Genomic DNA, 108,878 nt, shown 5'->3' with positions numbered 1-108,878 from the left:
ATAGGGCCTTATGTAAATGGTTTGCTCCTCACAAGGATGGGGGGAATTGTATAGGGTAGACTATTCGTAATTCACAGGCACAGTCCAGCATTTTGAGTGATAAAAGAGCTGAATTTTTACACAATTGTTTCCCTTTTCTCCAGCTTCTGATTGAGATGGGTCTAACTGGTGTTTATGCTGTTGACATGTCAGTGCCACATCAGTGAGTTCAATAAGCAGGCTTTATCTCAAGTCTTTTCATAGGGAGTTGTCCTATAGTGTTGAATAGGCTTCTTGTGATGGCCTGAGCATGCACATAAATTTCAGTGAGCCAGTAAAGCACCTTTTAGAGGGCTGTGATCAGAGAACAAGCGTGACAATGCATAACTATCTATACTAAACATAATCAATAGGAATCATTCATTTATCAAGGATAATAAAAGCAATGTGCTACCTCATTTAGCATCTTGAAAACAATAAAAAAGAATTCTATTTCAACTTTTTTTCCTTCGAGCTATGAAACCTTACAAATGCTGATTGTCTAGACTACAGCAAACCCAACACATCCACTAAGTCTTGTTGCCTTGGAAACAAAGGACCTGCGGAGAAGCCAAGAGTGAATAATAATCTGTGAGATGTGGGGATGGGATTGGAGGGGAGGCAACCAGTCTATGGGGGCTGAAGCATGAAGGTGTGTGTGTGTGTGTGTGTGTGTGTGTGTGTGTGTGTGTGTGTGTGTGTGTGTGTGTGTTTATTTGTATGAGCATACATGATGCACAATGCATATGCTTGTGCTGGAGTGAGGAGACTTTGGTGGTTGAAGAACATGCACCAGGATCAGCAACAGCCAGTTGAGCTTCTGTGCTCTTCCCTGGCCTTTTTTCTTCTTTTCTACTTTTCCATCTCTAAAACTCATATCGTCATCGCTATGAGAAGTCTCTGCAGGAGCTCAAAAATAAACATCACATCTTTCTTTGTTACGTCTGTGTGGCGCTTTACATCACATCACTCAGGGTGGACTCGAAATGTGAAAGACGAGACTCAGCAGGGGATGCTCAGCAGGTGCCACCACACCCTTATTATTTACTGTCCTTTTCCTGCTGAGTAATGGTCTGTCCCATCCAGTTACCCCCCGCTACACACACCTCATCCAATGTGTACCTGCATGTCCAAACATGCATTTTTCCATTCCCTGTCATTGCTTGTGATATATAGATATTAAATGTATAGTTGACTGTCATAAAATGTCCTTACCTAAGACCATTTGTCAAATGTTCAACTCTGCTGTGAGTGCTGAAAGCTTTACCACATTGTCACCAAGATTTCCTGCTTCATCTATACTGAGAGAAAAATATTTCAGAAAGTGTTGAAACTGACATTTAATTTTAACAAGACATTAATATGTACTTCAACATGACCCTTGACCCACAAAAAAGACATGAAATTGCTGCTCGATATTTAAAGCTGCACTAATCAATATGTTTATATCCACAATGGATGCAACGACGACGTGTAATGTAAAAGGAGATCATAGTGATGAACCCACCGATGATTATCACCTGACTCTGCAGCTTCCCTCAGCTTAATCATGCGCTACATCGTCTTTCAGCTCATTTTTTTTGTTTTATGCCTGCATCTTTACTGTTTTGTTTTACTTTCAGTACTCTCGTCTTTCCCTGCAGCAGCAAGCAGCTGTTTTCAGTGGGAAAAGCTCTGATAAACTCACAGTACACAGCAACAAACAGACAAAGTTAATGACTAGCTAAAGGGAATTCAAAGTGAATATTAAACTTACATTCACTAGGTGACCAGAAACACAACTCAACTCAAACACAACTCAACAATTAACAGTTTACTAATCTCAATAAACTAATTTCTGCATATGAATGCAGAATCTGTAGGTAACGGGATAAGATTTTGGTATCGGAAGCGTTCTGGTTTCCATTTTAGTCTGAGTAGTATTGACCAATCACGTTTGAGCGGCCTTTGATTTAAGGCATGGATACCCGACCCGAGCCCGACGGGTCCCGACGGTACCCGATGGGCCAGGCCGGGTTCAGACAGATATTTAGAAATTATGGTCAGGTTCGGGTCGGGCTCGGTCACATCAGCGCGATAAGGCATTTGTTGTAAAATGGTGCTGCGGCTCCTTTAAGAAAGCTCAGTGCGTGTGTAAAGTGGGCAGAAGAGAGATAGAGAAAGAGGAAGCAGATGTGTAGATGCGACCGGAGCAGAGTTGGTGGAATAATTTTTGTTCACAGTGTGTGCGGTGTCCGAGATAAACCCCAGACTGAAAGCCATTTGCTCACCAGAAACGGGATTTTAACCCCAACGTTATATAACGTCGGCCCTGGAGGTAACGAGTCTCCCCTGGTTTTCTGATCACGGTCAGAATCGAAGCAAGCAGGAAAGGTTAACACATTGAACATTTTAAATTAAACAGCTTATTAACGTGCGCTTATTCCCCCGTGTGCGCTGATGCGCTCATCTGTTGACATTTCCGAATGCCTTCCTATAGCTGCTTAATAAAAGCTTTCCACACAAACAAACGTACATGTGTCATTAGTATGAGAAAAAAAAACGAGATTTTAACTGTGTCGGGCTCGGGTCGGGCTCGGACATAAATATCTTAATGCCTGTCGGGCTCGGGCCGGGTTCGGTCACAGCTCTGTCGGACGCGGGCCGGGTTTGGACGGAAACATTCGGGGCGATCAGACCTCTACTTTGGTTGCATGCAGGTAAACAGTGTGGAAAGCAAAAAAGGTGGAACGCATTAGCTGAAATGCAATCTTGGAACTCATCGCCTATCGTTGGACGATGATTAAGCTTTTTATTAGCTTTTTTTTTTATTGTATCTGCATTTATATGCAGATATCTGTTTATAGAAATTAGCCTGGCACACTGATAAGAAATTCTTGGATGTCCACTGGCTACACCAGAACCCTCAAAATATTCGCCGTTGCCCCTAGAGGCTAAATCATCACTAGACCGATAGCTGATGGGCTTCGACAGTTTACTAACACATTTGCAATAAAGGTCAAATATGCCGTATTGGCCTGCATATATTATTTTCTGCAATTTCCGTTTGAAAAAATGGGTTTTGTCTCCTACAGAAAGTGTTGCATTATGGGTTGTTTGTAGCCTTAATGTTGCTGGGCTAGGTCTTCACGTTTGTTTATAGTGAGTCTGTTAGCACTAAAAAGTGTTTTGTCAGTTCAATCTACAGTAGTTTCTGATCACTTTGATCGTGTCAAGATCTAAAAGGTAGGTTTAATTCTAAAGTAACAATGTTGGTTAGTTGTGTATTACATTTTGTATTAGCTTCATCTTTATCTCTGACTGTAGCTTATTAGAATAACACTTTTTTACACCGCTTTTTGGTTTCACCAGGGAAGAGAGGTAAAATGCTTTAAATGTAGGTTTTTAATGTTGCAGTTCTGATAAAGAAAATGTTGTGAAGCAAAGCAGGCTGCAGTTATTCAAGCTCAAAGAATGCCAAAATGTCTGTGCACGTCTGTTTTGTTTTGTCTGCCTCAAATAATTAGATGAATTATGATGCGCCATGCTAAGTGGGCTTCTAATCTTCCAAACCAGTTGGGAGTAGTCCTTCTTCAAACAACTTTTTAAAAACTCAGAGGTGCACACACCATTAAAGAAAACCTTTTGCTGAAGGTAATAGCAGTAACAACCTTTAATCTCTGTGTCCAATAATTAAAGAGCTGTAAATTGGCTTTGCTTTGACCTACCAATTTCTCATTAGCATGTAATATAAACAGAACTAAGCATTAACATTTTAGCATCTTCCAGCACACAGAAAATGATTCGAATAGGTGAAAATCTCATTTGAATCCAATTATGCCTTTGCCATTTGATTCAAGTTTCGCAAAGCTTACCAGTCAAGTGTAACAGGAGTAATGAGCTGAAGCCTCCCTTTAATCATTTTAGAGATTTCACAGGTCTGTAAACAATGGGGAGGTTGGAGCATGGGATCATGGAGTTGCAACTATGGGGTCTACTGAATGCACCGTGATAGCAATCATCATTATAGTGACATAGTTTGTTTTCTTTAGAAGATGATTCAGAAATTCACAGAGAACCTGTATAGTATTGCTTACATCTGTATTCCTGTCCATTAAGGTTACATGTGGTCTTTTTCTATCATAAGAGATAATGTTTCTAGTTCAACTAAGAGGTTAAATACAACCTTGTTTTTTTCCCCCTTGGCTCTACTGCCTTCTGCATGACCAGATGGAATAATATGACTTGATAACCTGCTCCCCTTAGGCTATTGCTTATTTCCATCACCAAATAGAGCAATTTAACAATACATTTCATGTGATAATAAAGAAGTAGAATGATGTGCAAAGATATTTTTTCAAAGTGCTCCAGGCTGCTAACCCACCCATGGAAATCAATTTGCAGGTTTGTTGTAACCTGAGATGTATTAAACTCCTATATGGATTGAATACAGAGGCAGTGTCTCAAAGAAAACTCAAGCTGAATTTTTCAACCTAAAATGAAAAGTTTAACAGAATGTACAGCATAAAAAAAGACTAAATTGATTCAACTCCTTCAGAATTAGTGGGAAGCCCTCAGCTACAAAATGGAGCACATTAAAACTTGAAGGACTTTAGTTTCAAATAAAGTCTAAACTATATATATATATATATATATATATATATATATATATATATTGGTACATGGTTGATTTGGTTTATCAATGCTCAGGGGGGGCATTTATAGCATCACCGTTTATCCCTTTTAAAAGGTTGCATCCATTACACAGATGCAACATGTGAACCATGAAAGATCCAGTTTTAACTTGTAAAAAGCTTGACTTCATTCTCACTTAATGTATGGCAAGAGGACTTGTGTAATGCCCACTGATGTATAATATGCTGCTATTCTACTGGCTGTAAAAAGGACTAGCAATCAAAAATAACCTGCAGATATTATTGACTCTATAAGGGAAAAACAAAAGGTCACTCTGTCTGGAACTTACGCAGCAAAACTGGAGAAGAACAATGAGTGGCAGTGATGGAGGGCCTAAATCCTGCTCTCAGCTCTTCAGCAGTTCAGTAAACGCTCTTTTCGGGAACAGTAATGAACTGCAATTCCATCCATCCATCCATCCATCTTCATCCGCTTATCCGGGGTATAATCCCTCCACCTAGTCCTGGGTCTCCCCCGAGGCCTCCTCCCAGCTGGACGTGCCTGGAACACCTCCCTAGGGAGGCGCCCAGGGGGCATCCTTACCAGATGCCCGAACCACCTCAACTGGCTCCTTTCGACGCAAAGGAGCAGCGGCTCTACTCCGAGCTCCTTACGGATAACTGAGCTTCTCACCCTATCTCTAAGGGAGACACCAGCTACCCTCCTGAGGAAACCCATTTCGGCCGCTTGTACCCTGGATCTTGTTCTTTCGGTCATGACCCAGCCTTCATGACCATAGGTGAGGGTAGGAACAAAAAACTGACCGGTAGATTGAGAGCTTTGCCTTCTGGCTCAGCTCTCTTTTCGTCATAACGGTGCGATAAATTGAATGTAATACCGCACCTGCTGTGCCGATTCTCCGACCAATCTCCCGGCTCCATTGTCCCCTCACTCGCGAACAAGACCCCAAGGTACTTGAACTCCTTCAGGTAAGGACTCATTCCCTACCTGGAGAAGGCACTCCATCGGTTTCCTGCTGAGAACCATGGCCTCCGATTTAGAGGTGCTGATCCTCATCCCAGCCGCTTCACACTCGGCTGCGAACCGATCCAGTGAGTGCTGAAGGTCACAGGCCGATGATGCCATCAGGACCACATCATCTGCAAAAAGCAGCGATGAGATCCCCAGCCCACCGAACTGCAACCCCTCTCCACCCAGACTACGCCTCGATATCCTGTCCATAAACACTACAAACAGGATTGGTGACAAAGCGCAGCCCTGGTGGAGGCCAACTCTCACCTGAAACGAGTCCGACTTACTGCCGAGAACCCGGACACAGCTCTCGCTTTGGTCGTACAGAGATTGGATGGCCCTGAGAAGGGACCCCTCACCCCGTACTCCCGCAGCACCTCCCACAGTATCTCCCGGGGCACCCGGTCATACGCCTTCTCCAGATCCACAAAACACATGTAGACTGGTTGGGCATACTCCCAGGCTCCCTCCAGGATCCTTGCGAGAGTAAAGATCCGGTCCGTTGTTCCACGACCAGGACGGAATCCGCATTGTTCCTCTTCAACCTGAGATTTGACTATCGACCGAACCCTCCTTTCCAGCACCTTGGAGTAGACTTTACCGGGGAGGCAGAGAAGTGTGATACCCCTGTAATTGGCACACACCCTCTGGTCCCCCCTTTTTTTAAAAAGGGGAACCACCACCCCGGTCTGCCACTCCTTAGGCACCGTCCCAGACTTCCACGCAATGTTGAAGAGGCGTGTCAACCAAGACAACCCCTCCACACCCAGAGCTTTAAGCATTTCTGGACGGATCTCATCAATTCCTGGGGCTTTGCCACTGTGGAGTTGTTTAACTACCTCAGCAACCTCCACCAGGGAAATTGATGCCAATCCCCCCCCTCATCCTCCAGCTCTGCCTCTACAATAGAGGGCGTATTAGTCGGATTTAGGAGTTCCTCAAAGTGCTCCTTCCACCGCCCTATTACCTCCTCAGTTGAGGTCAACAGCGTCCCATCCTTACTGTACACAGCTTGGATGGTTCCCTGCTTCCCCCCTCCTGAGGTGGCGAACGGTTTTCCAGAAGTACCTTGGTGCCGACCGAAAGTCCTTCTCCATGTCTTCTCCGAACTTCTCCCACACACGCTGCTTTGCCTCTTTCACGGCAGAGGCTGCAGCCCTTCGAGCCCTTCGGTACCTTGCAGCTGCCTCCGGAGTCGTCTGGGATAACATATCCCGGAAAGACTCCTTCTTCAGTCGGACGGCTTCCTGACCACCGGTGTCCACCACGGTGTTCGTGGGTTACCGCCCCTTGAGGCACCTAAGACCCTAAGACCACAGCTCCTCACCGCAGCTTCAGCAATGGAAACTTTGAACATTGTCCACTCGGGTTCAATGCCCCCAGCCTCCACAGGGATGCACGAAAAGCTCCGCCGGAGGTGTGAGTTGAAAGTCTGTCGGACAGGGGCCTCCTCCAGACGTTCCCAATTTACCCGCACTACCCGTTTGGGCTTACCAGGTCTGTCCAGAGTCTTCCCCCCACCCCCTGACCCAACTCACCACCAGATGGTGATCGGTTGACAGCTCCGCCCCTCTCTTCACCCGAGTGTCCAAAACATATGGCCTCAGATCAGATGAAACGATTATAAAATCGATCATTGACCTTTGGCCTAGGGCGCTCTGGTACCAAGTACACTTATGAGCATCCCTATGTTCGAACATGGTGTTCGTTATAGACAATCCATGACTAGCACAGAAGTCCAACAACAAACAACCACTCTGGTTTAGATCAGGGAGGCCGTTCCTCCCAATCACGCCTCTCCATGTGTCTCCATCATTACCCACGTGCGCGTTGAAGTCCCCCAGCAGAACTATGGAGTCCCCGACTGGAGCCCCATGCAGGACTCCACTCAAGGTCTCCAAGAAGGCCGAATACTCTGAACTCTTGTTTGGTGCATATGCACAAACAACAGTCAGAGTTTTCCCCCCCACAACCCGCAGGCGTAGGGAGGCGACCCTCTCGTCCACCGGGTTAAACTCCAACGTAGCAGCGCTCAGCCGGGGGCTTGTGAGTATCCCCACACCCGCCCGGCGCCTCACACCCTGGGCAACTCCGGAGAAGAAAAGAATCCAACCCCTATCCAGGAGTATGGTTCCAGAACCAAGACTGTGCGTAGAGGTAAGCCCCACCAGCTCCTTCCCCCACAGAGAGGTGACATTCCACGTCCCCAGAGCCAGCCTCTGCTGCCCGGGTCTGGTCCGTCGAGGCCCCTGACCTTCACTGCCACCCATGTGGCAGCGCACCTGACCCCAGCGGTTCCTCCCACAGGTGGTGGGCCCATGGGATGGAGGGATGTCCGCCACGTAGCTTTTTCGGGCTGTGCCAGACGCTCGCTGACGAGCCCTCCATCTGGGCCTGGCTCCAGACGGGGGCCCCGGGCTTCCTCCGGGCAGGGTCACTTCATCCCTTCCTCGATTTTTCATAGGATTTTTTAACCATTCTTTGTCTGGCCCCTCACCTGAGACCACTTTGCCTTGGGAGACCCTACCAGGAGCACAAAGCTCCAGACAACACAGCCCTCAGGTTCATAGGGACACACAAACCTCTCCACCACGATAAGGTTATGGTTCCCGGAGAAGGAACTGCAATTCAACCTTAATAAACAGTTATGTGTTAACACTCCAAAAACAATTAGTCACAAAGTGTGTATTCCTCAAAATAAGTTAAAATTTTACATATTGGGATGTGATGTCACCCCTTTTTTTAAAGCAATTTCTTAACTTCAACAGGACTAATAGCTAAATGCTAACATGCTGATGTTTAGGAGGTGTTATTTCCCAGGTTTACCATCATGCCATCCAAATCCACATCCACATACTCATTTTAAGTAATGTGTTCACACTTCAAGTGACAAATTGAAGTAGGCTATACTAAAGCAGACAGCATGCATACTGAATCAGTAAATGTCTGAGTGTGCCATTGATGGACACTGTTCTCCCACACTGCAATGCACAATAGAAATTAAGTTTTGTGAAGTTTACGTGCCAGTAGCTTTCCAAAGTTGCCGTTTGATTCACATCTGACGTTACACACATTGTATCACTTCCTGTTATTACAACACTTCCTTCCTGTTATAGAACAGTTGAGTATGTTAATATTTTGTATACAAAAACAGTATACTATGATGATTAGTGTATAATACATAATGTATAGAAATAGTTTGTAGTGTGCATTAGGGACGCAGCTCTAGTTTTGCATGTTAATATTTGCTTAGTATCACTTAACACAGTAAAGCTGAGGCTGACAGGAATAACATTAGTTTTGCAGGCCTTTGGTCATAAACCAAATTATTGGACAAATTGATATATCATCAAAGTTATTACAGTTCATCCTGATGGTGATATGAACGTCTATACCATATTTTTTGGCAATCCATCCAACAGTTCACCCAAAACCACAAATGTCAACCTCCTAGAGGCACAGAATCACCAAAGTCAGTAGGATTGATCATCTTCGCAAGTGCTAAAACATATCAATATTTTTCAGTCTGGATTAAAATGGTGGACCAACCAACCAACTGACATTGCAATTTCTAAGACACATTTTAAAAAAAGAAATCACCACTTAATCAATACAACAATGAAAAAACAATATGACTCAATAATGGTCTAAATGTAATCACCTGGTGCACATCTTTCTAATAAATTAGGTGAAGTGGGTTAATGTCAGACAGGTGAGTGTGAGGCAGCAGGAAAAGGACCCAAATGCAGAAAGTCGAGGCAGATTGAGACAGTTCAATAATTTAATGACCAGGGGAAGATACAAAAATAAGCTTGCAGACACAGGTGGGTTGAAAAGCAGGTACAGGTGGCTCAAAAGCAAAGAAACATGGCAGCAAAGAAACTACAACAATCTGACAACTGACTGGAAATAGGGACTCGTGTATTTGCTGCAGAACTGATGATGACATGAGGTGCAGGTGGGGCTAGGCAGGAAAGCTTAGGTGAGGGGGATGAGGTGATTGCAGAACAGATGGGAGTGGCAGGATCGGGAATAAAAGGAATGTCTGAAGGCATCTGGTGAACAGGTAAAGAATAACACTGAAGCGGTCTGGGAATGTGAAAATGTGTCTGAATAGAGGGACAGAGAAGCAGAATGAGCAGGAATCCACACAATTAAGGCAGACATTGTGAGTTGGAAAGATTTAATGGAGACTTTATTATTAAAGGAGACTTTTAGCAGAATTGTATCTGAAGTGTCTTTTATTCATCTGCTTTGACTTCAATGGACAAAGACATGATAAATGTCACAGAACAAGACTGAAGGAGACGCCAAGTAGACAGCCTCAAAATATCCTTCAGTAAGTGTCCTGCATACAAATCATGGATTTCATCAGAAATGCACTGCCTTTCTTTGTTTGTTATTGATTTTGCAATGCACTTTGTTTACCAGCCATAGCACACAATACACAACTCTATATAATAATTCTAGACAACGTGCACAATCAGGTCTCCACATAGGATTAATCCTGGCAGGTCCAGGCTGCTTTTGTAACAGCAGCCAGAGCGATTAATCAGTCTTTGTGTAGTCCCAGAGTTTTTAAGGACTACAAACTGACTGATGTATCGATCACACTATTCTCTACTATACTATACTCAAAATATTCTGAGGTACCGTCTGCCGAGGCTCTGTAACTCTCTCTGCTGGGGTAGCTGCTCCTTAGATCATAAGTAATAATATTTCAGATGTAATCACTAGGAGACTATTATTGAACACCTTGGCAAGTGAGTAAAATCTTAATTAGGTACATCATTTCCATGACAGAAATGTGATAAATGTTTGATGTCTGGGCATGAGAACAGAGGACATTGAAGCTTCTCTTTTCTCTTAGAAGAAACACAATATTTAAATGGCAAATATGTTTGAAAAGAACAAACAGGAGCAACATGGGTGTGTCCTTCGATTAAACCCTTTAGCTATAAGGCAGTGAATAATATATTTGGTGAATAATTTATTATAAAGGTTTATTGATAGACTTGCACCAAGCGCGTAACCTAAACATCTGCAATGGAGCTGCAGAGAACCAGAAACTAAAGTGATGACAATTTCTATATTTAAAAGTGAATTAATTCTCTGCCTGCTTTATGTGTCAAATGTAATGTCAAATAATTAATCAGAGACAGACAGAGCATCACTCAGGAGAAAAAAAAACCAAGAGCTGGTTAAATATATTTAAATAAAGAATGCATGTCAGCCCTCTATTTTACTCAAAATGTCTTAGTGTGATGGAATACAGAACATGTATATATATATATATATATATATATATAATGTATATATACTGCAACATGAACTGTTGTTGAAGCAACCCACGGTGGACCCCTTCTGTGAGTCGAGAGATTTAATCTAATTCACAAAGCACTGAGAAATCCATCTTTGCACTACATGCTTCCCAGCTGTGAGCATTTAGGAAAAGTATAGGAAAAAGGAGATATTAGTGAACACTTCACTAATACTTCAGAAAAATTATTTTCAACAACATCTAGGGCAAGTAGATTTAACATACAGTATGTAGGGTAATTACATTAAAGCTATGTGCACTACATTTATGACTTTCTAATTACATTTTGACGAATGAGAAGGAACCATTGAGAATCCAATTACAGATAGGCTATCTACGGTTCAACTTAATGGTCCATTCGTACTAGTCACAATGTAATTAGAGATATCTTAAATTAAAGAATTTGACCAAATATTAAATTCAAATTCTATATAGGGGCATCTGGTGGTGCAGTGTTTAAGATTCATATCGCTATGATTGCAACATCCCTGGTTTATATCAGGCCCGGCGACTTTTGCTGCAGCCTCTCTCTCTTCCCTTGTTTCTTTTCAACTGTCCACTGTCAAATAAAGGCCAAATTAACCCCCGGAAAAAAAGATAGACGGATTGACTATATATATATATAGTCAATGTGAATATTGTCGCAATAAATACTAAATTAGTGTAATAATATCTGTGACATCATTATATATATTTTAAAACGATTCCTGACTGCTGAAAATCTATTTTGGAGATATCTCAAATTATCGCTCCTACCAGTCAGATTGTAATTGCACATATTTTGAGAATATCTGACTGGTCACATCGTACTTCTGACTTAATTATTAAAAATGCATTTTGCTAATTTTAAGTTAAGTGAAACCTTTAGCACTATACAAAGTATGTAAACTCTAGCCCTGAAATCAGAGAATGTAAAATTGTCTTCAACTCGTTCAGATATGTAAAATGAAAAAAGAATCAACTGCACTAAAACATATATCATCAATTTACATAGTAATTTACAGGTCATATTAGCTTATTACCAAAAGCCATTTCTCATTTTCTCAGTTCAACAAGGACATAATTAAAGTAGCAACATCAGCACACATAGGCTCCTTCCCCTGTCACAGTCACATAAACAACTTAAACAGCTAATTACAAGACAATAAATGATGTTCCGCTGAGGGTTTGTGAGCCATACAGTGTTGTCTTTATGGAGGCACAACTTATTGATGACATTTGCTCATGCTGTCACCTGTCCCTATAGATCAATACAGTAATGGAACTCCTTTGCAGAAAGGCACACCATAACACAGCTTTCCCTTTCATTTTATCCCCATACACTTCATAACAAAGTTACCAACATAAGTCAGCCATGACAGCCTCTTCAATAATGTGACACTGGTGAAGAAAGGAACATGATGTATTGGTGTCAAAGCTGTGGGGAGCCATAAGCCAGACAGAAAGCACGGGCTGCCCATCTGTCAACAATCTCAATTAACCACTGTACAGATAGAGGCACGCGGTTATTTTATGCAGCGCTGCGAAAAAAAACAAGGGTCTCTATCACAACGGTGGGCGAGATCCTATTTTTACAAAGAGAAAACTGTGTATTCATGTGAGCTGCATTGGTCCATCCATCAGCGAGGGGGGAGTCAAATTGAAATCTGACATTTAGAGTCCCAACGCCTTTGCTCACTGACACTGATATGAACCACAGCAAGTGACAAATTGTTTGTATCGGGCCTGTCCCTGGGTGAAACCTCTGATAATGTTTAGGGTTGAAATAGGTCCCCTTGACATTTCACAGAAAGGTCAGGTTTTGTGTTCATTAATGCAGGGGGGATGAGGATTATTCTCATAATCTGGGTTTGTGCCAACTCATGAATGCTGCCACATTTGTTTTGACTCCTTTCAATATCAGGACACAAGGAGTCATGCACAGCAAGGGCAGACTGACAGGAGCAAGATCACAGGAGGGCGGTTTTGTTGAGGCAGTTTGCTGATTCAAATAGTATCACCTCTGTAAAGTGTCAACTTGTGTGTGGCACTGTGCAAACGTCCAAATAGCTGGTTTGATCAGCAAATCAAAGTAATATGCAGCTGTCTCCTTAAATTTCAACAAAATGGCAAAGTAGCCTGTTTGTTACAATAAAAACAAAACTCATCACTCTCTCTGCGTGTGTGAGAAGATTGCTGACAATTTCACGAGGAAAAACACCCAGGATTAATTTGGTTCTGTAAGCAAGGGGTCCGTTTACAGCTAAATTAACAAACCTATCTGTAAATGATTTAACGTCTGAACCAGACAAATTAGTGTCTTGGATCCAGAGCTAATAAACAGCTTGAAGCGACGTCGATATGTACATAGTCTTACAGTACTGCTGATAGCGTGTGTGGCATTTTTTGATGAGCCTGGCTCCTCAGGGAACAGTGGGGCAAATTGGGCCATTTTCTTTCAGCCTTAGTCTGTTGGAAAGCGAATGCAAATAGATATGCAGCGTATTTTCCGTTTTCTTCACTTACAGTTGAGGATCTTGCTTGAAAACTTGACCTTATTTTGGACACAAGATGATAGTTACCTCTTTCACTTTCCTCCTTAAAAGCCCTAATGAAAAAATACTACTAGTATTATTGGCCTATGTAGGAATACTACTGAGGCTTTTGTCTGTGGCTCCCAACATGGCTGAATTACCAACCAATCAGACAGAGCAGGCAACTGCTACAGGGCCCTGCCGTGGCAATTTTGTAACCCACTCTGACAACGAGAAACAGGACAAAAATCTCTTACACTATTGTCACACTTTACACAAGACAAAGGTTAGTTTGTAATATGCACACTGATAGGAAGCTGTCCTCTCTTTTTACACCTTGGCTTGGTTTCTTTCAGTTAGTATCTTGCATACCATTGTTCTCAAGACAAACGGGCTCATAAGCCAAAGGTCAGGATCTTCTGATGGCATCCAGGTGGGCAACAATGCCTTAGTGTATGTATGGCCAAGATTCATTCAGTCAAAGGTTACATTGTTACAGGTTACATCATTTTCTCTGTTGTTTTAGTGTTAAGGAAAATCACAAGACATGATTACCGGTAGTATTACTTTGTCATGACATGTCAGCTGACGTTTTCACCTGACTCCATCAGTGCATGACGTCCTTGTTTGTAGTGAAATGCTATTGGACAGTTGCAGACGCATTTTGATTCTAGTGGTCCAGATGTACGTCAGTCATCCAGAGGGGGCGGGCTGAACACGTTATACACGAGGAAATAGATCCAAAATCAAACACAGTCGCTTATTGGCATTGTTGTGCAGAAAGTATCGAGTTTAAAAGTAACAATGTGCAGGTCCGTGTGTCTCCTCGCGCTCCTCGTTTTAATCAGCCCAACTGCTGATGCGTTGGACAATGGTCTGGCGCTGAAACCCACAATGGGCTGGCTGCACTGGGAGAGATTCATGTGTAATATCGACTGTGACAAGGACCCCAATAACTGCATCAGGTAAGAGACATCGGAAGAACTGCGGTGATCATGTGCAGTCTGACATGATTGTGGGCTTAAAAACAGAAGGAAAGCAGTCATATCAACGTTACTCAAGTCCTACTGACATGGTCTCCCTCAAATATCTCTTTTATAAAAAGTCTGTTTCAAAATCACATAAAAGTGATTCAACATTTATAAATGCTCTTAAATGTAGCCTACTGTTCATACGGATCAACGTCCTCTGTGTACGGGAAATGACAATATGGGATTTGTTTGCACCATAAACTAACCAAACAACTCTAGGCCTACTAGAATTTAATTTCCAAAAAAGAAAAGAAAAGAAACACATTGGTCTCACACAAAAAATACGATACTTTCTTGTTACTTATCTCATAACATGGCCATGCGTAACAATTATTTTCCATGTAATCTTTATTTCATATTTAGGACATCATGTGATTATATTATCTTTACTTCATAATTGCATTGTACTAACTCACGACTGACAATGAGAAGAGAGACACGTGATTGTTTAAGGACTGAACATTTGATAAGACAGGAATAAAATGACACCACCTGATTTAATTTGCCTTTATTTGTTCTTTGGGTTAAAGGCCCTTGGAGATAATGATGTCAAGTGTAATGTAATAAACTAAATTTACTAAATGTAATAGTACTTTGTAAAATAAGAAACATAGGTACCTGCACACATTCCAGAAGCATTAAGAGAAATCTGTAAGGTAGTATGGTAATGGACAGGGATGAACCAGATTATGATGACCAGATAATGTAAGACAAGCAAATGCAGCATCCTCTGATTTCAGAAGCCATAACCAGCAAATATTTGGTATTTTTGCTTGAAAAATGTTGTGTCATGATGACACTTAACTAATCATCAAAAGAGTTGCTGATTCATTTTGTGTCAATTGACTAATGGGTTCATCGCTCAGAATTATGTAGACTGAATTATTATATTGCACAGGCATCTTAATTCATTGGGACGGTTCAGGTAAAACACTCTACCACTTACTTTATCAGTCCCGTTTTCCTCATTATTATTATTATTATTAGATGCTAAGTTATAATTAGGGATGCAACTAATGATTGTTGTCATTATTAATCCATCTATTTTTCTTTAGTAACTAATTCATCTTTTAGTCTATTAAATGTCAAAAAGTAGGGAGAAAATGCCCACCACGTTTCCAGAGCCCAAAGTTACATCTCCAGATATTACAATCTCCAAATTTGAGAAGCTGGAACCAGAAAATGTTTGGCTTAAACAATCAAGCCATTATCATAATAGTTGCAGATTAATTGTCTTACAATTGACTAATCAATTTATCGACTAATGATTGCAGCTCTAGTCATAACTTCAAGTTAGTAAAGTCTCCTTTTTGTTTGATGAATGCAGAGCACTTCAGACGTAATGCAAGATCTTGCAAGTCCCTGTTTTATTTTAGAGATCTCTATGCTGATTAGTTACAAACAATTCACTTTCTGTGCACATCAAACTTTTTTTCCACCAGGAAGAGCTGGCCAACAAAGCATTTAGAGCACCAAATGTCAGCCTGTGAGTTGAATTGTTATTGTGTTATATCAGTCGACAAATGAACATTAGAAAAACTGTCATTTGTTTTCATGAGAATAGCATGTATGTGTCTGCCATATTGCTCCTGCACAATGACATTGAACACGGGCATCTTAACTGATACTATCGGCCCTGCCTGTCTCCTCCTGTTGCCCTGGCAGTGAGCGTCTGTACATGCAGATGGCAGATGTGATGGTGAAGGAGGGCTGGAAAGAGGCCGGTTACGAGTACGTCTGCATCGATGACTGCTGGCCCTCCCGCCAGCGCGATGCCCAGGGCCGCCTGCAGGCAGATCCCAAAAGATTCCCGGGGGGCATCAAGAAACTGGCCAACTACGTGAGTAGTATAAAAGAGGCATGGAGACGAATAATGCCATACTTCCTTCATAAGTTCACAGAGATCAAAGAGAGAGGGGTTTAGATAGACTTAAGGGAAGCGCGAATTCTTTCATTTCGTTATTTCACCAGCTGGAAGGAGCAAAATGAGATTATGCACAAGGATATGATATATATTTTTTCTAGTTTCCAGTCTTTGGGCTGTATTATGAATAGTATACACAGTTATATAATGGTAAACAATGTCATATGTAACACATATTCCCCACTTATGTGTTTACATGGAATGCAGTGTTAACGAATCTGTGGTGCAATGCGTCCAAGTTTGGAAATCTTTGACAAATAAAAAGTTTCGGAACCACTGGCTAAATAACTGTAGAAGTAAACGTGATCACACAGTCAAATTACTCATCATTATACATCCATCTGAGCCGACCTGCAGTTATTTACATAATAGAGGGGAAATGACCAGATGTGGGACCCAGGTCTCAGATTTCATACCGGTTGAAATGCAGAACCTGGAGAGCCAGGGGAGATACGTAGGCATATATTGTCTTAGGTAGGAGTATGCTGTCGTTCAGCCTCTTTGTTACGGACCACTATGACAGGTAATTCCTACACAGGCAGCTCAAATGTGATGTTCACCAGGAAAGGGATATATTTGGGCCCACTAATAAGTCCGAACTGTGTAATGTAACAGAAGCATCAAGTTTTTAGCTGTGCAACATCGCCACCTACTGGTACCTACCGAAACCCTGCCAAGAACAAATCTGTAATTGTGAACTAAATAAATGTATTTATCTGTTGTAAGGTCCATTCTAAGGGACTGAAACTGGGTATCTATGCAGATGTGGGGAAGAATACCTGTGCTGGATACCCTGGCAGTCTGGGTTACTATGAGACAGATGCTCAGACGTTTGCTGACTGGGATGTAGATCTGCTCAAATTTGATGGCTGCTATATAGACTGGACCTTGGTGGGAGAAGGTGAGCTTTAGTAGCCTACAATTTACAGTTACAAACATGGCCATGCTGGTCCTGGCATAGGCTGTCAATGTAGTCCCTCATTACTGCTATGTTCTTCCCCTGAAGCAAATTATATTTTAAAAAAAAGCCCATTGATATATGTAAATAAACTTGGAAACATATGTTCACATGACTGAACTTTTAAACTGCATCTTTATAAATGGTCTGGGTCCATTTCTTGGGTTCACCTTTAATTCAGAACCTCTATGTACTTAGTGGACAAGGTTTTTTTTATGGGCTTTAAGCTAACACTTTATGATTTGTTTTGGTTAAGGCTACGTCAACATGTCAAAAGCACTGAACAAAACCGGAAGTAGTATCCTGTACTCCTGTGAGTGGCCTTTGTATGAGTGGGAGTTCAAACAGGTGAGAAAGAAGTTGTTTTGGCTGTACCCTACTTTAAATTAGAGCTGTAACAATTAGATTTATTTAAAGCAAAAATGCTAATCCCTCTCTATTTCCAGCTTCCCCAATGTGAGGATTTGATGCTTTTCTTTGTTATATTACATTACATTTGGCTTTTGTCCAATGCATATTACAATAAGTGCATTCAAAAGTAGGAGCAAGAGCTAAATATCATCCACAATTGGGACTGAATTCCTTTAAAACAAATAACTAAAAGCATGTCCAGTGCTACAATGCAAGTGCTTAGAGATGGGAAATTATAATGGGACATTTTTATTATTTTCTGTTGGTTGCAGCCCTACTTTAAATCTCAAGATACATTATCAATCTCTGGTCTATTTTCTAACATTCTATCCACACAACAATAATTATACAAAGAATGCTTATTAATGATTAGCAACTGCTTGATGACACCATACATTGTGTTATACGACATCAAAGAGCCTTTCTGTGCTTTCAGCCGAACTACACAGCCATCCGTGAGGCGTGTAACCACTGGCGCAACTTTGCTGACGTGTACGACTCCTGGAGCTCTGTCAAGTCCATCTTGGAATGGACTGCTTCTCATCAAGACATCATTGTCCCCGCGGCAGGACCTGGGGGCTGGAACGACCCCGATATGGTATTCTACTCAAGCTCTTACACACTTCTCGTTTGACCACAAACTAAGCATACAACCAGTGGCCTTTTAAGTACCAAGCTGTTTTATTATCATTTAAAAAATGTAAACTGAATCACTTGCTGCATTTGAAGACAGTGTGCAGATTTGTAGGAATAGTAGAGATAGATATATGTCAGAGCCAGCAACTGACTGACTTAGCAAAATTACATAAGATTTATCAATGCATTTCCAAAAATGTCAAATTATTCCTTTAAAATTAGCCCTATTTTTTTTAAAGCTTTCGTATTTACTTTTATTTATACAGCCTGTAGATTTTAATGGCAGATTTATGAAACAGTAGTTTCATTACAGTAGAACCTGTAGGATTATTCACTCCCATGAAAAAAGGTTCAGCTAAATTTATGGTAGTTTAAAAACAGCCATGTATGAAAACTTGTGTAAAACAATTCTCAACAGGTTGTTGTACTGCATTCTGTCACTAAACCTGAATTGTCCCGTTTTCATATTTATGACATTGGTCCATTTCTCTAGCTAGTGATTGGGAACTTTGGCCTGAGTCATGCCCAGCAGGAGTCTCAGATGGCATTATGGGCCATCATGGCAGCCCCTCTGCTCATGTCTAATGATCTGAGGGACATATGTCCTCGCTCCAAGGAACTGCTACAGAACAGACACATCATTGCCATCAGCCAGGACCCACTGGGCAAGCAGGGATACCGCACTGCCAAGGTGGGTGATAGGTGACACAAAGCATAATCACCTACTGGACTAACAGCTGTCAACATTTATAGTACATGTAGTCTCTATAAAGAGATGCTAAATGCATTGTGGTCACTTTGGCAAAGACCTTTGTGAGATCAATAAATGTGGGTGATATCAGAGCAGTAATTGCAGTTTAAAGTATGGAATAGTACCATCATTGCCAAAATCATAAACAACTTGTTTTACAGGTGGACAATTTTGAGGTGTGGGAGAGGACTCTGTCCAAGAACCAACGTGCTATCGCTGTGCTGAACCAGCAGGAGATCGGTGGTCCCCGAGGGTTCGTCATCAGAGCGGCTCCTGGCTGGAAGATCTGTGACCCCCAGTGTGAAGTCACACAGATCCTTCCTCAGTATGAGGAACTGGGTGTTCAGACTCTACATACCAAAATGGTTTTATCGGTCAACCCCTCAGGCACTACTCTACTGACAGTCACTCCCATCAGCAGCAACATTACAGGGCTTAACAAGCTATACTGGACGGACACATCTGTCAAACGCAAGCACACCATTTTGTAGTCCTAGTCTGGTTATGGACTTCATCTGCCTACACCATTTTGATCGAAGTGGAAATAGTTGATATTTTCAACCTTTAGATGCATTGCTTGTTAAAATGGGCATCTAAAATTAAAAAAGGGAAAATGTTTTATAGTCTAGTTTGCTTGAATCAGCCTGGATACTATGATGATTACAGTATACCTGCTACTTTATCATGTTGAATAAACTGGAAAATGTTGGAACACTTGCTGTGAATTGTCCAGACTTGGCAGCTAATGACCTTAAATTATCTTAAGAGACAAAAAGCTTGAATTTGACAAGTATAGTGAAACAGAGGCGAAGGAAAGGGCCCAAGTAGGTTTTAATACATTTATTGAAAATCGTGACAACTTCTCCAGAAGACGAGCCCACAGTTTAGAACTGGATGACCTGGCCCTGTAAGAGAACAGATAAAACTTAAGTTAAAATGATGCTCAAACCTGTTTTAAACATACCAGTAGATGTAGCAATGATGAGGTTCACTTAAAATTCTGATGGAAATTAAAGAATTTACTATGATGATTATGAAACTTGTATTTTAATAAAAGACCAATTGTTTTACAGTTTCTTCTTTTGTTGGCTATAACACTACAAAGGTAAAGTCATGCTTCAAGTTCTATGATGTTTAGCATATTTGCCATTTTACTCTGATCCAAACATGTTTAATGTTGCATGTCAGGTGGGTAAAGCGGAATTAATGATTCCAACAAAAAACACACACACACACCTCCTTTGTCCATACATCCCATTATAAAGCTCCCTCATTGTCAAAGACCAGGCTCCACCACAAGCTTATCCTCATGAAATTACACCTGACTAGCGATTACAGATGTTCCTTCATTCCACCAAGGGAGTTCATGAGTAATGAACTAGCAATGGTTCTTGGTTTTGCGTTTTCAGGTGCTACAGTTACACTAAAGTAGGCCCCAATTTCACCTGAAATTATGTTCTTGTTTGACCCCTACCATAAATACCCAAGCATTTATAGATTAAAAGCTATAAACCACCAACACCAAATTGTATTAATGCAGGATTAAATATAAATTAACGCAAAGTTAAAAACATTGTGTTGTAAAGCAATACTGACAATATGACATAACTGCAGCATCAGGCCAGAAAGACCCAGCCACTATGGGCCATTTATATATTTTTTTTATAAATGTTTACAGTATTTGTCCCAATACTTTTAATTTGAATACGGTATTGACTCAAAGTAGACCTGGCCCACTTATGTGCCATCCATTAGGTTGTGCAACCAATGTAGTTGTTCCAATGGACCAATATAATCTCCAATTTCTGCTAGTATACAGAAAGTGGACATAACTACATACTAAAATGCAAAACAAAATGTCTGCAAAATAGTTTTAGGGAAATTAACAGTGGGTCGCATTTTATTTATTGCGTTGCATTTTGTCTCATATGTAATGGTGTACCACTGTATACTACAGGCCAATTCAAACCACATGCCTCTTGGGGAAGACGACAATAGCTCAAAGTATTAACATTTCCAAGTAAACTGTCAAGATGTTTTTTTAACTTAATGTTCTATGGATAGTCAGGATTATTAGGAAGATTTAGGAAACGATTCTAGGGTGCACTGCATAGATTCTGACCTGAGAATTAAAGATAGCATATAAGCACTCACAAAAATACAGTGAACTGTGGAAATGCACACACAGACACTACTAAAGATTATATCAAGGACACCTACCTTTCTCTTCTTGTCACCACCCAACTCGAAGTGCTTGCATCTCTTGATGGCCAGCATTCTCTTGGATCTGCAGTTGGGCTCTACACACTCAAGCCTCAGCACAATCTTCTTTGTGGTCTTAGCCTGAAAAGACAGTACATCATTGGGTCCGATTTCACACACATACATGTATAATACTTGACACGACATAGTACTAGAAAGCTGAGCTTACCTTTTTCCTGAAAATTGGCTTTGTCTGACCACCATAACCACTCTGCTTTCTGTCGTATCTCCTCTTACCTGCAGAATAATTACAGTTGAGCTACATTTCATGATGCAACTCATTTACCATACATAGATACAGTACCAGTCAAAAGTTTGGACATACTTTCCCATTCATGAATAAGTGTCCAAGCTTTTGAATGGTACTGTAAATACACATATGAATAAAAGAATTTACCCTGTGCATAGAGAGAGTCCTTTCCCTTCTTGTACTGGGTAACTTTGTGAGGCTGGTGCTTCTTGCACTTTTTGCAGTAGGTCCTGCGGGTCTTCGGGACGTTCACCTGGACACCACATAAGATAAACCTTTAACGTAATTGCAATAAACTTGATAGACTGATCAAATATTTCACACCTAGTATCTCACTAGGTATCTCAATTTAAAAACGATCATATTGACATGAAACTGGTGAATGACATTAAAAAGTCACCATTACTGGATCTGAGCGACAACTGCCAACATTTGGCGTTAATTCGGAAAACTAGCTAGCTTCCGAAACGTGGTGCACAAAGAGACTAAGGTTATATTAAAGTTAACACATTTTAAAATGTGACGTTTACGGACATAAGGCTCGTGTGTAACGTTGGAGCCCCGGTCAAGGTAACATGTTAGCATTGTAGCTACTTAACGTGCATTTCGTGCGAAATGTGTGTAAACGTGTAACGCTGCAATAATGTGAAACGTGTAAAGGCTCGTGTTCGCTATAACTGTTACTTTGACATTTAACGTTAGTGTATCTTAAAAGAAAGGCCAGTTAAATGAAAGTAACGTTGCGCGTTGCAGTAGCATTTCATCTCTAACACAACAAGCATAGTTAAATGACAATCCAACAGCGTAAAATGTACATAAGGTGACTAATACTACCATCGTTGCGTGTATCAAAAGATTGTTAACATATCTGAGTTAACTAGACACAGTAAAGATTATTTAATCGGCAAGATTGCGTTAGATTCTGTAAAATGTATCCGTGAAATATTTTCATACCATGGCTGCGTCCCGATGCAGAGGAAAAGAGGAAGGTTGAGGCCGGAAGCAGTTCCTAATGTAGGCCTCAGCGGTGAGCGGTAGATGCTAGATCGGATCCGCTAGATGTGTCGACGTCACAAGATGTGCCTCATGGCCCGCCTTATTCTGCCTTATTCTACCTCTGATTGGCTTACCCTGGTATTCTACCCTAACCCTAACCAATCGCCACTCTCCATGCCTAAACCTAACTAAGTCGACCATTCTAGCAGATCCGATTTAGGATCTACCGCGGTTGAGCGGGCTCTTCCATAACCGTCTGCCCCCTAGCGGCGGGACACATCAGGAGGACAACAAAACAAAAACAAAAAAACCAAAGAGCTCACATTTTAAGTAAATCCAGGGAGTTATCACTTTATTCTTTGTAAAACACAATGAGCAGACTTTCTAATGCCTGCAGAAGTTATTAATTATCAGTTTGTTTACCACTTGTCTCTGCAATACTCAAACTGACAGTTGACTTTATAAGAAATCCCCTTGAATAAAAATGATCAAAGTTTAACCATATGCATGACACAAATATTGTCCTCTGTCACTGTTCAACCCGCTTGCACTTATCACCGAAACTGTCCAGAGGGCTGATATGAAAATGAACAGAAAAAAAGGGGAAGTTAGCAGAGTCGATTCCTCTCTGTGGGTGGGTTTAACCTTCTTGCATCACAGACTAACACACATTTTATGGAAGGCGAGCAACTGAGGCATGTCGCCGCTTTAAGCCTCAGCATCTGTAGTTCTCTGTCTGATGCTTGACTTTTTTGGGTGTCTGGGTAAGTGTCAAAGCTCTTTAAATATATATGATGTAAGGTCAAGAAGTATTTTAACTCATTTCTTAATTAGTTCTTATTAAGAACTTATCTGAATTAGTTCTAATTAGTTCTATTCTTACTTAAGTATGAATGATAAAAGCATGACTGCATTTCAATTAAAAGACTATGGAAAAAAGTAGTGAGTATTATGTAGATTTGTGCAAGTACTAAATTAAAACCCATAAACTTTTAGTTTGTATGCAAATCCTAAATGAAGTGTGTAGGCTACTTATCACAAAACTACAAATATAAAGTCAAACAATAGTGCTAAAATGCAAAGATGTTATACTTGTTTCTGAATGTTTTGTCAATGATAATGGACTATGATGTACTTGGCTGTACTTTGCATGTCTTTTACACCTTTGTATAGACATGTCTTGAAGCACCATAGTGGTTTAGATGTATGATGGGGCTATAATCAGATAGTAGTTTCATGTGATTACACTTCCATGCATGACAAATATCTTGTAGCCTATGTTATGAATTAGTGAGCACATTTATACATTACAATTTAAGTTTCCCTAAAATTGCCTTTATTTACATGCATTACAAGGAATACTAATTACTATTTGTACATTCTGAAAATTGAACTCCACAGAGTGCCGCAATGTTAAATTGATGTGGTGTCCTAATATGTGTGCGAGAGTTTTCTTTGTGGTTAGATTTAACTCTTGCAACTGAGCCCCAATGTCACTCTGTTTTTTCACACATACACACACATTTTCTTGCATGTACCACTTATCTGTCAGGAAACGTCAGGAAAGAGAGCATCTTGACAGGTTCCTGTTAAACCAACTCTTTCATGATATAGTTGTATTTGCTGTGTCATATGTAGTAGACATCACACAACAAATATGAATAATTGCATTCCATCCGAATACACAGGTTCCTCAGTGTGTAAGTGTTTGAATTTGGGCCTTTTCATTTTAAAACATGATGCACTGCTTTGTACGCATTTAGGTATGTGACATAGTTGGCAATATTTACAGGTTACAAAATGCATCTCTCTGATGGCCACCCAAGTAAGAAATGATGAAAATATATCAAATATATATGGTATCTTGCGATTGATGATTTTATGAGATTGAAAACGATTATTTTAAGGATACACTTTGGCTACTCTTGACTTTTGAGTTGCTGAAAAGTAGCTTTGTGTACAGTAATAAGTGCATTTTTAATAGAGTTTTTTTAGCCAAATGTCATAACAGATAAGACTTAAATTGATATACATAGTTTATAGAATTTCACAACCAAAGAACACACACTCAACTGCGAGGATAAGCATTAGACAGGGTAGAAAAAACCTTCTCTCTGCAAAATGCAAAGGGTGAATTCTGCTAAATTTAGAGTATTGCAAATATTATATTTTGAGTCAATATTATAAGTGGGGAAGCGATGTGTTAATAGCATACATCACATGTATGTATACATTTTGAATGTGCTAATGCTGACTGCATTTGAGAGAAAGAGAGATAATAGGTTGATGTGCTGCAGAGCACTGGGTTCCTTCTCCCTTCATATTGCAGTACAACACTGATGCAACTTCCCTATCAGTTCGTCTGTGTCAGCCACTGTGCGTCAACTCCCTTCAAAAAAAGACAAAAAAAATGGCCATGATGATACAGTGAAATATGGGCATACATTTTCAGTCAACTGGCTCCAGTCGATCAGAGAGAAAGAGAGATGGGGTGGAACATCAGTGTGTTGATCGTCCATAATCAGAGTTTGTTGACCTCTATACTCAAGTTAGTGATGTGAGAAAACATTAGGCGGCGAAGAATGAGGAATGAGTAAACAATGTTTCACGGAATGGGGAACACTGCTGTCTGTTTATGACAGCACAAACAAAACCAATAGGTATTGTCTGTCTAGTGTGAAGAAATGTCACCCTCCTGTAGCAGCGAGTGACAGAAGGTTTTGGTGGTGTTACACTTACAGTTCAGATGACAGAAGGAAGTGCTCACAAGCTGAAAATAGGCTGAGCTGAAGTGCAAACATGTTCCACAGAGACTAACAGACAATTAGCATTCAGCTGTGTGCCAAATGGGGAGTTTGTGTATTTTAGAATAATGTGTTTTTTAGACAGTGTTTGCTGAAAAAACATGCTTTTTGCTTTGATGTAATTTTAGTTCTACTTCATACCTTTTCATAATAGGTGATACATCTACACACTGGCCTGTCACTTGGGTATCTTTTGACATTAACCTTCTGAGGTCTAAGGGCATTTTTAGATATCTTCTTGAATTCTCATTTTAAGAGTATCTGCATATAACCTGATCCCCATGTGTTTCCTATCAAAATGTTCAGAACAAACTCAGCTTTCTGTCTAGTGATGCCCAAAAATGTTCCAGAGCAATGTATAAAGAGATCATTAGGCCCTAAAGCGGAAATATTTCTCAAATCTCTTGTGATAACATACCTACACTCAATTGTTTTGGTGCTTGAAATGAGTTTACAAAAGTATTGGGTTCACAAAAGTAGCGTAATACATGAATACAATAGTAAATAAATGTCTAAAATAAAATGTTGTAATATCACTTTTTGAGTAGGAGCATTGTCAAACATTGCTTGGACTCGCCGGTGCGTCTGTCTTCCTCAGAGGGTCAAATTGGGATAAATTATTCAACATCTCATGGAACTTTTCACCGGCATTTGTGGTGATTTTCTTCTTGAATAAAACACCCATCTACTGTATATAGTGCATTATATTTCATACTGATAATGTGTTTTTCCAAAATGTGAAGATATTTAGAGCGTATATTTTTGTTGTTTTAGGAATGAGGCCATGTGTTAGTGATTTTACAGAGTCTACATTATCCTCATCCCTGAGCAGATATTAGTGTTTCGCTGCCCCACTCTACGCTAATCTAGATATGACATCAATAGAGGCCTTGTCTTGTTTTGGAGGTGCAGGTTCCAGTTCAGCACAAGTGGTCAGCAGGTGCAGTCTTACTGCCTTTTTCATTTGCCTACTTATGCAGGTCAAATGTAATTACAAATTTTGTTTAAATTTTTCTGAAAACACCAAAAACCTAGCACAACAAACATAAATTGTAATGTGTTACATTAACCAAACGAACTTTAGTTCAAAGTAACTGCATTATCAACCGGGTTGCTCTCGTCAAGCCAGTTACAAACTTCAAAATGTATGTCACATGAAATACAATCACCAAAAACTTTTGGATGCAATTTATTGTGTTTCATATCACAACAAGCTGAGAAGTGGAGGGACAATACCAACCAATCATATTAGAAATAGATAGTTAACAAGGGATTTGGTGGAGACACTTATCCAAAATCTCCCACAGTTTCCAGCACAAAAGCATTCGGGTCACTGAGCTGGCGTGATGATGACCAAAATACAGCTGAGGGAAACAGGGGGTGGGGGGTTTGGAAATGAAAAGGATGTTGCAGGCAGGAAAAGCAGGGCTTATGCAAACTGAAAGCTAATCACACGCTGATATGTGCTCGCGTTCATGCTTCATCTCGTTCCAGATCTTTATTCACACCTGATGTAGAGGCATTGCTCTGACTCTATGAATGTGTGTGTGCATATTGACTTAAATCCTGTTAAAATACATGTTTCAAAGGAAATGAAAACACTTAATAATTACATTCGAAGTGCTACATAACCCAAAAGGCTGCCTATAAACTAAGCACAGTGATAATGGGTGAGTCAGTCACAGTTCTCAGTAAAGCGATTACTGCCTGAGTCGAGGTGCGAATGTGCTGTTCATTGCTGTTCTGCCACAAAGAAAACAGCCGGGTGTTATGCTGCTATTATTCCTTACAAAAGTATTCATTATTTTTTGTTCCCATGTAGATTAATGCTGACTGAATCATGTCAGACAATATACTGGAAGAAATCTTCATTAAACGATCTCAGCAGAAGAAGAAGACCTCCCCTTTGAACTACAAGGAGAGATGGTTTGTTCTCACTCAGGAAAAAATAGCCTACTATGATTTTGATTCTGACAAAGGGGTACGTATATATGGAACTACAGAAAGACTTTGTTGAAATAGCATCACATTTGTCTCAGATTAATGTTTGCTGGCAACCTGAAGAGAAATGTGCAGCTACTGCACATCTGAGTTACCTGACTGTTTCCTCATCTGTGACACAGAAGCGAAAAGGTTTAAAAGGATCAGTTGACCTCGAGAAGATCAGGTGTGTAGAGACGGTCCAGCCAGAGATCAACTCCCCGCAAGAGCGCATGTATGCTTTCCAGGTAGACATTTTTGTCCATTTACTTCTTTAACCTCATTACAATCAAGGAGATTACAGACAAAGCTGCAACAATGTGTGATATTGCAGCCACTTTACATTGTCATTGGTCTAAAATCAGGACCAAAAACTACCAAGTTTTGGCTTTCACTCCTGCCTCTATGCTAGTGTTCATTTTGGAGATGGAAAGTGTTAAGATGTTTCTATGTCCCAGTATCAGTCACTGTAGTATATTAATGAAGAATGGAATATATTTCTTATTTGATAGCATTTCAAACCCGTCACTACTATGTAGAAGGTGCGATAAGCAACACATGGGAGACCTATAACACAAGACCAAGTTTTCTCCTTGGCAGGCAAAAGTTGTCCAATCCTCCAATAGTTAATAATGTCCATTGTTCAGAAGTGAAACTATCTCTCCCACTCAAATGAACCAGGGGCTTTCAGTGACTGTGCAGGTGTTGTCACAGGTGGGTAACTTTGTTATTTTTCAACCTGGACCCTAGTTTCCTATGTTTTTGTGTCTGAAGTGACTGATGGGAGCAACCATTTTTTTAATTGGTCCAGTATTATGCAAGCTGCAATGTATTGTTAATGGGCAATTGCACACCTTCAATTTACATTCACTAAAAGTGCTTGTTTTGCCACTGAAATGCTCATATTATTATTCTAAGTGTCTGACAACACTTTTTCATCGTGAACCACACTTTATACAACGTCAATAGAATCCAAAGGCCATCTTGGTTCGTCTTTCCACTGTTTCAACAATGACCACTCTGGTTTGGTTGAAATAATTTACCCATTTACCTGTGATTTGGTGATGGTCATTTGGTCAAGTGTCAGACACTAAGTATAATAATCTGAGCATGTCCGTGGCAAAAAGAAGCAATCTTAGTGGATATAAATTGACAGTGCACAAATGCTCCAAGTGGTTACATTGCAGCTTATAGCGCAGCTGCGTGCTGCAGCAGTCTTGCTCAATACTGGACTAATTTCAAAAAATGGTGTCTGTACTGAGCTAGTAAGTTAAATAGAAAATCACCCAATGTCTTAAAATGATAGACAACTTTGACAAAAAAAAGCTGATATTTTCTTTTTCATTTTTGCCACAGATCATTTATGATGAGGGGCCGCTGTACATCTTTTCAAAGACTGAGGATGTACGGGCTCAGTGGATAAAGAAGCTGAAAGAAAGTTGGTATATGCATACAAATGTATCTGGTGTTTATGTGTCTTGTCAGCCAGACAGTTTATGCAATATTAAAACATATTTGATCACCCAGTGCCTGCACAATAAAGGAGCTGGGTGCATATGCAAATGCAAGTGTTGATACAATGTAAATGTCTTGTGTGTGTGTGTGTGTGTGTGTGTGTGTGTGTGTGTGTGTGTGTGTGTGTGTGTGTGTGTGTGTGTGTGTGTGTGTGTGTGTGTGTGTGTGTGTCCATACTTGTGCATAGTGGTGCGCTTCAACAAGGATCTCATGCAAAAGTACCATCCTTGTTTCTGGGTGGATGGGGTTTGGCTGTGCTGCCAGCAGGAAGTTAAACAAGCAATGGGTTGCAAGGTGCTGGATAATAAGAACGGTGAGAACGAGACTTCCTTTGGTTTGAAATTGGCAACAATCAACAACTAAACTTTAGCCTATGGCTTAATTATTTTATTCATGTATTAAATTATGTCATTAGGGCACCCAGATAGCTCAGTTGGTAGAGCGGGCACCTATATATCGGTAGAGGTTTACTCCTCAACGCAGCGGGCCCGGGTTTGACTCCGACCTACGACCCTTTGCTGCATGTCATTCCCCCTTCTCTCTCCCCTTTCATGTCTTCAGCTGTCCTGTTAATTAATGGCCAAAAAATAATATTTAAAACAAAAATTATGTCATTAATAGGCTTTACATCTAATCTACATCTATCTCGGCGAAGGGGATCCAGGAAACCTCTTCCTCCTACACCAACAGAGGTATACACACAGTCCCTTTCAAATAATAATCACTGATTACAGACAGTTATTTTTAATAATACATTCACAAATCTTATGTTTTTGTCTAGGAGAAGGCGGTTCGGCCTTTACCTCCACAGCCTCCTGAGGCACCTTCCCATTCTGTAGGCATGACTGTCATAGCAGAGTATAACTACACACCAATGTCACCCCAAGACCTGGAGCTCAGGAAGGATGAAGAGTACACCGTCCTGGAGATGTCTGATCAGAATTGGTGGAAAGCCAGAGACAAAAATGGGTGAGAAACAAAATGAACGCAAGAGGCCTATCCGAATACTTAAAACAAAAAAGCTATTGGTGTGACTATATGTAGAGTTGATCCTACTACTACAGTGAGAGAAGAGGTATCCAAGGTAAAAAGATTGCAAGCTCCTTGCTTGCAAAAGGAAACATATTCATTGAGGACTTTGAGACGCAAAGATTAAATAAATTAAAACAAGTGCATGAAGAGCAGGAGACAGCACTAAGAGTGGACCTGCATAATACAGTATGTATACTGGTATAAATGTGTTTTTACTGTATTTGACCAAATTAGTTTTCTGAGCTACTCCATTCCTAATGCCATATAAATAAGAAAATACATTTTATAGCAGGATCATTAAAAATATATTTGAATAATAATCAACTGTAATTTGGATGAATTCAATTTGCTTCTAGAGTTTTAGGAGCTAGAATTTGTGTATGAGATGCTTCTAATGTTTGTGAGTGCAAGATGTATATTTGTTTACATTTTTACTAAATACAATGTGTTTGGTTTTCTTTTGCAGAAAGGAAGGATACATACCTTGTAATTATGTTGTGGAAGCCGAACATGGGCTAGAAAAATTTGAGTGAGTGTGGGCACTATTGTACTGCCTCTAAATCGGCATCGTTAATTTATAATTTTTACGTTAAGTTACTTTAAAAAAAATTATATACACATTTATTTTTCACAGCTGGTATTCCAAGAATATGAACCGTAGCCAGGCAGAAAAGCTGTTAAAGACTGAGGTAAACTCAATGACTGACATGCACAATGTTATAAGTTTTTGTTTTAAGAAATTTTTGTGCACCTACAGATAAGTCGAATTTGGCTGGACTAAATATGAATTTGAAACTTACACAATGCTTGTGTGTTGTTTCCCAGAACAAAGACGGAGGCTTCCTGATACGGGACTCAAGCAAGGCCGGGAAATATACTGTGTCTTTGTTCACTAAGGGTGGCGGGTGAGTAAGCTTAGTGGTTTAAAACACTGCTATACACTGCTATACTGCAATACTGTATCCACTGGCTCCAGTCATGTGTGAATGTATCAAAAGAAGAACTGTTTGTAATGAAAGCGGAAACAGTGGGCCACAGAGGGAGAGAAATGTAAATTATTCATGCAAAACCTGGACTTATCTGCCTGCAGAACTTTTTCATCACAGGACACTGTAAGACTGAGCTATCTTGTGGATAAGGCTGAAAAGATACATGATAAATAATAAGTTCCTGCATCGATGAGAACATGCGACTAAATCTTATTGCTCTTTTCTCTCCACAGGGAAACTAGTGGAAGCTGCAGACATTATAACATCTGCACCACGGCACAGGGCCAGTTCTACCTGGCAGAGAAGCATCATTTCAGCAGCATCCCAGAGCTCATCAACTACCACCAGCACAATGCAGCAGGTTCATACAGTAGCTGTGAATATATGGACATCTCATAGAGCAATTTCAGATTGAAGATATTTGATATTTGTCACACAACAATATACAATTAAAATGTTGTTGTCATAGCAGGAAAAAAAAAGAATCAACAGAGAGGGGAAGGCAACAAATTATAGGAACACAAACAGGATATTAAACAATTGAAACATTCAAAGTCTGTACTTCATACAACTTGACCTTATAGGTTTTGTTGTCTCCCTCACTAGGTATGGTTAGCAGGCTGAAATACATTGTTTCTAACCGGGCACGGCCTCCATCAACAGCAGGGCTTGGCTATGGTAAGCATGACTATATATCAATATACATAATGAATGTATTCTCTTGTTAATCATAATATCGGGTGATTAACCTCTGATGACTGATTAGAAATGTCTCAGTGAGTGCAATTTATAAACCACCAATTCTCTGACCCTGCATCTATTAACATAATGACCATTTGTTAGTCGTGTTTCAGCATTGTTGACGGCACCATTTGTTTAAAGTAATGAGTCCCTTGAGTGTGAAAGGAACAGTTTGACATTTTGGGCAACAAGCTTAAAAGCGTTTGTGCCTACCAGCACCTCTAAAGCTCATTAATTAACATGTATCTTGTTGTTTAATCCAAACAAAAAAAAACATGGTTTTACAGTGGGTCATGTGCAGGATTATTTCCTGGCCAAGAGCAATACCTTCCTGGAGTTATTGTCTTACTTTGTTGTATGGAATAAAAAAATTCAAATTTTAATTTTAATTAAAAAAAGCGGATTTCCCAAAATTTAAAACTAATTCTTTAATGTGGATGCTGCAAATATAAAAGTGCTTCTCCGTTCTCTTTTGTTTGCTGCAGGTGTGTGGGAGATTGACCCCCATTGCCTCACCTTCATCAAGGAGCTGGGCAATGGTCAGTTTGGAGTGGTGAAATATGGAAAGTGGCAAGGCCAGCACGACGTTGCCATTAAGATGATTAAAGAGGGCTCCATGTCGGAAGATGATTTTATAGAAGAAGCCAAAATCATGATGTATGTAAAACTAAATGAGTCTGAATTTGGACTAAGCTGACACTATTTAGATCATGCAGTTGCGACACTTGAATTGACTGCCGTTGAAATCATGGTGAAGATTTTGTGTGCAAGACTCATAAAACTATGTAATGTGTCACACTGGGAAGAGGAGTTTATAGCGTGAGAAAAACCAACACATAATACTTAACTTCCTTCTCCTTTTGCCTAAACCAGGAAGCTTCGCCATGAAAACCTGGTCCAGCTTTATGGCGTGTGCACCAAACAAAGACCCATTTATATAGTGACTGAGTTCCTTTCCAATGGCTGCCTGCTGACGTACCTCAGGGAGGGCCTGAAGCAGCACCCAACAACTGTCCACCTCCTAGAGATGTGTAAAGACGTCTCAGAGGGCATGGCCTATCTTGAATCACAGCAGTACATCCACAGAGACCTGGTGAGAGACATAGATCTACTGTAGTATGTACAGCTGTGTGACACAAATCCCAGTACATTTCTAGATCATTGTATCATGCTATGTTGTGATGTACTGGGATAAAGTATTTGGAGATAAATAAATGTTTGTGTTTACAGTTAAATATAGAGGGCTGTTTGTTTTGTCCTCAGGCTGCCAGGAACTGTTTAGTTGATGGAAATGGCACCGTCAAAGTGACTGACTTTGGACTGTCAAGGTAAAGAACTTTACATGAATTATAGCACACAGAGAGGCACATTGGTGCCTCATAAAGTAACTAAAATTCCCTTGCTCTGTCCTCAGGTCAGTGGTGGAAAGTAACAGTACATTTACTTAAGTACTGTAGTTAAGTACAATTCTTAGGTACTTTACTTGAGTATTTCTATTGTATGCTAGGTTATATTTTGAATCTGAATCCAACCATTTGTTTTACAATTTTAGTTACTAGTTACTTTGTTTTTTAAGATTTTGCATACAAAGATAATATCAACTTAAACAAATAACAGTATATAAAGTAATTCAAATCAGCTCCACCTTAACCAACTCCAACAGTAAAATGCTACATACTAATTAATGCATAATACTTATCGCAGGGGCCATGAGTACTTTTACTTTTAAATAGTAATGTAGTAATGAATAACTACAGACCAATTTCTAATATTTCTTGTAAAATACTTACATTTGTATAAACAATTGTAACCATGTAGCATATCTTTCAATCCACAATATATAGGATACATACCAATTGGGATTCAGAATCAATCATAGAACAGAAACAGCTCTCATAAAAGTAATTAATGACCTCAAGATAAACACTGACTCACAGAAAGGACAGTTTTTATGTTTTGGTAGATAGTTTTAAATCTACAGAAAGAAAAATCTTCTTTGGTGTTTCACAAGGGTCAGTTCTCGGACCAATGCACTTTAATCTGTACATGATCCCGCTTGGTATTATCATAAAGAAACACAATATATCCTACCAATAATATGCCGATGACACAGTTTTACATGTACTTTCCTCCAATGATCTCAGCTCTGACTTTCTACATCTAAATACAGACAAGACATTCTCATTGTTGGTCCTAAAAATCATATACAAAGGATTTATTTACACCTGGATTCACTGTCGCTGAAATACAGTGAGCAAGTAAGAAACATCGGCAGTGTTTTTGGTACTGATCTCAATTTTGAAAAACAGATCACCAATATCACCAAAACAGCATTTTATCACTTAAAAATATATCAAAACTTAAAGCATTCATTTCTCAATTGACTCTGAGGTGCATGCATTCATCTCAAGCAGGTCAGACTACGCTATTTTACAGGATTATCCAAACAATTAGTAGGACGCCTCCAACTCATTCCAAATGCAGCAGCCATAGTCCTTACACGTACATGTAGATTTGAACACATTACTCTGGTATATAAATCACTTCATTGGCTCCCGGTACAATACAGAATCACTTCAACACAAAAATCCTGCTGACAGTCTACAAGTGTGTGTGTGTGTGTGTGTGTGTGTGTGTGTGTGTGTGTGTGTGTGTGTGTGTGTGTGTGTGTGTGTGTATTTATATGGTCGCACTTGTATGTTCTTGTTTGTTTTCGTTGATAGTCTTGTTGTGTTTATGGTATTCTTTCTATTCATGCTTTGTTTTAATGTGTATGCTGTTTTTAATGTAAAGCACTTGGGGTTTACTTGTTACTTGGTACTTGTTGTTATAAAAGGTGCTATACAAATAAAATTGACATTGACAATTGAATACTTTAAGTATATTTAGTTGAAAATTCTTCTGTACTTTTACTTTTTTCAAATGTATTTTTACATTGTGGTATTTGTAGTTCTACATTTTAAGTAAAGGATCTGAATACTCCTTCCATCACTGCCTTAGGTATGTCTTAGATGATGAGTACACAAGCTCAGCAGGTTCTAAGTTTCCTGTTCGCTGGTCACCTCCTGAGGTCCTCCTCTACTGCAAATTCAGCAGCAAGTCAGACATATGGGCATATGGTGAGTAAAGTATATTTTTTAATTCCCCACTGCATTTCTGGTCAGTTACAAATGTAAACTATGAATTATCATCTGTATTAAAGTAGCATAACTTCTTTAGTTACTTTACTTCTTTACTACACTAACTATTTCTATACATATTTAGGGGTTCTTCTGTGGGAGGTGTACACTTTGGGACGGCTTCCATATGAGCGCCTTAACAACACGGAAATAGTGGATCAAGTGTCCCGGGGCCTGCGCCTCTACCGTCCCCAGCTGGCCAATGAAAAGGTCTACAGCATTATGTCAAGATGTTGGCTTGAGGTTAGTACATTTTATATTGAGGTGTGGGCCTCAGTAAAGATTGGACAATGACCTTGTACAGATGATGATAGTTTATAAAAGTATTTTCTCTCTCTCACAGCCTTCTTTGTTCTGTTTTCAGAAAGCAGATGACAGACCCACCTTTCAGGAGTTGGCACTTACTGTTCAGGATTTGCTGTATGAGCTCCAGTAGACTGTAGAACAGTTGATCCCCACAAATCAGCATCTCCGCCTGTCCCTGGAAAGTTAACACAATCATTTCAACAGCTTGAACATGGGACTGTGCAGCCACACTGAGATCCTCTGTAATGTGAATATGTGTATTGTGAATGTCCCTATAACTCACTGGTAACAATAGCCTATCTATTACATTATTAGAAGTACAGTCCTACAGGCTAGCATTTAAAATGTGTTTATTTTGTTGAAAGTCATCGGTCTTTATTGACCGTGTGTATTATATTCTGTGGAATCATTATAAAATGTAGAGACCTTTGCATTTGGAAACAAGCTTTGTGAGAACATATATTGCACAAATAAAAGCCAAGTATGCCAGGCTTGAAAATGACTGAAACATCATGTGAAATGAAAATGACAAAATATTGGATAAATCTGTTGTTCTCATATTGTAATCAAATATAATATTTTGTAAAACACTAATACTTTCGCATACGTTGGTATTAGCTTTATTTTATTTTATTTGCAAAACTTTACAAACATGTAGTATAGAGTTTGAACAGTTCGGCATCATACACACAAAAATAATAATTTCCAACCAGGGAACATTACAACCTTACTTAATAAAATAAAGAAATATATATAATAATAATAATAAAATTGAGATATATATATAAAATTTTAAAAAGGGCATTTAATACATAATTAGAAAAAAAAGAAAAGAAAAGAAAAAACAGAAAATATAATACAAAGGCAATATGAAATGGAATGAAGGCTATATAATCACATTTCCTTGAAAAACTCTTGCAGTAGATCAGCTAAATAAATAGTTTTCTTATTATTAATAGTTTGGATTGACTCAAAAAAGTTCCGAAATTCACTTCTGAAGTGAGTAAAAGCTGGCCGAGATTTAGAAAATGTCGCTTTATGGATATGAAATTTCCCTAGTAGAATTAATAAGTTGACAATTCTATGTATTGTTTTGTTTTTGTTATTGTAATTAAGAATAACATATTTTGCTTCCAATTTAATTTCATGGTTCTTTTCATGGTTCAATTTTTTTCCAGAACTCCACAGAATACCGACACTCCCAGAATAGATGTATAATAGTTTCTTCTTCAATCTTACAAAATTCCCATTTATTATCCACAGCTGCAAATCTTGAAACTAATTTGTTAGTAGGATAAATATTGTGCAGTATTTTAAAATGTAATTCTTTCAGTTTATTAGGGATAACAAATATTGTACGGTAGAAGCTGATTCCCAGTGAATGTTAGAATACAAAGAGTCCCAAACAAATTTCCCCCGTGGAGTGATTTTCCTTTTACTGTAGAAGTAATTCCTCATATGTTTATTTGTACATTTATTACTTTTAATATTGTTTCCATTAACAAAGAAGGTTGGATCCAATTCTTGCAATTCTTGTCTCACAGAGTGACATTTCATTAGTTGAAGAATTCCTCTAGGTATAACATTTATTACCATTTGGTATTCTTTGTGGGTGACAGGAAAGATTTTAGATCTAAGAAATTCCACATAACTAAGAAGTTGAGCTTCATCATTTTGTAAGTCTGCAAGAAAGATTATATTCCTATCAACCCAGTGTTGTAGATATAGAGAGACTTATTTTTTCTGGTTATAAACTCATTGTTCCATATAATAGTTCTGTGTGGAGAAAAATTATGTATAAAGCATAATTTTGCAGCGTTAAGTGCCTGCTGATGAAATTTAGATAACTTTTGCGGTAATTTAATTTCATTATAACTGCATTGTAATACAAATTGAAGGCCTTCCATTTTTCCAAAAATGGACTGTGGAATGAAGTACCAAAGGGATTCTGGAGCTTTTAAACATTCTTTCATCCATTTCATTCTAAATGTATTGTTCACATCCATGAAGTCTATTATTTCCATGCCACCTGCATTTCTCGGGGCTGCTAAAATCTCCTTTTTTAAAACGATGGCATTTATTTTTCCAAATAAAATTAATTAAAATATTATTTATTTCTTTACAGAGGGATTGATGGATAAATAGAGATTGATTAGGGTAAATAAATCTAGAGATGCCGTCCGCTTTACTCAGAAGAACTCTACCTAACATGGACAGATCTCTCTGAAGCCACATATTGAATATATTTTTAGTTTTTTTGTATTTTGGGCTTAAAATTCTTTTCTTGTCGTTCCTTTAGATCTTTAGAGATATGAATTCCAAGGTATTTAATTTTAGTTTTCACTGGTATATCACACATAAGAGTTTCATCAGTGTTATACAGACACAGAATTTCACACTTCAAAACATTAAGTCTTAAACCTGATGCCAGAGAGAAGGAATGTATTTCTTTGATTGAGTTTTCAATTTGTTGTTTATCCTTTAAAAAAAGAACTGTGTCATCTGCTAGCTGAGAAATTTTGATCTCTCTTTCAAAAATCCTTAATCCTTGTAAATCATTACAGTGTAAAATATGTATTGGAAGCATTTCAACAACAATGAGAAATAAAAATGGAGAACAAGGGCAACCTTGGCGGACTGATCTATAAACCGAGAAGCTTTGGGTGGTATTTGGATATAGTAAGACACAGCTACTGATGCTTTTATAAAGCATTTTAACACCGGAGATCAAATTTTCCCCAAAACCAAAAGTTTGAAGTGACCTAAATAAGAACTGATGCTCTACTGTGTCAAATGCTTTATAAAAATCAAACGATAATATCACAGCGTCAGATTCCACATATTGAGAATAATCTATTAGATCAAGAATAAGTCTAATGTTGCAGCTTATATGCCGATTAGCCATAAAGCCAGTTTGAGTTTCATTTATGATTTGACTTAAGCCTTTTTTTAAACGTCTGGCAAAAATTAGAGAAAGTATTTTATAATCTACATTTAGCAACGTTATAGGTCTCTAGTTTTCTAACAGAAGATGATCTTTATCTGGTTTGGGAAGTAATGTTATTACACCTTGCTTCATAGTTGTAGTCATATCCTCATTATCAATACAATCTTTTAACATGTTAAAAAATGGAGTTTCAATTATGTTCCAAAAACGCCTATAAAATTCAACAGGAAGACCATCCATACCTGGAGATTTTCCTTCTTTCATTTTATTTACCTCTTCACAGTTTTGAGATAGGTTCATCACAATCTGATTTAAATTCATTTGTAATTTGTGGGACAAATTCTTTAATTTTGCTGATAAATTTCTCATCCTCCGTTTGGTTATAGTGGTAACTATATAGATCAGAATAGAAACGAGAGGTATAATTTGCTATATCAGACGGATTGGAATTCATAGAGTTATCAATTTTTAAAGAGGTAATATTATTTCTCTTGTAATTTCTTTTTTCCAGTGCAAAGAAATAGCTTGTATTCCAATTATATATCATTAATTGAATATTGCTGTTGTGAAAAATTACGTATCTATGATGACGAATGCCGTCAGAGGAACGCGCTCTGTGATTGGTTGAACTACTTCCTGTTTCCTGTCGTCCATACATACACGTGAAGGTCAGCATTAAAGCCTTAAGGCATTCATAATTGGAAAAATATTACTCTTAAGACCACTTTTTAGCTAAATATGAACGGCCAGGGAGCGACCGCCGACCCTCAGCTTCAGCACTTCATCGAAATCGAGTCTCAAAAACAACGATTTCAGCAGCTGGTGCATCAGATGACTGAGGTTTGCTGGGTAAGATCAACTTTAAGATAGCAGTGCAGCTCTGCAATTTGCTTTTTACATATTTGTCTGCAGCTAGAACTGATAGCTCGCTTGTGATGTATTGGCATGAAAGTTGGAGAAACGTGTTAAGTTTGCCGTGGTCAAAAAATGATGTAAACATGTATACATTAGGCCACGATTTGGTCATAGCGGTTCCTAAGCAAACCTAATAGGAAAAACAAAGCGTAAATTGTACCTGTTATCAGCTGAAGGTTAGCTTTATCTTCAAAAGTCTTTGTGACATTAGAGATGTCTACTCTTTCTGCAACGATCACATGTTTACAAAACAAACGTTTAACTTTTGTATTTACCTCTAGACGATGGCCATAACGTTACCCCGCGCCGCGGAGAAGAGTGTAGACATGTTGGATTAAAACGTTGGCTTCGTCCATGGCGAACATTTAATCATACCGGCCGGAAAGCAGACATCTTTAAGATAACCCAACCTTAATATTGATGCCGTTCTCGATACAATTTCCAAGTTTGGTTTGGAATGTATCCCCCTCTGTTCGTAATTGTAGAGTTTTGTGACCGATCTACAAAGTAACGTACGCGTTCTGAGCTCACAGCTCAACTGTAAGATTACCAGTACTTGCTGCAAGTTAACGTCAATTGTGTGTGTTGTACTATTTTTGTAATATACCCTGTATCATCTGTTGCACCTCGCCTGAATTGGTCTGTCTCTCTCTCCAGGAGAAATGTATGGATAAACCCGGACCAAAGATGGACTCAAGGACAGATACGTGCTTCGTATACTGTGTGGAGCGATTTATTGACACCAGCCAGTTCATCTTAAACAGACTGGAACAAACTCAGAAGAGCAAGGGTCCATTCTCTGAAACCATATCGGACTAAAAACTGTCACTGAGAGAACTGACAAGACACATGCACACAGCCCCTCCTCCAAGACGAAGCCGTTTTGTCCTGACAGTTGTCTGTAAAGAACTGTCCCTTCAACTGGAAAACAACACTGTTCCTTTTGATATAAGTGCCTCAAATTAACATGATTTATGGATGCAGAAGTCAAGGGTGTCCTCCAAAGTGTGATATGAGTGTTGCAAAACGCTTAGATTGTACTAGCAATGACCTCATGTTTGTTTGTCAAGTAACTACTGGTCAAACGGAGCTTGAATGTGTTAATATCCACAGCTGTAACTAGTGGGTGAAGTTTAGGGGACTGCAGAAAGATGGACACATCTGGGACATTCAGCTTCAGCCAGCTGTTTTTGACAGCCACAAGTACTTCACCACACACGCTGTAATTTAAGAGTACTAACCGATGTCTTAACCGAAGAGAAGAGGTGTGAGGTTCTGGACTGTACATATGCAATAAACAATGCCAAATAATTCTGTCTCTTTTGGAAAAGTGTAGTCAAGTCACATTGTAGTTTTGTTTTAATCATCAAACACACAAAAGTTATCAGGTATGTTACAGCTTGGCACATTTTGGGAATTATTCCACAGAATAAGAACATTCTTTGGTGCAGTTTGTATAAGTAAATCATACATTTGTACAATATATGCTGGGGTTAAAAGTGCAAACCTATAAATAAGGTTATTGTTTTCAGTAACAGAAGGCATAATCTGTCATATGCAGGAATATTACACCAATACAATTTTTTTAACAATATACTGTTAAAAATTTAAACAGCAGTGCAACTTCAGATTTCGATGTACTATAATGTTACAACTAAAAATGTTTATGCTTACTTTAGGAAACTTTCTTCATCCAGTGCTGTATTGTGTAAGACTCAAAAGTCAGATTTATTAAACTAACTTTGTACACACACTGTAAGGCTGTGATGTGCAGTAAAGCTTCAGAATTGCAATTAGCAAATTTTCTCCTTTGTGACAAGACTATTGGTCCTCCTAAGGAGCTATCTGGTGTGTACCCCAGCCCCCCATGGAGTTTCCTTCTCTGGGCAGTTTAAGCTCATCCTGTGCTTGCGTTTTGTGGTTGAGTTTCCCCCATTGAAGGCCCTGAGAACCCTTCCTCAGGTAGAGTGGGAGGGAATCACAGCTAAATGTAATGTCCTTGAAAGCATGGAGGAGGAAGATCCCTAAAATGATGGTAAGGAATCCACTAATTGTTCCCACTATTCCATCAGCATTCATCCGCAACCATTCCTTGAAGAGAATGGCTGAGCAGGCCATGACCGATGTGGTGAAGAAGACGTAGTAGATGGGAGTGACTATGGAAGTGTTGAAGATGTCGAGGGCTTTGTTCAGGTAATTGATTTGAACGCTGATGCAGATTACCAGGCATATGACCAAGGACCAGAACAGGGGTTCCTTCAGCACTGCTGTCCCAGCAAACAGCTCCTTAATGCCAATGCCCAGGCCCTTGACACAAGACACAGACAGGGAGCCAATCACAGAGCAGATCAGGATGTAGACCAGCACATTCTTCTGTCCAAACCGCGGAGCCACAGCAAAGATAAGAACCAGGCTGCTTCCAACAACGCACACAGCAAACACAATGAAACCTAGTGGGAGCATTTAAGAATGAGTTAGTACCCTGAAAATAATCCATCCAACCCTTATCTGGGATTCAATTTTCACAGCATGGTTAATGAGATCACACTGATGAAGGGTTGGTTCTACCTGGGTCTCTGAGTTTCTCAGCCATGGCACTGAGGGAGGCAACCTCCTCTTCTTGCGGGGCATGGATCACCATCACCGTGGAGCCCAAGATGCACAGCAAACAACCAATCTTTCCATGAACATTCAGCCTCTCATTCAGAAAGTAAGAGGAAAGCACGGCACTGGAAGGAAAAACAACTGATGCAGATACAGAGTAAACACAAATGTTGCTACAGTACTACATACTGAAAGGATAAGTCAAGTGATATTCTATATTTTTTATTGTCATTAAATATTTGTGTCACCAGGATTGTGTACATGGGATTTATTTAAAATAAACAGATGAATTTTAGAATTTTAGAATAGATTTTGGACAATAATGGAGGTCTACAAAACAGATGAATGAGTTATATCAGGCTTTGGCTATACAGAGCATAGTTTATGTAGGATCAATTTATTGTTGGTTTTGGTCTTTTCATGGGATTTATTGACAATAAGAAAGAATATAGAATATCACCGTATATCAAGGGCTAAAATTATCTGTATCATACTACGCCAATGTCCAATAACATCAGTGGCATAAAAAAACTGCAAAATGAAACTCAAGAAAAAGGCAAATACCTTACAAGTACACTCAATGCTCCAAGAGGAGTCACCAGTGTGGCCGGTGCAAATGCATATGCAGCGAAGTTGGCAGCCTCTCCAGTTCCCACTAGAATATAAACATGACAATCAGTGTGTACAAATTCATAGCTGGTGCAGCTGGTCAAAGGATAAAAAAATGATTCACTTCCAACCCACATTTGCAAATGTGCTCTATGGAGGAATGTGCACTTCAAAGATATGGTGTGGGTGCTGCATCAACTACCACATCACCAGCAAAAATACCAAACCCACAAAAAAAAAACAAAGAGCACAATGTTTCTGCGCATGGCTGTTAAGGAGTGTCACCAAGCCACAAAAAAATAAATAACAGCTAACCATGTCACTCATTTAGCAGAACTAAGTCTGTAAATCATTCACTTACTTGAAATCAGTCCTGCCCACCACAGCCATTCCTTCAAGTAAGCATGCCCCCCTTGACCTGTGAGATGCAGAATACAAAGCTGAAGTAGATGCTGTAGTAACAGTTACAGATTTCTCACTTGAAAATAATTCCTTACTAAATTTTAAATTGGAGGGTCATTGGCTTCTTTCACCAAGAACGATAGTTACGTTATTGTAACTCCAGATTCTATGAGTATAGGTGTAGCCCTCTAAGCCACGCTATGGCTTTATCCCTTCGCGCATGCGTACCGCTCGGGCTTCAACTACGTCCGCAAATACTGTATATAAACAGAGCGGACCCGTTGCTCTGCTCCCACTTTTTCTTCAAGCTAGCAGTATGAAGACAAGTTCGACTTCCAGCGGTGTTCGCCTCTGCCCCACCTGCTGGACCGGCTGCACTTCTTACCAACATTTCCTTAATCCTAAGAAAAGTCCTGTATAGAGTTATTGGCCTTAAATGTTAGGTTTACATAGACCTTGTGATACTTACATCTCCTGCCAGATTATTCTAAAATTCATGTGTCAATCAATACCTTCTTTCCCAGTGATATCTTTAAAGTGCCCCGTATCTTTTACAGTGATGGAATGTACATTAACTCAAGCACAGTGTTCAAATACTTTACTTGAGTATTTTCATGTTATGCTACTGTATTTGTAATCTGACAGGCAGCTACAGTATAGTTACTTTGCTGATACACATTTTACATGCAAACATATAACCATCTTACAAAATGTGATGTATGGTCAACAATATATAAAGTAGTGAAAAAGAGCTCCAGCTACAACAGTAAACTGTTGCTTACACAGTAATGCATCATTACATAAAGATATAGCTGCAACAATTAGTCAATTAATCAACTGACAGAAAATTAATTTAAAAAAATTAAAATTATCCATTATACCAGCTTCTCAAAAGTGATGATCGGATGCTTGTTTCTTTGTAATGTGATTTGTTGGATATAAACAGTTGCAGATAGTGACAGGGGCAGTTCTGCTGCATAATGAGTACTTTTATTTATCTGAACATGGCACTTCCATACTGCATACAAATTAGTTAACTAACGCTAACTTCTTGGTTTTGTGTATTTCTTCCACCACTGACTTGTTAAGTTTGCTTTTAAGTTTGAATTTCGATAAAGCTTACAGTACCTGCTCGCATTGAACCCTTGCTGGCCAATCGCAGCAAGCCTTTCTTCTTCAAGATGAAACTTGTACCGATAAAAGCACTGGAGCTCACAGCCAGAGACAGACCGATGTAGAAGTCCAAACGGTTAACTTCCATCTGAAATAAAGGAGAACACAAAATTACATAGCTATGTGTGCTTGGCTAAAGAACTGAACTTCTCATTAGTTGTTACACCCCATGTTTAACATCACATGATAGGCGGACTCGTTCTACTGCAACGTTGTTGAAATTAACTTTTTAAACGGCTAGAGATAACAAGACATTGATATCTTACGACTTTCCTAACTTAATTATGATTTAGTTAAGTAAAATACACTTTTACTGACGCGTAAACTTACAGTTTATAATATGCTTTGCATCAGTTGTCCCGTCAACGTGAAAGTGTAGCAGCTGATTGGTTGGCCGCATGGAGGTGGGATGTGGTTGGCCGTCACCCCGGAAATTGTGAGAGAGGAGGCTTCTTAGCCCTTATGGTCATTTTCAGCCTGCCACAAAACGCACCCCCATCTATAATGCACAGACGTTGCCCTACCATTGAGTATTTTATATACTTGAGATCATGTCTAATAACGTTGGAGACTGAGAAGTTTCTTCTTTCCCAGCAAAAGTTATATCAAAGATTTCCTAAACCGTCTATGGTTATATGTCACTCCCCTGTTCTACAATTATTCTACTATTCCAATAAAGTTATTTGAAAAAAGAGGCTTCCTTACATCCATGGGCTTCTCCCATTGACAGTCTATGGCTTCTCCTGTAAACAATCTGCTGCTTGCCTTGCCAGAGAAGTCAAGTAAGAAATTCTAATAAGAAATTAGAAATTAGAAAGTAGACGGGCTTTGATATAACCGATAACTTCGGCAGGACGTTGCAAAGAAAGCCCTAGCCATCTGATTGGTGGTTGGTGTTCGTTGCACTATATGCAGCATTTTGATTGGACACGTTTATAGAAACCGGAAGAACAAGAGCTAACCTTGACAAGCGACAAAAACTCATGTGCTGCTGGATGAAGGAATGAAGCTCACAATTCAATGGTTCTTGCCAATTTAATGGAAAACATATAACAGGATAACTCTAAGCTCTTCCAGTATTTTGCGATAGTAACTGCGTTTCTCTGCTTTTATTTGTGTGTGCGGAAACTCAATATTTTAGCTAGCTAAATGACAGTACTTACCTAATCATTACTGCACTCCCTGGACTAATATCGTTTAGCTAGTTGTGTTCTTGTGGGCATCGCCTGCTATCCAAGGATGAGGACCCCTTTTCTGTTTGTCACCAGAAGCTGTAAGGCTGTTCACAGACTGCAACAAAGCTCATTTTTCTCTCCAATTTCAGCTTTATCGAGTCATCAGAGGATTGCTGTGTTAAGAAACGCGAGCACCCATTTCTGCAAAGAAGACAGGAGTTACTACATTACCACTCCCATCTTCTATGTCAATGCTTCTCCTCATTTAGGACACTTGTATTCAGCTGTGATTGCTGACTGCTTACACAGGTACAAGCTACTTCAGGGCTTCAACTCAAAGTTTGCAACAGGTAAATCCTCCATTAACCAAAATATACAAAGTTCAGTTACAATCCCACAAAAACGAGAAACAACACATTTTAAGTTTGAACCTGAAATGTCATAACAACCAGTGAATCGTATGGCACAAAAGTCCCTCTTTACTTCATAGACGGACAGAATTATCTAATTAACCATTGTCCTTTGTAGTAATCAGTACACTGTGGATACACTTAATGCCCCTTTAAAAACACCTGTCAGAGCATGCTATTGGACTTCATATTCAGTTAAGGAAAGTTACAATAAAAACTGTATGCATGTTCTGGTTATTGGTTGCAAGTGGTTTCCACAGTCTAGGAACTGAGGTTTTTCCTCCTTTACATTATAGTCATCTTAAAGCTTATACTAGACATCTGTGCACATATATATCATGCATGTAAATATAGCATTCCTAATAAAAGTGATGACAGTAGTTGCTGGTTCCAGCTTGTCAAATATGACATTTTTTCTGTCTTATATCATTGTATATTCAATACCTTTTGGCTTTGGGACTGTTGGTCGGACAAAACCGGCAATTTGAAGGTCTTGGGGTCTGGGAAATTTGGATAATAATAATTATAATACACCCTATTATTTTGCATTTCAGGCACAGATGAACATGGCTTGAAAATCCAACAAGCTGCTGAAGTTGCAGGAAAAGATCCCCTGACTTTCTGCACTGATGTATCTGAGAGATTCAAACATCTCTTCAACAGCTGCAACATATCATATACAGACTACATAAGAACCACTGAGCAGGCACACTGTCAGGCTGTAAAGCATTTCTGGTCAGTGCTCTGCAACAAAGGGCTCATCTACAAGGGAAGTTATGAAGGCTGGTACTCCACCCAAGATGAAAGCTTCCTAACGGCATTGCAGGTGGGCGATGCTTGGGACTCATCAGGGAAGGAGATCAAAGTATCCCTGGAGAGTGGCCACAAGGTAATTAAATCAATTGAATGAGTGCAAACTTTACTCCACTGATTTTACCCACTTAGGTCGGTTGTCAGGGTTACATAATTTTAAGATTAACAATTTATAACAGAATGGTGGCATGGGGTTGGAAAGACATGGTTGTTTACATGGCAGAAAGAGTAACAAAAAGGTGTCATTGAGTCGCAAAACGTAGAATGTAGTGTCATTTTGTTTTTAGGGACTAAAACTCAAGATATCTCACTCTGATGCCACGATTTTGAGCAGTCTTGTTTTTAATCCGCCTCTCAAGTTCCTTAACTTTATAACTAGCCTGGCTCTGTCCAAAGCTTAAATCTGCCGACCAGCACCTCTAAAACTCACTAATTAAGATGGTTTTGATCATATCACCTACAGTAACTCTTGGCAAGAAAATAAGAGTTCTTTCCAAAATGTGACGCTATTCCTTGAAGCATCAACCCTACACAGCTTGTGCAGTTATACTTTGTCGACATAAGTTCAATTAAATATCCACTATTTCGCAGGTGGAGTGGATGAAAGAAGAGAACTACATGTTCCGTCTGTCTGCGTTTCGGTCTCAGCTGCTCAACTGGCTCGGAGGAAATCCCGGGGCCATACAGCCTGAGCGTTTCTACCAGGCTGTCCTCCAGTGGCTGCAGGAGGACCTTCCTGACCTGTCAGTCTCCCGCCAGAGAAGCCGCCTTCAGTGGGGCATCCCAGTCCCGGGTGATGCTGAACAAACCATCTATGTGTGGCTAGATGCTCTGGTGAACTACCTTACAGTAGCTGGCTATCCAGATAAACACAGCCAATGGTGGAACGTGGCCCACCACATTGTCGGAAAGGACATCTTAAAATTTCACGCCGTCTACTGGCCAGCTTTTCTTCTAGGAGCTGGACTGCCGCTGCCACAGACGATATATGTGCACTCTCACTGGACAGTAGGAGGAAAGAAGATGTCTAAAAGTTTGGGTAATGTGGTGGATCCTCTTGAACGCTCACAGATCTTCACAACTGAAGGTATGAGGTACTTTCTTCTGCGTCAGGGTGTCCCAGACTCAGACAGTGATTACACAGACAACAAAGTTATTAAGCTGCTCAATGCAGAGCTTGCTGACTCTCTGGGTGGTCTGCTGAATCGCTGCACCGCTCCAGCTCTTAACCCAGCTCAGGTCTACCCCTTTTTCTGCCCTCAGTCCTTGCCAAGTCAACAGGGAGGCAGGGCTGTGGTTGAAGACTACCACATGTTGGATGCTGTGAAAAACCTCCCTGCTGTGGTGGAGCAGCACTATGAAAGCATGCGTGTATACAAAGCTCTGGAGGCCATCAGTGCCTGTGTGAGGCAGACCAATGGGTTTGTTCAGCGCCATGCACCTTGGAAGCTGGATAGGAGGGACAGTAAAGACCAGCACTGGCTAGACACAATCATACATGTCTCCCTTGAATGCCTGAGAATTTATGGCACACTCCTCCAGCCAATAGTGCCAGAGCTTTCTAACAAGCTGCTGTCCAGACTCGGGGTGCAACCAGACGAGAGGAGCTGGGCGGATGTGAACTTCCTGTCAAGGTATAAAGGAATGGACTGTCCCTTTGAAGGGAGAGCGCTAGGATCAGACTCTGGAGTGCTTTTTAGTCGCTTGGAAAGTCAGAATATAGATAAACAAAAACCTAAGAAAACAAAAAAGGCAGAACATTGAAATGAGGAAGTTTTTTTGTTTCCTGTACACTGATTCAAGCAATAAAGACATAAAACTCCTGTTGCTGTTTTCTCTTAATCTTTTCGCGCTGTGAGGTGTTCCGACTGTGCTTCATTGACATCTTTTTCACTCTGTTAGTTTTGCTGTAAACTGTCAGGGTGTCATTAATGTTATTTGTAACACCTGTGCTTTTTCTTATAAAGTCAAGTCAAAATGTCTGCATTGAAAAAGGCCTATTGTAGTAAGGTTGCAGACAGTCAGTAATACCATGCTAAATTGAGACAGACTGAAAGTACAAGTGTAAAAGTTGTTTTATCGCTACAATAATTTGTCTGAGGAAAAATGTCAATCACATCTCAACAGAAGATGTAAAAGTTACTCAAAACACAAGCAACTATAACTTAGCATTAGGAGACTTTGACCATGCCACTTGAAGCTGATGTTAGGGATTTCTTTTGCATGACAGCAGCCTTGTTTGGGGATCAAAGGATTTGCGCTATCACTTGATCATGAAAGATTTCATTGACAGTTTTTAAATACAGTATACAGGCAGCCAACACAATTACAAGACATAAAAACTGACATGATTTTTTAATGAGAAATACACGAAACTGAAAAAATTGTACAAATTGAAATAAAATAAAAAATTGCATTATTCTTATAATTTCTTGTACTTTTTTTACATAGACGTTTCCATTATTAACCATTACCTGTTTACTTCAGAGCAGTATCCCTCATTTGATAATCCATAATTACACAACTTAAGTCAAGATATTTTCTGATCGTTGCCTCACTGGTTTGGTGGTCCTTTTGTGCCTTGAACAGCCTACATGGGACTGGACACATTCATCTGCCAATCTACAGAGCTGGGCCTCCCCACATAATGAGGGCCTATTCTTCAAACACTAATATAAACAAGCACGATCAATAATATGAATTGGTGCTCTGTCCTGGTTGTGTATCTGAAAAGAGGAGGAAAGTTTCATTATAAACATGAAATTTGTTCACCATTACACAGAGATGGAAACAATGACAACACATAAATGAGGGGGAGAGATTCTGACTCACTTGAAAGTTGCTGTTGCAGCTGTCTGACCAGAGCTGCAGTCTGCTGCTGCTGTTGAGTCTGCTGCATTCCCTGTCGTGGAAACTAAAATAGAGATACACACATCGTTATACCAATTTCTGATGTTTTATCCCATTACCTACTAGTTTATGTTATAGTTATATATATATGCATACCAAGTTTTTAGATTTATTCCTGACATTTTAGGTGGCCAATGAGGTTCATTTATTTTAGCACGCTATGAGAATTCACTTGCAAAGTTTTCACCAAACCTCTAATGGCAACAATGTCTGCAATTTTAAGAGTTAACTACCAATAGGATCTCATTTACAAGGTATATATGATGACTTTTTATTATTTATTTATTTATTTTTAAAGTCGCCGTTTTATTTCTCTGTCAAAATGTCTTGGATGCTCTAACAGGGAGCATAAAAAGTATCCCAATACAGTCAATGACTGTAACTAAATGCATTTTTTGTTCAACTTTCAAATCTCTGCAAGTCGATTTTTATAAAGTACTAAAATAAATGGCAACTGGTGGCTCCCTGGACATGAGAAACTAAAGCTAAAAAAAACAAACAAACAAAAAGGTACACAGTGATGTATACACACATTGGTTGTTAATTGGCTAACCATGCAAAACTACTAGCTTATACTTATATTTGAATGCAAAGCATATATTAACATTTTTATAATAACACTGGCAGATAGAAATCCGGTACTGAATAAAATACTTTTTAGGCACCGACCGAATTGACTCTAAAGTATTGAGTATTAAGAAATGCCTCGTCATTCAATACCCAATTTCAATTCCTAAGGAGGAATATCTCATTAGCGTCAGTGAGCCAATAAGCATGCAGCATGCTTCTACCAAGATCTAATAATGCTTGTGTTTAAGTGTTACACATCGTAGAGGCAGGCAGGAAAAACTCCACATTAGGAACAGAGACGGGGCTTACGTAGTAGAAGCCTAAAAATAAATAAGATTTGTGCTGTAATGTGTAACGTTGTAATTTCTTTGTTTTATGAAATTGGTAGTTGAAAATTTCAAGTTTAGAAACCAGTATCAAAGTCATAGTAACGATACCCAGCCCTAGGCCCCCTGTCACCTAGATTAGACCTACCATGGGTTGCTGGGGGGGCAGTGGCTGCATGCCCAGGCCCTGATTCTGTTGCTGGCCTGGTGGTGGCACCGCTGACACCTGCTGCTGTTGCTGTTGTTGCTGTGGAACTTGCTGTTGAGGAGGAACCTGCTGGGGCTGGACCTGTTGCTGCTGCTGCTGCTGTTGTTGTTGCTGCTGCTGCTGCTGCTGTTGCTGCTGTTGCTGCTGCTGTTGTTGCTGTTGTTGCTGTTGCTGTTGTTGCTGTTGCTGCTGCTGCTGCTGCTGTTGTTGTTGCTGTTGTTGTTGAACTTGTTGGGCCTGGAAAGAAATAATGGTTGGTGTTTTTTTCGTTTTGTACCTTTGGTAAAGCACTGTTAAAAAATGAATTTCTATTGGAAAACACTGGGTAGCTTCAGTTTTACACAATTTAAAAAGTGTACACAAACAGCCCCCTATTCCACTTTGCAAGTTACTCAAAATTAAATAAACTTGGGCGCCCGGATAGCTCAGTTGGTAGAGGGGGCGCCCATATATAGGTTTACTCCTCGACGCAGCGGGCCCGGGTTCGACTCCGACCTGCGGCCCTTTGCTGCATGTCATTCCCCCCTCTCTTTCCCCTTTCATGCCTTCAGCTGTCCTGTCAAAATAAAGGCCGAAAATGCCCTAAAAAAAAATAAACTCAGCCAAAACATAGACCTGGATAAGCTAATGATGGTCGAGTAACATACTCTGAGTGCTTGTTGTCTGAGGTACTGCTGCTGCTGTTGCTGTGCTGCCTGTTGCTGCTGCTGTTCTGCCAACATCTGGTTGGGCCTCAAGCCTGGATGGACACCCTGGCCTCCCATGTGACTGAGACCATGCATGATGGGATTCTGCTGGAGAGGCTGGTGGGCAAACCTGAGGTTTACAGGACAGGAAGAAGACGTATGGTTAGCAATTTTTTTTTTATAGTTTACATGAAATCAATGACAAAACCTTTGTAATGTAAACTCAAACACAGTAACTGTTATGAGAAGGTCGATCATTCTGCAATTGGACTTTTAAGTGCTACTAAGCAGCTAACAAAGCAGCAGCCTTCCTTGCTACACGATACTGACCTCTGTGTATTCTGCATATTGTGTGCGTAGCCTGGAGCCTGTTGGTGAACATAACCACTGGGCCTTTGCTGCATTTGCCTAAGAGGATCTACCACAGCCGGGTTGGCTCCAGGATGGGTGCCCTGGAAGTTTTGGTTCCCGTAGGAGGAGGGAACTATACCACCACCTTGGGACGGATGCTGCTGCATCCCCATGTGTGATCCGTATGTGGTATAGCCCTGAGATATGTTCTAAACAAACAGAGACAATGTTATCATTAAAACAAAGACAGAGAAGGAGACTATTCTTGATTTATTGATAGTGTCAGGATTATTTATGTAGTGAACCCAAACAAGCCAGAAAGCCTGTACTACGAATCAAGATCAACATGCCCTGGATTTATTTCAGTTACCTGGCTTCACCTAACAACCGCGGTCCCGCATAAGCTGTGTCAGGACGGTGGTTAAAAACTAGTTCAATCAACCCACGGTTTCCCAATCCAGCGACGCGCCCGTTCACATAAAAGAGACCAATTGCAAACATCTACCAGAGCCACATATTTTACATAAGAAAAGCAAAATTCTACACAAATATGAAGAACACAGACGCGGTTTTACAGGCAAAAAGCAATACAGTTGCTGCTTCCTAACCCAGGAAGGAAAGCTGGCAAAAAAAAATGTAAATGCATACAACGCTTATCATAGACCCTTTACACGTGGCGTCAAGCTCTACTCACGCCAATTATGAACGCCATTACGGACGGCGGAAGAGCTATGCTGTAGACGGACGGCAAGCCAAACTAGTACGTGTTTGTTCGTGTTCTCACGTACACAGTCTGCAGAGTATTCCTCACCAACACAAGCATGTGTATTGCCTTTCTGTTTTAAATGACTGATAAATAATAATAAAAGTATCCTCAACCAGCTAGCTAACAGATCAACCCGATGATGAACCACATAACTTTCATCGGCTACATCATAGGCTACACAGCGAATATAATCACAGATAAGAAGATGGCTAGATGTTACAAGTATGTGTGGTTACTACTGATCATAGACACTCTGTAATTTACTGCATGGAGTAACGAGTGATAGACAATTAATGACTGCACACAGAGCTGGGATGCGTTCAGGCATCAAGTTGCATTGGCACACCCAGTGAACAACGGTATGTGGGTAGCCACGACCGACCATGTCCTCTAAAAACATAGGTTACGTGTTATATAAATATTTACTTAAGTAAAGAATAGATGTTAATACAAAATAAACCCTAGATTGATATCTTATCTTTGCCATTATGAGGTACCTCCCCCCGCCGTTAGCGCAGCATCGCGTACCTGTAACCCAGCCAGCTACAAAAAACTGGTAAGGATCCAGACTTTTAAAAGCTTTGAGATCAGCACCAGTATATGGGGATACCCCGTTTACCACATAGTGGTACAGATCGTGTGTACTGAAGTCGGGCAGACTCGGTGATTTAATGAGGTCCGTGAAAACGGAAGGAGGAAGAAGGTAAGGGTCGGTATCCAATCCTGCTATCTCCAACTTCTCCAAATACCGCTCTTTGTAAGCACCTACCAGATGCCCTAACTCGACCGATAACGGCACGACACCTTGTTGTTCAATAGAAGAATCCATAAAGAATAAGAAACTAATGAAACTTTCCGCTCGTCTACTACACTGTTTAGCTTGTGCTTCCGGTGATTCTGCCGTCCGTCATGGGATCGTCACGTGGTCGTGGTCACGTGTTTGCAAAGAGTCTCTAGCACTTCCCCATCAGTCAGGCACAAGATCTGACCATAATTACACTTGTGCTTTCCATAAACTGTCGTTGCTGTAGCCTATTATTTCAGTTGCAACCCTGAGAGCAAATACATATATAAAAACATAATTCAAACCGATTCAAATAGCCTATACATAATTCCCTCCGCTGAAAATCTATATCTTTCATAAAAATACCCATCAGGAAATGTTAACGGGGTTGTCCGTCTCTAAATGTTTTAACTTTTATGAGCGCACCTCTCTCTCTCCGCGCACCGAGCTCCGCCTGATCTTCTAAGAACAGTGACGCCGTTATCAATCGAGTATTGATTGGTCAGTAGGCGGTGCTTTTACACCGGTTGATCTCTAATCTCCAACATAACCTGCTCCCGAGTAGGCCTGGCAAACTCGATTGCTTTTAAGGATTCGGGTTTTTCTGAGTCACTCACTGAAGTGATCCGGGTTGTGCGAGTCACTTGAGTCAGTATTGTATGCTACATCCAAGACGAGCTTTTGATTTGGATAAAATGCCATTTAGTTTTCATTTAGAATCTTTTAATTTTATTTGGAAAACGTTATATCCATAAATGTAAATGGCCTGAAAGAAAACCGAATATTCATTTAAAAATGACATGAAATTATATTTTGAAACTTTAATAGGACTGACAAATAAGAAAGCCATCCGGACTCTGAACATTCACAATGACTTACAACCTCTTTAATGTAAATTCCACGCGCCCCTTTTTCATGTCTATGTATGCATTTAATGTTTTCAATGTGTATGTGTATCTGTACTTGAATAATAAAGTTTTTTGAAGACAAAAAAAAAAAAAACATGAGTTATCGGCGAGGTGAGCTTACGGACTGTCTGCTCGCCCTAACTGCATTTTAATATACTACATTTATACACTCCAGAAGTGAAAGAATGGCTTTTGTTGTGGATTTGCTTTACTCTGAGCTCAAGGAGAGACTTCACTCGCTCGTCTGAATCAGTTCCACTCATATAGCCAGCTGATTCGCGCGACAACTCACAAGTCATCGACAACTCAGTTCTCGAGTGAATCCCATGGTCTGTGAGCTTCCAGCTCTGAGTCTGCAGGTCGGGACTGTCTCTCTGCTCACTCAGGCCTGTTGCCTACGAAATTGTAAGTTATAAAGCTTTTTGCAGCTAAGATGGCTAGGAATAGTAGAAGCTAATGTTGCAAGAGGTTTGTGTGTGGCACTGTTATCATTTTAGATTGAATTGTAGTAGGACTCAACTGAACCGGGTTAATGATACTAGAGACTCGCGATTCGTGAGTCAATTTAAAGACTCGGGTTAAAGATCAGAGTGAATCACGACTCAAACAGGTTTACTCCCGAGCAGGTTAGGTGTTCGGCATAAGTTACCAAGGCGATTTAACCCGGTAACAAGTGATCCACCGTCGTGATACACAAAACCCTGGGTTGAACCTGAAGTTACCTCGTTAACGCCAAGTACAGGCCTCAGGTAAGTGCACATGTGTGAACATATAAAGTTAAGGTATTTCTGTATGGATGGCGAACATTCAGAAAATAATCTAAAAGAAAATGGTGGCATGGTGAACGGACTTCTGTTAGCTTTTTAAAATTCTTCAGAATTAGTGTGTATGAATAAAGGTGTTGGGTGAAAAATGCATTTCTTAGCAAAACAAAACCTCAAAAATAGACATACCTGAGATGCCTGCATTGAAGTATATGGTTGGTTAGGTGTTATTTGTCTAATCTGCTGCCCCATCATGCTCTGATTCTGAAAAGAGAAACAACAGGTCAGCAAACAGCAAAGATTCAATGTCCTCTACCAGGAGTAGAAGAAGATTTTAAAACAACCATATAATTCTTCATTCATTAGACTTAAAAACTGAATTTAAGCAGCAATCAAACAGATAATCAACTATCCTAATTCTGCTTCATTTTACTAACTACTGCTTTTGGTCAATTCTACCTGGCTAAAAGGGGTAGCTTGACCTGTCAGTGCAGACTGACTCACCAGTCTGACCTGTAGCTGCTGCCGCAGTATCTGGCCCTGTGGCATGGTAGGCTGGGGCTTATAACCCATTGGGTATTGCTTGTCCATTCCCATCATGCCAGGCATGCTTCCCTGCATACCGGGCATCATGCCTGGGTAGTTGGGCCGGGTGGGCATCATTTTGTTCATCTGTGGGTTGCGGGCAGGTCTGTATGGAGGTTCTAAACCCGGACCTCCTGTGGAAAAACAAATGATGTAAACCACAATTAGAGCTGTAACAGTTCCACATTTTGCTGTACAATTATTTGATTCAGAAAGAATTGTAATTAACAATATAATGGTCTCTTTCAGTGAAATTTAAAAAAAACTATTTTTTATTTTTTTAATTAATGTTTTCAATGAATGCCAGGATACATCTTTTGTCATATATCACCGTTATGTGACCCACATAATGTAGTAACACAAATACACAGCCTATAAAGTAAAACACTCCTCTTTATTATCATACTTTTTTTTTTCTAACTGTATCCCCCCTTGTGTGTTTGTTGCCATGAACGTGTGTTCATGTATTAATACAAAAATATAGTCCAACCAATAATCACTTATATATTTACAATATGGCATATCTAAACAAAATCAACAAATACGCTTTAAGACCTTAGCTAATGTTAGCAATTAATAGCGATTAAACAAAGAAACCGCGATCATGTAAAAAAAAAAAAAATAATTAGACAATTATGTAGTAATTGTTACAGGCCTAACCACAATCCCAGATGGTATTTTGTTGTTCCAACCATAGCAAAGCTCTTGATGAGTTCTGCTACTGACGAAGACGATAATGATGAGAGAATATGCCATGAACTGACCTGGAGGTAGAGGTTGGTTCTGTGTGTACATGCTCATGGTCTGCTGGCTGTAAGGTAGCCTGCCATATGGGTGGTTCTGCATCAGCTCAGGTGGCATATTAGTCCCATAGGTCACACCGCTGGGTGTACGGTTCACATAGTCCTAGTGAGAAGAAGGGGACATTTATAACGTTAAAAAAAAAAAATCGGATTTATGTCCAGGAAACAAACATATAAAGAATGCTTGTCAGTGAACTTTGAACTTGAAATTTTTCTAAAATCATAAATTATAGAAATAACTGACCTCTGTCTTGGCCGTCGGAGTTTTCTTCTTCTTGTTGGTTTTCTTCTTGTTTGACTCAGAGGGCACAGCTGGCACACTCTTTTCTGGCTTCACTGCCTCCATCATCTTCTTCTCTGGTTCCTGGGAGACGGGTGTCAGGGGCTCCTCCTCTTCAGGGGGCAGGGGGAGCGGCTCTAGATAATAGCTGCGAGGTTTGGGCTTCAGGTGGGTGTGGTAGAGCAGAAAACGCTGCTGCTCCTCGAATTTGGTGACCTTGCGGTCTACGCGCACTGTACCGAACCAGCCCCAAGACAGAGGGGCGGAGTGTTTGAGACCCTCAAAGACATCCCAGGGAGAAATCTTCTGTTTGGTTGAAACTTGAAGGCCCTGATGGCAAAGAGACACAGAACTCATTTTTAACTCAACATCAGCATGTATAGATAATGTTTTTCCTGTTTGTTAATGAAAAGAAAAATCCTAACCGCAAACAACCTATAATACTGGTGATGGTTTATTGCATATTGTTTGTCTACCCTTGAACGAGAGAAACAGAAGTTACGGTTTTCCTGTAGCTTAATAATGTCTCTTTACAAGCTGCATTATTTTTCTCCCACTCAATTACTTTATATTTTGGTACAGTGTAAACTTCTTTATTTTGTGTATCCGATTTTGAAGATCCAGTTCGAGTATTCTTCTACTAGACGAATAACATCCCAGTTTGACTCTGTGATACGGATCATAATGAAATGTGTGTAACTTTGCAAGTTACATCAGCGGGTTAGAAAACGACGTACCTCCTTCTCAAATCCAGCAATCTTGTTACCCTTTGTGTCTATTAGTGAGCCCTGGGGTTCACAGGTTATGACATCGCGGGTTTGCTTGGGCAGCGGCAGAAGCTGTCGAACCTTTTCCAAACTTTCTGATTGCCGATCCCCAAGCTCTTTCTGTGGAAATCAAATGGGTACACGGTGATAATGAAATGTTAATGAAAGGACCCAGTGAAGTTTTTGCCTCAATTCTACATTATTAGAGGACATTATTCAAAATATTTGCTTGCGTGCAAAGTAATCAGCTAATCAAGACAGATTTAGTTAAAATAAACCATGACTATTTCTTTATGTAAGTGTAAAATCTTTTTTGCACACTAGGTGACAGTGCTATCACTTTATTTTGTTACCCTGATACTGTCGTGGTCGGTCACATTTTTAGCCTAAGCACAGGCTTTTTGAGGTGCACCTTTCTTACTTTAAAAAAAGAAAGAATAAAAAGCTAATGGGCCTAGACTTAAAACCAACAAAACCAAGTTGAAAACTTTAATGTGAAATACAGGGAAATACTAGATCTTAAAAGTAGGAGCACATCTTCAGACACCCTGGCTATTGGTGAGAAAGGTGTGCTGTTCTTACCCTGAGCTTCTTGACCAGGTTCATATAGGCTCTCTTATTCTCCTCCATGCTGCCCTGAGAGATACTGGACATGTCAGCAGCCAGTGTGCCGTTAATCAGGACACTTAACATGTCCAACACTGTTGTGAAGAGCTCACTGTTGGAGAGAAGCAAACATAGTTGCTAGGCAGATTAAGTGACAGATAATTTCTCATTTCATTTCAGCTCAGAAATAATAACGGAAGTGTCCAATTAGAGGAATACTGAGGTGGAATGGGGTTTCCTATTTCGTCAACACTCACTTATTGGACTGCATGTCCACTGTGCCGCTGCTGATGATGTCAAGAAGTAGTACCGCCCACTCAGTGGTCTGCTGGGTGCTGCGCTGCACCGTGTCAAACATGCCACCCACCTTGTTAGGAAAGGTAAAAAATACTGTTAGAACAGAAATGGGCCTCAGTTCATGAAGTTAATTATAAGACTTAGACAATATTCGCAACATTGTGCTGGGTCTCGGTGATAAAAAAACAAGAACAACCTGTACCCACAAGGGTCATTTTAACTTTATAAATGTATATAGCCAGGGATGCCGTGCTGTAAAGCTGGTTGTGGTGATCAAGTAGTTCTTACAAGATTCAGTCGAAGTTTTAGAGCCTCATGCATCATTTGCTTTGCCTTGCAGTCGTCCTGGTACTGGTCTTCTCTCCAGTTGGTAACAATTTGCTGCACTTGGCTGTAGAGGGAGGTGAGAAGGCCTTCCCTCTGTTCATCCTGCCCCTTCAAGCAGGTCAGCACCAAAGACAAGAATGGCTGCTGGCTCAGCAGAGACATGCTGAAGAGGGAAGAATTTAAATTGAATAAAAGAAGAAATCTTGTTCCGATGGCTATGGTTTCCATAGACCGTAAGAGTGGCATTAAATGAAAATGCCCATTCTGCTGTGCAGTTTGTCAGACGCTAGCAAAAGGATTTTCACTTTGTAGAACGACCAGATTAAATCTAATTTATTCCAGTTTCGAAGAAACATGCCACTTACCTTTTCTGTTTCTGCCTGTCCCTTTCCTTGCGCGAGGAAGAGCCCAGGTGCTGTCCTTTCTCCAGCTCCTCTCCTGCTGCCTTCAGTACGTGGCCCTGAACTGAGGTGGGCAGCTTGGCTATCAGCGGAGCCACCAGCCACACACCTGACCGCTCTGATGAGCTGCAACACACAGTGCAAACAAACATTTTTCGATTTTACATCAAGTCAAGTCATCTTTATTTGTCAATTTCTTCACATATACTAGACATGCAGAGGAATCGAAAGTTCGTTTCTCACCATCCCACGGTGAAGAAGAAAAAATGCATAACAGATAAGACTTTCCTACCACAAGACTAAAAAAAAAAGTGATCAACAGATAGGGACATTTTTTCTAACGCTAAAACAAACCAATAAAACAATAAACGACAACAATATCACAAGATAAGATCACAAGACAAAAACACAAGAATGTCACAAGCAGCAAACATTGTTATATGATGTGGTCTGGTAGTGCAGAAAGGTGTTAAAAAATGCAACAGCAGCAACTTCAGAGTCCAGAGTTTGTTTTTGTTTTTTTGGGGGGGGGGGGGGGGGGGGCAGAGAGAGGGGAGAGAGTTCAGTTTCCTGACAGCCTGGTGGGTAAAGCTGTTTGCTAGTCTGGTGGAGCGGGCACTGAGGCTTCTATATCTTCTCCCAGAGGGCAGGAGGCTGAGAAGACTGTGTGCGGGGTGGCTGTCGTCGCTCACAATCATGGTCGCTTGTGAGCAACGACAGCCACCCCGCACACAGTCTTCTCAGCCTAAGTATAAACCAAAAAAAAAAGATAAAGAAATGTTTATTTAAGCCCAAAGCGTTATCGTTTGAGCCTTAAAGATGTAGGAGATTATAAATGTACATGTTTGCATCCTACAAAATTCAACGCAAAGAAAACTGTGTGAGAAAAAGCCGTTAAAAAGGAGACCGAAAGGTACAAACCTTAAAATTGGCTTCATCTTGCTGGTGGTGCTGTTGTTGTTGGATGCGGAGCCACCTTGTGCCGCTGCTCCATTCCCTGAGGGGTTACTGTTCAGCTCAGCTGATTTCTGAAACACCTCTATGGTGGCCTTGGCTATGTTCTCCAAGAGCGAGTAGAGCTCCTATTGGAAAATAAAATGAGGAACATTGAGATCAATTTGACAAAGACAATAAAAAAAAGGGGTAGATGCACTGAAAACAGCAACTTACATTGTTTGTGCTCTGTTTGATCATCAGCTGCAGCTCCAGGGACGACTGTCTCATCGTCCATTGGTCCATGTTCTATGTAAGACAAAACAAATAATACTGTTAGTCATATACATTTTTATTTTTTCTTGACAAAAGCCAGCTATGAGTATGCACAGTTCATGACACTGGTGATACATTACTTAACCCCTGATATAGCCAGCAGAGGGCAGCCAAACCTTGCAGCTCTGAGTCAAGAGAGACAACTTAATAGCAGATTACAGACGAGTTATTATTATTTTTGAGAGAATAATCAAAGAAGGTCAACCTGGTTTACCCACTTGTTCTTAAAACCTAGTCATGTGGGATATACTATTTGACCCAAAGAATCTTCAGAGAGACAGAAGTTAAAAAAGACTATGTGAATGTCTGTGTATTCTCGACCTGTAGGATGCGTTTGATGCGCTGCCTCTGAGGGTTGTCACCATCATCACTGTCCAGTTGGCGATGTGGGTAGCAAATAAGCTGGAGCAGCCGCTGGGCCTGAATGTTTACCAGAACCGGGTCCTGGAGGGCACTGCTGTCCTCAGACAGAGACTTCAGGCAGCGCTCTCCTACCCATTCCTGCAAGGCAAAACAAGAGGGGAAGCAGGGGAAGAGGGAAAATATGTCAGAGTTGGAAATGTGACAGAAGTCAATAACTTCAGTAATCCTTAAGTTTAAGTACCAGTATCATAAACTCATGCAAAACTAAACTAAAGTTGGGTGGGTAGTGATGAAAACAAGGCAAGGGGCATTTCTCAGGAATAGAACTGCAAATGGCAGAAAATGTGTTTGAAGTCGCTTGAGGTCTCAGAGCATGTCCGGCCCTCTGAGCTACTGCCAGCTCTCTCTCTGGCCTTCATATCTAAGTGGCATAAGTGACATCTGGTGCAGAAAATGATCTCATTCATGCTTTTTATGCATATTTGGCTTACTGCATTAACAAGTAGCTCAGAAAAATATGAGCGTGAATGTGAGCAAAAATAGAAACTTCTTTGTTCATGTGCTTCCCACAAAAGACAGAAAGACAACATCGCTGATTATACTGAACATGAAAAGAAAGCATCCATGCATAGCTCTGCGCAGTTGTTTCAGACATCAATAAGTTATCTCAGTTCCTTCATTTCACACTGACTGTGTGTGTTGATTTCATATCATTCAACTCATTTTAACTCACCTGCTGGCAGATCGTCTTCAGAACATACTTTGCATATACATCCAAGCTGGCCGTTTCTATGGAGACATTGCGTCCCTCAGATATGTCGTCGAGGCCAGCAGGGTGTGACAGTCCTGAGCCTCTTAGCTCAGCGTCACCTAAAACAACATGGAGGGACTAGTTAAATATATCTGTGTTTCCTATACATGAGGTAACTGAGACTAAGATGAAGCAGAACACCTAACCTTCTTGTGATCATCGTCATTTTTTTAAACCATTCTTTTTGTATGACAGGTTAAACGTATTGAAATGACTGCAAAGATTCTTACCCAGCATGAAGACAGCTTTGAGGACAGCAAATACTGCTCCAACAACTATGCTGTTCTGAGAAGCAGCAAGAAGGTGGCGATCACAAGACGACCGGATACCAACTGAAGATTTATCTGCAAAGTCAAAACACCAGTAACACAATTTTCACCCAGCAGAAACAAAAATACACTGAAACAATGGTAAAAGAGTTCTGGCTGTGTTTACTACCTGACTTCACACCATCTTGGGGGACGGGGTTGCGCTGTGGCGTCTTGAAAAGGTGCAACAGAATCCTGCAGGTGAGTCTGGCTCCTGGCTCAGAGTCTTGCTCGCTGCAGGCTGAAGGAAAGTTCACACACATATGGATTGGTTAGAGTTGATTTTCTTCATTTGGCATGTGTAGTTGTGTTCTAACATGAGCCAAACCCAACCAAACAGCACGGCTGAATGGAGCTTTGTCTCCAAGCTGGGAGTAAAAAGATTAACAGTGGGGAGAGGGAAGCACTTCTCTGGCAAGTGCACAAAATGCACCGAGGCTTCTTGGATCCAGATCAAATACGCTGCGTTAACTCTCCTCTCTGATAGAAGGAATGCATTATACAGCCTGGTATTCCTTCCTACAAGCCAAGCTACAATGTACTGCTCACTCATTAATAGAAAGGCTAATGGCTGATGGCTGTGAGAGTATACATGGATGAACGCCTCGAGTTGCAAGATTATATATGGATGAACGCCTCGAGTTGCAAAAACTTCAACTCAGAGCAGAAAGCGTCATTTAACTTCACAGCAAAATAACGGTTGGCTGAGGACGGGTGATTGGATGGTTGCCTAGGAGAAATAACAAAAAACACAATCGGGCCTTCTTAAACAAGAAAGGCAGCGCATTGGGCCTCGCGTTTTGTAACCTGCAAACGCTCTCTGTCTGATCGCGGCCCAAGAGGGGAGATAAGGGTAGGAAAGCAATGTTCCTACTCTTAGATTTATTTTATGTCTCTCTTTTTAATTTAGTATATTTACATTTATGTTGTCTCTGTGAACTTTTAGTTAATTTAATTATTTAGAAATCTTATTTAGAATTATTCTCAAAACTCTTATCTTTTATATCAACTGCTGTATATCTGTGAATGTACACAAAAATAATTGTATAATTATTTCATATAAATGGAAATGAGCATTGACACATCAGTATACTGTATGTATAATCTACCTTGACTCAATAAGACAATTTGAAATATTTGTTTGAGAGTGCATACAAATAGTAAGCAAACCAGCAGTTAAGTTTGAACAGTAAAAATTGGCAGTTCAATTGTATTAAGAAGTTGTAATAACAATTCTCCCTTTTATATAATAAATAGTGTAAAATAACATCCCCTTAAACTCAAATCAAATCAACACATTTGAAACATTACGAGTGGTGTTTCTGAAGGGGCACATCAGACAAAAAAGGTTGGGAACCAGTTTACACTAATTTAACAATATATATATATTTTCAATAGCAGCACGTTTGAGATTAAATAAGGCTTACCTGCATTGAGGAGCGAAGGAATGGCCACACAGCGAACCAGATCTTCTAGGAGTAGGCACTGTCTAGCAATGAGAATGGCTACGAAGGTTGCCAGGGAATCATGGAAGGACAAATCGCTAACCTGAAGGATGCAAGTACAGAGATCAACATTATAAGTAATGCTGTGAGATGAGAAAAGCTACTGCAATCAGAGAATTTCTAAATACTAGAATGGGATTAGAATTAAATGAAAGCCAGACAGATGCATAAAGTAGGAACACATTTGGCTGACATTATTATTCCCAAAAAAATGCAACGCAATTGATATTCAACCAGTGTTTACATGTGAATAATGGTAAAAGTCAAAGCCACAATTCATAGAGAAAAGGTGCAATAATTGCTCCTATGGCCGACACCCATTAACCTAGCCTAGTTTAAGAGTCATGAAACCACAACTTACATCTACATTACACAGCAAGTCATTGAAGCCACAGTTGCCATTGTTAGAGGAGCAGCAGAGAGCCTTGAGGATGCCGAGCCACTCAGCACTCAGGGATCGACAATACGCCGTCAGCTCTGCGCAAAGGATCCCAATATCGTTTACCCTGAAAGCACGTTACATGATATGAAACAGCAGTCCGGCAAAGAGTAAAAAACTGAAGCAGTCTGAGCTATACACACATCGTCACCTTCCTAAAATAATGGCCAAGTCATTTTTTTCAGGTTTTTCAGAAAACACAAAAAAACTAAAACGGCCTAAGTCACACGCTTGACATAAGCCATTATACTAAAGGTGTAGAATCACAAGACCTGTTCAACTGAGGATGTAGGCAATTTTACCAGAGGTGGCCAGCACCATGAGGAGATGATTTTGTCAAAAAATGACGTAGGCCATTATTTTAGGAAGGTGACGACATGCAACATAATCATAACAAAAGGGAACACACCTCTCAGGGTCTCTGTGGTCCACGCACACATCCATGAGCACATTACAGACAAAGCTGTAGCGGTTAGGTGGGCTGTCGTTGAGGATCTTGCCCACCATAGAGTGGTTGAAGTTATGGGCCGAGGGGTTGGCAATGGCTTCCATCATAAACACAGGATCCCAAAGCATGTTGGAGTCTGAAGGGTCAATATTGCAGTAGATGGAGTTTTTCACTTTGGAGCAGAACTCACTGAGAGGGAACACACAAGGAGAGAATAAAGGGTTAATGTCGGTACTGATAACTTAAAAGAAACTCAGGCAACAAATAACATGCGGTGATTGTTAATTAACTGTACACAACTGCTTGCTTTTCCTGATTGATAGAAGCAACTAAAATGACACTGGGATTGCAAATATTATAAATAATGTATAGTGTGTATAAATGTTAGGATTCTAGTATGATTCACTATTTGACACATTCCCTTGTCCAGAGAATAGACATCTAATCTTGAGGGATTAGTCCAAAAAGGTTCTGAAGCAGAGCTAAATCTGCATTTATGTTAATGCAATGGAAAACGTTCATTTTCAAATAAGCAAAGATTTATTTCTACCTGAAGATCTCGCCAAACTTATTCTTGAGGTGACTGCAGGAGGTGTAGAGGTCATACAGGTAGGCCAAGATACAGCGCTCAGCAGAGGAACAGTCTGCCGGGTTCACACCTGATTTCACCACGATGCGCAACCTGAGAACACATTTACACACATGATTCAACTGAGACTCCTTCAGCTACATGCTTTAAAGGAAGAGACAGACATTTTGCGAAACACTTATTCGCCTTTTTGTTGAGAGTTCGATGAGAAGACTGATAGGTAGTATAAGTATGGAGCTACAGCCAGCTACCGGTTACTTTCATATTTAATTACATTTACTTTAATTAGAGGCTTTGTATAAGCTGTCTTTATCGTTAATCCAAAATGAGATTCAATTGCAACAGTAGAACTAGCTAAAATTACCAGCATCACAAACAACTCGTAGTGGTACTCCGCTCAGGAACTAAGTGCCCTGTCAGCAATCCTGTGACAATAAAAATCCTCATTAAAGATAATAGTATGAGGCTGAGAGAGAGCAAACCACCAACAATTCTTTAATTTGCCGTTAACACCAAAACATCATTTTTACTACTTTAATTATAAGACTAACTCACTTCTTTACCCTGGTAAACATCCCTTTAGGGATGGAATTTAATCTCAGCAAACCATACCAGTCCAGATTTAGGCCACCAATTAAAATCCAATCTAATGACTGAGATTTGGAGGTTCTCGATTTACAAAGTGACATACCCATCAAAAACTTGCGCAGTCTGCTCAGGATTGAGAATGAGGCAGGAGTGGTACCTCCTCAGCACAGCAACAATACACAGACACAGGCTGGTGGTGTAGGTGCCCACCAGGCTGGACGACTTCAGCAGCAGCTCGGCTTCCACCAGACTCAACTCATTCAGAAGCTAAAACAAACAAATTCAGAACAATGGAAAAACACAAGCTTATTAAAAGGGTGGATTCACATGGGCATTGACAGGCTGACAGAGAGAGGAGCTGTGCAGAACCATATGGCTCTGTTTACACAGATCACTTGAGCAGCATGGCCTCGTTATATCACCAGTATCATGTTGCTTTGAAAGTTATCTTGGTTGAAACAGCTTTCAACTACGCGCCACACTGTAGCTCACACTTTATTTGTCTTTCCCTTTAACAAGAGTTCCGGTGTTAGCAGGTTTAACAAATGCAAACCAAGTCAGTTTATCAGGGCCCCACACACATGTTTGTGTCACTATCTTTGTGGGGACCCATCATTGACATAATGCGTTCCCAGCCCTACCCTAACCTTAACCATCACAACTAAATGCCTAACCTTAACCCTTACTCTCACCCTAACCATAACCTAATTCTAACCCTAATCCTAAAACCAAGTCTTAACCCTCAAACAGCCCTTTAACCTTGTGGGGTCCAGAATTTTGGGCCCCACAAGTATACTGTATTCCCCGGTTTTTATAGTAAAACAAGCACACACCCACACACACACTTATCGGTCTGTCTAATTGTTAAATGGCATTAGTGATGAAGTTGCCCATACCTGAATAGCAAAGTCTATGAGGCCACTAATGTTGAGGGAGTACTCCATGAGGTCAAAGATGAACTGAATGTGCTGGACGAGGGGCAGGTGGTAAGACATCCCTAAGGCAAAGCTGGTGATCTGTTCCAGCACATTTCTGGACACCTGCACAAATCAAACATTTCAGAGATCATTTACATGCAAAAACAACAACGTTAACAGCCTTGGTCATGACACTGGGCTGCAACACACAACAACATGCTGCCACTCAGCAGAGCCCCAACACAGACCTTTAAAACAAGCCGAAACATTCAAGCAATGCCAAAATATTAAGTCAGAATTCTGTTTGAGGGAGGCAAACAGGACAAATAAAGGCAAAAACAACCAAAAGGGAATTTTAACCATTCAAACTTTGTCTTACAGTCATAATACTGGGAATATTTCTCTGATCTTACTCAAATACAATGACAAATGATTCCTTTAATAAAAATATGGGCGCTAACACAACCATAATGCTATTGGAAAGTTGTTCTTTTATACATAAGAAATAACTGTTAAATCTGTATTGTTCCCTAAAGACCTGACCCTGGGATGTTGTTGGCTATATTTGAATTAAAGGCACTTAAAAAAACTAATGAAATTGAGCACTCTTTTTCAATCGCAGCATTTCATAATTGTTTTATCAACAGAATTTAATTCAGGATCAACTACATTCTCCGTTACCTCTCCTACCGAGAAATCTAAATACATTATGTTCTGCTGCCTTTTTAAGTGACAGTCACCTAAGTGCATTATATATTCAAATTGTATTCAGACACCTCACAAGAGAAATCAAAATATATTGAAATCACATTTACATTCAAATGAGTCACCTTGGGAGGTCTTCCGTTTTAGGCTGCTAAAGTTATTTGCATTAATAAACCCTGTGGCTGGTCCCAAAATAAGGAACTTATTCATACATACTCTGAAACATGAGACACATTAAGACAAGAAAGAATGAGGTTTCCCGGTCTAACCTGGGAGGTGACTTGGTGCTGGTCAAAGTGGGAGAGGTGCTGGAATTTGGAGAAGATATCTTCTGCAGTGGGAAAGGCCTCCGGCTTACTCCTCTTCCTCTTTTGTCCTTCCTCCCCTCCTGCGTATGTGGGAAAGAGAAGAGAATATAAAATAAGAGAGGGAGCAGCAACTCATAGCTGGTCAGCAGTATTCTTTCCAGTCTGCCAAACAGTCGTGAAATCGAGTTAAGCCAATGGTCTGTTATCTTATTTTCAGCGTTAGTGCAAAAGACACTGCTGGAAAGGCACTTGGTGGTGCTTTTTATTTAAGAGAAACACCACTGTGAGCTGAAGGTTATCATCGGTTCACAGGAATGCGATAAGGTGACACAAAACACTCCAATCTATGCAATTATATCTCTGAAACCTTCAATCACCTTAATAAGGTCATGTGTATCTCAGATGAAGTGGCTGTGAACAGATGAGGGCTGTTAGCATAACAAATTAGGTGAAAAGAAGATTGAGTGATGCAAGCCCCTAAGGGGTCAATAAAGAATGAAAAAAAGCTTGTTCTCTTAAGTAAGGGCAAAGTAAAAGGGAAAACAAATGAAATGTATTCAAAGAGGGAGAGTTATTGAGATGATAACAGCTGGAATGGCCACAGTGCCTGCATGTGAACAATGTTTCACAAACATCCAAGCATGATAAAGCTCCTGCGTTCCAAACTGCTGTCTGGTAAAACATTATCTCTTTCATGTGTTTTTTTCTGCAGAGAGATGTAGGAAAAAAATCCAGTCAATAAACTGTGGGAAAAAAAACGTCAAAGCAATTTCACGGACAACATTTTCATTATTAAACATAAAAAGTAGGTGAAATGAAACTGAAACGTAATCTTAAATGGCAGTTTCCTGCCTGACAAACTGCTTGCCTGCAGCTAAGGTAACGTAAAACCTAAGTAAATGGGGAAATACAAGGACATAAAGTTATCAGTCAAAAGCTGTTACCTGTTTCTGCTGTGCTTTTGCGGTTCAGCACCTTCAAGATGTCTTTGGTAATTTTCTTGATGGTGTGTCGCGCCTCATCTCTCAGTTTGCCCACACCGTAGAGGACCACTAACCGCTGGTTGCACTCGTGGCTGGCGCTCTCCTCCTGAAGGGAATGACAAAAGAGACAAACGAGATCCTCGTAAACTGGATGCACCTGATAACCTGCGCAGACTAGCAAGACAAAACACATTTGGGCCAGACAGATGGTTTGAGGAACAAATTCCACAAAATTGTTAAGCTACGAGAACAGACTTTTCCTCTAATTTTAGTTTAAATCCAGTTTTGAATGCTGTGTTTTCAGCAGTAACAATATAACCTCCTTTAGAAAACATACAATTAATAAGAAAACTAAACTGGAGACATTCAACATAAGTATGCTTTAAAAAATATTAACTTTAAGCCATCGTTTTATATAAAATGTTAGAAAATGGTGAAAAATGCCCACAATTTTCAAAAGGACAAGGTGGTGCCTTTATAAAAACATTTTCTTTCAATCAACAGCCCAAAACCCCAAACTATTCAGCTTACTACAACATCAAAAAAAGAAAAGCAGTAAATCCCTTACAATTGAGAGGCTGGAAATAGGTCATTTAATATTATAATTTTTGCCTGAGAAAGTACTTAAAATATTACAATAGTTAATAGATTTATTGTTGATGAACTAAAGAATAATTGACTAATAGCTTGAGCTCTAATATTTTAACAATCCAGGCTGGGTCTAAACGATTTAGTAGGCATTATTCTTCTACAAATTAAAATGATTGTCCAATACATGGACTTACACTATAAAAAGACTGTAGCTTTACCAGACTTCTGGTCAAAACTTTCAGATACAGAATCTTGTAGATTCTAACACAATGTCTAAACAGCCTGCATAGTTAAATCGGGGGCCTGTGTACTGATTGAAATATATGCATATCTGTTCTGTCAGACGCATGTGAGATAAGACTAAAAACAAAACAAAAAAGCTGATATGCATTCAGGCTGTACGGAAACTGATTCATAACAAACCACAAGAGTTCTTTTTTCTGGGATTTCTTTTTAAAAGCTGCAAGTTCTCTTACCTGAGGAATAGGGAAGTGAGTGGCATACTGAATGTGGCGAGGTTGCTCATACAGTTGAGGGAAAGCAGGGTCCATGCCCTTGTCCTTACAGCCGGCCTTGCTGTCCTGCTCTGGGGCTGGCTTCTCAGGAGAGGGGCTTCCCTTAGACTCACAGTGCATCGGAGGAGAGAACATCTGCAAGGCAAATTAAATGACTTCACACAAGAGCACATAAGGCACATTTTTAAAAAGGCGATTGTACTAGGGCTGGGAAATATGGAGAAAATCAAATATCACAATATTTTGGACCAAATACCTCGATATCGATACCGCAACGATATTGTAGTGTTGACTATTGGTGCTTTCACAAAATATTTACACAATGAGATTTTTGATAAATAATCATCAGTAATGTGGATATAATGACTAAGTGGGTAAAGGCAAATACAGTTAACCTACAACAGTCTGGTAAGTTCAGAAAATGTCATCACTTTACTGTAATGCAGCCTTTAAAAACACTTATTACGATATCCAAAATCTAAGACGATATCTAGTCTCATATCACGATATCGACAGAATATCGATATATTGGCCAGCTCTAGATTGTACTCCTAATAAAAAAATATAACTTGAGTCCAAACAATAATTATGCGTGCACTATGGAAGGAAATATAATGTGTGTACCTCGTCAAAATTAGCACTGGAGTTGTGATCGATTTCCATCGACTCCGACAGACCGGTATCCTGTTGAACAAGCAATAACCTCATGTTACCCTTTTACACCACGCTGTTACTTTTTCCTGTTGCACAAATGACTCATCACACTCCACAACACCAACAACAGATGCCTCCAACATGCCTCCATCTTGACACTGCTGCCTGCATCCTGCTCCTTGCGCTCTGATTCATCGGAGGGCTCATCACTGGGGGAGCGTGGGCGCTGCAGATGGGAGTCAGAAGCCAGGTCACCACGGGAAATGAGAGTGCACATGTAAATGTTGTGGGAAAAGACGTCGTGACGGATGAGCTCGCAGAAGAGCAGGACCAGGTTGGAGAACTCCACGCGTTCACTTTCGTTCCCAGGCTCCGCTGCATAGGGGAAAGGGGGATTTGAATAATTTAATACCAGGTTTCCCTTTGCCAAATCATTTATAATAGATCTGCACTGGGTAATGAAAGAAGAGGCAAAGACAAAAGGACATAAAGCCCCTTTAATATCAGATCAAGATTAACATATTTGAGAATCACAGCTGCAAGAAATGTAGAAAAAAAAACAGAAAGAGGCTCACTCAGTGTGGGGGCCTGAGTATCGAGGAACTGTAGCAGTACATCCTGAAAGATAGGTAGCGTGGCAGCTGAGAGGGAGCCGGATGACACAGAGCCCTTCTCGTCCACCACCTCCGACTCACCACACCTCTGCAAGCAAATACACACCAGACAGACACCAAACACACATCTTTGAGTGCCAAATGTAGAAAACCTGTTTACAAGCTTTCCTCATTCAACGCGTTCATTCGGCTTAAAGTTTGTCCACAGATGCTACAAAAAACACCACAAAATATGAATTATGCAGTCATTTTAGATGTTATTGCAACATTGGAGGGGGCGATGGGTCTGTAGGACCATCCCAGCAGTAATTCATACTGTACAAAATGTCATGTCGAAGCAAGAAAAGAAACGTATGGATTTGAGAATATTCATTATATACAATAATGGTCTGCCGATTTGTAAAACGCAAGCACTGTGCAGACTAATATCAAAGGTTGATGTTCAGGGCTATAGTCAAGACCACCAGTCGAATCTGAGACAAGTCCCCTTGTAACCATGTCATCTTTTCACTAGGGGTGTGCTTTTGGGGCCGCAGCTACACGTGAGGACACCAAGGCCATGTCAAACAAGCAAGAAACAGAAACATGTGGTAGTAACTCAGTGGGTGAGGTGTGTCTCTTACCTCTGCTTCTATTTCCGCCTGTCTCTTTTCCAGCAGCTTGGCCACCACCATGGCCCTGTGTCTGCCAGAGCGCTTACAGCACACGGCCCATTCACAAAGCAAGGTCACCACCGCATCATCATCTGGTGACATCTGGACAAACAAATGCACTATGAGACAATGTGGCTATAAATAGAAACTTGTGGCCACATTTCATAATCTGATTATCAGTTATAAAACGTTATTAGCACAGCAGAACAACAACTCCCACTTTTCAATCTCAGGGTTTACAGTTTTTCATGATTTAAACATGATAAAAAAAAAAAAATAGAGAGGTGAGGGGAATCGATCCTTACCTCATGGCCATCTTTACTCTGACCTGACCCGAATATTCGGTTGTACAGGGAATCTAGCGAGTTGTTAAAGTCAGACTTCTCAAAGCTGTGGTTGTCTAAAACCTCCAGGGTGTGGAGAACCCTCCCGATGGTGAACCCTGGCAACAGATTACAGAAATCACCTCAAACACTGACCTAGTTGTATGCTGTGGAAACAGGTCTCTGCAGAGATAAAGAAACTGTTTTCTAACCTGCTGTGGTCTCCTGACACTTGTCAAACGACCACCTGAACTCTACTGCCTGGCCTCGCTCCTTAACTTGCTCCTCGATTTCTCTCAACTTTGTACGGACCTGTGGTGAAAGAAAAACAAGAAAACATTATCCTGACATCTCACATAAAAACAATGAATGAGAACACGCCCATGGGCTGTAAACACATTTACAAGTCATCTTGAATGCATTCAGCAGAAATGTAAGACTTTAAAAAAAAGAAAGATAACTATATCATAACATGGCAAAAACATCCTCACTACTAGTGTTTGAGTTGAGATTTCTTTGTGAAACTACAGTTTCCTTCATGTAAGTCATATTTGAAGTTTGAAAGAGGCTAGGAATCCTGGAGTAAGTATTTAACACGATTTAAATCAGATTATTCATGTGCACCAAAGTATGTATTTAAGTATATGTTTGTTTAGGAGTATACAGTATATGTATGTTTTTTTCCCTTTCATTCACTGGCTCTAAACAGCAAAACATTGAATGTAATGGGAAAAACCTGTTACCCTGCTCTGCTTTTTAAAAAAAAAAAACAACTAACAAACAAATGGAGAAAAAAAACCCTTACAGTTTGCAGGGATGGAGGTACCTGCTGTGTGAAGGCAGTATTCCCCCCTGGCATTGGTAAGCTGGACGGAGCAATGGGCAGGAGGTCCAGAGGTGAACCAGTTTTGTTTCTGCTGTCTGTTAGAGAGTAATGCCACACCAGAGCACTGGGACAACACAATACTATGCTCTGATGCGACAATAACAAGACACAAATAACAGAAAAGAAAGAAAAATATATAATATATATTACTAAGTAAAGAATTTGAAGTCTCGTCTTACATTTCATATTCCATGTATCAATTATACGTCAGTCAAAATGAACACTGAATACCTGTAGCATGCAGCTGAGCCCGAAAACCAGAGGCCTGTGCTGAGGGCAGATGTAGAAGTCTGTGAAAGCTGTCTGGGGCTGGTTCCCTCCCGTCGGCTGCGAGGTTGGGGTGGGGGGCAGGGTGTTACCTTGCTGCGTCAACATGCCATGGGCTGGATGCCCTCCTGTGCTGGGGCCCAGGCTCCCGTCGCTTAGCAACAGGTTGAGGCGGCGTGTGCAGAAGTAAGCCAGTCTCCGTGACAAGTAGGCCGACTGTACAAATTCCCCTGAGTACTGCAGGATGGAAGAGAGATTCACAGCATTACCCACAGCACTCAGTGTCCATTAACATCAGTCAACTTTGGAAATAGAAACAAAATGAGGTGCTGTGGGCCCCGGTGGACCTCTGCCAGCAAAGGTCAACACCACCAAAGTGTTGTGCGGACCACGACACACAACTGGTTCATGATAAATTGTTGATAGCTGTAGAAGCCTGTCATAACACCAAGTGTGTGTGTGATTGTGTACAGCTGTATGAATGTTAAGTAGGACTGCATGTTTCCCAAAAGCAATCCATCAAAGCACGAGCGATGATGTGAGGCTGGGGTAGAACGGTTGAGATGATGAGTAAGTGGATAGAGGGGGTATACCTGTAGTAAAAGCGGCAGGAGAAGTCTGAGGAGCTCATCTTCACCAGGTCGGACCTTCTCGAAACATTCCAGCACCCATGTCAGGAACTCATGTCTGTCCAACATCCCATCCTGAACACAGAAACCAAACACAAGTACATCTTAATACCAAGTAGATGAAACAATAATTACATTGTTTAACACAAGACCGAGAATTAATTAATCGATGGATTCATTAATTGAAATTGCAGTGATCTCCTTCTTCACTTTAAGGAATATGGTAGGTAAAAGTACGCAGAAGTACTGATGGAGAACTTAATTAGAAAAGGTAATCCATTTCTAATTCCTTTCCTCCTCTTCCCAAATATCAGGGTTTCCCGCAGCACTTTGCAATTCGGGCGGCCCGCCTAAGCTGGGGAACCCTACCGTCTTAACTAGGTCGTCAAAAAAAGATAAAAAATCCGCTGCACAAAAGGCCGTCAAGTGCATCTTGGAGAATAGCGCGCCACACGGCCAAAATGAGAGAAAGAAAAAGAGACGTGGTCCGTCGCTGTCTGGAGGACAACTAGCCAGTTGATATCGCGCGTGTGTGTGTCCGTCAGAACTGTAAGTCGTATAACTTATGTTTTGGGTTTATTTAAGCCTGTTATTGTATTAGTCTATAGTTCTTGCAAATTTAAAGTAAGTTAGCTGGTGATTTTGTTGTTTGTGTTCTTCACCTGCTAGCTAGGTTGCACGTGCCTGTTGATTCGATATAATGGCGATTGTTGCTCACGTTTGTATTTTATGTGCATTATTTACATAGCCTGTAGCGATGCTAGATGTCAGCTCTGCCATAAGCAGTGACTGTGATCACCTTTGCACATTTTGAATGTTGTTTTGCACTCTTATTTATTATTATTATATATTATTATTTAAATTTTATATTTAGTGTTTAATAAATAATTGTTAAATGTAGTATAGAGTCTTGTATCGCACAAAGAAAAATAATCATATTGCTTTGTCTCAATTTCTCAATTAATCCCTGTAACAGTAGTACATAGTTTAATTAGCAAAGATCCATTGTAGCGCATTACACCACTGTGTTACTGGAAAAAAATTGCATTGTGTAATTGCATATTACACTGTACATTTAACTGACCTGAAACATGAACATGGCTAGCTTCTCGTTGTATTCCCACTGCTTCATGGCCGTCTCCACATCTGCAGGAGTGGCTGGTAGGGGTGAGCTGCAGCCTTGACTGGGAAACTGTCTGTAAAACTCGGCCACCTTCTGAAGCTGCTCCCACAGGTACTTTGTAATAATCTGAGTCCATTCTACACACACAAACACAAAAATGCACCTTAAAGCAACAGAAATTGAATGAATGGCAGAAAATATTCTACCCAAAGAAATCTTATCATACCATAGAATAAAGCATATTATTTTTCATATCAATTTTTAAAGAACACACAAAACAAAACAAACAGCAAGAAACAACTAAACACACACACACACACAGCTAACCAACATTAACCAACAACCCTTGCTTACCTATACAAGGATCAATCACATGCCTCTTCTTGACTTTAGTTTCTGTGATGGCTGCATGATACGCACAGGTCATCTTGATCATCCATGCTGAACGCATGACAGGGACTGAGTACTTGGCCAAGTATCCAAAAACCTCCTCCTTTTTGCTAAAGATTGGAACCTGTGACAAAGATATTTCATGTGCGTTAGTAATGTGGAAGCAATGCAAACACCCCAAGAATATTTCCAAAAACAACACAAACGGCAAGAAAAACTGACAGAATCATCATAATCTTTTATTAAAAATGTTTAACACTCTTGTTTAACTCTTGTGACATAATGTGTCACAAGAGTAGTGCTAAACACTTTTACTAAACAGCTAACAATGTGATAGACAAGTACAGTCCAAGATGCTAAATAGAACCATGGGATAAACCATATACATTGGGTGCACATTACTTCTTCTACTTCTAATTTATGTAAATACAAGTTTCAGAAGTCTGTTTCAATACAATAATTATATAAGAGTTCCTTTCCAACAGTGCCTGTTCCGTTTTGAAAATAAATGCACTGGAATAGTTGAATGCATGAAATCCATAATCTCTTATGTTTTCCTGATGTAATTTCTTCTGTGGTCTTAAGAAGTAGCTGAGGAGCAACCTGGAACTGGTGTACTTCTGGAAAAGTGATGCGTCAAAGTCATTAACAAACACAGTTAGAAAACATTGTTCATTGTACTAGACAAAACAATGGAATATGTATGTACCAATGGAAGCAGGAATACACATACATAAACTACAGCGTAATTGTAAAAGACAAAGGGCTTTCACACATTTATGAATAGAAAGCTCACCTTCGATTTAACCTGATGTATTTAAAATTCAAGACCTATTTGCTGCCACTTGTAAGAGCACCCCAAGAGTAACCAATTTGTACCTCACCAGACAATCTATAAATAATAGATTTCCAAGTTTTAAAAAATTAAACACACAGCAATAAAACCTATTTCCACTAACAAACAATGGCATTCATTGTGTTTTGGATCAATAAACCCAAACAAGACAAACAATAGCTGTGTTTAAAACAGAAGCATCAGTTGGGTTGTTTTAACAAGGAAATAAAAAACACTGCATTTACTTACCTTTTCTAAATCGTTCTTGTTTAGTGATGTTCAATTGAAATGTCCAAGAGAGTTCTGCACTGTTTGGGGACTGTTTTATCACCGTGGCCACTCACTCTCTTCTTGGCTTTTACAGAACTGACACGTAAATTTCTCTGAGCGGTGATATACACATCAGCTAGCTACAATAGTTCTGCCTAGGTGGTCCGGGCAGTAAACAGCTATCGGACCTTGCCAGACAACAATAAGTAAAGCTAAATTTGTAAGCTGATGACGCAAAACATGCACTGATATATCTGCATTCTATGAGTATCGGGCAATATCAGCTTTCAGAAAACGTGAAGTACATAGCAACGTTAGCGGCCCTGTGAGGCTGTATTAATGCTCATTACACGTTGAAAAGCTACTTTCCTAAGTCTGAGATGTACTTTGTCAGGCTCAACTGTACGTAGCTTAGCCTTGTAACATTAGCAGGATAGCATGGTAGCATTTGGAATGGTAACATGCTAACACTTAGCTGTGAATTCAACATGCTAACGTTCAACACAATGTTAACGTTCACATTATTATAGAATAAATCTTATTTTGACAGCCACTTATTTACCTCATGACAGACAAAACCAAACATCTTATTTTCATTAGTATTTATATCGTATCAGTATTGGTAATCAATCATACAGCTGAAGGCTAGGATTGATTTTACTTTAACAAACCAAATGCTTGGAATGGGGAATCCATTTCCTTTCTTGTGGACATGGGTGAAAAATGTTTTGGTCAGCCTAAAAATCAATCCTTTCCAACTGTAAATAGTGGAAATCAGCAGGAAAAAAAACATGCACAAGACTGATGTCAAAAGAATCACACTGATTAAACGACCAACCCAAGCACAGTGCAGCGGGTGAAGCCAACGTAGTACAAAGTAGATGACTTCTCCAGCCATTATACTGCCAGTTAAAACCAACATAAAGACAACATCATGTATAGACTCTTTTAGAGACTGCAGCAGGGTCTTACCTTTTTAGCAAGCTGTGTCAGAGGTTTAGTCCCCGCTAAATCCGTGAACCAATTATTGATGGAGCTCTGTGACCTTGCTGTGACAAGCCAGAAATTATCCTTCTGGTTGACCTGCGGCTTACGTTTCCCTGTGTCTGGAAACGTGTTGTAACGCAGCTTCTCTGCAATGATGCTGCTAAAGTTTGAACTGATCTGTAAAGCATTGAGGGAAACATGTATGATTGCCAAATTAATCACACAAAAATACAACAGGTAGCACGCAGGGTAGAACCTGAGCTAAAGTGCCAAGAGTCATTTACCTTCGCAGGGTTGAAGTTGACATTTTTGGCACTGCCGTGTTCATCACCAGACACAGCTGGTTGGTTATTGAATCCTTGTTTCACATTCAGTGCAGTCAACTCATCCTGAAACAAACATATTACGGTACAAATTTATAGATAATTAAAAGCATTCATGCAAAGTTGCTAGTGTCGATCTAAAAGATCTCATATTTTCTGATCCCAGACCAGCTAGTGGTATTTTCAGAAAATCAGTATCTGGGCTTATTTGGGTTTGCTGACACCAGGAAAATAAATTAACATAATTGTTGATGCTATTTGTTGATTTTGTTTGGATATGCTAAATTGTAATTATATAAGTGATTATTGGTCAGACTGTAGAGCTAAAGCTATGCTTTTTGTTGGTTGTTGGCACATGTCCCTATACATGTTCATAGCAACAATAATGACAAGGGGGGATACAGTTTAAAAAACGTAACTAAAGAAGCAATGATGACTATTTTGCCCCAGTTTTGCCAAAAGTGACTATTTTTTGTACTCCTAATTTAATTGAATCTGTTTATTGTTAATGATCAATGCATTGTTTTTTATTGATAGTGATAAATGTTTTAATGTCATATTTATGTTCATTAAGAAACAAAATACAATGTTTTATGATAATAAAGGGGCGTGGTTTCCTTCATAGGCTGTGTACCTGTGTTGCTTTCATTATTTTTTACTATTAGTATAATAATGATGTGTATTACTATTACCTGGGTCACATAACAGTGATATAATCAAAAGAGGTATCATTCAAAACTTTAATTTGTTTGAAAAAGTAATAAATAATTTTTTTTTTTAATTTGACTGTAAGAGACAATTATATTGTTAATCGCAAGTATTTCTGAGACAATTAATTGTACTGCAAAATGTTGAATTGTTACAGCTCTACAAGTAATTATTAGATATTTTGCAGTAGCAATTATACCCCAGGGGTAAAGCAGTCAGTTTTCCATCTACAGAGTGTATGCTCCAGACTCTTAACTGTAACGAGTAACACAGTAACTAGGCTACACGGTACATTTACACACACACTGGACTATTATCCCTGACCATTGCGGATGTTATATATACACTGTGAACTTTTGCACATCCAGATTATTATTTTTTTACCCCTTGCACAAAACCGTACAGCCTTAAAACAGTTATATTGCACATAGGTGTTATAGTTACTTACATATTTTTAATTGTAATATTTTAAGTTTATATATTTATGTGCTTAGCTGTTGGGGTACCTTGCACTATTGTTTTTTCTCCATTTTCATGTGTATTGTATGCACACACACACCATGGCAAATTCCATGCATGTTATTTTGGTAATTAATCTCATTCTGATTGTGATACACCAATAGATCATCCTAGGTTAATAATAGATCAGGATCCAACAGCGCTACCCAGCTAGGCCAAAGTCCAATCTTAAAACTAAGCACAGGTAATTTATCTTAAATGAATGTAACGTTATAGCTTGCAGGTCTTGAAGGTTAGCTGTGCAGGTTTAGCTAACGTTAACTCGTTGGATCAAAACATCAAGCGAACAAACAATTACCAGCCCCGCACAATCTAAAACGCAAACCCATTTTGTTCTTCATCACAAAGCCAACGTCATATATTGCTTGCAGTTTATATCAAAGCTAGCTCATCCACAAGCCGATGAGCTAGCTAGCTAGCTAGCTTAGCAAACTCTGGTGTCTAACGAACCGGTTGTTTTGCAAGTAAGCTGACAACTAGGTGCTGTTCATTGTTATTGCTAGGCCCAAATCGTCTAACGTTAGAGGGCTTGCTAAACAGGCTAGCTTATGTGAGCTTGAACAGCTTCTTGGCTTAAAATTTCCTTCCACAAAACATTATTCCTGGACTTTCAGTTTGCACATCGTAAAATCTGACCTCTTTCTGCTTTGGATCTTGTGGATAAACGTCCGGAGGGCCGAGTCGGGGCCGCTTTAAAGGCCGGTGTTCGTAACTTAGGATCCCGAAAGCAGCCATCATCCAGCGGCATCACAGCCAGAGCTTTCCTCCTCCCCAGCAGCTAACCGAGCTACAACAACGAAACACACTTCCGGTAAGGCTTCATCCCCGAATTTCAAAATAAAGGTAATGAAGAAAACATAACGCACTTGTAGGACCCTTGCTTTTTTGAGTTGTAATGATTTCTGTAACACAACAATTTATAGACATTAATTAACACATGCTGTAATGTTTACCAAAAATGTGCTCCTGTGACATCGAATTGCATCCAGCTTTCAACTAAATTATATATCATACTTAATCGTAAACATCAACAATATAGCATACTCTGGATATAAGCAACCTGTTATAATAATAATAATTATAATATAATTCTTATTCCAGCACCATTGGCACTTTTGCATTGCCCCATTGTGTTACTATTTACAATCCTAATAGAGCATGTGTGTGTACGTATATGTGTATGCATAAGTATGTGTATATGTAGGCTATACATACACGTTTTATATACAAACTTACATCTGTACATTTAGTCTCAGTAGCTTTAATATTTAGGTATGGTGCATATTCCTAAATTAATGTGTTTAATGAAAATACCATACAGCAAAAGGTGTTTTAGCAAAGGAAAACTGTAAACATTTGTGTTAAAGAGAGTGGAAGGAACCAAGGCTTAACTGGGTTCCAGCGTTTTTCCCAGGAAAGAATAAACAGATGTCTCCAATCTGTAATGTTTTCTTGTAATTGTTATTCTTATTTGTTCAAACTCAGAGAAAGACAGGTAGAATGACAAATAAGCAGCAAAAAACTATTAACACTGTGGTGTGAAGTGTATTCTCACAAACAAACCAACACATGCATACTGTACACACACACATCCTTGAACATACAGTATAGAAAGCAGGTATCTGCAAGTAGATACGATTATGTCTTGTTGTGTAGCATGTGAGATCAAGGAGGCAGGGGTGATTCTAGGATCAGATCTTCAGGGGGGCTCAGCCCCTAATGAGAATGTGACACGGATACAGTGCCTTGCAAAAGTGTTAACCCTCCTGCTAAATCAGTAATTTCACTGGATAACAATTAATATATGTATTTATTATTATAACAGAGGATAAATGCAAAATATTGAACCTTTTGAAAAAAACTACGAAAGTCCCTTTATGGACTACCAGAATCAAATGAAATGATAATAAATAAATAAAAATTTCCTTGACTGTGTTACAGGTGCATAGCATTGATGACAGCAACACAGGATATTAAACCTGTTTCTTTGAACCTGTAATTGTTTGCCCTCTGTCACTAACAGACAAGTTCGCAAACTCTCACTTCAAGCACTAAAATTGATTTTTGTTTTTATTATAAAAAAATATTAATTTGTTTTTAATTATTATAATTTTTAGGGGGGCTGAGATGAGCCCCCCTAAAAAGGGTCTTAAATCGCCACTGCAAGGAGGTAAACCCTGGACAAGGAATACAAAGGCTTTGAGCTGCTGACTGTAACATTAATCAGTAGGGGGTCTGAGTAGGATAAGTATTGACTGAGGTCCTGTTGTTTGTTTATCTCTCTCTCACACACATACAGTGTAACTCTGTGTTGTGTAGTCCTTGAAGTGTTGTTATTAAATAAATCAATATAGTATTCCCTTCCTTTCACTCATGTGCAGCTTCAAGAATTACAACAATTTCCCTAGCTTGTTAAGGAATTTATGTTATTTGCTAACAGCTGACCAGTTTCCACACAGTGACAGTGCACATAATGAGCTAGCACATTGTCAGTTGTCGAACAAGTGTGTGTGCAGCACCTTACTGTACGTGTCTTAAGCCACAAAAGGCTTTATACTATGTTTTTTAACATATGCAGTAGTGCATTTTTGAGACCTGTACTGTCTTTGATGTGTACAGAGTTCCCCTTTAACATGTACAATAGCTAAGACTGGACATCAGCATATTAAATATATTTTTGTATTTATTCATTGAAAAACAAGAGCCTTAATAACAAAAGTCAAACATTTAAAATAAAGATTACAATCTCAAGTGTACAAAGGCAATCCTGAAAATGTATCAATGCAATAGAAATATATTGCACTCTTCATGATTGTTCAACACAAACTTGATTATAAGGCAGAAGTTTACAATCCCCAACTTTTGTAAAAACACATTTGAAGACACATCTTATGCTGATCAGTTTCAGCTTTGTTGCACATTACATACTGTACCATGGTTTAAAATCTAATTGCAACTGCATAAAGTACTTTGCTCAACTCCAGAATTACCTTGCTGGTAAAAAAAAATAAAAAATACATTACCATCTGTATAAAATGTGCAGATTTTAAACTCCAGCATTTGGATTTAAAGAAAACTTCGGCTCATTCAAAAACACGTTACTTGCATGCAGTCTGCAAAAAAGCATACTTACATGGCTAACTCCATTATACAGTATCATCTGAAAATGTTTACAGCTCTAGGCACATATTGCATCTGCAATGCATCACTGAAATGACTGCATTATAACATCAAACTAGATGCATATAACATAAAAAGAAAACCATTGAAATATTTTAGCATATTCTGGAAAGTGCATAATGAAAATAGATTAATAGGTGATTTATTTAAGGTATACTGTAAGGTATACTGTATTGAATAATCATACATAAAAGTAATACATTCTTAACAGTAAATTCCTGCACTCTGAGGTCTTAGTTATGGAAATAAAATTACTAAAACTAATTTGTAGTCTCACTGATCAGAGAAAAAGGAAGAGAAAAAGGAAGCCCCACATGTCCACATCAGTTATAAAGTGCTATTGTCAAAGGCAATGCTCTGTTTCAGTACCAAATAACTCAGCAAAGAGCAAGAGTCTGTTACGTGTCCCTTTGCATAGTGAGATTTGATGTGTCCTTCAGAAATGTGGTCCCTGGGTCTTTGGTTTGGAAATAAACAGACAATGCTACAAGGATCAGCCATCACAATAGCCCCTGTATTTTTTAACACATCACTTTCACACTAAGGCAGGACTGAGTCCATTGTGTTTTTTTGTGCATTTCAGGTATTCCACTGAATATTTTGAGGCGTTAGCGCTCACATCCAAAGTTCAGCTCCACAGTCTTTTATCTGCTTTGGTTTTCTGATGCTTCTATCAGGGCTCTAAATCTTGAGTTTTCATCTGCCAGCAAGGCAGTGGGACTGTCAAACTCCAAAATCTATGAGAATGAAAAGAATAAAACAGTGATCAGTACCAGCATAGAACATATACAATCAGAGGTTCAACCTAACGGATCTCTTAAAGGAACTTTACACTGAAATGTTGACGCTGTTGATGTGACTCAAACTATTAGACATTTTTTCTGCTGTATTGGATATCTTATACGACAGTCAGACAAGATCGGAGATGATATACAACAAATTAAAAGCTTGATTCAAAAGCTGTCATGGCTACATAGTTAACACCATAGCATATTAAGCTGCGCACCATTAAAGGGGAATATGTGCTTAATGCAATCTGTAAGAAGTAATAGACCATTGAGGACAACCTAATAATAACAAAATAATTCAACTTCATTAATGTCTGTGGAGAACCTGCCTTTTCACTGGCACCCGGAATGAGAAAGGTTTCATGGTCACAAATTAAGGGTTATTCACACCATGAATCTTGTCAATCCCGATGCATCCATCATGTTTTCCTCCAAACTCTACACACAAATGGATCCTTTGATAGAGAGGTAAGGCTCAGACACACCGACCAGACGGCCGACCCTCGGCAGAAAAGGCAGTTGGACTGATCAGTCTCCCCGAGTTGGTCAAAAAAGTGCCTCGGGAACACACCAAAGCGACGAGACGTAATACGTCTCCATAACAGCAGGGGGCGCTAATCTGTATTGTCGCCCCAAAAATGAAAACCGGCAGCTGATTGGACGAACGCGTCACGTGGGTCTGGTTTCTCCGGAAATTCAAAGACAGACTGTCACGGCGGCTTGTTCAGAATACGATCTCATATTGTACTAAAATAGTTCACCAAAACGTGTTTCTGAAAACATTTTAAGCGAGAAATAGGCCATGCAGTTGCTGAATCTGTCTTCCTTTCAGATCAACAAAGGTCAGTTTAAAAGATTTTCGTCAGATTTTGAGAGACTCTAGTCACGCTCATCCCATGGTTAAGGGGTGTCATTGAAGCTTGTAATCATTCGTGTGCATTCCATGTTCACTACTTGCATCAAATGTCAGCTTGAACACAAGACAATCTAAGTAAAATATCCAATCCATCACCTCAAAGGGAGCAATTCACACAGTTAATCAGGGGTGTTTCAATTTGGGAATGAGTTTCAACCAAGGGTCCGTATGGTGCAATCATGCAATCAGTCATGTGGCCTTTACTGTATACACACCTGGCCGTTGTCCAGAACCATGACCCTGCTGCAGCTCATCACTGTGTTGAGACGATGGGCAATGATGAGGGTGGTGCAGCTGCCAAACGCACAACGAATGGTCTTCTGGATGAGACGATCTGTCTCATTGTCGATGGCTGCTGTTGCCTCGTCCAATATAAGAATCTAAAAAAAAAAAAACAGCAAATAGTTACAGAGATAACAACAAAGAAGTTGAGACAGAAACAACAAACCAGAGATTACATTAAAGACATGGTAATGGTGCCTGTGTTTGCTGTATAAATGTAGCATTATATAATATTATTAACACAAAATTAGAAAAAACATCACATACTGTATGCTGCTTGTGCGGTTCATGCTGAGATGCAGTTCCGATGTGTACCACTAGATGGCAGTGTTATCTCATGCAGGGAAACATGCACATTGACAATTCTACGATATTGGGAGGTTGTGTTTTCTTTTTAATAAAACTGAGGAGAATCTCTTACTTGAGCTGCTATCCTTATCCATGTCAAACAATGTTCCACATGTAAATGTGAACTAGCAGTATTATACAACCAGCACCTTGCTGTTGCGCAGCAGAGCTCTGGCCACACAGAGTAGCTGTCGTTCTCCCACTGAGAAGTTCTCTCCGTTCTCTGTCACCTCTGAGTGGAGCGAATGAGGCAGCTGGCTGATCTGAAGAAAGCCAAAGGGGTGTACAGAGGTATAAGGATGAATGTTGGGGGCTTATTCTATTCAAGTAATGCATCATAATGTGTTAAGGTGTTGAACCATCTTGTCACTTACCATCTCTTTTATATGTGTCTTCTCAAGAGCTTCCCATATCTGGGAGTCAGAGTGTTGATCCCACGGGTCTAAATTGGTCCTAGTGGGAAAAAAGACATAATAGTGATTTTCATTAATTGGATTAAACATTATGCCAATTTCACATTAAGAGAAGAAGTATAGTATAGTAAACTACATATACTACACTCCTTCCCCTCAGCTGACAAAAGTAAATTTTCATTTGAGGCGGAGGTAATCAGCATCCATAAAGCAACTGTTTGCTCTTTTTTAAATAAAATTAATGCTGATGTTTTGGTTTTTGAAACAGTCTTGCCTGTCAAATTTAGCGTGTCTGTTCTTTCACTTCTTACTGCCTCGCACCATTTTTGTTTCTGTTATGATGTCCCTCTGGTGCGGCTTTACATTCACACTAATAGACACAGAGTCTATATAATATTTGGTACCAGAATTAAACATATTTAGAAAACCATTTCAAGGCAAGTAGGGGGATCTAGGTATGTGTTTAAACATGATCACAGATACAGAGGTGCAATTATGCTCAGTTTTTATGTAAAAAATATATTGGAGCTTTAAACAGGCAGGTTGACTAAAGGCACTTCACTGTTGAGTATCCACTTTATGGGAAGGAAGTGTTATACATATGTAAAGACTGCTGATCCAGTTTGACATTGTTGCATCACTAGACACTGGGGGATTTTCCATTAGAGCAGTTGTTTAATGGTTGAGGGCTATTTGTTTCTCATTCATTCCCTCTGCTCAGTTTTTTTCTTTTACATTTTGTAAAGCTGGAACAATGCATAAGTTACATAGCTTGGTAAGTAATTATCGGCAACACTTTACTTGAAGTTTTATACATAAGAGCGTCATGACACAGTCATGACACATGGAACCTAACCCTAACCATAACCATAACCATAACTTGTCATGACAAAACCGAATGACACTTACTAAAAAAGCGTTATGTCATAAACATTTATGACTTGTTTATAATGTTTTATGACACGTTCATGACAGTGTCACGTCACTCTTATGCAGAAAACTACAAGTAAAGTGTATCCTAATTATCATTCGGAATACCTGACTGTCCCGATGAAGAGCACCGGCTCTTGAGGAATGATGGCTAGCTTGCTCCGTAGGTCATCCAGACCAATCTGTGCAATATTGGTTCCGTCAATGATAATCGAGCCTCCAGTCAGCTCCACAAGTCTGAACATAGCTACACCCAGAGAGGACTTTCCTGCAAACATGTACAGAAAAGATACTGCATGAAGAAATGTGTGTATTTGTTAAAAAAAAAAAGATGTGAAAACAGGCTGAAAATACTGCTGGCTGGGGAACAGAAATGGGTCACTTGTACCTGAACCTGTACGGCCAACAATGCCGATGGACTCTTCAGGCAGAATGGTGAAGGACAGATTTTTAAGCACAAGTGGCAGATCATCACGATAACGCATCTCCACATCCTGGAAGGTGATGTTTCCTTGCTGAGGCCAAGAGGGGGCAGGAGCATCTGCCTCAGGACTTTGACGGGGTGCTTCACTCTCTAGAGACTGAAATAAGGAGCGGAGATGGTATCTGGTATAAATCTCTAAATCTCTGTGGAGGTGCAAGCCCCCTGACTGATTCGTAGTGATTTTCTCTCTATGAGCTTTTCTTTGAAAAGAAAAGAAAAAGTTGAGTTGATATTTGTATCTTTGCAGTTTGATGGCTGTTGGGTAAAACAAACACATCTGGACATGCCAACTGCCCATAAATTCAGCTGCTGTTATTCTGGGCTGGTCTGCGTTTGATGGGGAGATTCTAGAAGGGTCCAAGTCTATTTGATCATGTACAATTTGCCTGAGTGCCACATAATCCACCTTCCTCACTGTGTTAATCAATGCTCTTACCTTTATATAATGATTGATCCTCTCAACTGATGTAAACCGAGCTTCAGTCTCTGTGAGCAGCCGCGTGGTAAACTGCAACAAGCCGGTCAGCTGGAGGTAAAAGAAAAAGCAGAGAGAGGTGGAAGGTTAACACTGTTGCAACAATTACTATGAAACACGTGGTATTTACCATGTGCTGCTCCCCTTCAATGAACAGTAAAACAATCAAAAGAATTACAGCCAAATAAACAGATTGGCTGATATGGCTCCAAAAAATAATAATAATAAAACCATAGATTGGACACATAATATATTCTAAGACAGGCTGTGGGAGTCGCTTGCATGTATACATTACTTTCATGCATTCCCCTCCAAAAAGAAAATGAGGGCGGCTGAATATGTAAATAACATGATGTTTTTTTAAAGTGAGACTACAGTATGTAACTTCTGCTGAACAACAGCCACTTTTGAATGCTAAACAAACGGTATTCTAAGCTACTGTTTAGCTAAATGCTGTAATACTATAAAGGGCACTTTTATAGCAGCTGTTAAAAACAAAAGGGGCTTTACTTTGCCATATTTCTTCTTTTTTTTAGGGCTTTTTATTGCCTATTTTTATTAGAGCAGCTGTAGAATGACAGGAAAAGGGTGAGAGAGAGAGCGGGGATGACATGCAGCAAAGGCCTGCCGGTCAGATTCAAACCTGAGCCACTGCCAAGGACTCAGCCTAAATGTGGCGTATGCTCTACCGGGTGAGCGTCACATTTATAATCCTGTCTGCAGCCTCAGACTACCCTCTTTTCAACCTTTCAAGACTACTCGGGCTGCCAGTGTCTGTGTAACTACATATGTTTTTTTACAAACCTGCACTGCGTACGATATGGCGAGGCCTGCATAGGCTGGAGGTATCTGATTGTGCATGAAGACAATGCAAAGGGCTACACCAGTGATAAGAAAGATGCTGACGAGGTCCAGGCGAACAGCCAGCCAACGCATAGCGCAGCTGAAGAGGTAGTTGGAGGCCTGGCTGTTGTCGAGTAATTCCTGATATCTGGAAAAAGAGAGATAAACCCATTTCAACCAGAGCAAAAGCAAGAATAACTCCACCCTGCCATGCTTGCAGAGAGGAAGATTTCTGTTATAAGGTTTGGTGTATTTACTAACCGAGGAGTAAACTGAAAAACTACAAAGAGAGATTAAATAAGTTTAACGATCTCCATCTCTGACAGGCATCATTAAACTCACCTTTGGAGGAAGTCGTGCCCTCTTCCATAGGCGTGGATTGTGGAGAGTCCCTGAAGACTGCTGGTGATGTGAGAGGTGAGTGGTGATTGGCTGATGTTCTCCAGGTGCTTCAGCTCGCGAATCAAAACCCTGGAAATAGAGAAAGATAATCTTTTACATTGAACTTCCTACTAAAGGAATTTATTTAATAATATCGCTATTTTGTAAATATGTGATTAAAAATTATTAAATACAGATGTTTGCAAAATGTTAATATCTTTTAGACCTCTGTTTTTCTAGTGTCTATAACCTGATTCATATTTTGATGATTGAAAGGTATACTGTCTTAAATTATTTATTCTTATTTACAGGCAGACATAAATTAACTCCAGATATTCATTCCAATTAAAGTTGTTTTTGTAACCCTAAATGGTTGTGGAAAAAAAATCCCAATCAGGCAAGTTAGCAGCACTGCAGAACTGGAAAGCCTCCACTTAGGTTTGCCTCATTTGAATGAAAATGGTAGGGTATTGTGTGCAAATATGCTCTGGCATGTGAGGAGCAAATCTTTTATATAAATACATTACATTGGAAAACCCAATGAGCAACACTTTACTCCTACTATAAGCTACAGCAAGCCCTGTAAAATTCAGTATGACGTGATGTACAAACCTTTGTGAAGGTAATTTGGGTCTGATTTTAAGATCTAAAGTTTCACATTTTGGTCAAACTGATATTGCTGCCTTCAACCACCTATTTATTAAGTAAGATACTGGAAAGAGCACAGACATTACACCTGTATAAGGGAGGCACCACTAAAGAATGAAGGAATGGAAAATGCATCAGCTCTAATGATGCAGTTGTGTGGCAGACAGGTAATGATGACACGGAGGAGAGAGAGAGGGATATGGTCACCTGTTTTCCTGACAGAGCTCCGGTCGCTTCCCGCTATGTGATGCATGTGCAATATTATAAGCACCATCTCACACAGATGGCCATACAATTGGTAGCCAGAGAGACACCAGACTCAACGGAGTTGTGTGAACGAGAGAGGTTTATTGACTGAAAGAGAGAGGGGGGTGTCTTTCTACTTTTAGACACCAAGATAGAATGGATGATGCATGTGAATTACAAATCTCCTATGAATCATTTGGTTTTCTCAGAAAAGCCCAGAAGAGAGGGGGAAATAACATGACTTCCTCACTTGGAGGATGTGATCCAGACAAACATGTTTATGCCCAGGGCTATTTCATTTCAGAATTCAATAAAAGCTGCTTTAGAAGTGGGTAATTTCTATGGGAGATCCAGTTTGATGTAACATCTATACATATCCTGGGATGTCACAACTTTGTAAGATATAGTATTTCATTATTTTAAAGTGTTGCCAAGGGTGATCACTACCTTTTGGTAACAGCTGGGGATCATCTCTTCCTCTTGGTTCTTGTGTGCTTAATAGTCTATCAAAGTTCAACATTAATTCCACTTGCATTGCCTACAAGTGTCTCTTAAAAGATAAATTAAGATATTTTATAACTAAATTGATCCCTCAGGAGACAAACTGGTATCAGATCTGATTAAAGAAGTCAAGAATTACAGTTTATGTGCAGGCAAGATATTAAGTGGTTCATATCTGCACAAGGGAAGAGGACGCTGTGTATGATTTGGGAGCAGGTTTCCCCCAAAATCTCGCTTTGCCACACAAATATCATACATTTAATTTGTCATTACTTATGATGGAAAGCTACAAATGTACTGTTTGTATGTATAATAACATTAAACACATAGATTTTGCTTTTGTACTTTCTGGCTTTACACCAACACAACAATAACAGTGAGAATCACGTTGTTCTTGATCTCTTAGATACAGGAAAGATACTGTGGTTATTTCCCAAAATACCAGCGAGCTGTTGTTCCCCACAGTGAATCCACCTTTATTGCACAATTGCTGCAAAACTGTAAATAATGACTAAAGCAGAGTCATCACATAATTCAGGGCACTCCTGCAACATTTGCTGCAACAGAAGCTGTGAAAAATGTAATCAATGACCAATAACACTCCCATACTTGCAGATAAAGATTATCACTGCACCTCTTCCACTGTTATTTACCTTCAGTACCCTCCAATACAAGTTACTGATTAGAATAGGTATGAATCACCTAATTCATAATTATTATGGGTTGTGCTGCCATGTATGCTGTTGCTTGTACAAGACAATATACAAAACAATACAAAGCTAATCACATTCACCACATGCTCCAAGCCCCCTTTAACTGGCAGCATTGTTTGTTCATGAGACTTGTTTTAATTTAACATTTAATCAAATGTCTCTTAGTAAAGTAAATAATGGACACTCACAGTGCTAAAATCAAACCAAATAACCCCTTTACAGCAGAAGCTGTCAGAAAAAAACAATAAACCCACTGTAGACTACAAGATGCATCTAACAGCTTAAGACCTAGATATGTGTCTCAGGACTTGGTGGAGAACTAAAAATGACTCCAAACAAATGCAAATGTCGCTCTGTGTCTGCTGGCAATTGTTTGCTTACACATCCATCCTATTAACTTTATGAGCCAGTGTGTTATGTGTCAGCTCATTTTGATGTTTTCTGCCCCTAGTGGACAAAAATCAACAAATGCAGCTTTAAGTCACTAGTTGCCACTTAAAGTAACTTTGAACACTTGTTGCTTATTAATCACCTGTAGCCGGTAACACTGCTCAGATGGCTCTGAGGGAGATGAAGTGTAATGTGCAGTCTGTTTGAATCTCAGGCTCAATACTAAATAGCAATGACAACAACAGGAGTAATGAGAGTCTGACCTGCAGATACAGTTGACAATGTAGAGGAAGGCTCCCAGTGGCAAGATGCAGATCAGGAACCAGGGGAAGACGAGTCCCATCATCCCGAAGCAAAACAGCACCAGGGTCAGGTTCTGCAGCAGCATCTCAGCTTGCATGGTGAGACGTACATCAACTATGGAGAGGAGACATATTGTAAATGAAACACACTGTGTGGTGTTGGATCCATCTCTATATGTGAAGAAAACCTTCTCTTTGTGTCCCCCTAAGTGTCGTTTAGTGTTTTGTGTTCCCCAAAGAGAGAAAGAGACACATAGGAGTATACAAAAATATTATACGTACTGTAGAAACAAAACCAACCATCCAAAAAAACAGCAACCCACGAAATCAACATGCAAAGACACCAGTAAAGTAGATAAGCGAAGCAAAATACTCCATGTGAAACCACACTGTGTCTTGACAGTACACTTTGTCAACCAGGGCGACTTCACTGACTGAGAGCTCTCTTGGGGGAAGGGTCACAGTCAAGACAAATCAAGTCTCACCCTCATCCATGTCTCTGGAGAAGCGGGTCAGGATACGACCCAGAGGTGTTGTATCAAAAAAGTGCATGGGGCTGAGGAGGAGCCGGGAGAACAGCTTGTCGTGGAGCACGGAGGCAGCCTTTATCGTACACTGTCAACACAAACAACAGTCGTGGTTGAACATGAGACCTGACATGAAAACAAACAACTTTAAGAAACATATGGAAAGAATCACGGCTTGGATAAACAGACGGTTGGAAGGAAATCATCTGTCAATGTGCTCAGCCTCAAACGCAAAAACACACAATGGATAACTACAGTGGCACTAATATGTTGCCTGTACAGTTGAAATTGGTACTTCACCATATGCTAAGCATGTGCACTGTGGTGGGTAGTTATTTTTTTCCTCGCACAAGGCAAGCTGTCAAATCTTCATTTATAATGAGTTTCTGGGAGGCATGACATAAAGGTCATGACCTAATGAGCAAGAGACATTTCACCAATAGGACAGAAATTACATGTGGCAGCAGAGAACAAATTAATTCTATTAATGGAATATTCAACACTCCCAAAGATCTCATCACAGCTAGGGGTAAAGAAAGATTAGCCATCTTTGAAAAATTAGCAATTTCAAGTGGCACACATTAACGTGGGGACCTAACCTCTGCAATGCAGTGTCAGGATGGGTTAGCTTGAAAAAGAGGCACACCCGAAGGGGCACTGACACACACACACACACACACACACACACACACACACACACACACACACACACACACACACACACACACACACACACACACACATCCTTCCTTTCGCTTTGCCTCTTTGTCTCTCTTGCACAAACACACACACACACACACACACACACACACACACACACACACACACACACACACACACACACACACAGTGTTAAGTGTAAAGCTGTACGACATGGCAGTAGCGGACAGATAAATGGATTTGGCCTACAGGCATTTTCAATTATACCACTCGAAGTATGAGAGCATGAAAAAATGACAATAAAGACAATTATGGAGGAGCAATGCTTAACTGTACACCACTGATATACTGTATCAACTTTTAATATTCCTTTTCAACACCACTATGTTTCAAAGTTCATCAGTGGTTGATTAGACAAAGCATGTGACAGAAGAAGGGGAATCTCTGAGGAAGCTTACCTTCACAAACACCAGCCCTCTTATTGTCTTCAGCAGCAAAGCAGCTCCCATGGAAACAATGTAAACAGTTGAATAGTACTGAATGTGAGGGTTGAGTCTCATGCTGTTGCTCGCCATCGTTTCATTCACCAAGATTATTGATGTGTTCTGAGGGCAGATAGAGCAACAAATTACCAAAAAAAAAAATCATATTTCTCCCCATGTAGGAATTTTGCCTCTAATGAAACTGAGAAAAGCATACTTTGGAATAAAAAAAGTACATGAAAATCAGTCACTTCAATGATGTTTACCATTCCGAGCACATTTCTCAATAGCAGCCAACGCCTGCTTTGCTGCACATCTGTTTCTTCACTGCTCATGCTTGTTTTTAATTAAGTTTACCATAGTGCCGTTACTTTTTTAATCATGCACATTCAGATTAATGCTCAGTCTGCTGCCACAACTCACTGAAGCATAGTAGTTATCTTTCTTTTGGGAGCTAAATACACACTAAAAAGAGGCGTCTATTATAGTAAAGCAGAATCGTCTCCAAACTCACCCCTTTGCCCTGCTTGATCCAGTAGCTTAGCCACCAGTTACTGAAAGCTATGCTGCCTGTGGTGGAGAGGAAGAGGAAGATGTTGATGATTAAGATGATTGGACCGCCTGCTGCTTTGATGTAGGCACCATACACAGACCAGGCGACTGCACCAGAGCCCTTCTCCTCAGCTTTCATCAGTCGTTCTGAATAAAAGATGCAAGAAAGAAGTTACATGTTAACCATTCTCAAGGAAAATAAGCGTTTAGCATTTATTCTACATGTGGAGCATGAGAAGTGGCAGGGTCTCTCACCTCCTTTCTTGCTTTCCACCTTTGGTCCAACCTTGGCAACATCAACAGCACTGTCAGCCTTTTCTGCACCTGCTATCCGCTGTTTGTTTTTTAAATTCTCTTTCACCAGATTCTAGGAGACAAAAAGGTAAGGTAAGAAAGTGAGCTTTCAAACATGACAGAAATCACAGCAGCTGTAACAACAACACACTACAAGTCATTTAAACAGAGATACTGGTGAGTCTTTAGCAGCTCACCAGTAAATCAATGCATGCATAAATAATGAAAAGCCATGTATACATTAACATTTCCAGATATTGGGCCTGCCTTTCTGGGCTTCTGAATTATTCAGCTGATGTTCAATGTTTTTGTGCAGTCGGGGTAAAGATGCCTTACTCAAAAGAACTGGCCTTACCTCCTGTAACGTGCTGTTGAATAGGCTGGCATAGTCACGCTCTTTACCCATTAGCTGAGCATGGGTGCCATGCTCGGCAATCTGCCCGTCCTTCATCAGAATAATGTTGTCACACTCAGACAGATACTAGAAAAGAAAAAGAAAAACAGAGGAAAACTTTAATCTGTTAATATTTACACGATGCTGAAACTACAAAATGTACGTACATACGTTCGTTTGTATGCTTTGGGAAAAATACACATTTTGAATGAAAATTTGGTATCGCTAGAAATTTTCAGACAGTCCCTTACCTGCAGCTGGTGGGTTACAAAGAGCACTGTCTTGCCTTTGGCGACACCCCTGATAGCTTTATGGAAGACGTGGTTACCCACACGAGCATCAACAGCGCTGAGAGGGTCATCCAGGAGAAGTATGGGCCGCTCACTGTAGAGGGCACGTGCCAGGCTCACTCTCTGACGCTGCCCTCCACTCAGGTTGGCACCTCTCTCTCCAATCTAGAAAGAGAAAGTAAACAAACAAAGCTCCATTAAAAAAAACTCTCCTCTAGTTGTGGTTGCACTAAATTGCAAACAGTCACATACAGTTACATACAGTAAAACTGCTGCACACGTAATTTCAGCATAGACTAAGAGTAAAGAAGAAAAAATCATCAACTTCAACAGATACCTCAGTCATATCTCCATATGGAAGCTCTGCAAGGTCTGGGAGAAGGCAGCAGGCTTCCAGGACAGCATTATATCTGATAAGGAAAGATGTTGAATTAGGGATACTGCAAGTTTCAACCTTTATTGCGTTTGTTCTTCATAACATCATGATCCTGTAGCTCATCTTACTTTTCTAAGTCATACTCGTTTCCAAACAAGATATTCTCCTTCAGTGACTCATTGAGGATCCAGGCTTGTTGTGGAACGTAAGCGAAGCCACCACTGACAGCTACATTACCCTCTAACAGGGTCATCTGCAAAACAAAACCAGACGGCTGGAAGCAGAGAAAACCCTCGAAACATTCCTTTTCAAATTGTGGGTCGTTGTGTGGCATGGGGTAAAAATAAAAGTTACAGAAAGACCATTGTTGTTGTTGTTGTTATTGATGTCTATGCTGTTTAAAGGGAACAACAATCTTACCTGTCCCAGTAGAGCAGACAGAAGGGAGCTTTTTCCACTACCGACACCTCCACAGATCCCAACCAGTGAACCCTAGAAAAGGGATAAAAACAGTGGCATTGTGGGAATTACATGAAGCAGGCAAAGGTTTGTCCAACGCCTTAAGCGTGATTTATGCTTCTGCGTAAAATCTACACTGTGGCTACGTACTTAGGTACACAACCCTACACCGTAGCTTGACGTGCACCTCTCGAAATATGTAACAACACGTCGCGGCGACGCATGTCTTTTGGCGGTGGCTTGGTAGCGTTGCATTTCCCCTGACTCATTTCCTGGTTCTCCTTCTCCATAAACAACATGAAATCAAGGAGAGGGTTAACTTTTCCTGCTACAGATTTCTCACCGTGATCAGAAAACACAGGGGAGACACTTTGTTTCTCTCACTATGACTCTAGAGTCGCTACTCGCTCCGAAGATAATTAGCATCACTCTCTCACTTTCCCTCGCTCTACCACACACTCACCACACACACACACATGCCGGCTAGACGCACACACCAACGCACAAGTATAAACTTCAGGCCACTTATGTAGGCTACGGTGAAAGCTCTGCATGGAGCCGCCGCAGAACCATAAATTACGCTTCAATCCACTTAATGCATATGTTTGTGTTACCGTCTTAATGCGTTGGTCAATGCGGTGCAGGGTCTTGTGCAGTGGAGGTCGCATGCTTTGAGTGGAGGAGATGGTACTTTGTTGACTCTCCTGTTCCATATTTGTGAGGAGACTTTGTGCGTTGGGACCTTCCTTGTTTACTTTGCCGTCCTCTGTGGAAATGTCCAGGCTGAGCTTCTCCCTGCGCAGCACACGCATTATTCCTCCTCGCTTCTTGGGACGTGGGTTAGGTTTTGCAGGTGGAGAGCGTGCCTTTTCCCAAGCCAGTGTTGCATCCTGAAATTCCACTGCATTGCTAGGATCCTCCATTTTGACCAAGACAACCTCTCTGTCATCAATCATAAAGAGCCTCTGTGGAGACAGACACAATGGGTTAATTTATGCAACATTTGATTTTCACCACACAATTATTTTTTTAAATGTGTGCTTGCAAAAAGACAATTGACTACTTTTTCTTTTGTGTATGATGAAAATAAATTAATGAAAACAAGCTCAAGGTTTCTGCCTATGCTTATGTTAAAGCAAAATATTGTTTAAACGTGGTTTAACATACTTGAGGTTGTGCTATGTTACGAGACATGTATTACTCATCCTTGTGCATTGTATTGTATTACTCAGCCTTGCCTTGCCAGTTCTTCCTGTCCTCATTACTTTGCAATGCATTAGAGTAAAAATGACACAGAATGCCTCAAGCCTTTTGGTGCATCCTTGGCAGAAACGCTTGCTTACTTAACCCTAGCTGGCTCTGTGAAACCATCTCTCACTAACATGCGACTTTTGTGTTTGAAATACAGTATGTCAAAAATGTCAGTATTGGGTGTGGGCAGGTGTGTTTTTAGCATCAACAGAGGCACCTTTTGATTGGCTCTGAGAATTGTAAAACCTGCTTGCACTGCCATACCGTATCCATAGTTAAAACTTAAACTGGGCGTTTTAAATGACATACTGTACGTACCAGCTTTGTTTTAAATAAAAGCAATTTAGGTGGCTCTGTGACAGAGATGATTGACAGACTTTGACAGTTTATATTTCTTACCTGAAATCTTTTGACTGCAACAGCACCCTCCGACAGTGACCTCACAGCTAGTGGTGTGACTTTCAGGGAAAAGGTCATGGAGTTGAAAACTGCAACCACAGTGAAAGCCTGAGGTAGGATGAGATAGAGACAGTTATTCACAAAAATGTTTACCTGAGGCTACACCTGACTTTAAAATCGATAAATGCTCATAATAGCTGGGGCCTTTCACATCAACGTAAATAATCTTTTTTTATATAACTAATATAATTTTGGTAGAACTTAATGGTTAGCAAAAACGTATACCAAGCATGTTTCCAGTGAAGACACATTAAAGATGCACCATGAGTTCCTGCATGGTTTCAGCGCGATTTCATTTTTGTCTCAAATCGTAGGCATCTTTCCTTGATCCGCTAGCTTCCTGCCCCCTGAATACACTGTGAAAAAGCCCGGTCTCGGGAGACAACACAGGGGTCGTAAACGTCAAACAAACACTAGAGGCACAGGCTGCACACCAAAATACAACAAACCACGTTCCAGCACTACCGACAAGATGGTTGGGGGAGAGGGTGCTTTTAGAGCAGCAGCCTTCATTTTTGTGAAAAAGACGCACTAACCCATACCCCCTCCCCCAACCATCTTGTAGGTGATTGGCTGGAACGTGGTTTGTGTATTCAGGAGGCAGGCAGCTAGCGGATCAAGGAGAGATGCCTACGATTTGAGACAAAAATGAAATCGCACTGAAACCATGCAGGAACTCATGGTGCACCTTTAATCCAAAATGAAAATATGCAGTGAACATGGTGACTATAGGTTTCCATATCTAAATACCTGAGCTGCAGTAAGGTCATTGCCCAAAGCCATATGTAGGGTGAAAGTGCACACACATGCTATCACCAGGACGACGGGAGCCACACCCACTGTGAGGCTCTGGATGACCCCAGCTCTCTCCAGTATCCCCCTCTCTTCTGATCGCACCTCTGTTGAGGAGATAAGAGAGAGAGAGATGATAAAAAGGCAAAGATGTGCAAAAAGAGAGAGAAAATGAAGTTAGGGTTGAGTGACTTCCAAAGGGTTCTCCAGTGAACATTCAATCAACGACACCATAAGAGTCTCTAACCAGTATACAGTGGGTAGACAGAAATAGATACAAGAGGGAGGACGAGGGCCCCACATCCATACGTGGTATGAAAAGGGCTTCAAAACCTGCTGAACCTTGATAACTGCACTGGTCTAATGCCCAAATCCTGCCCCCCTTCCTCCATATTTGTATCTCCCAAATGCACACCGCTAGCTGCTTTGTTCACCCAGTTCACTGGGTGCAAATACTGGAACAAAAAGCTTGTGCATCTTTAATTCAGACCCAGCAGCACTGTGTGTGAAATATGAGAACTCCCTCCTCCTGGTACATGTTATTCTCCATGGGATTTGCTTTGGATGTTATGTGTGTTTCTGCGTGGATTACAAAGCGAATGTCACACGCCCCGGGCAAAAACACTATGATCATCAATTTAACAACAATAGTAATTGAAGGGAATGACACTGTAACTCTTAGAACTCATTGGCCATTAAATTGAATGGGATTAATTATCATTATAATAGGTAATCAAAGGACAGCAGTGAAAACGAGCCCCACCTGGCTAATTTGAAGCATGATTAAAAATGGCAAATGATTTTGATCCACAACCTACAGTACAGGAGGGCCTCATGAGAAAAGGCCATTGCTAATTCATGGATAAGTAGAGCAGCCTTGACAGTCATTCAAGGTATCATAAGGCCCCAAACCTTGCAAATTAACCCTGAAGCCAAGGGATTCACACTAGCCTGGATTATAGAGGATGGAACAGGGTAAGATTTAAACGGCGTAAGCTAATGAAAATGGATTTAGGGTCAGGGTTATCTTGCCAGAACACAAAGAGGATAAGTCTAATTTCAGATGATAAACTGGCCATTTTGTTTCTCATTTGCCACAGTGACAGGTGTACAAATGCAGTGACCCTTTACTCTGGGTGAATAACAATTTGGGAATAACAAGCCTAATAAAGCACTTAATTGCATAAAGTTTGCATCTCTAGAAAGCTACCCTGTCCTAACCACAAACACAAAATGGGCAGTGTATTATGAGATATATATATATATGAGTCATTGGGGATCATGACAGCCACTCACTGTGAATATTCTGTGCAAAGGCTTCTTCCCAGCAATACATCTTGATGAACTTTATGTAGCCCAAGATCTCGTTCATCAACCTCACGCGCCGGTCAGTCACCGCCACACACTTTGTGCGGAAATATGCCGTCAGTCTCGATGCAAGCATCTGTCCAGACAGGAAAAGAGGAAATGATGACAAGAGAAATAAGTGGCAGCAGAGGAAATGAAAGCAGACACAATCACATTAGCTGTGCTGCAGGCCTGTCCGGGCGACCGGAGTGATAAATGCCTTTCACATCAATACCAGGGTCTCCGCCTGTCAGACTCTGACTTAGGCTGAGTGTAATTTGAAAATAACAGCTACAAAGTTGACAGAAGATTGATAGCCAAAGAGTTATGATGCTTTTAAAAAATGCTGGTTGTACTCTTCAACAGTCTAAATTAACATTGTTAAAATTAAAAATGTTACTTATGTCTTCTACCAACCAAATTTTAGAAAGTTCTCGCTCAGAAAATAATGAGTCAGCAATAAAGCAACATCTTTTAGAAATTTCTATAATGAAATTGCTTGTCACGTATGATCATAACTTTTGGTAAAACTTTTAGAAATGGTTGTAATTAAATTGCTTGTCACTGCTATAATGAGTATGATCATTACATTTTACTTTAATAAAATCTGTCATGAAACTGAATAAATCATCTGATGTTGACAGCAATTTACATTATATTAAAAACACTGACAGTCTGTGTTTGGGTGTATGTTGTTGTTTATTAATGTATTTTGCCTGCAGTAAATGTATCCTGTATTTTGTCTCTGTCTTTGTAACAACAGCATTGCACAATAGTCTCAAAACTTCCTTTCTCCCACTGTTACAGATGTTTTAGCTGAAGTCATACCATGGTAGGGTAGAAGAGGATAAAAATTGCTGACCCCAGCAAAGCTGCGGGGCCCAGGAAGTATGCAGTGTAGGACAGACCCAGTATTCCCACCAGGGGCCCCCCGGCCAGCAGGCAGCCCACTGACACTGCTTCATACAGCCGCTGGCCATCACTGGAGCAGATGTTGACCAGCTAGGTAGACAGACAGTGATTTACATTATAAATAGCATTATCAAATCTACAATAAACTAAATCTTTTCAACAAGGTGCACTGTAACCTCGCCACTAAGACTATAAAATCAATTTTTCCAAATACAAAAAATCCTTATTCCCACGTTTACTTGTTGGACAATGATTCCTCTTAAGATGTGTAATGACTAATCCTAGACTGCCTCCCCTCCCTCAGGCTATGGGATTTGTCGAGATCTAAGCAGAAATGGTGTAAGAGCAGAAATTAAATCCATCTCAATCATCTGCATGTAGTGCCCTGCAGTGGGGGGTGATTTAGTTAATTTGGAGATGAGTCCCCTCCAGGATTATATCACCTACCTCGCCTGGACTGATGTCTTTAGTGCTGCGTAGGTGGAGTATCTTGTTGAATGCAAAAGTAAGAGCTGCCCCACGGAGGCGTGCTGCAGTACGGTAGTTGACGGCCCATGTGAGCGACATACACCAGGAGCGTATCAATTCCATGAGGAAGATCCCGGCTACCAGAGAGAGGCCGTACGGTACATAGCTCACTGGGCTCTGGGAATACTCCAGCAGAGCTCGGACCAAAAGAGCCTGGGAATGGACGGGGAGAAAGGGGAAAAGAGTGTAAAGGAAGGTAAATTAAAAACAGAGAAGAGAAGAAAGAACCGAAATGAGCAGAAAACAATACAGACAAAAAGCAGGGACATGGAGAGAGATAAAGTGGGATAGGAGGAGGAGGATAAAAAGGAGAGGGTACGATTTTAATAAAAAGAGGAGCAAAGAGGAGAGAGAAAAGATCAAGTGAGTAAAATAAGCATAGACAACTGGGAAGAATGGTTAGACAGAGAGGCTGTTAATTTAAAGGCCTGATATAGATGACATGAGTAGACCAACAACATTTTGTGAGGAGTCAAATACACAAAATAAGATAAGTAAGTCCATAAATTGCAGAAAGAATATATACAACACAGGTTTGTCAGCAATGTACTAAATAAATCAGACAGGAATGTGAGACACATGCATCATTGTGTAAGAACTAAATCCAGTTAATGCTATTAGTTGCAGCTAGTAGCAAGCACATAGTGTACACATAACATCACCTCAAAATAAACAGCTTAGAGCACAAGGAACAATGGGACAGACTCATATCATAAACTGGGAATATAATTAGCCTTTGGTCTAAGGTGATTATTTAACATTTTTGATAAGGAATGTTTATAAATATCTGCACTTCTCTTTGTTGTCTCATGGCCATCTATGGGCATTATTTCGAGGGAAATTTAAAGTGTGGCACCAAAGCATGACTGGGAACAAACCAGTTTATCTATGGCATTAATATGGGTTTCACTATCTAAGGCTTTGTAATCTCCCAGTATGTTTTCATTTCAATTTCCACACCAGCGTGAAACGGGATAAAGCGATTTTCAGAAAATACACCCGGACTTGGGACTTTAAGCCAGCGACCATGCTGAAAGGCATATTAGCCAAATCAGCAGAATATAAAGGGAAAGGAGGATTTGGACAGTACTCACAGGCCCAATGAAGCCTGCCACCATTGTGAGGAGGAGGGAAAAGATGGCCACCAACATGCGGGTTTGGCAGAACCTCCAGAAGACTCTTGTCAGGGATGTCCCCTCTCGCCCTCTTCTTTTCAGCTCATCGTGCCACAAAGCTTCAAGTCTTGAACCAGAAACCAGGAGCACAAAATGATGACAAGATATATGAACTCACAGCTCAACCAAACATCATTACAATGTTATATTCATTTACTGAATGGTGACTCTAAATGATTAGTCAAAATAATGTTTCCACTCTTACACCACTCTCGCACACAGATGCTATGCAAAGCGCTGTTATAGTAACAATTAACTGTACGTAAAAATTGGCATTTTTGAAGGCTAAAATTATCATGAGTGAAAAGAATACTTCATGTTTTGCTATTTTTCCTTAAATGACGTTGATTAAAAACTATAGAGTTGCACTTCCAATTTATCAGACTGCCCGAAAGCACAATGGGGAATATAAACAGTCTGGCAGGCAATCATGGCAGTTGGAAATCACTAAAGAAAAATGAAGGATAGCGAGGCAGATAATAATGTAAAGGTGACCTACAATATACAATTATAAATGATGCATCACATAATTAGACTGAGAAAGGTATTACCAAACATGTTACCAAAGATGTGCTAATGTACTACTTTATTGTAGTATAAAGCCCCTCAAAGAGGGTAAAATATATTTTTGGCAAAATGCATCATTGCTAATGACTCTATAAAGCAGCAGCAGAGCAGCTGCAGAAAGTAATTTACGGCATAATGACTTTATTAAAAACGTATCAGAGATAGACAGAACATTAAACCAACTAGACTCTCACACAGCCTTATAATTACTACTTGAAGTCAAATGGTGTTGAATCTAAGAAATTGCAATTAATTGCAGCCCAATAGCTGCACAGAGCACAGCTTGAGTCACCGGTAATGAGACTTCTATGTGAGTAACACATTGTGTTAATTAATGCACCAAGCAAGGAACAGTCAACAATGTACGGAAAGAGCGGGAACAACATGTAGGCCCTACCTACATTATGGTAAATATTAATATACTATATACCAGTATATCCAAAGTAGGGCTGGGCAGGTATATCAACGTTTTAAATTCTATCAATATATTTTTAAATGAGATATAGAATGAGACAATTCCGTTTATATCGATATAGTTTAATGTTGCGTTACATGACCCATTTCTTCCGCAAAGCCGTTCAAGTGCATCTCTCTCACACACTCCATGTAAACCCTGGCCCCACTCTCCCGTTGCGTTTGCCTGACTCGCTCACTCACAACAGGGTCCAACAACAAGGATTACACGATGCCCAGGAGCCAGTAAAAAGTTACATCGGACCAGTAAATACAAATCGCCAGTTGCCCGATCGGGCCAGTGCTTAAAAAAGTGAGCAAGCAATGTGTGTCTACTCCACTCTCCGAGACTTCCCTCTGCTCTGTCCGTCAGCGCGAAAACAGACACAGACAGGCTTGTATACTTCATAGATAAAATGGCACTCAATCCTAAAACAACATACGAGTTGAAATGCAAAATAACATTCATTGCGTCTTGGAGAAAAACACGACTGGTTTAAGAATGATAACTTCATAATTTCAAAGATTTAAAAACTCCACGATACGTGTGTGCGTGGTAACACACATAAATGGAAATGAGAGCAACAGTGTGGGAACCAAAGGAGGAATGATTTGCTTTTAAACATGGCTGAAATGTCTCAGTCATCGTCTCAGTTTGCCAGATGGCAAGCGAAGCTGATGTTTCAAGAGTGTGTTGCCCAGGACATCGCGTTCAAGGTTCGCACCTCACTGAGCACCAACAAGTGTCAACTCTCCCAGGGTGCTTTTCCCATTCCCCCTCTCGCCATCATCCCTGCTTTTCTATTGCATAACTGTTTTTGCTATGTAAACACAAAATAAAGATCTCCCGTCTCTAGAGACTCTCCAGCGCTCATGCACACCATCGCCCACATGCACCAATGTGGTAGCTTTGTGCTCCTCTGCTGCTTCCCTATTATGTGCTCTTTAGCACACACAAAGCAGCAGCACTAAACCTCCAGGCCGCAAGCCAGAGCCTTTTAACAGAACTGGTCATTTACAACCCACACAGTTGTCACCAGATAAAAGAGTGATCTTCCTCAAATAGCCACCCTCCTCTATATTGCCAAGTCATGGTGCCATGACTTGACAGCACGTGAGTAATGGAAAAAGCATTGGTTTTCTTTTCAGTTAGCAGTAAACACTAAATGCCCCCTAATAAGCTTATTGTGAGTCTTTATTGTTCATTAATAGAATTAGTGCATTACTACAAAGCATCTCTCAGGCTGGGGTTTGGCACGCAAACTGTGACTTTTATCTCATTGTCTGCTCCAGCCTGGATCCAGTCAATGACCGCTAATAAATGTGACAGGGAGACAGTGCATCACAGGTAGAGGATTTAATGACATAGCCAATAAAGTCAGGCACTAACTCTCACTGTAATCTCTAATCCCTGCTATTCTTAGCAGACACTCATGCCAACACAACCAGTTCCTGTATTGGTAAAGAACTTGAACTTGCTCACTTGCGCAGGGAAAGCAAAGGTTTCTCAATATTTGTTCAAAAAAAGAAAAAGAATCCCTGGGTGAAAGCAAAGCAGTGTAATGCAGATCAGTTTACCTGAATATGCCCTGATACAAAAAGCTCAATTAGGTGCTTGAACATAATTTATGGGCCCTGAAAAAAGAGCAAAAAGTATCTGTTATCTGTCCTATAATCCTAAAAACACCCACCAATCACTGCCTCGCGGTCTGCTTGGGAAGAACCAATGAAATGCCTCCTTGCCCCGCTGCACCTACTCTACCCTTCCCGTGTCTGAGCCTGAGCTCAGTGTGTGTCTTCGCCTCATTGTTAACAGTAGTCTTGTTTGCTTTAAACATGATGATGATTGATTAGTAATTAAATTATTTGCAAATTAGTAGGGGGATTTACACCGCTCACTTACAAAATCAACCATGCAGATTCAATGGCTAATCCTGAGACACAAAAGATGAGTTTAATCGAGTTAGAACAAACTAACTGAAAACACAGGAGCATTCCAGCACAGGAGTGGTAGTATATATCTTGCTGTCTGAGCCTCTGAGCATATAATAAAGATGCCATGTGCAGCCCGCTGTTTGCAATATTCTATACTTTTCTTATTGTCAACAAAGGCCATAACCAACTCTACTCTATGTTAGTCGGTCTCTCAGCTCTTTTCGCCTTCCCCAGCCTGTCTGGCGCTATAACAATGTGTCACAAATATATACTTAAATATATGTTTTAGAAGACTCAGTAATATCCTAAAATAACTGGGGTCAATAGTACATTTGTTTAACATTAACAGTTGCTGTGTTGGTGTGGTAGAGAGTTATTTATGTCAGCAGTACACTGTAAATGGGATTGACTAGAAGCAAACTACAGTGCCTATGGTGTTCAGTGTTCATGGCAATGAAGAAACACGTCCCTTACTGCAATGTTGCTCATTAGTGTGTTTTTAAAAGTTTTGGGACATCAATGGAAGTCTATGGCACAGAGGAGCCTGTAGATAGCCATGCGATACTTGTAAGAATCAATTAATTGTGTGGGTTTGGTCTTTACATGGGATTTGTTTAGTGAGTGAGTATCACTACTTATCCTTTAAAGAGGAACAACACACTGAATTATCTTTTTTCAGTGTACACATAATCACCTTGACTCTTGTTGGCATATGATGTTGATGTAGATGAATTTTCCCCAACAAATTACATACAGCGTATAACAAAGCACTGCCTTTCTGCCACCGCCTTTTTCCTGCTCGAAATGATGTATCTGCTTGGATCAGAAATTTGACAATTTGCAAATAACAGATAACCACAACTAACCACAAATGACCTCACCTTTAGTCAAACCCTTTTCACGTAATGTCTCATCCCAATACTGTGTTTCAGCATCAAATAGAATTTTTCTAAACACCGCAGGGCACTTTCATCAGGCAAACCTCAGCAGTGCCATAGTTACCTCACCTTTGGCAGTTGATCTCAGAGGCTTCATGGCAAGACAGTCCCCACACATCATCTATAGACAAGCTGGATGCCTTGAAGGCCTTCAGTGCCAGTGGGGAGAGCCAGTGCAAAGTCATAAATGAGAAGAGGCCGGCGTTATCGACTGGGTGCTGGTGCCTGGAATAGAGGAGAAGATGTGGAAATGGGTGAGATGTCTAAACGTGCAGGCATACACAGAGGTGCTATGTTGGGGGAGCATAGGCCACTGAGAAAGAAGAGGCGCCTTTGCTCGGCAGTCAATGGAAGGTGAATCATGCCTGCAGTGTTTGAACAGTAATTTGCATGCTCTTCACAGAAATCTGAGAGAGCAGCGAAAAGAAAAAAAAAAAAGTTCAGGGGGCAGTCGGCATATGTTTAAACATGGTGCTGTCTATTGCTGGGGGGATGGGTTCCCATCCCTTATCATGGCCTCCTGCTACGCCTTAACTCAGCACATGAAGCAGCAAACACAACAAGTGTGGACTTTTGTGTCTATGTGTTTTTAAATGGGTATCTGTCGATGTGCCAGCCCAAAACCTCTGCCTTTATTTGGCCCAATGTCAGAGAGTTGCCACATAAACTTGAATATCATTTTATTTATCATGTATAAAGCAAGAAACAGACTACTAACAGGTAATATTCAGAAGTTATTTTTTGATAGAGAAGGGGGTTATAATTTAAGGGATAAGTTTAATTTCAAGGTTCTAGTGGTTTGCACGACTATAAAAAGTCAGTGCATTACAATCAGTGGTGTGAAATTGTGGAACGGTGTGGCTGCGTTGGCTTGGTGGGTAGAGCAGGCGCACATATACTTGGAGGTTTATGCCTTGATGCAGAGGTCCAGGGTTTGAGTACAACCTGTGATGATTTTCCTGCATGTCTTCCCCCTCTCTCTCACCTAACTGTCCTGTCAAATTAAAGCCCAAAAAAATAATAATTGTGGAATGGTCTAAAGCAATGTCCAAACATAATCCAGTTCAAAAAATGGTATGATTTTCAAAAGATATAGGAAAAGAAGGGCTTGAGGTATATATATTATAATAGATAAATGTGATAAATATAAATAAGATCTAAATATGTGGTAATAATGTATTTATATTAGAAGTTAGAGAAATGTAGTAAAATATTTTAGGGTTATTATATTATGTGCGAGTGCATGTTATTTTTATAATTTATACTCTTTATTGATCCCCAATGGGAAAATTACAATTTACCAATTCTCCAGCTACCAATCCACCTCTGTATTTTGGTCCATACAGGGACTTGAACCAGCAGCCCTCCGGTTGCCAACCCAACTCCCTACAGACTGAGCTACTGTCCCCCCCATTATTTGTGATATGTCTGAAATAAATGTCTTCATTCATTCATTCATTCATTCATTCATTCATTCATTCATTTACTTATGTGTTATCCTGAAGGGCTTTAAAAGCTGCAGGCTTTTCCGGTAGCGACCTCGACTCTTTGGCCCCCTCTCCACTGATGCCTCTGCTTCCTCATCCACTAGCTCTGGTAGCGGTTGCGGGGAGGACAGCGGCAGGCCCTCCACCCGCCCCACTGCTTCTAGTGCATCAGAGAACATGGCGGATCTTATGGAGAGAGAACAGCAAAATTATATTAATCACAAATACATTTTAGATGTGTAACAATAGCCTGCAAATATATGACTAGAGGTACTTACTTTTTTTTAAAACTTATTAGCTTCTGAAGATCTGAGATCTGATTACATTTGAATACCCCAGAGATCTGATCAGACATAATCACTGAAACTAACAATTATTTTCATTATTGATTAATCTGCTGATTATCTCTTGATTAAAAAATAATAATAAATTAATTAATTAGGGCTGCAAATTGTCAGAAAATACCGAAAAATGCCATCACCATTTCCAAGGGGCTCAAAGTGATGTTTTGAACCTGCTTGTTGTGTCCAACCAACAGTCCAAAGTCTAAAAAAACAAGCAAACCAGTGAATTGTTGCCAGTTTCTACTTGAAAAATAATTTAAATGATTCTATTCTAATTAGAATCCTTGCAGAAACGACTAAACCGATTATTCGTTTAAGCACTCTTAAAAACATTAAACATTGTCACACGGTTGCAACAATCTGAGCTGCTGCATTGGTTATACAGTTGGCTACAGTTTATTTTTTCTGAGATGCTTCAAGCTTTTTTTCTTCAAGAAAAAGACTTCCAAACTGACATTTTAGCTAAATTCTCAGTGGCAAAAGGAAGAATGAAACAGTAATCGGCCTGTTCTGTCTTTCCTCAACCCAGAAAACTATTAGAGAAGAGCAGTGTTTTGCTGAATCACCCTGTGAGACACAGATAGACTTGAGAAATCACCTTGTTCCGAGGTCAGGGCCCCTCTCTGGCATACAACTTAAGTGCTTATCTATTTAAAGACGAACTGCCAGCAGCCCCCGGAGCTCGGGAGCAGACATCTGAGCTGCCAGTGTGTCCGTACACTGTCACTGATCCCTTCTATGGCAAAGCCCCGCGTGACAAGGTCAGCCAGGCTGTGTAGGCTGCAGACTGACTGCCCAGAGAATGTGGGCAATCACGATATTTAATACAGATAGCCCAGTAGGGCCACAGAGTCACAAAACAGAAAACTGATACAATAAGTTCTGCTGAGAAATACACTGCAACAAATAGTCACTGTATATGTAAAAGTGTGATGGGAACCAAACACTGGGGTAGGCAAAGAGCATGAAAAGATGTTTTGTGGTTCCTTCTGCAGCCCTCGGTGCCTATATCATGTGAAGTTTGTCATATGGCTGTGAACGTTTCAGAGCGTTGTGATTTTTGCTTGCAAGGTTTGAATCAGTCAGTTTTGTTGTCCAAACCTGCCCAGCAAGTTGAACCAGTTGTTTTGATGAATCATTCCAAACCTGCCCACCTGGAAGTTCTTTCATTTACATAAATCATCTTTTGTTTGGTATCAATGTAGTCTCGCATTGCCAGACCTACCTCCACAGCACTAACCACATAGGTTCTTGTTGGCATATGATGTTAATGCAGGTGATTTTTCCCCAACTAAATTTATATTGTGTATAAAAAACCTGCCTTATCTGCTCAAAATTTGCTTGTATGCATCTGCTTGGATCAGAAATGTTCTCACAAATAACCTCACCTTTAGATGAACACTTTTCGTGTAATGTCTCACCCCAATACTGTGTTTTAGCATTAAACAGAGTTTTCTGAACACTGCAGGTCACTTTCATCAGACAAAAAGTGACATAATATCCACAGAAAATCGTGTGTATACCAACTGATACAGGACAAAAATACGAGGAAACAAAACTAGAATTTAGGGCAGATAAAATTAATAAGTACAGTTATGGTGCACATATTAGCAAAGGTAAATGCAAGTAAACTCAAAGATACAAATGCTTTGTTTCCCCAACATTGTTTCCAAAGATTCAAGATAAAAGATAACCAACACTGCTTCTGTCAGTAGACTCGTTTTGAAAAGGTCATAGAACATACAGTAAGACATTTCCTATTATTCTTATATGTCTTTTGCTCAAAACTTGTGACAAATACAACTTTTTGCCAACGTTTTAAACTATTCTAGCTAGAAATATTCCCTAACTGGCTGGTTAGTTTACTTCATCAATATCACTTTCACTTTGTCTCATTATCTTGACAATACATCTACTACAATAACTTTCAGCAGCAAATGAGTTGTAGTGCTGTAGTGCAAGGGTAATAGACTCAAGTTCTCATTCACAACACACTTACATTCAAGTCGGCCTGGTTTGTAGCAGTACAGATCTCTGATCTGGTGTTTATGAGCAGGAAATGCAGATGGAGATGGAGTTGACCATGTTCTCTTTTCTAAGTTTTGTCATTAAACCTTAACTTCTTTTCCACAACCACACAGACGCATCACCTCCAGCAGCGGAGCGGGGTTCAGATGAAAACACCGTCAGCAAACATGGTAGATGACGGCTCACGTGTATACGTGCAGCTTCCTCCGAGCAGTGTCTGAGTCTTGACCGTCACACGGAGCCCTACAGGGAGAGGAATTCCTGACATCACTTGAGTGGCTCCGCCAACCGGTGACGGTGCTGAACAGTCGCCGTAGTAACGGGAACAACGGGGAGGAAGTACACTCTCGAGGCATGGGCGGGTCCACGGCTCGTACTGGAATCTGATTGGCCCACCCTCTTTGTAAACACATAAAAGGTGACTGGTGTCTTTACTGATGCAGGAAGAATATCAGAGAAAAGCACTTACATGAGGAAGCAAATGTGCATCTTTCAGCACACTAAAGTTTCAATTAAGACGTTACAATTGTGCGATAAATAGCTTACACACCCCACTCGTTTTAAGAGTCACTAGGCCTACTATCAGTGTTGGAAGAAGTAGGCTATTAATTTCCTTAAC

The 108,878-nt window shown here is 40.1% G+C and overlaps 8 protein-coding genes across 12 annotated transcripts; 4 read left to right on the top strand and 4 right to left on the bottom strand.

Annotated features, from left to right (window-relative positions):
• Positions 1-14,203: 14,203 nt before the first annotated feature.
• Positions 14,204-19,922, top strand: gla (galactosidase, alpha). Its single transcript, XM_078260258.1, has 7 exons — positions 14,204-14,462; positions 16,194-16,368; positions 17,179-17,353; positions 17,667-17,758; positions 18,258-18,419; positions 18,951-19,148; positions 19,370-19,922. Exons 1-7 carry the CDS (start codon positions 14,302-14,304, stop codon positions 19,697-19,699), a joined length of 1,293 nt encoding a protein of 430 aa, XP_078116384.1. The 5' UTR covers positions 14,204-14,301; the 3' UTR covers positions 19,700-19,922.
• Positions 19,923-20,033: 111 nt separating this feature from the next.
• On the bottom strand, positions 20,034-22,783 carry rpl36a (ribosomal protein L36A). Its single transcript, XM_078260259.1, has 5 exons — positions 22,675-22,783; positions 21,868-21,973; positions 21,640-21,707; positions 21,429-21,551; positions 20,034-20,113 (listed from the first exon to the last, which is right to left on the bottom strand). Exons 1-5 carry the CDS (start codon positions 22,675-22,677, stop codon positions 20,093-20,095), a joined length of 321 nt encoding a protein of 106 aa, XP_078116385.1. The 5' UTR covers positions 22,678-22,783; the 3' UTR covers positions 20,034-20,092.
• A 588-nt stretch (positions 22,784-23,371) lies between these two features.
• On the top strand, positions 23,372-35,761 carry btk (Bruton agammaglobulinemia tyrosine kinase). Its single transcript, XM_078260257.1, has 18 exons — positions 23,372-23,480; positions 27,343-27,501; positions 27,644-27,748; positions 28,857-28,938; positions 29,203-29,328; positions 29,637-29,707; positions 29,797-29,984; positions 30,514-30,576; positions 30,682-30,736; positions 30,873-30,952; positions 31,270-31,397; positions 31,643-31,714; positions 32,263-32,434; positions 32,651-32,870; positions 33,041-33,105; positions 34,778-34,896; positions 35,042-35,199; positions 35,321-35,761. Exons 2-18 carry the CDS (start codon positions 27,361-27,363, stop codon positions 35,390-35,392), a joined length of 1,917 nt encoding a protein of 638 aa, XP_078116383.1. The 5' UTR covers positions 23,372-23,480; positions 27,343-27,360; the 3' UTR covers positions 35,393-35,761.
• A 3,080-nt stretch (positions 35,762-38,841) lies between these two features.
• Positions 38,842-40,435, top strand: timm8a (translocase of inner mitochondrial membrane 8 homolog A (yeast)). The gene is made up of 2 exons (XM_078260256.1): positions 38,842-39,058; positions 39,782-40,435. The coding sequence occupies exons 1-2, from the start codon at positions 38,948-38,950 to the stop codon at positions 39,941-39,943; spliced, it is 273 nt and encodes a 90-aa protein (XP_078116382.1). The 5' UTR covers positions 38,842-38,947; the 3' UTR covers positions 39,944-40,435.
• Positions 40,436-40,731: 296 nt separating this feature from the next.
• On the bottom strand, positions 40,732-44,765 carry LOC144524176 (magnesium transporter NIPA2). 2 transcript variants are annotated; one of them, XM_078260253.1, is made up of 6 exons: positions 44,618-44,765; positions 43,868-44,000; positions 42,699-42,755; positions 42,293-42,383; positions 41,693-41,853; positions 40,732-41,574 (listed from the first exon to the last, which is right to left on the bottom strand). In XM_078260253.1, the coding sequence occupies exons 1-6, from the start codon at positions 44,621-44,623 to the stop codon at positions 40,958-40,960; spliced, it is 1,065 nt and encodes a 354-aa protein (XP_078116379.1). In that variant the 5' UTR covers positions 44,624-44,765; the 3' UTR covers positions 40,732-40,957. The 2 variants fall into 2 exon arrangements, with proteins under 2 accessions (XP_078116379.1, XP_078116381.1); XM_078260255.1 differs by lacking the exon at positions 44,618-44,765 and adding an exon at positions 44,243-44,353.
• An 80-nt stretch (positions 44,766-44,845) lies between these two features.
• Positions 44,846-48,134, top strand: mars2 (methionyl-tRNA synthetase 2, mitochondrial). The gene is made up of 3 exons (XM_078260252.1): positions 44,846-45,437; positions 46,052-46,386; positions 46,902-48,134. Exons 1-3 carry the CDS (start codon positions 45,152-45,154, stop codon positions 48,072-48,074), a joined length of 1,794 nt encoding a protein of 597 aa, XP_078116378.1. The 5' UTR covers positions 44,846-45,151; the 3' UTR covers positions 48,075-48,134.
• Positions 48,135-48,650: 516 nt separating this feature from the next.
• On the bottom strand, positions 48,651-78,962 carry med12 (mediator complex subunit 12). Of its 3 annotated transcripts, none has more exons than XM_078260249.1 (43): positions 78,806-78,962; positions 76,904-77,008; positions 76,605-76,796; positions 74,492-74,651; positions 74,099-74,274; positions 72,979-73,089; positions 72,350-72,622; positions 72,038-72,205; positions 71,445-71,544; positions 71,215-71,351; positions 70,880-71,011; positions 70,218-70,344; positions 69,788-70,017; positions 69,613-69,672; positions 68,950-69,123; positions 67,844-67,988; positions 66,861-66,979; positions 65,866-66,009; positions 65,073-65,236; positions 64,343-64,474; positions 63,754-63,981; positions 63,267-63,411; positions 62,828-62,948; positions 61,531-61,641; positions 61,323-61,436; positions 61,015-61,151; positions 60,240-60,419; positions 59,820-59,891; positions 59,571-59,731; positions 58,614-58,775; positions 58,210-58,411; positions 57,882-57,991; positions 57,601-57,736; positions 56,989-57,138; positions 56,216-56,581; positions 55,933-56,074; positions 55,088-55,302; positions 54,773-54,847; positions 51,341-51,570; positions 50,972-51,140; positions 50,265-50,561; positions 49,143-49,224; positions 48,651-49,036 (listed from the first exon to the last, which is right to left on the bottom strand). In XM_078260249.1, the coding sequence occupies exons 1-43, from the start codon at positions 78,905-78,907 to the stop codon at positions 48,999-49,001; spliced, it is 6,594 nt and encodes a 2,197-aa protein (XP_078116375.1). In that variant the 5' UTR covers positions 78,908-78,962; the 3' UTR covers positions 48,651-48,998. The 3 variants fall into 3 exon arrangements, with proteins under 3 accessions (XP_078116375.1, XP_078116376.1, XP_078116377.1); XM_078260250.1 differs by having other exon boundaries at positions 55,097-55,302; XM_078260251.1 differs by having other exon boundaries at positions 72,059-72,205; positions 78,806-78,961.
• A 1,872-nt stretch (positions 78,963-80,834) lies between these two features.
• LOC144524172 (ATP-binding cassette sub-family C member 5) lies at positions 80,835-108,573 on the bottom strand. Of its 2 annotated transcripts, XM_078260247.1 has the most exons (29): positions 108,231-108,573; positions 105,888-106,073; positions 104,470-104,625; positions 100,427-100,574; positions 99,252-99,485; positions 98,721-98,894; positions 97,842-97,989; positions 96,509-96,652; positions 95,694-95,806; positions 94,658-95,008; positions 94,005-94,076; positions 93,713-93,837; positions 93,546-93,618; positions 93,170-93,373; positions 92,880-93,005; positions 92,486-92,597; positions 92,193-92,377; positions 91,655-91,801; positions 90,495-90,624; positions 89,971-90,124; positions 87,171-87,299; positions 86,790-86,976; positions 85,947-86,036; positions 85,415-85,607; positions 85,135-85,294; positions 84,058-84,136; positions 83,833-83,946; positions 83,269-83,433; positions 80,835-82,086 (listed from the first exon to the last, which is right to left on the bottom strand). In XM_078260247.1, exons 2-29 carry the CDS (start codon positions 106,064-106,066, stop codon positions 81,994-81,996), a joined length of 4,185 nt encoding a protein of 1,394 aa, XP_078116373.1. In that variant the 5' UTR covers positions 106,067-106,073; positions 108,231-108,573; the 3' UTR covers positions 80,835-81,993. The 2 variants fall into 2 exon arrangements, with proteins under 2 accessions (XP_078116373.1, XP_078116374.1); XM_078260248.1 differs by lacking the exons at positions 105,888-106,073; positions 108,231-108,573 and adding an exon at positions 104,157-104,275 and having other exon boundaries at positions 104,470-104,493.
• Between the last annotated feature and the right edge of the window lie 305 nt (positions 108,574-108,878).

Source organism: Sander vitreus, chromosome 10 (genome assembly GCF_031162955.1).
Source record: "Sander vitreus isolate 19-12246 chromosome 10, sanVit1, whole genome shotgun sequence".
Taxonomy (NCBI): domain Eukaryota; kingdom Metazoa; phylum Chordata; class Actinopteri; order Perciformes; family Percidae; genus Sander; species Sander vitreus.
This window is presented reverse-complemented; position numbering and strand designations above follow the sequence as displayed.

Excerpts from the sequence above, each read along its gene's own strand:
- rpl36a (XM_078260259.1), bottom strand. Across the intron at positions 21,708-21,867 it reads GGACTCTCTCTATGCACAGG|GTAAGAGGAGATACGACAGA; the intron begins GTAAATTCTTTT and ends ATTATTCTGCAG. Across the intron at positions 21,552-21,639 it reads AGCCAATTTTCAGGAAAAAG|GCTAAGACCACAAAGAAGAT; the intron begins GTAAGCTCAGCT and ends CTGTCTTTTCAG.
- timm8a (XM_078260256.1), top strand. The coding sequence starts at position 38,948 with ATGAACGGCCAGGGAGCGACCGCCGACCCTCAGCTTCAGCACTTCATC. Across the intron at positions 39,059-39,781 it reads AGATGACTGAGGTTTGCTGG|GAGAAATGTATGGATAAACC; the intron begins GTAAGATCAACT and ends CTCTCTCTCCAG.
- mars2 (XM_078260252.1), top strand. The coding sequence starts at position 45,152 with ATGAGGACCCCTTTTCTGTTTGTCACCAGAAGCTGTAAGGCTGTTCAC. Across the intron at positions 45,438-46,051 it reads CAACTCAAAGTTTGCAACAG|GCACAGATGAACATGGCTTG; the intron begins GTAAATCCTCCA and ends TTTGCATTTCAG. Across the intron at positions 46,387-46,901 it reads CCCTGGAGAGTGGCCACAAG|GTGGAGTGGATGAAAGAAGA; the intron begins GTAATTAAATCA and ends ACTATTTCGCAG.
- LOC144524176 (XM_078260253.1), bottom strand. Across the intron at positions 42,756-43,867 it reads CAAGGGTTCAATGCGAGCAG|GTCAAGGGGGGCATGCTTAC; the intron begins GTACTGTAAGCT and ends TGCATCTCACAG. Across the intron at positions 42,384-42,698 it reads GTGGGCAGGACTGATTTCAA|TGGGAACTGGAGAGGCTGCC; the intron begins GTAAGTGAATGA and ends TTTATATTCTAG.
- btk (XM_078260257.1), top strand. The coding sequence starts at position 27,361 with ATGTCAGACAATATACTGGAAGAAATCTTCATTAAACGATCTCAGCAG. Across the intron at positions 28,939-29,202 it reads GATAAAGAAGCTGAAAGAAA|TGGTGCGCTTCAACAAGGAT; the intron begins GTTGGTATATGC and ends ACTTGTGCATAG. Across the intron at positions 30,953-31,269 it reads TTGTTCACTAAGGGTGGCGG|GGAAACTAGTGGAAGCTGCA; the intron begins GTGAGTAAGCTT and ends TTCTCTCCACAG.
- LOC144524172 (XM_078260247.1), bottom strand. The coding sequence starts at position 106,066 with ATGTTCTCTGATGCACTAGAAGCAGTGGGGCGGGTGGAGGGCCTGCCG. Across the intron at positions 99,486-100,426 it reads TGGCAGGCTTCATTGGGCCT|GCTCTTTTGGTCCGAGCTCT; the intron begins GTGAGTACTGTC and ends GTCCATTCCCAG. Across the intron at positions 86,977-87,170 it reads GGGCACGACTTCCTCCAAAG|ATATCAGGAATTACTCGACA; the intron begins GTGAGTTTAATG and ends CTCTTTTTCCAG.
- gla (XM_078260258.1), top strand. The coding sequence starts at position 14,302 with ATGTGCAGGTCCGTGTGTCTCCTCGCGCTCCTCGTTTTAATCAGCCCA. Across the intron at positions 17,354-17,666 it reads CTGGACCTTGGTGGGAGAAG|GCTACGTCAACATGTCAAAA; the intron begins GTGAGCTTTAGT and ends GTTTTGGTTAAG. Across the intron at positions 19,149-19,369 it reads AGGGATACCGCACTGCCAAG|GTGGACAATTTTGAGGTGTG; the intron begins GTGGGTGATAGG and ends CTTGTTTTACAG.
- med12 (XM_078260249.1), bottom strand. The coding sequence starts at position 78,907 with ATGATGGCTGCTTTCGGGATCCTAAGTTACGAACACCGGCCTTTAAAG. Across the intron at positions 61,642-62,827 it reads TCCTTCGCTCCTCAATGCAG|CCTGCAGCGAGCAAGACTCT; the intron begins GTAAGCCTTATT and ends ACTTTCCTTCAG. Across the intron at positions 51,141-51,340 it reads AATATGCAGAATACACAGAG|GTTTGCCCACCAGCCTCTCC; the intron begins GTCAGTATCGTG and ends TGTAAACCTCAG.